This window comes from Amaranthus tricolor, chromosome 8 (genome assembly GCF_026212465.1).
Source record: "Amaranthus tricolor cultivar Red isolate AtriRed21 chromosome 8, ASM2621246v1, whole genome shotgun sequence".
Classification (NCBI taxonomy): domain Eukaryota; kingdom Viridiplantae; phylum Streptophyta; class Magnoliopsida; order Caryophyllales; family Amaranthaceae; genus Amaranthus; species Amaranthus tricolor.
The window spans coordinates 25899857-26043645 of NC_080054.1; the positions used below are offsets into that span (position 1 = coordinate 25899857).

At 32.9% G+C, this 143789-nt stretch overlaps 14 protein-coding genes, 1 non-coding gene and 3 pseudogenes across 20 annotated transcripts; 13 read left to right on the forward strand and 5 right to left on the reverse strand.

Moving 5' to 3' along the window:
- Positions 1 to 1854: 1854 nt before the first annotated feature.
- Positions 1855 to 13424, forward strand: LOC130821102 (putative 1-phosphatidylinositol-3-phosphate 5-kinase FAB1C). The gene is made up of 11 exons (XM_057686741.1): positions 1855 to 3535; positions 4205 to 4942; positions 5875 to 6028; positions 6111 to 6455; positions 6651 to 7376; positions 7504 to 7835; positions 8596 to 8722; positions 8814 to 8975; positions 9072 to 10460; positions 10551 to 10817; positions 12895 to 13424. The coding sequence occupies exons 1-11, from the start codon at positions 3012 to 3014 to the stop codon at positions 13147 to 13149; spliced, it is 5019 nt and encodes a 1672-aa protein (XP_057542724.1). The 5' UTR covers positions 1855 to 3011; the 3' UTR covers positions 13150 to 13424.
- A 1841-nt stretch (positions 13425 to 15265) lies between these two features.
- On the reverse strand, positions 15266 to 17991 carry LOC130821103 (uncharacterized protein At1g66480-like). Its single transcript, XM_057686742.1, has 2 exons — positions 16864 to 17991; positions 15266 to 15808 (listed from the first exon to the last, which is right to left on the reverse strand). The coding sequence occupies exon 1, from the start codon at positions 17441 to 17443 to the stop codon at positions 16910 to 16912; it is 534 nt and encodes a 177-aa protein (XP_057542725.1). The 5' UTR covers positions 17444 to 17991; the 3' UTR covers positions 15266 to 15808; positions 16864 to 16909.
- A 1859-nt stretch (positions 17992 to 19850) lies between these two features.
- Positions 19851 to 22555, forward strand: LOC130821104 (protein C2-DOMAIN ABA-RELATED 7-like). The gene is made up of 3 exons (XM_057686743.1): positions 19851 to 20008; positions 21340 to 21435; positions 21950 to 22555. The coding sequence occupies exons 1-3, from the start codon at positions 19892 to 19894 to the stop codon at positions 22250 to 22252; spliced, it is 516 nt and encodes a 171-aa protein (XP_057542726.1). The 5' UTR covers positions 19851 to 19891; the 3' UTR covers positions 22253 to 22555.
- An 884-nt stretch (positions 22556 to 23439) lies between these two features.
- Positions 23440 to 31894, reverse strand: LOC130821105 (cell division control protein 48 homolog C). Its single transcript, XM_057686745.1, has 10 exons — positions 29710 to 31894; positions 27017 to 27636; positions 26521 to 26673; positions 26193 to 26309; positions 25971 to 26075; positions 24688 to 24753; positions 24540 to 24604; positions 24259 to 24460; positions 24011 to 24151; positions 23440 to 23918 (listed from the first exon to the last, which is right to left on the reverse strand). Exons 1-10 carry the CDS (start codon positions 30617 to 30619, stop codon positions 23871 to 23873), a joined length of 2427 nt encoding a protein of 808 aa, XP_057542728.1. The 5' UTR covers positions 30620 to 31894; the 3' UTR covers positions 23440 to 23870.
- Positions 31895 to 33287: 1393 nt separating this feature from the next.
- LOC130821107 (phytanoyl-CoA dioxygenase) lies at positions 33288 to 41365 on the forward strand. The gene is made up of 9 exons (XM_057686747.1): positions 33288 to 33538; positions 33624 to 33745; positions 33836 to 33896; positions 36819 to 36887; positions 37031 to 37146; positions 38969 to 39116; positions 39195 to 39339; positions 39417 to 39503; positions 40891 to 41365. Exons 1-9 carry the CDS (start codon positions 33484 to 33486, stop codon positions 40964 to 40966), a joined length of 879 nt encoding a protein of 292 aa, XP_057542730.1. The 5' UTR covers positions 33288 to 33483; the 3' UTR covers positions 40967 to 41365.
- Positions 41366 to 43529: 2164 nt separating this feature from the next.
- LOC130821106 (uncharacterized) lies at positions 43530 to 47426 on the forward strand. 2 transcript variants are annotated; one of them, XM_057686746.1, is made up of 7 exons: positions 43530 to 44021; positions 44516 to 44757; positions 44862 to 44984; positions 45072 to 45188; positions 45334 to 45504; positions 46575 to 46716; positions 47133 to 47426. In XM_057686746.1, the coding sequence occupies exons 1-7, from the start codon at positions 43658 to 43660 to the stop codon at positions 47198 to 47200; spliced, it is 1227 nt and encodes a 408-aa protein (XP_057542729.1). In that variant the 5' UTR covers positions 43530 to 43657; the 3' UTR covers positions 47201 to 47426. The 2 variants fall into 2 exon arrangements, 1 of the variants encoding a protein (XP_057542729.1); XR_009045295.1 differs by having other exon boundaries at positions 43544 to 44021; positions 46558 to 46716.
- Positions 47427 to 50329: 2903 nt separating this feature from the next.
- LOC130821108 (serine carboxypeptidase-like 50) lies at positions 50330 to 52515 on the forward strand. Its single transcript, XM_057686748.1, has one exon. The coding sequence runs from the start codon at positions 50353 to 50355 to the stop codon at positions 51871 to 51873; it is 1521 nt and encodes a 506-aa protein (XP_057542731.1). The 5' UTR covers positions 50330 to 50352; the 3' UTR covers positions 51874 to 52515.
- Positions 52516 to 54509: 1994 nt separating this feature from the next.
- Positions 54510 to 56989, forward strand: LOC130821109 (uncharacterized). The gene is made up of 3 exons (XM_057686749.1): positions 54510 to 54911; positions 54998 to 55262; positions 56282 to 56989. Exons 2-3 carry the CDS (start codon positions 55031 to 55033, stop codon positions 56461 to 56463), a joined length of 414 nt encoding a protein of 137 aa, XP_057542732.1. The 5' UTR covers positions 54510 to 54911; positions 54998 to 55030; the 3' UTR covers positions 56464 to 56989.
- A 1947-nt stretch (positions 56990 to 58936) lies between these two features.
- LOC130821110 (DELLA protein GAI-like) lies at positions 58937 to 61604 on the reverse strand. The gene has a single exon (XM_057686750.1). It carries the CDS (start codon positions 61256 to 61258, stop codon positions 59441 to 59443), a length of 1818 nt encoding a protein of 605 aa, XP_057542733.1. The 5' UTR covers positions 61259 to 61604; the 3' UTR covers positions 58937 to 59440.
- A 9541-nt stretch (positions 61605 to 71145) lies between these two features.
- Positions 71146 to 81052, forward strand: LOC130821112 (uncharacterized). Its single transcript, XM_057686751.1, has 10 exons — positions 71146 to 71768; positions 71884 to 72021; positions 77783 to 77971; positions 78929 to 79066; positions 79171 to 79292; positions 79368 to 79500; positions 79583 to 79712; positions 79945 to 80024; positions 80137 to 80271; positions 80440 to 81052. Exons 1-10 carry the CDS (start codon positions 71292 to 71294, stop codon positions 80668 to 80670), a joined length of 1773 nt encoding a protein of 590 aa, XP_057542734.1. The 5' UTR covers positions 71146 to 71291; the 3' UTR covers positions 80671 to 81052.
- A 2439-nt stretch (positions 81053 to 83491) lies between these two features.
- LOC130821113 (putative clathrin assembly protein At2g01600) lies at positions 83492 to 88581 on the forward strand (annotated as a pseudogene).
- Positions 87269 to 92333, forward strand: LOC130821114 (dehydration-responsive element-binding protein 1B-like). Its single transcript, XM_057686752.1, has one exon. It carries the CDS (start codon positions 91359 to 91361, stop codon positions 92013 to 92015), a length of 657 nt encoding a protein of 218 aa, XP_057542735.1. The 5' UTR covers positions 87269 to 91358; the 3' UTR covers positions 92016 to 92333.
- A 16049-nt stretch (positions 92334 to 108382) lies between these two features.
- LOC130821733 (uncharacterized) lies at positions 108383 to 111004 on the reverse strand. Its single transcript, XM_057687518.1, has 8 exons — positions 110685 to 111004; positions 109830 to 109887; positions 109391 to 109474; positions 109149 to 109235; positions 108859 to 108950; positions 108700 to 108760; positions 108560 to 108619; positions 108383 to 108466 (listed from the first exon to the last, which is right to left on the reverse strand). Exons 1-8 carry the CDS (start codon positions 111002 to 111004, stop codon positions 108383 to 108385), a joined length of 846 nt encoding a protein of 281 aa, XP_057543501.1.
- Positions 110660 to 128549, forward strand: LOC130821115 (pentatricopeptide repeat-containing protein At4g32450, mitochondrial-like). 5 transcript variants are annotated; one of them, XM_057686755.1, is made up of 5 exons: positions 110660 to 110996; positions 117252 to 117334; positions 117427 to 120817; positions 123787 to 126234; positions 127849 to 128454. In XM_057686755.1, exon 4 carries the CDS (start codon positions 123821 to 123823, stop codon positions 126206 to 126208), a length of 2388 nt encoding a protein of 795 aa, XP_057542738.1. In that variant the 5' UTR covers positions 110660 to 110996; positions 117252 to 117334; positions 117427 to 120817; positions 123787 to 123820; the 3' UTR covers positions 126209 to 126234; positions 127849 to 128454. The 5 variants fall into 5 exon arrangements, with proteins under 5 accessions (XP_057542738.1, XP_057542739.1, XP_057542740.1 ...); XM_057686756.1 differs by having other exon boundaries at positions 117255 to 117334; XM_057686757.1 differs by having other exon boundaries at positions 117252 to 120997.
- Positions 115846 to 115961, reverse strand: LOC130822982 (U5 spliceosomal RNA). The gene has a single exon (XR_009046476.1). It is a non-coding gene; the product is annotated as a U5 spliceosomal RNA (small nuclear RNA).
- On the forward strand, positions 127879 to 128549 carry LOC130821117 (monothiol glutaredoxin-S1-like; annotated as a pseudogene).
- A 2822-nt stretch (positions 128550 to 131371) lies between these two features.
- On the forward strand, positions 131372 to 135673 carry LOC130821734 (cysteine-rich receptor-like protein kinase 43; annotated as a pseudogene).
- Positions 135674 to 137068: 1395 nt separating this feature from the next.
- LOC130821118 (uncharacterized) lies at positions 137069 to 137769 on the forward strand. Its single transcript, XM_057686759.1, has one exon. It carries the CDS (start codon positions 137194 to 137196, stop codon positions 137584 to 137586), a length of 393 nt encoding a protein of 130 aa, XP_057542742.1. The 5' UTR covers positions 137069 to 137193; the 3' UTR covers positions 137587 to 137769.
- The last annotated feature ends 6020 nt before the right edge of the window (positions 137770 to 143789 follow it).

Below are 143789 nucleotides of genomic sequence, written 5' to 3' on the forward strand. Positions count from 1 at the left end.
TTTCAAATTTAAGAATTTTATATTAAATTCTAGTATGCAATTATTGGGTTATTGAATCTTTATTCAACTTTTATTTGATGGCATGATTAATATCTATCTAACTTTTTTTGATTTCGATTGATTTATAATTTTAAAGCTTGACAAATTTTGGAGCTTTATTACAATACAAATGCATGATTGATAGCAGACTACAAAATTATGAACAGACCATAATACAAAATACAAAATTGATGTCTTTTAAAATTGTTAATAATTTAGGGTATAATTAAGGCCAGAAAAGGGTAGGAAAAAGTTATAAGCTATTTTTGTGAAATATGATTTTTTAGTGAGATGATTTTAAACAAATAACTTATATTCTCACAATATATATGAGATAGACTATTTAACTCATATATAAGGCATGTCTCTCAATTAGACTTTCTCATACAAAACTGTGTCAAAAATGGTAAAAATGAGAAAGAATATCATGATCAAGGAAATGGAGGAAAAATAAATAATAAGTCAAATTATACCTAAAATAAATTACTTTTTATGATAACTTTAATATAAAATAAACGAAAAAGTCGATAAAACATTAAAACAAAAAAGTTGTATTAGAAAAACCTTAGTTTTATTTATTTAGTTTTTTATATACGTTTTTAACCTATGCACAAGTTGTATAGATTTAGATTACAAAATATGTAAATTTGTTGAAATCTTATTTGATATATTCACTAAAATTGACAAATATAATAAATTTTTATAGTAGATTTTGAAAAAACATCTATTTTGTAATCTAAACCTAAATATTACTACGTATATAGATCAGAAAAATCGAATTATTTAATACTTAAAAGTCATTACCAATACTTTGAATTTTGATTTTTGAACATCGGTAAAATTATCAACCACCTAAAATGACTCAATTGATCTACCCATAACTTAGTATCCTTATTATATCAAATATATTCTGCTCATTAAAGCTATTTCAAGATCTAATGTAGGGTTAGAAGATGGCCAATGATACCTTAAAGCCTCTCAATTTCCAAACTTGCCCATTAACTTTCCTCGCCTAATTTACACCTGTGTTTGCATCATCCTTATACTTCTATCACTTGAAATAAGATTTTGTGTGATAAAGACAACAAAGAAGTATAGTTTAAGAGAAGAACTGAAAACGATAGATAAAAATAATTGGTCTTGTCATAATCAAAATACTATACTATATTCCCAACTCCCTTTTTATTATTGGTATTTTCTTTTTTAGTCCGTCTTATTATATATTTTACTATTATATTTTTATGATTATGAATTATATTTTTTTAAATTTTTATTCATATATTTAACTTATAATTTATTTGATTCGTATATTTCTTTTACTTGCGAATAAATGTTCGTTTTCTTCTTTTACCTTGGATTGCTCACATATAGGAGTTAGCTATAGAAGGCCAGAGGGGTATTTTATCGAAAAAAAAAACTTAGTTGACCCGATTAGTAAACTATCAACTAATACTAAATAGATAAAATATAAAAGCATGAATTATTGGTGAATGGATACTACTACTTCTTAATAGTGGTTAGTTTAAGAAAAATATTATCTTCATTAAAGCTATAAGCGAATCAAAAATTGATAAATTATAATATTTTTCTAACAATTTTATATCTTTAAACATCTAATATATCTAACATATATTAAATAATTTAATATTAAAACCACTAATTTTTTAAAACCCTATATAATAGAACATGTTAGACATCCTCAAACACCTCCTCCGATTAAAGCAGGCAAGCTGCCTACAACTTTTTAATAATTTAAAAATTGATGGGTAGTCCTACTTTTCATTCTTATACAGTTATAGTTACTGAATGTGAATTCCTATTGAGTATTAAACTATTAATAAAATTAATACACACACGCAGAAGAATGAGAAAACATTAAAAAAGGGACAGACAGAAGAGAGAAAAGTGCGTTTCTTGCCATGCTGGGAGGAGAGAGAAAATCTGGGGGAGCGCCAAACAAGGAATAAGAAAGGATTATAGTTGTATTCAACTGATATAGCAAAACCATAGAAGAAGGAGAAATGGGTATTATTGATTTTATTGTTCTGAGATTTTAATGGAGTTGGGTGGTTTTGAGATTGAAGAATTTGCTTCTTGTTCTTCTCCAATGGCAGAAGTAGCAGCAAAAACAAGTTTCTTGTTCATTCTTTTTCGCTTGCTTCTTTAAAAAAAAGTATCTTTAACTTACTTTCCTTCTTTTCTACACTTCCCTTATTTTACTCAATCTTAACTTACTCATACATGACCTTTTTCATTTTCTTTTCCTTTTTGGTATCGATTATCTTGAAGTTAGTGAAAACCCATTTCAATATATGAAATACCCAAATCAATATATGATAAGATATGAACAATAAAAGCTATTAATTGCTCTCCCTTAAAAAAATTTATTTCCATTTTAATGAAGATTTCTGAATATCCATACTGCTTCTAAAAGCTGGTGCTTTTTTGTATTTTGATATATACCTGGATGCTGCAAACCTTCGTGGGTTCAAATCTAGAGGAATCTGGAATTGGTTGAACTGAATTTTTCATTACTCTTTTGGGTTTAATCTTCTGGTTTGGTGTTTGTTTTGGTTGGTGAGTTTGAAATTGTTCAAGTGGAACCATCCTTATGAATTGTGTAAATAATAGGAATTAGTTGTGATTTCCTCCTTTTTCAGTATTTTATGAACTTGGAGGACCATAATTTCTTATAATTACATTCAAAGGAGGAAGCAGAAGGAAAGTTGGGATAGATCTGTCAAATTATCTCAATTCCTTGAGAGTATACTCCCACCAACTTTTTTCTTTGTGGGTTGTATTGTTTTGTTTGCAATTCAGATTGAAAACAGCTTATTGATCACACTTTAGGTGAATTGTAGAATTCTATTCTATATTTTTTTTATCATAAAGTTGAATTAGGTAGAGATTTTGTATGGTTTTGTGATCAAAGATTGTATGGTGTTGTATAACTTGGTGGGTAATTTCATTGGATGGGAGTGCCTGATAGTCCTTTGTTAGATCTAATTAACAAGGTTAGGTCTTGGGTTTATTTGGGTAAAACCAATTCTTCAAATTTGTCTTCTGATTTGAACATGGCTGAGAACTGTTGCTGCCAGTGTGAACTGAAGTTTTCTGAGTTATGCCACAAATATAGCTGCTTAGATTGTAGAAGGCTGTTGTGTGGCCCTTGTGTCCAGGGTAGTCGCTCGCTTGTTATTGCTACCTCAAATCGTGATCAATTGGAGAAGTTTATAAAGGTCTGCAAATTTTGCTGTAAATCTTGTAAGAGGCATATTGGAAAAGTTTACCCTTCTGAGTCTCCACGTGCAAGTCCGGAGCCTATATGGCCCCTGGCTTGTGATAAGTTAAATAGTGATGAAATTGCTGCGAGTACTGAAGCGGATGGTGTTTCCGGCTCGGTAGAGTTCCAGGATTATACCTTTTCTCTGCATAAAATCAACAGAAGCAGAATGTTGTCTTTTTCAGGTCGATCCCATCAGCACTCACCGTTTCAGTAAGTTTTCTTACTCATCAATCAATGATTTTACACTTGAATTCCTGATTATTTTTCTCTTGTGAGTTTGATAGCTTTGGCTTGGTTTTCATGTGATTATTTGATTTAGTTAATTTGTGATAAAATCACGTTAAGGGGGTGTTTGATATGACAAGTTAAAATGTAATGGAAAGGGAATGTATAAAGAGAGTAAAGGATAATGGTAAGTGTTATTGTTATTATTTGTTTGATGTGAAGAGAGCAAAGGGAATGAGTTAAGGGAATTTGTTACAATATTACAAGCGATAACAAATTAGAGGATTCCAGTTCCTGAAAGTAATGTAAACATTACTTTAGATTCGAAACAAAGAATATTTAACAGATTGAGTTATGCGTTTTTCGGTAGTGACCTCCAAAAAATGGATACCAAACTCACCCTAAGTGTGAAAGATTACTATAAGTTGCTTACATGTTTAGTACAATGGACTTGTTTCGATTACTTGATTCGTCCTCGATTCCCTGAAAGCCTCACCTAGATCAATCATTTGGATTCATTACTCGAATGTTATGAATTTTTTTTGTTTGGTTATTGAACATAAAATTGTTTTTGCCATTTTCCCTTTTGACCATTTTTTGTATAGCTATCCTTGGTTCCATGGGGGAAATAATTGTATTTTCATGTTGTTATAGGAGTGATGAAGAACCGGAGGAGTCCGAGAGACATTTTTTCAGCTCTGCAAGTGATTATTACCATGATAATTCTGACATAGACACGAGTAGTGTTAGCTTTAGGAATGAGTTTGATAGTTTCAGGTCAGCGGGTTCGAGTCCCTTAGATAGCCCCTCTAGGTTCAATATTTATACACCTAGTGCTGGGCGCTCTGTACAGCAAACTAGAGGTGACAGCCCTAAGCCTCAATATAGCTGTTCCTCTCCTGTGACTGGTGCTTCTGTGAATGGTGATCGTGGATCTGAAAAGGATAATGAGAAACTTTATAAATCTTTGGATTTTGAAAGTAATGGTCATATCTGGCTTCCTCCACCCCCTGAAGACGAAGATGGTCAGGGTGAGAGCAATTTTTTTGAATATGATGATGATGATGACGTTGTAGGAGTATCAGGTGGGGTGTTCACTTCTACCGCCTGCCTCCCTAATTCATTTCCCGCAAAGGAAAACCAAATTGAGGAGCAGAGGGAAAACTTAAGGGCCGTTATACAAGGACATTTCAGAGCTCTTGTATCACAGTTACTACAAGATGAAGGAATCAAAGTTGGTAATGGAAATGGTCCAGATTGGTTGGATATTGTTAGCAATTTAGCTTGGCAAGCTGCTAACTTTGTCAAGCCGAATACTGAAAAGGGGGGCAGTATGGATCCCGGAAATTATGTTAAGATTAAATGCATATCATCAGGAAGTCCAAATGAAAGGTATGATGTTTTTAGAATCCTTTTGTTCATTGTTGTCAGGATTTAAATTCTACTCGGATTACATTCATTTTTTTTAAAATATGACAATGATACTTCATTAATGTTAAGAATTTTTTTATATGATTTGTTCAAAGTGCTTAAAGTTAAAATTAGATAGCTAAACCTTACATGCTTCTTGACTTTCATAATGATGTTTTTCAAGCACATGCACACATGTACATATGTTAAAATTGTATTAATTTTTTATCTTAACAAAATTTTTCAAAAGTAGAAAAACAAAAGACACAAAAATAAATATGAAGTGAAGGTAGTAATTCTAGGAAAAAGCAACATATAGATACACAATCACACAAATTAATTATTTATAAGAGAAATCAGATCATAAATCCAAAACGAATATAGAATCGGTAGGGAAAATAACTATATATCATGTGATGCGATCCTGAATCAATATTGCTCCTCCGTCTACCATTGTTTCAATCGTGTGGATGCTTTTGGATTTGTAGCACCATTTTGGTTTAGATCGCAATCCTAAAAATTATGTCTATGAATGTTTTTCTAAACAAATATTGGACAAAAGGAAGAAATGAACGGAAAAGTGACGCAAAAGCAGAAGGGCTGTAGAATTATTGGATTGATAAGATGCTACTTTCAGAATCATGTGATTCTACTCATCTGGCGCTGCCTGAATACATGTAAAGAAAAAAAAAGGCGCTGAATGTAGGATAGAAGTCATATGAGCATGCAAGCAAATCACTATCGGATACTAACTGTACCTCCTATCTATTACATTAATAGCTTGAATCATTTGATTATTTTGAATTATTTATAGACCATTCTTATGTTTGCTATTATAGATTTTTGCGTAACCTTAATTGCCCACTCCACCTCCAGTTTCAATCTTTCTTAACATTGGATTTATTTGTTTGCAGCACTCTGGTAAAGGGTATAGTTTGTACAAAGAATATTAAACATAAGAGAATGACTTCTCAATACAAAACCCCTCGGATATTGCTCTTAGGTGGATCACTTGAGTACCAGAGATCTCAGAATCAGCTGGCTTCATTCAACACATTATTAGAAGAGGTTTGCAGTTGATTTTTCGGGTGTATATTGTGCACGTATGGTTTTACATGTCAAATTGAAATCTGATTTTTGGTCTATGCAGGAAATGAACCATCTTAAGGTGATTGTCTCAAAAATAGAGGCCCATCGGACGAACGTCTTGCTGGTTGAGAAAAGTGTGTCATCATATGCACAGGAATATTTGCTGGAAAAGGATATTTCTTTAGTTTTGAATGTTAAACGACATGTATTAGAGCGGATAGCAAGGTGCACTGGTGCTGAGATTACTCCATCTGCTGATAAAATTTCTGTGGCTCAACTTGGACACTGTGAGCTTTTCCGCCTGGAGAAAGTTGCTGAAGAACTTGAGATGGTTAAGCAATCCAATAGGAAACCATCCAAAACCTTGATGTTTTTCGAAGGTTGCCCTAGACGACTAGGTTGTACGGTAATGGCTTTTGTACCCTATAGTACTTAAAAAAATTTTCCGCTTTTGTATTCTATGAGAACTGCAGGGCCATGATGGAGCTGAAACAATTTCTTGATCAAGTATTTTGACTTATGAGATAGTGTTTTGATTTGGTTGAATATACCGATGAACTGCTTGAGAATATCCTAATAATCAAGATTCTTGTATTTATAGGTTTTGTTGAAGGGTTTACGTCGAGAGGAGCTGAAGAGGGTTAAGCATGTCGTTCACTTTGCAATCTTTGCAGCTTACCATCTGTTCTTGGAGACTTCTTTTCTTGCAGATGAGGGTGCTCATCTCCCTAAAATGACTCCGAAATCATCTGATTCTGTACCAGCCAGTTTAGCTGCTGTTGATGATGCAATAACGAATGTATCTTTTTCTGATGATGTAGCTCCAGGCCAAGTATCTAGAGATGTGTTAGCTCCATTAGAAGGATTTGTTGGAGAAATGGAGTTCGAACAACGGGTAGTATTGGAGCTTCTTAGTTCTTCGGGTCATTCTGTGAATACTACAGGTGCTGAGAAACAGATTCCCAATCCTTGTGATGGTTCACTGTCCATTGCAACTTTTAAATCTACGTCCCCTGTACTCGATAAAAATTCACTTGGTCTCACTGACGCAGCTGCTGATGTTATACATCCTGTGCAATTTGAATTGCTTGAAGAAGTGTTTCCAGTGGAAGGGAAACTCAAAGAGGTGGAATATATTGATGAAAATGAAGTCTCGGGTGACTATCTTGCAGCAACTGAGAGCTGTCAGAGTATATTGGTGTCCTTTTCAAGCCATTGTGTTTCTAAGGGAACTCTTTGTGAACGTTCTCGGCTTTTACGCATCAGATTTTATGGTTCATCTGATAAGCCACTTGGAAGATACCTATGTGATGCCCTTTTTGATCAGGTTATTTGTTTACCTTTTTGATTCTGCTTCACTGTATCAGTTATGTCTGCTTATTTGATTTTGTGCTTCAAAGTGCACTTATTCGTAGTTTTTCAAGCCTTCCTTGACAATGTATTTACCTCTCCAGGCATCTGTTTGTCGGTCTTGTAATGAACCTGTTGAAGCACATGTGCAATGTTATACTCACAAGCAGGGAGTCCTCACTATAAATGTTAGGCGACTGGACTCCGTAAAGCTTCCTGGAGAGAGGGATGGAAAAATATGGATGTGGCATCGGTGTCTTAGATGCACACAAATTGATGGTGTCCCACCAGCAACCCGTAGAGTTATATTATCTGATGCTGCATGGGGCCTTTCATTTGGAAAATTCTTAGAGCTCAGCTTTTCAAACCACACAACGGCTAACCGTGTTGCCAGCTGTGGTCATTCTCTTCAAAGAGATTGTCTCCGTTTCTACGGGTAATTAAATCTGATAACTATATGCCCTGCTGTTGTGCCATTTTCGTGGGTTCCAATGCAGGAGCGGAGCAAAGATTTTGGAGATCCTATTTTTTCGATGTCTTTTAAAATGGGGTCATTCATTATATTAAAAGATAATAATTTTTCCACTCTAAGAAAGATAATTCAAGACAAAATGTATTGTAACATTATATTACTTCAAATATAAAAAAAGTTTACAAACAAATCACTTAAAAAGTGTTGCTCGGAACCAGGCCTAAATAGCACCATTTAATATTTGAGGCCCCCTTTCCAAGGACCTGACCAGGGATAGGGGCAGTTGGTGGCGCCTTATTCACGTCTTAGATTACTAAACCCGTCCCTTTTACCCATCGTTTGTCATTGTTCATTGCCTTTATTATCGCTCCTTCTTTACTTTTCTCTTTATTTTTAGTTATTTGTACGTATTTTATTTATTCTATTTGTAAGTTGCAGGTTTCGCTCTCTTTGAAGACCTTTCTCGAGCTGAGGGACTCTTTGACCGCACTCTCCTCTATGGGTATGAGCTGCCGTCGTTCTTCCCTCCCCAGACCTTGACCATAATTTTCTATGAGAGGGATACACTGGGTATGATGATGATGATATTTGAGGCCCCTTATTTCGGGGGCCCTGGGCGGTCGGCTACCCAGGATACCCCTAGAACCGGCCATGTTCCTTTGTCTCTTGGTAGTCTGAACGCAACACACTTAACCACTTTGCAATTGTTAAATTAATGTCATAGGTTTGGAAGCATGGTCGCATTTTTCCATTATTCACCTATCGATATCCTCACTGTCCATCTACCCCCTTCAATGCTCGAGTATAATGGCCAAAGTCCACAGGGGTGGATGGAAAGAGAGGTAGAAGAGGTAGTTTCCGGGCACCTTCTATGTTTGTTCCCATTGTATTTCTTTCAGATGATTCTTTATCATCAATTTCTTTTTCATTGTTTAATTGTAGCTCAAAAGTAAAATGACAAAATTCTACACCAACGTCAGTGATCTTCTGTTGGTCATGGAGCGAAAGAGTACATCTTCCAGAAGCGGTGTAAATTCAACCGATTTGCATAAGCATATTCTAGAGCTGAAAGACATGCTTGATATTGAAAGAAACCAATACTTCGTGAGTTTTAGACTGGCAGTTCTACTCATTTTCATTTCTTACTGCAAAGCCTACATATTATATGGTTCTTGAACCTTGTGTTATTATAATTCGCAGGATGTGCTTGAACACGCTCTGGAAGACAATTTACAGATGGGTAACAAAGCATATGATATTCTAGAGCTTAACCAACTTCGAAGATCCCTTTTAATTGATTCGCATGCATGGGACCGTCGGTTTTACTCTCTGGATTGTCTCCTCAATTCTGAAAGTCTCGAGCTAAAAGCTTCTGCGGATACTACATCTCATGGTGATCTTAAAGAGTTGAAGAATGACATTGTGAGGGATTCCAAATCTGTTGATGATCAAGCAGAAAAGGGAGGGTGCACTGAGTCTCATTTACATGCGTATTCGAGCTCAGATTGCCTCCAACCTTTACCGCAGCAAGAAGTGTTCGGGGATGGAGAAATTTCGATGTGTAAAAAATCCTTGGGAACAGTGAACTCTCCTGCAGCCGATTTATCGGATAAAATAGATTCCGCGTGGACAGGCACTGATGCAGATGCATCTCAAGCTGTTCCTGATAATTTGCGTCTTAAAAGGCTGATTCCTCCTGCAAGGCTCTGTTCTTTTGACTCTGCTATGAGATTGGAAGAAAAATTGCATCGAAAGTTGCATTCGGCATCTCAACTCTCTGCTGTCAGATCCTTTCATGCTTCTGGAGACTTTAAAAATATGATAAAAGACCCTGCGGCTAATTTTACGAGAACCTTCTCTCAAGTTTATCCGAATGAGGTACCTTCTATACCTTCGTTTATCTCTACATCTCATATGGACGAAGGTCCTCGTTTACTGCTTCCGAAAACAGGTCAGAGCAATATGGTTATTGCTGTCTATGATGATGAACCCACCAGTGTGATATCATATGCTCTTAGTTCTAAAGAGTACGAGGACTGGGTCTCCGATAAGTGGCTACAACAAGAGGCGAGTTGGGGTGTCAAAGACATACAGCGAGAGGATTCTACAGTTTCAACTTTCTTATCCTGGCAATCTTTTGGCTCTCTAGAATTGGATTACATTAACTACGGAAGTTATGGCTCTGAAGACGTGCTATCAAGGAATAATTCTTTGGCGAATGACGTGAAGAGATCTCCTCACCTACATGTTTCGTTCGATGATGATTCTTCAGCTGCTACTGGTGGGAAAGCAAAATTTTCTGTAATATGTTACTTTGCAAAGCAGTTTGATACACTGCAAGAAAAATGTTTCCCGTGCAAATTGGATTTTCTACGGTCATTGAGCCGCTGCAGGAGGTGGAACGCACAGGGCGGAAAGAGTAACGTGTACTTTGCAAAATCTATGGACGAGAGATTCATTATTAAGCAAGTCACCAAGACGGAGTTAGAATCTTTCCAGGAGTTTGCAGCTGATTATTTTAAGTATTTGAATGATTCTCTAGACTCGGGAAGTCCAACGTGCCTTGCCAAAGTGCTTGGTATCTTTCAGGTTCGGGCCATTTTCTTCCCTTAATTCATCTCTTTGTGTTTGCCAGAGAGTGGAACTTGGAACGGTATCTCTGATCTTTCTCGTGAACAGGTTTCTGCGAAGCATTTGAAAGGTGGGCGTGAAACAAAAATGGATTTGATGGTGATGGAGAATCTGTTCTACAAAAGAAGTATATCAAGGATTTATGATCTAAAGGGCTCTTCTCGGTCTCGTTATAATCCTAACACAACAGGAACGAACAATGTGCTTTTAGATATGAATCTCCTGGAAACATTGAGAACAAATCCCATTTTTCTAGGAAGCAAAGCGAAAAGAAGACTCGAGAGAGCTGTTTGGAATGATACATCCTTTCTTGCTGTAAGTTTCTTCTGTCATTGTCAAGGGTTTTATTTCATTTATATCCATAGCAAATATGATGAGGTTTTCCCGAAATGGAACTTGCCTCACCAATATCCTTGATGATTTGATTCGAGTCATACTTGGTTTCGTTAAATCGGATCAAATTTGAAAAACTCTAGTTAGAACCAGTGACGGATCTAGGGATTAGAGTCCCAGGGGCACCCAAATGGATAAAGTGCTAGAAGAGTTTCGTTTGTGAAATTAACAACTAAATTTTTCATTTTTATTTATGCAAATTTCCAAAAGAAAATAACCTAGATTACATTTATTATTATGCAAGAAGACCCACTAATGCACAAATTAAGAATTCTTGACCTCTATACTCCAAGACCTCATGGAGCATTAGGGATAATAATATAAGGTTGTCTTTTATGTTAGCATTAGGGATGATAATATAAGGTTGTGGATGATAATATAAGGTTGTCTTTTATGTTTCAGTCTCCTTATTACTAGCATCTTGCATTATATATGCCTATAAAATAATTATCCTTTCATATCAATGATAAAACATAGATAATTTATTAAATTTAGGAAAAAAAATATATGAGTAAATGATAAGGTATGTTACGGGCAACGACAGCACAACAGGAGACAATAGGTCTCCTATGGCAGCGGCGGTGACCGGCGACTGGTGGATGCTATATTATTTGGACTCAGGTATGGGTATCGTATACGGGTGTGGATTCTAGGATCCAGTACGAAAATTTAAAATTCTAGAATACTTGAATATTATCTTATTATTGGATACGAGTAATGGGACATTGCAAAATAATTAAAAAAAATTTAAATTTTTTCATAATGCTCATTATCAAGATAAACAAAAAAAATGTTTCATTAAAAGTCAAACAAAACCTTAATCTAATAAAGAAAGAAACAAAGAATAGTAAAAAGTACTAGTAAAAAAAAATTACATAAAGTAGTAGTGTGGTAAGAAGAGTATGTGTCAATGATAGTACAAGTTTCTAATAACAATGCTAAAAAAGTACTTCTAAAAAGTAATTATAAAGTTAAAAGAAAAAAAAAGGTAAAGCTTCTTGAAAAGCTTTTATTCACCTTCTTCCTCATTTACCAAGCAGCTTTAACTTAATATCTATACTGTTGTTGCTCAGGGATGCCCATACCTAAATCCGCCCCTGGTTAGAACTGAAAACCCAACTAGCTTATTGTTGCTCCCGTATTTCACTTTGTGTAGTGTTACAGACGTAATCTTCCTATACTGTTAACCCGATATGTAACTAGTTCATGTCGACTCAGTTCTTGATTATGGTAATCAGGAGCATTCCTTTCCTTTGAACTGGTCTTATCGCTAGGAATAGTTCTGGGGAAGGAGCCACATTTTCTCTCGGCATCCGTAAACATAATACCGAATTACCATCGATGTTATAGATGTGTGATATAATCAAGAACTAAACATTATCTGTATGTTCCTAACAAACTAAATTAGTGTATTTTGTAATCGATATGCCATAGGTAGTAGTTCGATAGCCTACATATGCAAGCAATACTTAAGTCGACATTTTTTAAACCGAATATCATACTTGATTCCATCCGTCCTTTTTTTTATTGTGATGTGATTTTCGTTTGCCCCCATATGCCATCTTCCCTATCTAATAACAGCAGCAACAATCATGACAACCATAGCAAAGCCTTGATCATCCTAGTTTTTGGGGTCGGCTAAATGAACCAAACCAAATCAACCCCAACAATTCGATCATTTGCCCCCATTTGCCATTCTCGTCCTCTTTGATCTTTCTATCCGACTTCCGCTAGAAAAGATCTACACACACATAGACATGCACTCTTTGTTAGGATGCCTTGAGATTTAAAATGACATTTCCGATGTATATTCAGGGGTCTTGCTAATCTACATTTTTTACTCTTCCGAATCCTAATATTTATATAATTTGTTTTCGACTGGCGGTTTCTTGTGAACTTTTCAATACTTTGTTGGTGAACCACGTAACTCTTTATTTCTTGCATCCGTCATAGTGCATGACCTGATCCATGTTTGAAGACTGACTTGTATCATTTGCAGTCTGTTGACGTTATGGATTACTCGCTACTGGTGGGTGTGGACGAGGAGAAGAAAGAGCTGGTGCTTGGGATTATTGATTTTATGAGACAGTATACCTGGGACAAGCACCTTGAGACTTGGGTTAAGGCTTCGGGTATTCTAGGCGGCTTAAAAAACGCTCCGCCAACCATAATTTCCCCGAAACAGTACAAGCGAAGATTTCGAAAGGCAATGACTAACTACTTTCTTACGGTACCAGATCAATGGTCATCATGAACTGTGGTTTTGTTTTCATCACTTTTTTCTACTGTTGATTCTTTTTGGTTCACAAATCATGTACTCGTTCGTTCCATTGAATTTACTACATTTGTATTTTTAATATGAGAACATTTCTTAGCAATTGTAGCAAATTCAATGAAACAGAAGATTTTATAGCATTAAAAAGACTCCTTTTCTCTAAAGGGGCACAAAGTGGCCCAATACCAAAGTGATTGAATGAAAAAAAATGTGATTTCCATGTGCAAAGTAATGTTAATGAACTTTTGTGCTCACATGGATGGTTCCAATTTTCTTAGTTTTAAGGTTTTCAAAGATTATTGTCCGTTGAGTATATTGGCTGCTCCTTGTAAAAGAAAAACAAAGGTAAATTACATACCAGGTTGAGAGAAGAGGCCGACTTAGGTGATAATCATGATCTTATTTTGAAATAGTGATATTTACTTTAACTAAGATAAAATTCGATCAATCTAATAAATTTTTTGTTAGTTAATTTTTAAAATGGCATCAAATTAATAAATATAAAATATTTTTATCCAAAAAAAATAAATATAGCATTATAAAAGTATGTATTAAAAAAATTTAGTACAACTTTATTGATAATGATTTTTTTTATTCACTGACTCTGAAATGTTGAAACAAATTTTAAGCAATATATTCACGTAGACAGATTTCTGTTTTGTTTCGTTCACTTGATCACAAGATAAGCATTTTATTAAGTGTAGGCTAAGAGAAAGAAAGACTAAGTCAGAGTCGAATCTAATAGACGCAAATTTTAGTTGAATGCATTGTTATGCATGATTGCAATATGCAATATATAAAATTCGGTATTGCATAATTTTTAGTACAAATGTATTTTATTTTTATATTTTGAGTTAAGAAACTCTTTTGCTACATCCTCATTTATGAATATAGATTGTCGTTTTATCTCTTTTCAAACCCTAATCATAGTTTCTATAAGTATGATATTTTATTCTTATATTATACACGATGACATCTTTTAATTTTAATTCCTAAATCCATGAAATGTTTTGGTTGAAATTTGAAAAGGTCCATCAACCTAATTGTACTTCTAATAATCCATTTTTTGAATTAAGGTTAGTTGCATTTAGGTAGCATTGAAGTATGAGATATACAACAAGCCCCTAAATCCTTAACGGTAAGTTTAGTTAACAATACTAATCAGTTCTAATGAGAATTATTATAGTATAAATTTTTATGATATGTATCATGTCATTTTTATAGTAATAAAAAGTTTTATCATAAAATTTTTTTTTTAAAAATTTTCCATTACCACCTAATACCACAATTTTCCGTGGTAGTGAAGAAAATAATATTGTTGAAAAAGAATAAATATGGAGATTAAATTTCACCAACGTTACTACTAAAATTAGACTAACTTTTTATTACAATTTTCACCATTTAATATCAATTACCAAACTGACATGGTTAGATTTGATATTTTTTCAGTGTTAGTAGTGCTCATATTTTCTACATTAAGTTTATTATTCAACAATATAATATGTCAATAATCTAAAAAATATTGTTTTTCTTAGTTTTTTATGAACAATTCTTATTGAAACGTCAATAAAATAACGGAGGGAGTATATTATTAGCATTTTTTATTTAGAAATAGTTTTTGGTGACATTAATGTCCTCGTTGCAGGTTTGATTATTTATAAGGTTTTGCAAGGAATTTGTCACGTTATAAGGTTTGACTTTTTAACATGAATTTAGAAAATTGAATATTTAAGATTGTAGATATATTTTTTTATTAAATAATTAATTTAATAGAGAAAAAGAAGGGACTATAAATATTAAAAGAAAGTTAATGGGAAAAATATAAAGACTACAACTAATAAAAAAATATTTTTATAAGATTAGTGGAAACATATGGAAACCATAAGGAATATAAAAATATTAAAATGAAGTGAAGATATGTGGGGACTATAAGCATATTAAAATATTAAAATTAGAATGAATAAAGTTAATTTTGTCCAAAATCTGTGATATAAATAGAAAGATTTTTTATGGGAATAATAATTAGATCACTCAAAATAACAAATATTTATAAAGAAGAAAAAATATTCCTACTAGGATTACCTTGTTGGGTTTTTGAGGGATTATACTTAAAAGCTCTATAAAAAAATATAATTGGAGTAAATATATCATTTATTTTATTTCTCAGACAAAAATTCTTAATTTGATTCTCAACTAATTTCATTTTCTCTTGATCGACCCAATTATTTAAAATAAAGCTAATAATAGGAATTTAAGGAGCAAATTAATTTTGAAGAGTATCTTGCAAAGTAGGTCGTCCATGACAAGATTGTAGAAAACTAGGCGTAAGTTCCACTAATTGTAAATAAAGGATGTACCTTTCCATTAGGGACGACATGCAATTACAATTTATTTATTTTTTTAAAATTTCAAAAAGATAAATACAAATAAATAAATAAATATATCATATAGTAGAATCAAGCAAAATATTTTCGTACAATTATATACATGTGGTTGTACAGAAAACATCAAGGTACCAATAATTTTTTTTTTTTTTTTTTTTTACATTTTTTGGGTTGTGACTTGGGAAAGTGTAGTCATGACGAAGCCACTAGTCTGATTTCTCTTTCGCAAATTGGATAAATAATCCTACTCGTTTCTGTCATAAAAAATAAACTTTATTAGCACGTCTATATTTGAATTTGTTTTTTACACAGTTTTTAAAATTTTTATTCGAAGCTTAATATTTATTAATATATTTCATAAAAAAATTAAAATAATTAAAATATATAATAAATCAAAACGTGGCTAAATTTTGGCATGTATATATTTTAATAAAATTTCTTAAATTGAATTTTTCTTATGGTAATATCAAATGGCAATGGAAAGTATTTGATTGGCTCTTTGAGGAAAGACACATTTCATTAGCTGTAGTTGCAACTTGCAAGCGTTAAAAATACAATTAGGAGTATTTTTTTTATCAAATACCAACATTGAGCTTGAATTGCTCAATTAATAATTTTTCATAAATTCGTTTAGAAGGATTTATGAATATTAACTTATATGTTCCTCAACGATGAAGTATATGCTGTTGATCTTTTACATTTGTTTATACATGTGATGCAAAAAAAAAATTTACAAAAAAAATTATTCAGAATAATTTAATATTTTACTCATTTCTTACAATAATGTCAATTCTCAATTATATAAGAAATATTTGTTAAGAATGTACTTACAAAAATGGAAGCATAAAAAAAAATTTCTCAAATAAATACTTGATCTTCTAAATCATAAATGTTCTTTATATAATTGTTCCCTTTTTGTTAGAATATGGTCAATAATTATTATTTTTAAATATTTTCGTTGAAATTATTATCATACTCGTAATAATCAACAAAAAATCAAAAATATCGATTAATCAAATAAGTCAACAACTGATTGTCAAACACTCTAAAATGTAATGTTAGCTTGAATAAGAATTTGATTGAACTTTCTCCGTTCGGACATTATTAATCGTTTAAGCTTAGCTAATGTGTAAGAAAAAATATAGTCAAGTGAGACCTTGTTTAAATCGTTTAATCACATACTTTCATATATTAACTTTTTATAAGTTTTAATTATATATAGATCAATATAATAAGTAATCAAAATAACACATTAAATTATATAAACAGTCAAATGTAACAAGTACAGCGGAAAGAAGAAAGTGTTTACCTTGTAACCTCTTGTATTTCAACTTGTTACACCTTCGTTACTCTGTCTAATTTTGACCATTTTTTCCTAAACACAACTCCACAATCTTCATAGCAACTTCATCTTGATCCCTACTTTGGCTCATCAACCTCTCGACCTCATTTTTCGGGACCTTTAATTTCACTCTTAACCCGTCATTTATGTCGTCGGACCATCCATCACTATCGACCACGACGCTAGTCGTTGGTCTCATGATGGAGAGGTCCGACACTGATCGTCTTGACAGCATTAAGCTCTCAAGACGGTCTTTAGCCGACATATGGATCCCAGACCGGACCCGTCTTGGTACACGATGTTTATGATCATTAGGAAATTTAGGAAGCTCCACTAAAAAATAAAGCTTTTTAGGCTCCAAATTTTGAAATGGGTCAAGTGGTTTGGCCCGAATTCCATAATGCTTTACAGCCTCGGAATCTAACACTACGTGACCCGGGTAGTCTTTCACCACATCTTTAGCTTGAATGGGTGTTTTAAACTTCATTGTTTCTCCACTTATTTTCATTATTTTGGTCGTTCTCTTGTTTCCTAGAGTATTTCCCATTTGATTATGGTTGTTTTTTTATTACTGGGTACACCGAGAAAAAGAGAGATTTAATAGAGGGACAGTAAAAATCGAATTCTAACACTTTATCTAGTTAAAGTGGTATATGCTATAATTGAGATACAACCCCGTTTTCGAATTAGATAGAACTTGAAAATAAAGGAATAATGGTGTTAAATGGGTCTGGTTAAGATGAGGGCGTGAATCGAATTCAACACTTTATCTAGTTAAAGTGGTGTACTTTATAATTGAGATAAGACTCAATTTTTGAGTTAGATAGAGATTGAAAAAGAGGAATAATGACGGGTTAAGGTGAGGGCGTGAATCGAATTCAGCACCTTATCTAGATATAATGGTATAGGCTATAACCGAATAAGATCGAATTCTCGAGTTGGCTAGAGTCTTAAAATGAAGGAATAACGGTGTAAAATAGGTGGGGTTAAGGTGAGGACGTGAATCGAATAAAGATAAGACCCAATTTAGGATTCTGAAGTTAGCTAGAGCTTGAAAATGAAAGAATAGTAAAATGGGTGGCGAGGGCGTAATTATAAGATTGGGTTGAGTTAAATAAAGCGTTGAAGTCAAAAATAATAAGGTCAATTTTAGGGTACTTTCAGATGCCTTAAACTTTGAAACATTCAGGTAATGTTTGAAAAGAGTTTATCAAATTGGATTAAACAACCAATATTTATATCAATTATCAACTCCAATAAATTCTCTTATATCTGGCCGTACTTTTTTTAACGAACGTGTGAAATTTTGAATGTCACGACTGATTTTAGTTCGCATTAATTTAAGAAAATAATTTGATTTAAATATAAGAAAAACGAGTTTAACTTTGAATCTATTTATATATTCTAACTCTGATTTTGAGTTGAATCGCATTGAAAATCCGACTATTCAATTTAACTTTAATGTTGATTTTTAATAACCAACATCTGCGTTCGATTTTGTTAAACTGTTTTATTTTCTATTTTTAATTAGATAATTTTGTATTTTTAGGATTAATCTAGACATATAAAGGTATTTTTTTAACTAATTTTTCTCGTTCATTATTAGAGTTATTGGATCTCAAGTAAGTCGTTATGATTCAACTAGCTAGAGATCGTATAATTTATAAACTTCGCAACAAAGATTCAAACGATTTGAGCTGTTTTTTAACATTTTTTATTCCTTTCTACAAAAATAAATTTCAAGGTTCAAAAACTATGAAACTTATTTTCTTCCAAAATAGATACATTCCTTAACCTAAATTATTTTCATATTCTCTCTGTCTCATTATATTTGCTACATTTAAATTATTACGCAATCAAATGCGTTTTGATAATTTGTTTTATAGATTATGCATAACTAAAAATTATAATAAGTTAATAATATAAAAGTATGAGATCAATAGATTCATATATGATCTTACTTGACTCTATTTTTCTTACACATTAGCTCTAAATATGAAACAAATTTAATTAAATGACAAATAATATCAATAACTATAATTTAACAAGTATTTCAAAACGAAAAAAATATCATTGAAACACTTTTTCTTCTTAAGAAGTATTCTACATAAAAATATTCGTATACGTATCTTCTGGCTGCGGACAAAATAATGGTTCCCATATTTTCTAATTAATCTCTATTATTATCTCAAATTCTCAATGAGGCCTATTTTTGAAAACAAGTTCAAAATTCAAACCCTTACATTTTGAATTTTATCATGTATATACTAAAATTCTAATATAATATATGTTTTAAAATAAGATTGTATATGTCAAAGAGAAACATTAGTGGTATTACGGTAAGAATCAGATTTTGTCTCAGTTGGAGCAAGTACTACCTTTTTTATACAAGGTCTTAAATCAAATCTCACCATGTTCTACTTTCCCTCAACTTACCCTATAATTCAAAAAAATTAATATTGTATGAAGTACATTAACTATTGTGTTTGTACCTCTATCTTTTTGAAATTACACCTATTTCTATTTCGGGTTTTCGCACTTACCATTTACCAAGCAATATTATTAATAATGCTTTTTGATAAATGTTGAAGTAATTTTAATCGACTCAAACTATTGTTATATCAAAAAACGCATTGTCGAGCACAAATTTAGTATGAAATGTGCTTCATACATAAATTAAATAATTTAATTAATATAAATAATATAAGCTTTTTATTTTAAGACCATCTAACTACTTAATAGTCTTACACAAGTATCTGATATTCAAATGGCTATAATAAGAAGAAACAAATCAATATAAAATATATAGGAGGGAATTATATTTCTGTTGTTACTCCTGAAATAAAGGAGATTGTAAATATTTGCCTTTATAATCCAAAATTATCGTAGTCTCGCCCTATAAAATTAATTTTACCATATTCATCCATTTTTTTTACCCCATTTTCCATGTCTTCTCAAATTTAAAATTTGACAAAAAAAAAAATAAAAATAAAAAATGGATGCAATTCTTGGACTTCTAAGAATTAAGGTTCGTATAGGCATCAATCTTGCAATTAGAGATGCGGGTAGTGCTAGCAGTGATCCTTATGTTGTAATAACCATGGGCTCCCAGGTCTTTAATCATCTTTTATTCCCTCTTTTTTCCTTTAATCAAATTAATGCAAAAATAAAATCGCATTATATTAATTTTATTTTAAAAAATAAAATATCCAAACATTTTGAGGGAAATCTCATTCTTGATTATCATACATTATTGTTTCTTTACCGCCATCTCAACCAATACCACGGTTTTGCATTGTGATCGATAATATGATAATATAATTTATCATCATCATCAACCCAATATCCCTCTCAAAATATAAGATTCATAATAATATAATTGATGTACAAAACTCTAGGAAATTTCCTTTTTGATATTTGTTTTGTTTGGCTGAGATTGAGGAAAATTTAGAAATACTTTTAAAATAATTTTCTAAATACTTTTAAAAATGTTTTCTTTTAAGGAAATTCAACATGGTAGCATTTAGTTTTCATGAAACGCCAGTGGTAGCACTTTTGTAAGATTTTTTCACATGGTAGTATCCAACTTTTGCTCTCAAATGTTTAATTCACCATTTTAATTTTTAATTCACCGATTAATTTATCAACGCCCTTAAATGTTGTAACAATTAAGTAGATATGTATTAATGCTTGGAATGCACCTTTTGAACTTATGAAATGCACAAATTGAGCTTATAAAATGCGCCTTTTGAATTATTTATTAATGTTTATAATGCACCTTTTGAACTTTATAATGCCAATAATTTGAATGAAAATAAAATTGTTACAACATTTAAGAAATTCGATAAATTAATCGTTGAATTAAAAGTTAAAATGGTAAATTAAACATTTGAGAGCAAAAATTAGATGCTACCATGTGGAAAAATTTTACAAAATGATGAATTAAACAGAAATTAATAAGAATTTAACGGAAAATGCTATGGCAGTTAGATAGTGCATAAATTGGATGTTACCATGTGGAAAAATCTTACAAAAGTGTAACCAATGGCGTTTCATGAAAACTGAATGTTACCATGTGAAATTTTCCTTTCTTTTATTTGTATCACCACTTTGTATACTCAAACGATGTTATTTATACATATTTGGGATGGCATTTTTTTTTAAGGGGGATGGCATATTATTGTAATGTTAGTAATGTTAATTATTAAGTTTGCTAGTCTTAAGCACCCTTAAAAATCCTAATGTACAAAATATATTTTTAGTACACATGGTTTTTGTGAAATGTTTTAGATTCATAGGTTTTTTTATGAGGGAGGATTTATTTGAGAATTGAACTAAAACCTTTTTCAAAAAAAGCATATATGTTCTCCGACTAAAATAAAAATCTGATTCTCAATTCATATTACTGACATTTCAAAGTTTTGTATTAATTTGCTTCTGCAGACATCAAAAACGAGAGTGATTAAAAAGAATTGTAATCCAGAGTGGAATGATATTCTCACCTTATCTATAACCGATCCAAACATACCCATCAAGCTAGTAAGTAATTTTAATTATAATAAATATTTTCTATTTAATTACTTTGCCAAAATAATTGCATAGAGTCATTCATCTCCAACTTAGCACAATAATCAATAATTGGAACTACATATGTTCATCCGGACTTTCGGGTCGATTTTGGGCTAGAAGTTTTGGGTCAGGGAAAAATCAGGCCTTGTGTGTTGGAAAAATAACCCACATGATGATCTCACATAAAAGAATTAGAGAAAGATTGGCTAACATACCAACTTTATGGTCTACTCCTCTTAATACCATTTGGTTTTAGAATGGAACCTCATCCGGTTTTTGTGTAGTTAACTCTCCTCTTGTATAAGTCTTGTATACAAGCCTAAATTTATCGTTGTGTTCACAACTTCACATTGATATTGTAAATCCATTTTTAAGTCGAGTAAAATCGAAATCGATTATAAGATCGGATGAATATCGAATTGTCGAATCTGTATTCAACAGCTTAGTTTCAAAACATGGGACTAACACAATGTTTGTTTTGCAGAGAGTATATGATCATGATACATTCACAAAACATGATAGAATGGGTGATGCTATTATTGATATAAAACCATATATAGAGTGTATGAAAATGGGATTAGAAGAGCTTCCTATTGGAACATCTGTTACAAAGGTACAACCTAATGATAATAATTGTTTGGCTGATGAAAGTAAGGTTGTTTGGATTGATAAAGGAAAAATGATTCAAGATATGGTTTTAAAATTGCAAAATGTTGAGAAGGGAAAAATACAAATCCAGCTTGAATGGTTTAATCCTCCTGGTTGCAAAGGATTACAATCATCTTGATTCTTGATTTGAGTTATTCTTGTAGAGATTATATTAATCTCACTTAAACCACCTTAAATAAGTCTATATTCTCATAATTAATATGTATGAAATGGACTATTTAACTCATATATGAGACGCGTTTCTCAGTTAAAACGTCTCGTACAATAATTTGTGGCTTGATATGTAAAAATAATTTTTACTTTTATAAAGGGCAAACTCAAGATTCTAATTATTGAGGGGTCATTGTAGTCATTTAAAATTGACGGTTAAATATTCTTTAACTTCTATATTGTATTTTTATGTACAAATAGTAGTTTTTATGGGGTGTCTTAATGAATTTTTTATCATTATTTAATAAGAATTTCAACAACTTTTTTGTTTTGATGAATATCGTCTGTTTTTATGTTTTGCCATTGTTGATAACTTATTCGTTGTAAATATCCCGCCCTTAATTCTAATAGTGTTACTAAAAATAGGGAATTTTGGTACAACTTACAAGATTTTGATCATAAATTTCATCAAAATAGACAATTTTTCTAATCTTAACTCTTATGGCTCGTTCAGTTGTTGGTATTAAAACTATGCAAAACCCTTTAAGCAATGAAGTCTGACCAATTAAAATACAGAACACAAAAGTTAATCAAAACCCGATTTGGGATACTTAGATTCAAATCAAGGTATAACAAACTATTAAAGGTGAAGAGGCAACAATGGTTAGACAATCTTGTTAGAAACCACAAATTAGTCATTAGCCGTGACTATAAAGAAACACTAATAAAAAAAAATTACCAATAATAATCTAATTTTTATATGATTTTCCTACAATAATCCGGACTATTAATTAACGATGAATAATCCCAACTTTATGGGGTATTTGCCTAGAGTAAACTTAAGTATCCGGATGATCTACTATAATAGGTTATTTACTTAAAAAGTAATCTGCAAATTAATATAAAGTTTAACATTTTTTTTAAATATTTTTTTGATATTTATTTTAATTTATCTTTTAAAAAAATAAAACTTGTTATAGCATGGTATCCAGTTACCTAAGTTTGCTCTACATAAATATCCCATAAAGATGAGATTATTCATAGTTAATCAATAGGTAAAATTATTGTAGAAAAATCATGAAAAAATTGAATTATTTTAGGTAATTTTTAAAAAATATAAATTTAAGTGCATATACAACATTACATAATATAATTTCAAAAGCATATTTTGCACCATATAAGTAACATAAATTTTTTGTTAAATAAAAAATTACTATTGTATTTAAAAGCATCTATAATTATATAACGCGTAAATTGTACCAGTACCAGGTTTAATATATAAATCGTGATAATTCTAAAACAAAAGCAATATATATATACTACTCTTTTAGTCTCATTAAATTGTTATATTTGGTATAAAAAGCTTACATTGAAAATGCATATGTAACAAATTCAATGAGACGAAAAAGTAGATACCATGACACGACAAAATTGTGAACAAAATTGTGAAGGAATATGAAAAGCCAATTCGGAGTGAGGCACAATGATGCATCAACTACTTCAGCCCTCGCAGGAACAGCATCCATGTTAAGACCTATGAAGCGACGCAGACCCTATATACTGCTTTTGCTGCTCGGAAACTCATTTTAGGCTGCTCGGAAAGTCTTTGACAGTCTTTCATAATACTGCTTTTGCTGCTCCACAAAAAACAGTAAGACAAAGATTCGGATTTTAAACGGGTTAAATTAAAGATCCACACAATAAACAAGATCGCATAAGCAAATACCTTAACAGAAACGGATGGAGTAATTTTCTTCATGGCTTGCTCAAAATGTTCAGACTTGATGGTAATTTGAGGGCGGTCTTCAGAAGGGCTCTGGGGAGGCCTCAGCTTCTCTTCCAGTGCAGCCATTGCAGCTTCATTCATCTAACGGGCGTGGGCATGCATATTAGACAAAAAGTAAGTAAACCGGATTGTAATAGTTTGCAGGAACGGAAATTTTCACAAAAGAACTACGGTGATCATAGACAAACCAGTGCAGAAAGGTCAGCTCCGCTCAGATTTTCACAAGCCTCTCTTTTCCCCAGCTCAAGCAAATCTACGGAGCTATCAACTGGTTTTTTTCTACCTAAAGCTCTTAAAATCAAGCCACGCTCATCAGGATCTGGTAAAGGAACATATAATAGTTTTCCGAATCTTCCGGGCCTCAGCAATGCAGAATCTATCACTTCGGGTCTACAGCATAATCAACAAAATTAAGCTTATATTCAAAAAATAATGAGAAGTTTTTGAAGAGTCAATTAGCGACAGATACCGATTTGTAGCACCGATAACAAAAACACCACGCCTGTGATCTCCACCATTTAGCTCAATCAAAAGCTGCAGTCAACGATTATATTTCAGCAAATAAACACAAACCAATACAATATATAATCAATAACTCAGACTACTAATCAGGAGACCTGGTTCAAAAGCCGCTCAACGACCCAGCCGCCTTCTTTTCCACGTTCTGTTGTTAGAGCATCCACCTGGAAAGGAAACAAGTTTCAAGTTAGGGGAACTTGACTTCAAGTTCAATCCTTCCAGAGCCATATCTGCTTAACCTTGTATTCATGTATTTATAACAACCGGAAATACAACTATGATGTATTTCAAGTTTCAACTATTTATAACAGCATATCATAAATGATTATGGAATATATATTTACAATTTGGTCATTAAAACTAATGCAATTAAGATTTTAGTCGAACAATTGTACTAATCTAGACACACTAAATCAGTTTTGATAATTATAATTTCTATATAGTTGGATTAATCTCAAAAAATATTTTATAACAAAATCCAGTTGTGATATGATTTTCCCAAGATAAATAGTTAATATTTTACCGACTAAATTAGATGAGAAAAATTAGTAGATTAGAAGTAAATCGAAGTTGTTTTGAGCTCAGATGTCAAAAATCATTCTGAGTAACTAAATTAACAGCTGAAATAACTTAATTTTTTTATTTTATGTCATCACAATTAAAGGTAAGTATACAGTACATTCTTGTAAGGTTAAACATATGCAAGATCTTGTTAACTACCAAATTTGTGCCCCACTCTACTGTAATTTCTCGTAAGGTTATAAGTTACAACACACACATAATTTCACTACATAATCATTTCATTAAGGCATTGTAATTAGAAAATTTTAGTTAATACTTCTTCTAAGCAGTCAAGTTACTTATCAAGTCAAAACATTATAAGCCCTTTAACTTAAATAGTCTAAAGTCTAAACTTTTATCGGCCTGTAAAGAACAAACTGAAAAGTGAAAATGTTCCTTCTTTTCTGACTTTCCTTCCCATCGGGATTTTTATAGAAAAATGATGGGTCGATAAAAAAAGTATGTTTCTAGATCTTGGTTGTTCAAATAAAATGTATGGCATAAGTTTTTAATAAGGGATGCTCGAGTGGAACCTAGCTGCTAAATCAGCTGTTCAAGAAATTGGCAAAAGATCGTCATCATGATCAGGGCAGTTCCATTAGGCATTACTCATATCCAGATTGGATTTATAAACTAGCATAATCATAGCTGGTGGTGGACTGACAGATTTTCATTAAAAAAATAAAAAAAATAAAAAAAAATGATAAAATAACTTAAGATGACACAGTACTACAGTAGTACAAAACTCATGTTTTTTACTCATTGGAGATTGAGAAGCAAATATCAACAGCAATACTATGAAGCATCAAAAGATTAATACCTCATCAAAGAAAATTATGCATGGAGCACACGTTCTCGCACGATTGAATAGTGTTCGTACTTGCGATTCACTCTCACCAACATACTTGTTTAAAAGTTCAGGTCCCTTCAAGCATTAAAAAAAACATGAACCAGGAATGAACCAATGATGAATGAACTCAAAGAATGTCACAATCATGTACAAGGATTTGCAACAAATGAAACATAACTGAGACTGACAAACCTTGATATGTATAAAATTGGCTCCAGCCTCATTGGCTACTGCCTTGGCAATCAGAGTCTTACCACAACCAGGGGGGCCATAAAGCAAAAAGCCTGATTCTAAGTCTACTCCGGATTCCTATGAATTTCCAGCAAAAACATGTGTATCAGCAATTACGGTCAGTCGGTCACAAACTAAAAAATAACAGATAGCAATACAGAAGAACTTCTTGACATTACAAATTTACATTTGCCTTTTCCAATAGTAACTCATAAAATTGAAGTTAAGCAGAAGTGGCATACACAGGGACCATAAGCTGGAAATTTAAGAGGGTATTTTATACGATTACCTCATATTGTGCAGGATATTTTATACGGTTAACAACATAGAGTTCAAACTCCTTTCTCAACATGCTAAGCCCTCCAACATCCTCCCACTTCACGTTAGGAATGGCAGAGAATCCTTCTCTTTTTGAAGATGGCTGCACAATTTTTGCAGCCTCCTACAGAAAATCAAAGCTGTTCAGGCTAATCTAAGATTTCAAACTTCTACCAATGCTGACTGCTGAGAGCACTACCAAAAGGAAAGCTTAAAAACATACAAATCACAAAAAAAAAAATTTAAAACAAAAATGAATTGTTTTTTATACACATCGTAAGAAGTAAGACAGCACAGATTATGCAGAAAAAACTTCACATAAGAGTGCCCACATTTGAATAGTATTTTTTTTTTTGCTTTGAAATTCCCAAAAGAAACTGATCTCATGAGTGAAAAATAAAAACGAGACATGTAAATACAAAAAAAAAATCAAATCACAATATATAAATATTTAGCTCCCATGTTACCTCAAAGTCCGCCATCGTAATGCTTAGATTTCTCAGCTCTTCAATTGACCAAGGTTCCTTCCACCAATCTTCATCATAGCCCACATCTTCCTTAGATAGCTCCAACCGCCTTTGATTAATTATCCTTTGCATCGCAAGATTACCAGCCTTATTAGCCAAAGCTACCAAATCCGCACCAACAAACCCTGGAGTGGCCTTGGCTACTTTTGGCAAATCAAAATCCCCAGCAAGCCTTAGCTTCTGTGTCAACTTTGATAGTATCTCAAGCCTTGCATCTTCATTAGGAACTCCTAAAGAAAACTCCCGTCCAAATCGCCCTTCCCGCCTGAGTGCACGATCAAGAGCATCAGGCCTATTAGTAGCTCCAATAACAAGAACATACCCTGATGCCTTATGGCCCTTATCCTCATCTTCAGGATCAGCAAGGTTATCATTGGGCTTTACAGGCCTATGGGACTCATCCATGCAAGTACACAATTGAGTAACTATCCGCCGCTCCATCTCTCTCTGCAGATTTTCTCTTTTCGAAGCAATTGCATCAATTTCATCAATAAACACAATGGATGGAGCAGTTCTATATGCTTTTGCAAAAATTTCACGAATATTCTCTTCCGAAGCACCTATATATACATTTACAAAGGTCATAGTAGGAAGACAACATAACAATGACATGCATTTAACATAGGCAATGATGTTCTTTCATAATCTAATAAAATTTCTAACATTGTTCCAGTTAATGTGTTGTGCACAGTGTCTACCTGCACACCATATGCTACTTGTCTTAATGAAATCACCTCTTCCTCCGGCTCTTCCTTGAGTTGTCAACTAAACATGGATTCTTTAACATTCAATTTTCAATTGTTTACAACATTTCTTCATTGATAATTTGTGTTGCATAAAGGTTTTTTTTTATACATCCAAATTCCAAACATCATGACTTTTACTTGTTAGTATTAGCATGTGTTGACAAGGGTATTTATCTAAAAAAGTTAGTGCATTTGGTTTAGCTAGCAATTAATGCAAGAGTAATGTTTGTTTTGGAGGTGTCTCTTTAAACTTTTGCCTAGAAAAATCGTGCATTTTTGGATATGGAGTTGGATTTTTTCATTTAGATAATTATTTGTGATGTATATTTTACCTCCAACAGCTCCACAATTAATAAGATTAATATAAGGTTTTAAAAGATCAAAATATAGATTTTGAAGCACATATGAAATTCGATCCAAGAACTAATTTCCTAGACACGAAAAGCTAGTTCATCCAATAAGATGGATACTCTCATAAATTAGACAGAACTTCTTTGAGTAAAAGAATGTCCAATGAATCTCTCAAAGTTTGAAAATCAAAAGTGGATTTAATAGCAAATCCAACAAATTCTGTTTTGTGCAATATGATCACTCAAAAAAAACGACTCGTAATAAGGCTTAATTCTAACTAGCCCACAAAATAATGCCAACACTACATTATAGAACCAACATTAGACTAGAATTCTAATTACATTTACAATAACAATGCCAAAACGTTGTGGCCTAAAATTCTGATTACAATTATATAATTTTACTTTCATTCCTACTTAACTTAAAATTGACGCAATGAAGATTAAAAAAATCCACTAAAAAAACCTTCCTCACTAAATTGAATGACTCAACTCTAATTATTTTAGAACTAGATAAGTAACTTGGAGTTCAAAACTCTCCTACTCATGCTGTCATGCAAGAACTCTCTCGTTAGGCTACTGCCACAAAGGGCATTATGCCTTACCAAAACCTCATGCTTGAGTAGACAAGGAACCATAATTTGGAGTGATGCGCAACAAATTGCTTTACACGTCACTAAAATCCTGATAGACGTTTTTATATTAGCTCATTCCATCAAATAAGATATCAAAGCCTCTCACAAATCATTCAGATTATTCTCTAAGATGCTCATGCTACAATGCGTATGTTCACCTTGATTCCTATTTAGTTCAAGGTCTCACTTTTATCGCTTAAAAAAGATAGCCGCTTGTCTATTTATATCTCTTAACTTCTTTCACATACCAAAAAAAAAGCACCTAGTTTAGGCCGTTTTAACCATCTTGCAAAAAAATTTAAGAGTCAACTTATTGTGCTACCTAAAAAATCTAAAGTTTATAGCTGTTTTATGAACAAGCAATGTGCTACCCTCAAACAAAGTTTCTGTTTCGTGTGACAAGATATGTATACCAAGAGTAGCAACTAGCAAGAAGATATGCCAAGAAATTGAAGCTTTGAATGTACCTGCTATAAGTTATTACAAACAATACAATAAATTAATACCCATTAGTAAATGATTTTGTTTATTAATGATATCAAACATTCCGCTAATAAAATGTCATTAAGTGGCTCCCGCCTAGGCGGGGTTTGGGGTACACAACCTTACCTATGTATAAGTGATAACACCCATTAATAAATGTTTGTTTATTAGATATTACAAACATTACTATAAAGAAACACCCATTAGTAAATGATTTTGTTTATTAAGGATATCAGACATTATGCGAACCCAATGTCATTAAGTGACTAGTGACTCCCGGCTAGACAGGTTTTGAGGTAAACAACCTTAACTATGCAAGTGATAACAACACATATGATTTGTTTATTAATGTTATGACAAACACAATAGCGCAAAACAGATTAGTTTGAAGCAAACAGATATTAGAATAGAGACCATACCAGAAACACCAGACACAATCTCAGTAGCAGAAATTTGATAAAAAGGAAGAGCAGTCTCATTGGCAATGGCGCGAGCTAATTGAGTTTTGCCACAACCAGGAGGACCATAAAACAAAATCCCAGATGTGGGTTTGGTATTCAACATTTGTGGTATCTGTGGGTGATAAAGAGGCACCACCACTTCCATCAATAATTCATCCAAAAGTTTCTTAATCCCACCAAAATCCTTAAACCTAGGTCCTTCTTTACCCTTAATTTCCCCATTCAAACCAACATTATTCAATTCTCTATCCTCCATCACATCACTTGTAATCTTACCCCCTCTTACTAATGCAGCATCCCCAATCTTTTTCTCTCTTCTCAGATCCTCCATCTCCACATTCCTCTCCTCTCCAACAACTCCGTACTTCAATTTCGAATTCAGTGTCGGCGATTTTTCATCCCCATATCCTGCTCTTAGCATAGATTTCATTAAATCAAACTCGGGTTTCACATCCTCGCCGTAAATTGCATCCTCCGAAGTTGAAACCGAAGTGTCAGATGAATCAGAAGAATTATATTTCCTCCTCATTTGAGAATGGGTATTTTCTCTTTCAATCAATTTCTTTTCTCCCTCATCAATAACATGCTTTCGCTTTTTCCTGGAAGGACTTTGATGCTCTAAAGATTCACTCTCATCATCAATGGCGGAAAAAAATTGAGAACGCTGGAGGATTTGCCGGATTTTAGACCGAAAAGGGATAAGTTTGTAGTGTTTGTAATCGGGGTATGCGGAGTAGAGATGCTCGGCGATATCGTCGGAAGAGAGATGACTAATATTACAGGACTCAATACGGCGGTGTAAAACGGCGGGTGATAACGTAGATTGACGTTTAGATGGAGTACTACCTCCGTTTCTTCTTCTAACCATGGCGGTGATGCGGCGGCCGGGAAAACCAATTCTGCGTTACCGTGCCTGCCGCCGACCTAGAGTGTCTGTCTACCCTTGACTGCCCTAATTCTAATTGTAATTCTATTATTCTAATACTTCTACTATTTATTACTCCGGGTTTCTTATTAGCTGTGAACATTGAGAAAAAAAAAGGTTTTTTTAAAAAAAATTTAAAAATTATGTTGGATTTTAAGGTAATTTTCAAGAAAAACGTCTTAAGGTATTTATTTGAGTTATCGATCAAATGAAAAATTTAATTTTAAAAATTTATCTTTGGGTGATTCTTTTGATTATTTTTGAAAAATTCGACATTTGCACCGCATTATCCTTTACGGGTCCAAATGACCTACAACTTGTTTATCGGGTAATTTTTCCATTTATTTCCTCTAATATTAAAACTCAAAAATGAAAAAAAAAATAAGAAAAGAAAACTTATTCCGTGCTCACCCACCTCACAACCCCCCACCTCTCTCTGTCCACGAAAAGAGTCACAACCTTTGCCACTCACAACCACTAATACCGAACACACAGGCTCTACCTAGCACCATCCTACCCTGCAATCCCCTTCTTGGAGTCCCTCTCCCATGAATTCATCCAACCACCTTCTCCATCACATATTCATTATCCATTTGAGGAATACCCACCACCATTGACATATGTACAACCTTCTCTCTCGTCTCCAATGAGGCAATGACAATGTTCAATTTAGGTCTCAAAATTGTACCAATGTTTCATCTCAAAACACTACAATTAGAACTTTTTTCTTATTCATTTTTTATGAGATATGGGTCTTACTTAATTTACCTTGATGAAACTGAAAATTGTTGTGGGGATGATTTCTTACCTGCGTTAATGGAGGTTGCAACCCCCTTGATAGATTTACTCCAAACACGGTGCTTATGGTTGTGATTGAGGTGACAATTGTTGCAGAAAGGGGTTTTAGGGGAGAAAGGTTTGCGCAAAGGGGATTTTAGGGAGGGGGAAGGTCGCGAGAAGTGGGGTCGTGGGAGGAGGGTTGCCGGAAAAGGGGTTGTAGGGTAATGGTTTCAGGGTGGGTGGGTGGCTATGGGGAGGGTGGTTGGTGGTACTTGTGGTGAGAGAGGGGTTCTTTTTTAATTCATTTTTAATTTTTAGAAGGTTTTGTTTTTTTATAATTTATTTGGATATTTACTCTATGTTTTAATTAAAAGAAGATAAGGACCATTCAGAGTTTGACATATGGCATATTTAAACTTTTTCTTTTATTTCTTGCAATCCAAAGGTAGGATTCTTAAAATTAAATTTTCCTTATCAAATTGATTTTGATCAAATATTTTGGATCAATTCAAAATCAAGTCTTGTATTCATGTTGGTTTTTATATAATTTTTTATCTATTTTTATGTCGGGTCATTGGGTTTGATCATAAGGTTGAGTAAATATTGAGTCATTGAGTTTGTATTAAACACCATTACGTCTTTTTGTTCAAGTCTAAGGTTAGGGCTTATTCGATGTTACCAATGACAGACAAAAGAAGAACATGTTAAAAATCAAAAAAAATTATCATAATTTTGTTCGTTGTTAGTAACAGCGAACAAAAAAAAAAGACCAAGTCATAAGTTTTAAATAAAAATTAATCAAAGAGCATCACTGTTTATCATAGCTTGGTTCGCAGTTGTGAATAACAAACTACTCTTTGATTTATTTCTTTTCTATTAAAAGCATTATTTGTCTTTTTTTTTTTGCTCCTTGTATAAAATAAGGTAACTTTTTTTTATTTTTAACATGTTCTTTTCTTGATAATTAACACAATAATGCTTATTTTGATAATTATTTTAGAACCAAACTTATTTTATAATTTTTATTTAAAAAGTCCGTCTATTTCGAATATTCAAGAGCTCTTAGATGATAATAAATGGATCATGATTAGCTCGATCCGATCTACGATTAAAAAAAATCTAAAAAATGTACTAAAGTTTTTGATTTGTAATTTAAGGTTGGAATGAGCACTATAAATTTTTGAATATGCATATTAAGTCTTGAAATTGACAACTTTAAAATCTAAAATAAGTCATTTTAAATTTTAGAGTAGATAATTGAATCCTGAGTGAAAGAAGGTTAACATTTGAAATAGGGATTTTAAATCTTGAAGTAAGAATTTTAAACTTTAAATTCACATTTAAGCGGTTACAACATTAGCTAAAAAGTAACTTAAACCTTAAAGATGAAATGTTAAGACATAGAGTATGGGCTTTAATCATTAAAATTGACATTTTAAGTTTTAGACGGCTATTTAAGACTTGTGTAGTTGGCATACTATAATTTTTAAAAAACTTGTGTGTTGACTGTAGGTCACACAAATGTGGCAGTCTCATTGGAGAATTTACGATGATCATATTCTCTTTGTTGCTAAGAAATTGCAATACTAACAATTGGCACAAATTAATCGATTGACATTTTAAATTTGTGTCTACGTTGCGATCAACTTAAATTAAAATAAAATTAACATATTTTATTTATTTAAGTAATTTAAAAAAAATAAATTGATCAACATTTTATATTCGTATCTTTGTTATGTTTACATTAATCAAAATTAACTATAATGAAAAATTCATATATTGCAGTTTACGTTAATAAAAGCGAAGTTTGTGAGATTAATAGAGATGAGAAAGTTTAGTGATTTGTTTTTTAAAAAAATAAAAATAAAATTAAATGATGGAAAAAAGCGGCGACAAAAATGAAACAGTATATTAATCAAATTTATAGTGATTTTCCTTCGAATTCAACATCTCTATACTTGATTCGATAGCAGAACCTCCCAAACCAAGCTTGAAATCATCATCAAAGTTATAGTGATTGTGAAGAGATGGAAATTATCGGCAATCTCAACCCTAATCAGCTCGAAATTTTCAATTCTCAAGGTTTAAATTAATTAATTAACGCTCTTTAATCAGTTTTTTGATTGTGCTATTCGCGTAATGTGTTAATCTTCTCTTTTTGTTACAGGTTATTTGGTATTGGAATCGTTTTCAAGCACAGAGGAAGTCGCTTCCATGAGGAAGAGAATGAAACAGTTGCTTGATGAATTTGATTGTTCTACTTCTGTTATTTTCTCTACCAAAGATCATGTTAGTTTTGCTTTTCAAAATATTATCTTACTTTCCATATGGATCGTTTTGAAGCTACTATTAATTAATTGGAATGGTTTTTATGATTAGAGTCACGCAAAAGACAAATATTTCTATGATAGTGCGGAGAAGATTTCTTTTTTCTTTGAAGGTTTGGATTATTCTTTGAATTATACTCCATCTTCTTTTATTTGTTCATCGAAATTGTATTGGAAAGGGATCAGACGTGATGATATGCTTGGTTAATGGACACTGCATCATAAACTTTTGGCTTTTTACATTCTTTTTTTGGTTTGGTTAAAAATATATTCATCCTTTTGTTAATTTTAGCTTTTGGGCGGTTTTGCCTTTGTTTTTCTTTATCAGGAATTAACTTTCAGTTCATATCAACTCTTAAACAGTTTTTTGCACCCCTTGTATTGTATTGGTAATCGTAAGAAATTACTTTTTCTTTCTTTTGGTTGCAATTCCTTCTCTTGAAGAACATTGATCTCTCTCTCTCTCCATTTGGCCATTCAGGCCTCCCAATAGCTTAGGGTTTTAGGCAATACCCTATTCTATTTTAACATAGTCACATGTCCTTTGACGAGCATTACCTTTCGGAATGTTCATAGCACACATCTTCCCAGCTGAAGAGTGCTTGTACGAGCACTGGATTGCTTATGTTGTGTTCTGAGCACAACTTCCTCTTCCCTGCACTCTGCTCCAGTTCTATCTAGTTGCTAGTATGAGTATTAAACTTGCTTGTTTGAGCTCCTGTACATTTTGTAATTCAGCAATCCCCCTCAAGACCAATTTACTTGTCCACCATTCTTCGTGCTGATGGTCTTCTCATAACATATGAAAATTTCACCCTCTTTGGTGGCTTCAACCTTGCATTTTCCATCTTGTCTTGTTGGCTTCCTCCATAATGCAATGCATACTCATGGTTGCAACCTTCTAATCCCAAATACTCCATCATCAAAAGTCCTCATGCTGCATCATATCTTTTGTAATCTTCTTTATGAGATTAGGTTCCTCATCCTGGGTATGAATCTCATATGCCATGCTTTCTCGCAATACCATTATACATCTTCAATTCAACCTTAACCTATTCACAAGGCCTTTTGTTCATGAACAAGTTATTATCGTTGCCTTCAGTCAAAAACCCGTTCACCTCCAGCATCTTCTTCGTTCATGACCATTAACACATCACCCTCCTCCATTGCAGATTTCCCTTTCTTCACAATTGTCTTTTCCACTCATGAAACAACCACAGTTGGAGTGCACTCCTTCCTGACCCATGCACTCTGTCTATGAGGCTTTCTTCATTGACTTCTCATTTGAGAATTCCATTTTTCCAATGAATTTTTCCTCAACATCAGCTACTTTTGTTGGCTTCCTTATCTCACAATTCATCATCTTATATAAAGTCTAAACTTTTGGAGGTCTTCCTTGATCTTCTTGCAAAAGAGTTGAATATGACCTTCCTTGTGACAATGGTATCCCAAATTGTCACTTTAGTAATGCTTAGCTCCTTGCTTTCCTCCTCATTCCCACTCAGCTCATCATATTCGCATATCCATCCATTGTAGATTTTCCTTCTTCCATCTTTACACCTAATTGCTTATTCCAATTTTTCATTCCTCAATAACAAATTAATTTCTTGTCTTTGCTCTTCCACCAAATTCAATAGGTTCTCCCTTAAATAAAAGCTAATAATTTGACTTTAGATACTTGATTGAATTACATATCACAATTATCCCTTGTTAAAATTCTAACTAAATTTATAATTGTAATATTATCTATAATTTTTGGGAAAATTTGCAAAGAAACACCTTATAAAACCAGTTTTTTGTAAAAAAACACCTTTTAAAATTTTTTTGTAAAAAAACACCTTTTAAGAGACTTTTTATTAAAAAAAACACCTTAAATCAGTCTCCGGTGACTTTTATCAACTTTCCGGCGTTGACTATGCCATTTGAGCTCAAAAGTCAACGCCTGAAAGTTGACAAATGGCATAGTCAAAGCCGGAAAGTTGACAAAAGTCACATGAACCTGATTTAAGGTGTTTTTTTTAATAAAAAGTCTCTTAAAAGGTGTTTTTTTTACAAAAAAAAAAATTTAAAAGGTGTTTTTTTACAAAAAATTGGTTTTATAAGGTGTATCTTTGCAAATTTGTGAATGAAAAGGCGAGCAAGAATTAGGAAGAAATATCATAGAGTACAAAATTGGTATATAGCAAGGATCACCATTGAGCCAAACCTCATTATAAGTACCAATTGCTACCAACGTGCTAGCCATGGATTTTGCGACGCTATTACATTCCCTTTCTTTTTTGACTATTAGCTTTCAATCAAGTCTAAAAGTTGACCTGGTTTTTTTGAGGAGTTTAAAAGTAAACAAGTTATATATTTTGAAGATGTTTATTAAGTTAGAATGAGTAAAAAGAAGAGTTGGATAAAAAACCATGTGAAGATACTAACTTTTTCAAGATATTTAAGCTGTAATCATTTTTTGTTGGATGTAATCTAATCCTAACTAATCAGGTCACTTTTTTTAATTTATGTTGTTAGAGTGAATCATATAGTAAAGTGGACGAAACCCTAGCATTGTTTGGGTCAAAAACTAGTTATAAATACATTCTAAAAAACAGGCAAGATTCACACAAAAATACGTTAGCTTTTATCTTATTAAAATCTTCCTGGCGTATTAGCTGAAGTTATAAAAAGCCTTTTGAAACTGAAACATATAGCAGGTCGGTTCTCTTTAATTTAGAACTAATTGTTGTTGTAAATTGAACCTTGATAGGCTTTAATTAGACATATCTCAACTAACGGTCCGACATCAAATAAATAAAATAAGTTGAAAATAATCCACGCTGCAAGTGTAATGAAAATCATAGAATTTAGATATTGTAGAAGTTTCTATGTAGGCAAGATATTTGCCTTCACTAATTTGATGCCTCAATTAGTTTTTATGTTTCCTCAAGATGTGAAATTGTGTATAGAGTGATAATATTAAGATACAAATCCATTTTGTTGTTCGAAAGGTTTATGACTTCTATATGCTGACTGTCTTGGTATGTGTTTAGAGAAAGCATTTGATGAGGATGGTAAATTAAAGCAGCCTAAACAACTTTCTATCAATAAAGTTGGTCATGGTATGTCATCAAATGGGAAGCTTTATTACTTGAGGTTTTCTTGTTTGTTTCTTTCTATAATGCTGCCTCTCTTCACAGAGCTTGCAGTTTATTTACTGATAGGATTTGATTACTTTGAAGTTCCTTTTTTAATGTCATTACAGCATTACATGAAGATCCCATTTTCCAAAAGTTCTCTTCCTCAAAGAATTTTTCAAGCTTGCTCTCAAGTTTAGGTTACAAAAGGCCTGTGGTCATTCAGTCTATGTACATTTTCAAGGTACTGTTGCATCTCTCCTTAACTTTATGTTATCATATTTCAACTTTTGAAACTCTCATGCTTGAACTCCATTTCCAACGTGCAAGGAAAACTTGCAATTTCGAATTGACTTAAACTCTATGTAAGAGACTATGTTGGTGATAATTATTTTAGAAAATTGTCTTTGGTAGCCTTGTACTTTGGCTTTTATCTTAATATGGCAGCAACAAAATAAACTTATGCTAACCATGGTATTAATAACTTCAATTATGGTAATTGGGTTGTTAGTTTTCTGTTTTCGGCATCATTCTAATACTATTTCCACTATTATGGAGTATCATGTTACCACAAATAACTTCCTAATACTATATAACATCACCAGTAACTCCCTCTTCCTTATTGAAGATCACCCTCACTCCCCATTCCTCAATCCCCTCCCCTCCAAATCCCATTTCCATTTCCACTCCCACTTCCATGCCCACACAGATCAACCACCACCTCGCCACCAGACTTGGCACTTGACATCAATCTAAATAGTCACTTCATGGTTCATTACCACCAACTAGAACACATATGCATTTCCCATCAATATCGCAGACTCCCTCTCATGAAATAACTAGATTCAGAAGACCATCTCTCTCCTCTAGTCGCCACCAATACCCAAACTGGCACAAAATGTTTGGAAAATTTGGAAGTGAAGATTGTGCTTTGATGATAATTTGAGGCTAGGGGAAGGGTTATGAGAAAACACAAAGGGTGGGAGGTGGAACTCCGAGGAGTGAAGGCTAGGGAGGGCTGCAAAGGGTGGAGGATGGCTTCCAATAGCAGCTGTGAGGGTGGGGGAAGAATAAGAAGCTGTGAGGGCGAGGGATGGGTTCTGCAAGGGCGGATGAGTTGGAGGGTTTCTGTGATGGTGGTTTGTGATGAGGGGAGGGGTAGGATGATGTTTTGTGATGGATCTTTGGGTGGTGGCAACATTTGCAACTTATGGACTTTGTGTTAAGGATTAAGATAACACCACAGGGCCACATTAACCTTGATCCAAGTCATTTTTGGTCTCCCTCAACATTTTTTATTCTTAATTCTGCTGAAATTTTTTAAAAAATAATTTGTAATTAAGATTATATATTATTCTGTTTTATGCAAAATTCACCATTATATAGGAGCAGCAGCACTTAGTACTTGCAGCATGTACCATAGGCAAGCCTAAAATTACTCAGGAAACAGTGTATTTAGACGCATAACTGAATTGATCTCTTTGAAAATGTAGTTTTGCAAATACTTCTTGAAAATATTTACTGCTGATGGAAGATCAGATTTGCTTTCTAGCTGCAATTATTTATTGGAGTGAAGTTAAATGTGGAGGCAATTTGCTTCAACCTACCTAAGAACTGGTTCTTTTTGCGAGCCATGAAAAATCCTACCTGTCACCAAGAACCAGGGAAAATTGACCTGAAAATTCTCGTGAACTTTGAACTGATGAAGAACCAAGACCTGTGTTCGGACGAGTAAGAGACAGAGTTTAAGTTGGATAAGATGTCTCTGTAATCTGGAATCATTGGCTTTTAAAAGATAAAATGTTTCTTTACAGTTTGCACACTTTCCAACATGTGATGGAGGTTCTCTTTAAGATGCTCCATGCTGAAATCTGCTATTAAACTACTGCATGATTTATATTTGTGGGATCTTAAGACATTCCAATCATTATCATTGAATAATGTTACTCTAATATGTTTTCCAACTGTTGGAGGGGTCTTTCTCGTCCTGATGCTTGACAGGACAAGATTAGGGCCTCATATCTCATAGTGAGTATATTGGCTGATCATAAAATTTCCACTTTCAGCAACCAGGGATTGGTGGAGAAGTTGTTCCACACCAAGATAATTCATTTCTTTACACAGATCCCCCAACCTGCACAGGATTGTGGCTGGCTCTAGAAGACGCCACAAAAGTCAATGGCTGCCTTTGGGCGATCCCTGGTTCTCATAAACGTATACAACCTTTAAATTCAAATCTGTTGAATGACATCGACCCAGTTCATTACTTTAATTTGTAATGATACTTTTCAGATGGCCTTGTAAGAAGATTCATTAGAGATGATGAAGGGGTACATTTTGACCATCCATCTCCATCATATGAACAGAAGGATTTTGTTCCAGTTGAAGTTAAAGCTGGTTCCTTGGTTGTCATTCATGGGGACCTTATTCATCAGAGGTTAGTCAACTCATGCTCTCTAAGTTCATTCAGATATTCTTCTGCATGTTATCTTATTCTGGATATCTTCTCTGTAGTTTTGAGAACCAGTCACCAAACTCGAGGCATGCTTATAGTTTGCATGTGGTGGATACTGATGGTTGCAAATGGGCAGGGGATAATTGGTGAGTCTTTAGAGTTTATAGAGTTCATTTGCGTTTTTTTTCCCTATAATGGTGCATCCTCTTTTTCGCTGTATCCACAGCAGTGATCTGACATCTCTATTAACAGTTTAACCTTAACTTTGTCATTTGGTCTATTTGAAATTGGCAAGAAATTTGGCTCATAAATTTGCACGTGTAAGAGTTTTCAAGCGAGTTTTTCTTTCAATAGTGTTGTGTGTCACTTTCTTTTTCTCTGTTTGCTGTGCTTGATATTCATTTCCTTTCAGGCTTCACAAATTATCATTTAAGCCGGTCTCATCTTGACTCTTGAAACAATCCTAAATTGGTAGTCCAAATAAATCAATTAACACATCCACTTTCGTACTTAAAATGCTTACTTCTAATTGTTTAATGTTAACAAGAGTTGCTCTTAAGGCTTTGTTCTACTGAACTTGTTTGGTCCGATGAGTTTTCGTTCCAATGCATTGAGTTCAGTTCTTTCAATCACATTTTCACATCTCTTCCCATTCATTTCAGTCCCATCTGATTGGGGCCCAGCTTCCAAGCCTTCTTGAGTTGAAGATTAGCTTGGTTTGTTTTGGCTAACACTCATTGGAAGACCATTTGTGACTCAGATAATGCTCCAATTGCTTTTCTCATGTAGCAATCTTGCTTTTTAGGGATTGATATTGAGTTCCTAGCTGCTATTGAATATTTGTTGAATATACCTTTTATAGAATTGTAGTGATGTTTCCTTTTCCCTTCACATGTTTAGGATTATTCTGATACGTTCTTATGATGGTGGATAGTGTATTGGAATGAACAGGACTTCCTTCTAGTTATCATCTTGGAAAAAATAGCAAATACTTTCCACTTTTTAGGTGGGTTAGGGGGCCGGGTTTATCATTATTATTTGCGTGAAATGAAGTGAAGGCTTGTATTAGGACGACAAAAAACCGTCATGAGTTGGAAAAGTGAGGTGCATAGTGCATAAACAAGTCCGCATCGCATTGTAAAGGTTTTCAAAAGAATCGAACTCATATTTCCCACATTGTAAAGGTGTAAAGAACCCACGTTTTGGGTTGTTTAGAGGAATATCTCATGGTTTCGGCCAATATTTGGCATAACGATAACCGCATCACCTACATTACCGCACCACAATGGCCGTTACCTTGATTGCTACCTTCACATTTTTGCACTATGGTCATGTGGTAGCTAGTGGAAATGTGATATTTTAACGGTTGTACTGATTTATGGAACTCTGCAGTCTGCTGTGCGTCAGCTGTTGTGAATTGTGATGACATCAGGACAGATTAAGAGAATTCAATGTGAAATGTAATTGTTGGATTTTTCTTTGTTTCGGTTCTAATTATTTTTATCGGTTTCTCCTTTCTCTTCTTGCTTACAGGATTAGAAGAACGCGTGAACCAGAACCTTTATATGTTTCCAGACCTAGTTCTGCGGCTGCCCAGTTTGTAAGATAGTTTTACTATGTAAGATGAGGAACAACCAGTGGAACCTGTACAACGGGCCGGATACGGACCTACAACTTGTGACAATATTAAAATAAGAGTAATAGGCTGAAGATGCTCATATTGTACTCTGCCTTGTAAGGAAAGTTGGCTTGTTGATTAATAAGTATGTTTGTTCCTTTTCCGGGAAGATTAATCTGCTACTGTATTGGTATTATAATTATTCCTACTTTGAACTATGTTGATTATTATTTTCAATGTCTTTTGATGAATATAGAGGTAATAAGGGGAAAACTCTTACGGCCCGTTTGGTTGATGGTAATGAAGTAATGGGAATGAAATGTTGTAATGACAATAGTAATGAAGGAATGGATATGAGAATCGGTAATGAAGATTCTTTTGTTTGGTGTGTATGACTAAAGAATGATAATGGAATATAATATTCCATTGATTGCATTTGGTTGTTGGTAATAAAAAATGGTAATGACTCTTAGTTTCATTGTATATTTGTATCTAAAAGCATTATTGTATCTAAATTATTCTATCTAATGATTTTTTTTAATAATAATATTTTTTTGGATAATTACATACATTACCTTTTTTTTCTTTATTATTTTTTTTCTTCAGCTCGAAACAATATTATTTTATTTTATTACCACAGTAATACTTCATTACCATTACAGCCTAATACCAGGTTGTTTGATGGTAATAAAAATGGCCCTTTTTGGTAATTTTATTACCTTATTTTATTACCATCCATTACCATTGAAAGCATCCAAACAATCAAATTTTTTACTACTTAATTTTATTACCATTATCGCCCTCTAATACCATGTACCAAACAGGCCGTTAATCTTTGTGTTATTTGCATTTATGAGGACTGAGGGGATAATGATAGTATTTAATTTCCGTAATGTTATTTTTTTAAAATTTCGACAAAGAATCTTTTTCTTAAAATTGTACTTTTTATGTTTTTATATATTTTTCTCAAATAGAATTGAAAATTTTATATAGAATAAAATTCAATTTTTTTATGATTTTCCTACAATAATCCCAACTATTGATTAACCATGAATAATCTCAACTTTATGGGGCATTTGCTTAGAGTATACTTAAGCATCCGGATAACCTGTTATAGTAAGTAATTCATCAAAAAAGTAAACCCAAAATTAATATAAAGTTAGAGAAATTTTTTAAAAATTTTCATAAATTTTTGAGAAGGTCTTAGTATATAACGGCTATTTGTGAGCTTAATAAATCGGCCTTATGTGGTAGGATGTGATAGAGTGAGAGTTTTGTTATTTTAATTTATCTTTTTTATTTTGTTTATTTTAATATTATTCTTTTTGTCTTTTTGTGATGATTTACAAATCACGGTTATTGATTATAATTTTTTGTAAAAAAATCTAAAAGAACTTTAACATTTTAAATAAAATTAAACTTGCAATAGCATATCATTTGGTTACCCAAGTTTGTTTTAGGCAAATACCCCATAAAGTTGGAATTATTCATAGTTAATTAATAGGTGGGATTATTGTTGAAAAATAATGAAAAGGTTGAATTATTCTATATAATTTTTGCAATAGTATTTACGTATTTTAGTGTTAAATTTTGACTATAATTTCTCATCGATCTATATGAAAAAATATATTCATGTAAGAATTTGATAGATTTGTCCTAATATACTTTCTAAATATCAACTATTTAGAATTTAAAAATAAAAACACAATTAAAATTGTTTGATTTTTAAATTTACATTGAAATTGACAAAAAACGTAAATAGAAAGAACAAATGAAAACAGAGACAATTAAAAACAAATATCACCTACCTTAACAGGGAAAAAATTTCTACCATATTATCCATGTAGGATAATATTTTTAAAAGCATATAAAAATATATCCTACGTGACATAAATTTTCCTTTATATTAATTAAAAAGTGGTAATTTTATAATTCGACAAGGTAAATGTCAAATTTTTGAATTTGAATTTTTCTACATAATTTTTAATAATTTCATACAAATACTTTATCTATTTTAAGTCAAATACTCTTTACAATTCAATTTAGTAGTCTCATTTAGTTTGGGCATAAATATTAAGAAAATGAAAAAATCACCTAAAATGATAGACTCATGTGCAATATTGGGTATTTTTAATATTAAGAATTGAAGATGACCACCTAAAATAATAGACCCATGTGCAATATTAGTTATTTTAATATTACTAAAATAAGAAGACCACCTATAAATATAGGTTTTAAAATAGTAAACCCATATGCAATATTAATTATTTTAATATTAAAAAAAATGAGACAGGGATAAATTGTCCAAATAAAAAAAAAGACAACTAAAAAAATTAGAGGAACTATTAAAGGAATAATTATTGGGTAAATGAAAACAACTTAAAAAAATGGAAATAGTATAAGCATTAGAAAAAAGTAAAATTAAAATTTTCTTTTTTTCAAATGAAATCTCGTTTTATATATGAAATCTCTTTTTTTTTTTTGTTTGATATAAATCTCATATTAAAACTAACATTTAACTTCTCTAAAATTCAATAATTGTGGATAAATTTTGCCAAAAGCTAGGATATTTTGAGAAGTGCAACCCCCACATTTTACATGTGAGCCTTTTGCTCCGACAATTCAAACTATAAACGGAAAATAGAGAAACAGATCCCGCTGCAGATCACACAACTCACATCCATGGCGTCAGCGGCAGTGTTCAGCATTAATTCGCCATGGCAACAAAGCTCCATCATCAACAAAGCTTTCATATCCCTACCTTTCCTTTCTTCTTCTCACTCACATCACTCCACTAACTCCGTTTCCATCATTTCTCTCTCGTCTACTTCTAATTTTAACAGATTCCATCACGTCCAAAAAGTTTCTGCGGATGATAATCGGGAGAAGGCGTTAGTGATTTGTGATTCGATTGAATCTGATAAATTTATGGAAATCGATATCTTCAAGCGATTATTCCGAAAACGATCGTTGTGGCGAAGGATCTTTTTCACCTCGAAGAAAGTTCGTAGCCTCATTTTGCTTAACGTCATTACTATTGTTTACGGTGAGTTCTAATTTCTGTTTATTTAAGGATGATTTGTATTACTATATCACTGCACCATTGATGCCAATCTCCATTAATTGGTGACATTCATTTTGTATGTAAATTATTGTAAACCTTTATTTTCCTTTAAAATACAACTTTATGCAACACATAATGCGTATATGAGCGTATTCAAGCATATATATATATATATATATATATATATATATATATATATATATATATATATATATATATATATATATATATATATATATATATATATATATATATATATATAATATTTGTTAGCGACGAAACTATCCCACCAATATTGTTGTGATTAAGGCTTTTGGGATTATTGTTGTGTTGTTGTAGAGAAATTCTCATATATATACTAAACTAACACAGCTTTCGTAGAGTCGTTGGCCATTTTTCTGTTTAATTGCTTGTCTAATAGGTTTTGTTGATGAGATACGTAAAATTCTTGCATTTTGAAACTGCTATTGTTGCAGCAAGTGAGATTCCAGTGCTGAAAGAGGTTGAAGAACTTATGGACCCTGCCACATTCAATGTAGTCAGATTTGTTGTGTCAGCAATTCCTTTTGTACCTGCTACTTTTCGAGCACGAAATGATGCTCGTATATGCAAGGCAGGGTTGGAGTTGGGTTTATGGGTCAGCTTAGCGTATCTTTTACAGGCAATTGGATTGCTTACATCTGATGCTGGACGTGCATCTTTTATCTCTATGCTTACTGTAAGCTCCTCAATCCTCATGTGTCATACTTGTCAGTTCAATTTGGTTGTGGACTGTGATTTATAAACTAAGGTTTATGTTCTTTTAATTGTCATTCTATCTAGGTAATTGTAGTTCCCTTGTTTGATGGAATGTTTGGGGAGGTGATTCCGCCCCTTACAATGTTAGGAGCTATTCTGTCTGTTCTAGGTGTTGCTGTGCTTGAATCTTGTGGGTCTTCCCCTGACGTAAGTGCCTTATGTTAAAACTCTTTACACTCTGTGCTGAATGCTATGAAACTGTATTTTTATATTACTTCAGCTGGATTTTTTCAGGTTGGAGACCTATTTAACTTTCTGAGTGCCATTTTTTTTGGTGTTCACATGGTGAGAACTGAAAGAATTTCAAGAACCACAAAGAAAGAGAACTTCACTTCTCTTCTTGGGTATGAGGTAATTTACTTTCGAAGCACTCTTGCAGAAAATTCATGTTCAGTTGGACAGTTGAGTCATCAAGTTGTTTTTTACCTAAATTCTAAAAAACTTGCTTTTTATTGCAAATTTCTTGTGTCCTGAGCAGTTCTGAGGTTTCATCCAGGTATGTGTTGTGGCACTTTCATCAGTGATCTGGTTCTTTTCAGAGGAATGGTTTGGTAAAAGTCATAGAGCTTGGACATGGGAACTGTTTTGGGACTCACTGGTCTCTTTTCCTTGGACACCAGCAATATACACAGGGTTACTCTCAACCGGGCTATGCTTATGGATAGAGGTACTCATCTCTTTTAAATTTAAGCCAACTTGTGTGACTTTCTTCCACATTCCCCTTGAATTTACTACATACATCTTGATGTTTCATTGCATATGAATGGAATAGTGCATTTTGTTCAGCTTGACGTAATTTCTCAAGTTAGAGATTTGGATTGCTTAAATACCCTTTACTATTCCCAAAAAAATAAAGAAACTCTATACCTGTTGAGCTATTTGATAGCTTGTTTTCACTTGTGTATTTGCTTTGCAACATCCAATCATATCTTGTATTTTGATTTCTATGACAAATTAGATAGTTGTGCAAGTGGCAACTCCTATTAGATATGTCACTGATGCTCTAGCATTTAAGGATAAAAGAGATGGTTTGTCAGGATCTTTCATGTTGCTTGTGCCAGTGTGCTGATTAGCAATGCTCCTTCGACTATTGTTTTGTTTCTTGGCTCTTCCTGGATAATGTTTTCTGGCCCTTTCTTTCTTTAGGCTCTATCAATTTTTCGAGTTACATGCTTTCAGCCTATTAGCAATTTCAGAATTCTTATGTTGATCACTAACTGCATACATTAATTCCAGTTTTTAGATAGTGGCATGCTAGTAGATATAGAAAGTAGCTGAAGTTTTTCATTTGATAATTGTTTCCAGAGTCTTGTTGAGAACATTGGCAGAGACTGAACCTTTAAAATGTACTAAAATTATGTAACTTTGGGTGTTGGGTCAGTGGGTTGTGAAATTTTTTGTAATTCTGTTTTTCAGGACAGAGTTGATTATAAAAGGGAAGTGACCTATTTTTGTTCAAAGTTTATATTTGAGACGTTGATTTTATGTATGAGTACACTGGTTGAAATAATAGAAATCAATGTTTTAATGAAATAAATTAGTTTGAACTTTGAATGAATGTGCAAGTACAACTTTAAAATACGTGTATATGGTCTACTTCTATAACAAGCAAATGTTGCAAATTTGAGATCAGTTATGCAGACCTGAAACATATTTTATGACTGATTCTTTCTTATGCCTTCTACCACTTTCCCTCATTGATGGAGTTGCTTGTTGCAAGCTTTTTACGAACTGTAGATGGCTGCTATGCGGAATGTATCTGCAACTGAAACAGCAATTATTTATGGACTAGAACCAGTTTGGGGAGCTGGGTTTGCTTGGTTTCTTCTAGGTGAAAGATGGGATACTACAGGATGGATAGGGGCTGCTCTTCTTCTTGGTAAGAAATCATCTCTTTGGTACTCACTTGACTTGTTAGTCCACTTTGCCTATGTTTGATCTTGGAAGTGATTCGTGCAAGTTTATCACGTAACATACCAATAACGATTTTATTAACTACAGCATGTGGATCCAAAACATAACAGCACTTTGTCGAAATTGCAAATTACAACCAACATCTTGTAAATTTTTCTACAAAAGTTTCAGTAACAAATTTAGGCATCAAGGTTTCAGACTGCAATTAAGTACTTCAATCGAATAAAAAGATAAGAAGGTGAAGGACGAAACTATACAAATACAAGGTTTCACATATGAGAATTAATAGAAAAATCTGATCTCAAATTAGTATGACTACAGGCTTTTCTTACTGGTGGCTGCAGCTCTGGAGTTACTGATTATGAATTCTCTTGTGTGCAGGTGGAAGTTTAATTGTTCAAATGTTTGGATCTTTATCAGGTACAGAATCCGAAGATTACGAGCAGTAAATAAACGGGTTTTGTTGATATCATTAGGCCCGGAATGACAGTTCTGGGTAGCCTTGATCTTGATAATGTAGCCAATGGTATGCAGTTTTTGTATATATAAATCCCCTCTTTTATTTTTCTGTAATTGTTGATTTGTAAATAACACCTGATTTAGTTGATAAAGTCCTGAGGCCTTAGGCCTGGCCGTGTAAATAACAGTCTTCAATATGATGCATATTTGTATATTTGAAAGTTCAAACTTGATATAGACAAAAGCAGGCTGCATTTTCTGAGGACTTCAACCATTAACTAACTTGGAGTATTGCATAATTATGGTTTTGTTCAATCAAAATGGGAATTGAGGAAAGCTTCATGACAATTCCTAAATGATGTGTATGCTTGTAAAAATTCATCACTAATTTTTTATTGAGACATGAGACGACTTCAATTGGGTCGGCCCAAACTATTTAAAAAAAACGCTTCATGTACAAGTGAGAATTCAATTTACATTTTTTTTTAATGTTTTTCACTAATAGGCCTTTTATGGACTGAGACAGTCTCGTACAAGACGGGCTGAAAATTCATTCTTTTCAACAAAAAATTGTATATAATTAAATACATTTTTATCCTATTGAATTTGGTACAATTGTTTTAGCTTTGGTTGGTTATAGTGATAGAATAAGAGAAGTTATTTTTCACATAAATAAGTAATAGGAATAAATCTGTAATTATTAATTAATTGAATGATAATCAGACTTAGTAACACGAGTCACTTCTTAGAAGCGTAGACTTAGATTTAGAGCTATTTTCAGAAATTCCTAAAAAAAAACATTTACCTCTAAAATCTACACTAATTATCGGTCATATAGGCTTAGATTAAAAGCTATTTTCAGAAATTCCTAAAAAAAACCTTTATCTCTACAGTCTACACTGGTTATCGATTATATTTCTACATAATTAAAAATAAATAATAAATAACAAATCAAACATATAATGCTCATAATTAAACAATAAAGTTAATTAATTGAACAATAATATTAAAGTAATTAATATATTAATGAAAAAACTATTAATAAGTTACTAATTAACATTTAACAAAAATTAAAAAAATAATAATTAGTTAATTATTTTTTTTAAATATAATTTATTTAGTCATCATAATTAATAATTACGAAAGTAATTAAAAATAAAAAAATGCATATACAGTCGTCTTGACTCCTATTTCAAAATTTAAAAAAAATTGAAAAACCAAAAGATTTGTTAGAAAATTACTTTAATTGTGTCGTTTGCATAGTCAAATTTGTCGTTCCCAAGCTCAATTCAAGTAAGTTGATGTTTGAGTGTAAATTTATAAAAGTAATTTTTATAAAGAGAAAAGTATTTTAAGAGTTTTATGGGAGACAATTTTAAAATTTTATTTAAAACAAATTCTTTATTCATCTTCTTTCTTCAATATAGTGAGATTTTTCTACATAATAAGTTAATAAAGGTAATATAAGACAATTGTCAGCCTGTTTTAGTAATTAGTACTATGTTTTTATGGTGAACTTTGTCCAGTTGAACTACGCAAGCATCCACTTAGTAATTATCCATTATATACTCGTAAATGATTACTAGTATTTCAAAATTGAAATAATATAACCATCATTTTTGAAAGATTGATAAAAATGAGCTTTTTTATTAAAAAAATCTCAAAGGATAATTTCTAAATGATTAGCAAATTATTGTATCGACGTGCTGCAATCTCTTGAAATAACGTATAATTTTGTTCAATTATATGTCGTAGATATTAAATATAGGTTATTAATCAATGTAACAATGTGTAGACACTAGACCTAAAATATAGGTCATTAATCAATGTAAGTATGTAACAATCTGTAGACAGTAGACAGTAGACATTAAAAATATATGGATGGTTCCATTTTTTTAGAGTAACTATTTGATTTAAGGCTTTTTAGATCCTACAATGGTGAGCTAACTCCAAAAACTCGTCTTCAGTTCGAATTGCTGGCTGTAACTCGTTTGCATGAAGTCGAAATCGCTAGTAATCGATTTGCAGGTGGTGTGTTTGATTGGAGGAGAGAAAAGTTGCAAATTAATGGAGTTTTGAATTCTAAGGAAAAGAATAAAGAAAGAAATTAGTTGAATGAAGTCGTTAAAATTTTAATGTTGGAAACATGAAGATAGAAAGGTGATGAGAAGATGTGTTAGATAAATTAGGTTAAGTTAAAGTCAAGGGCAAGATAAAGGTAAATGAAAAGATTAGTAGGTCATCTAATTTTAAGTTTACCTGAATATGCTTATATATTTTGATTTATCGGGACTATAATTAAAAAAAAAAAATTACTACGACTATAATTACAGAAAATCTCATACTTGATATCTGTTTTTACAAAAACTTCTTAATTTCTTTGACGTTAATTTAGACTTAAAATATCAAAACACCGACAAATAACACTTGAGTTCACTTGGTTCATATATAACATAAGTGTTAGACATAGTTTCTTCTTTTCATAATAGATGCAATATTAGAAATATTGCTATATTTGTTCATTACTCTTAGTTTGTGATTACCTTTTAATCTATAAGTTAAAACATAATCAAATACTTAAGTGTAATCTTGTTTGATTCGTCTCAATGCAAAAATCATCAAAATCAATTTACATATATATATATATATATATATATATATATATATATATATATATATATATATATATATATATACATACTTAGAGATATTAAAAATTGAATTAGTACATTGGACAACATGAAAAATCAAACATTGCAAGTAGTTTGGAACAACAAAAGTATCCTATACTTCTCTTGTTCTAAAATACTTGTTACATTACGGTTAACACTATTAATCACTTAAACTTATTTTATACATTGTGGCTAATTCATAAGAAAAAATATAGTCAAGTGAAATCTTATTTAAATAGTCTAATTGCATACTTTCATATATTAACTTTTTATAATTATAATATGTGCATAGTAATATACAAATGATTAAAATAACACATTAAATTATATTGAAAAGTTAAATATAACAAATACAAATGATTAAAATAACATATTAAATTATATTAAAAAGTTAAATATAACAAATATAATGGAAAAAAATCAGTTATTTATTGGTGTCATACTTGTGAGTTGTGAGACACAAGATAAACATGATTGATTTTTTATTCATTATTCCCTTTACCTCTTTCTTTATTAATAGGACCAAGAAAATTCAACAACAAAAAGATGCTTTTCAAACCTTAAATGGTTCCTATCATCGTTATCATCGATCAAAAATCAAGATTTATCACCTACTAAAAATCCAACCAAAAATTGACTCGATACAACTAACAATGGAAACCCTAAACTTTACTCTTATCCTCTCATCCATTATTGTTCTTCTCAATCTTTGTCCTTTAATTCACTCATCACCCATTTCAAATTTTCTTCCCACTAAATCAGGCTACTTATCAGTAAATCCCTCTTCAAAATCCTCCATTTTTTATGCTTTCTATGAAGCACAACAACCAATTTCATCCCTTTCGGAAACCCCACTTCTTATATGGCTTCAAGGAGGTCCTGGATGTTCCTCCATGGTTGGGAACTTCTATGAGCTTGGTCCATGGAGAGTCAACCACAAAATGGAGCTCCAAAAGAATGATGGGTCATGGAATCGGATCTTTGGGCTTTTATTTTTGGATAACCCAATTGGAACTGGATTCAGTATTGCTGCTTCTCCTGATGAAATTCCCAGAGATCAACATGGTGTAGCCAAACACCTTTTTATTGCAATCAAATCATTTATTGCATTAGACGGATCTTTGTTCGGGTCTAGACCCATTTACATTACTGGTGAAAGTTATGCAGGGAAATATGCCCCAGCAATTGGGTATTACATAGTAAGAAAAAATAAACAACTTCCATTAAAGGAAAGGGTTAATTTAGCAGGAATTGCAATTGGGAATGGATTAACTGATCCAATTACCCAAGTCACTACACATGGGCTAAATGCTTATTTTAGTGGGTTAATCAATGAAAAACAGAAAACCCATCTAGAAAAAGCTCAAAGAGAGGTAGTAAAATTGGTAATGGAGAAGAAATGGAGTGAGGCAACTGATGCAAGGAGTAGTTTGCTTAGAATGCTACAAAACATGACAGGATTAGCTACTTTGTATGATATGAGAAGAAAAATAGCCTATGAATCATATTTAGTAGAAAGGTTTTTAAGCAATGTTGAGGTAAAGAAGGATTTGGGGGTGAATATTTCAATGGTTTGGGAGGAATGTAGTGATTTAGTAGGCAAGATTTTGCATGAAGATGTGATGAAAAGTGTGAAATACATGGTTGAATTGCTGTTGCAAGAAACTAGAGTTTTGTTATATCAAGGGCAGGCTGATTTGAGAGATGGGGTAGTGTCGGTTGAGGCATGGATGAAAAGGTTGAATTGGGATGGGATTGGTAAGTTTGAGGAATCAGAAAGGAAAGTTTGGGAAGTGAAAGGGGAAGTTGCAGGATATGTGCAGAAATGGGGAAGTTTAAGTCATGTTGTAGTGTTGGGTGCTGGTCATTTTGTGCCTACTGATCAGGCTGTTCATTCTCAGGTTATGATTGAGGATTGGGTGCTTCAAAGAGGGTTTTTCGGTAATCAGAAAATTCAGATTCCTAATAGACATCCCAAGAGTTGTCTTTGAGGTTTATGTCTTGGGAGTATTAATCATTGTACTTATAGAATTATGTTTTTGATTGTGTTAATAACTAATAAGTGTATGGTTATTCTCAAGCCGAGGGTTTGAATAGTCGCAAGTCGCAAGTCGCAACCTTCTTATTTCTTTGGATATGGTTATGGCTTGTTGTCATCTAATGTTGTCTAGATCCCTGATTTAGCTGCTATGAGCAAGATATACGAGACATTCAAAGAATTGCCTTTGAAATTTATGTCCTAAGTAATAATCATTGCACTTATGGTCGCAAGTCGCAAGTCTCAAGTCTAACCTCTTATCTCTTTTGATGTGGATATTGCATGTCGTTATCTAACCCTGTCCAGATCCCTGATTGTAACTTGTATGAACGAGATATATGGAACATTCAAAGAATTGTAATTATAGAATTATCTTTGATAATGTGTTAATAAGTGTATATGATCATTTTCAAGCCGAGGGTTTGAATGGTTGCTAGTCGCAACCTTCTTTTATGTCTTTCGATATAGGTGTGGCTTTTTGTCATCTAACCCTGTCGAAATCCCTAATTGTAGACATATACGGCACATTCAAAGAATTGCCTTTGAAGTTTATGTCTTGGAGAAATAATCATTGTACTTACAGAATTATCTTTGATGAGATATGGTCATTCTCGGCCTGGTTTGAATGGTCGCGAGTCGGAATCTTCTTATCTCTTTTGATAGGGGTATGATTTGTATTCATCCAACCTTGTTCACATTTCTACTGGTAGCTCCTATAAGCAAGATATAATGAGAATGATGATGATGTTGATGAGTTGATATTGAAATTTTGTATGATGATTAGAGTGAAGAGAGAGCAAGGGATTGGTGAATAGGAACACTTATACAGATTACCTGCTGGAATCAGGATAGCTTTGCATCTGATAAATAATAAATGTGTTGACTTTGATGAGAATTGAGGGACTAACACTAGCTAGCTAATCTGTAAATTTATATTGTGTTTTTGTTCAAGGTGGAACTCTTGTTAAATGAATCAAAATATATATATATATATATATATATATATATATATATATATATATATATATATATATATATATATATTTAAAGGAAAAATTGTCTAAAATAATTTCGTCTATTATACATTTGCTTTGGATAATCCCTATTATTCATTTTTTCTAAATAATTAGACTTTTGTATGCTTCTTCGTTACACTCACTTCCTTTTTCTCAATATGTTTCTTCGTTGGTTTCCCCTACTCTTCTTTGGTGGTAGGTACCTATAATAGCCAGTTAAAATATGGAAGAGAGTGCCGTCAGCAAAAAATATACAAAGGTTAGATTATCAAGGAATAATCAATGGCAAATATTATTTACAGTAGATAGGCAATTAGTCGGATTATTCAGGACAAATTTTTTCTTTTTTAATAACATAAAATATAAAATTTACTTTTATAAAAGAAAAAAATTCTAATTATACTAGTATATTGTAAGTAGGCATTTTAAGATATTGTAAGTTCTACACGCTTACAAGGTGGGCATAAAGGATATTTTAACTAGGCATCAAGGTTGATGAAAGTAGGCAATAGTGATACTGTAAGTAGGTATTTAAGGATATTATAAGTAAACAATAAGGATAATGTAAGTAGACAATAGGTTGATGTAAATAGACATTAAGGATGATATACGTAGACATAAAGAATAATGTAAGTAGACATAAAGAATGATGCAAAAGTTGTTACTAACAGCGACTTAAAAAAAATTTAAAAGCCCAAAGTTGCTGTTACTAACAGCGACTTTAAAAAAATAAATAAATAAAAATAAAAAAATAAAAATTTAAGTCGCTGTTAGTAACAGCGACTTAATGCGTTTTATATTTTTTTGCACAATTGATTTAATCTTACTAAACAGTATTTGTCAATCGAAATCCCAAGATCATGATCGATACAAATGCAATCTATTGCCATAATTGTCATCCTTTTTGCACATATGACTACCAAATTAAAGATCAAGCTTTCCTCTTAATTCGTTTATTAAAGAAATCTCCTACCTAATACACAACCATAACCCACACCAAGAATACCATCCAACATTGCTTCCCTAATAAATACGAACTTATACGTACCTAATGCCCCATACTAGTTTGGCATATATATTAAGAAAGAGTAGGGACCACTCTAAATAAGTAGGTGACATGTGATTTTAAGGATAAATATATTGGTAAAAAAAATGAATACTATAAATAGAAATTAGACATTTAAGGTGTACTTACCCAAAAAGAAAATAAAAACATTTCTCTGAATCGGAGGGAGTACTACTCTTGTAACATTACTAGTAGTATACAATTAAAATAATTGTAGGAGCCAAAAACTAAAAATTAAGCCAAAATAGTGAACCACGAGAGTGGGCAACAAGGGTGGGCCGCATTGTAACTTCGCCATTAAATCAATTGTGCAAAAAAATATAAAACGCATTAAGTCGCTGTTAGTAACAGCGACTTTGGGCTTTTAAATTTTTTTTTTATGTCGCTGTTACTAACAGCGACTTTGGGCTTTTAATTTTTTTTTTTTCACTTTCGCTGTTACTAACAGCGACTCTTCCCAATAATCTTATTTTTGAAATTAAATTGTTAAATAATCTTATTTTTTTCGCTTTCTCTCCTAGTAAGTAGCGGCACCGCATGCGGGATCGGGGATTCTACTTGTTTCAGCTGGCTTTATATTTATATATATATATACCATTCTTCTTCAAATCTCCCAATTGATTTCGCTTAGCGCCTCCGATTAAATCTATACCCCCAATTGCTACTAAACCCTAGCGTCTTTTATTAATTTTGTCTTTCTGATTTCCGTAATTTGAAGTAAATAAGGTTGTGAATGGTGGAAATTTCACATAATTTCATGCGATTTTCCCCCTTCATCTCTTCAAGGGGGGTCTTTGTTCATCCTGTCTGTTCTGTTTCTGCAATTGCTTCCTGTTCGTGTATGAAAGGCTGGTACTACCGCTGCCTTGGAGTCGATCCTTAATTCATCTCCTGGAAATTCATCTGATTGTTAGTTGCCTTTGATTTTTCCTGATTAGTCTTTTTTCCAGTAGATCTAAAGATTTCTGTATTAATTTGATTAATTGCTCGTACAGGAAAACAAAAATTTTGAGTTATATTAATCAAAGATGTTGTTAAACAAGCAGAAGAAGGCTCAGAATTCCAAGGGAAACCGTATGTTGGTAACTATCAATGTTATCGGAAGTTCGGGACCGTTAAGGTTTGTGGTGAATGAAGAACAGCTTGTTGCTTCTGTCATCGATATGGCCTTGAAATCCTATGCTCGTGAAGGTCGTCAACCTGTTCTGGGATTCAATCTCAATGATTTTCTTCTCTATTGCCCTGCTTCCGGAACTGATGGTAATTATTTCCTTCATTTCATTTATTCAATTTTTATAGTGTGATGTGAATTGTGATTGTTATTTTTGTTGTTCAGTGTGGGTTGTGATGAGTTTCTGAAAGTTTTGAACGCAATTAGTTTTAACGAAACGTTCAGGACCTCACTATATGTTTATACTTTTAACGCACCCTCGCACACGGGAGACTGCGTCCCCTCACAAGAGATGTAGAAAATGCCCTACTTATATATGGCGTATTTCACTTTAAACAAAGGGATGTGTGAGATCAAAGTCGTTGTGGCTTCTGAAATCATACCAGAGATTCAAAGTCTTTGTGGCTTCTAACATGATATCAAAAACTAACAGCAATCAAAAGCTCAAGATATTTACCCTGAAAAAATTGCTTGATGGAAGTAATTTATAATGTAAAATGTTCATTAAATCATATGCAATTTCTTATTTATGTGGTGTTATATATGACATTTATTATTGATGGTCTATTGAAAATAATTTTTTTATTAATTTTGACTATTAACTGGGTTAAGATTGCGGTCATTTGATCCTTTCTTATCTTCACTCTAAGTAGGAGCAACTTTATGACATAGGATAGTAATCAACATAAGAGATTGTAACCCATTTGTATAACTGAAACCGATTCCGATAAGTGTTATCAAACGAAATAACCCCTTAGTCTCAAACAAACAACCTCACCAAATTTCTAGGAAATTGCGAAAAAGAAGTATCCCGATTGTTTACAATTTCACCAATATGTAAATGCTGTTGTTTTTAATTTCAGTTGCTATTTACTTTCTAGCTATAAACCTAAACATGTTATGTATGAATGTTGTGGCTGTACAACAATGTTGCCAATAATTTAATGCTCTTGGATATTGTCATTCCCAATTGCCATAGGAACTTGTTGATGGATCAAACTGGTTTGTATTGTCAACATTGTGATTATATAATGTGGATCTTAGTTGTGGTTGGTCATGTTGCATAGTTTTTTGTTGTTCTGATTCAAATTGTTTGTGGTATTCGCAGCTTTAAGTCCATTTGAGACAATCGGAGGAGCCTATGGTGCTCGCAATTTTCTACTCTGCAAGAAACCACAACCTGAAAAAACTGAAACTGAGTGTACTACTAAAATTCCAAGAAGGGGTCGACATGGAAGCTTCAAGTCATGGATCAACAAGACCCTCAACCGGAAAGTTTCCTCGTATTGAGTTTATGATTTTTATGTTGCTCATTGTTTAAATGGTGATCTTCTGCCATAGTCATAAATACTCTTCCGTTTTTCTCATTCTGTACTACTTTCCATAGTAATTTGTCCCACGATTTTACATTCTTTCCTTTCTTAACAATGGTCTTACTTTTATTCTTTTAATTTCATTCACATACCTATTTTGCACTAAGTGGAAAATCATAGTAATGAGAGTGAGTGGAAGTATTTATCATTATACTATTGTCATAAGTTTTAGTATCATTACTCCATTGGTTTTTGTTTTTTTTTTTTAATATTGTGACAATTATAGAAAATTTTTGATGAATTAATACTTTGTTGAAACAATTTTATTGCTTTACGTACATCTTAAGCTTTAAAGAATATTTTGCTAATATTTCTAACTATCAGTTTCTAATCACTATTATTAGGCGGGAATGGCATATGACACTTTACTGTTTGAATTTATTGTATAAGTATTGGTTATTATATTTTTTTGTAACAAAGTTTTGATTATTATTTTGATTGTAAATGAAACTTGATTTATTAGACTTCTATCTATAATATTAATTATTATATGAGGCGGAAATGCGCTTTATACGTGAGTTGACTAGTCCATCTCACATATATATATATATATATATATATATATATATATATATATATATATAAGTTTTTTATTTGAGGTCGTCTCATCGAGAGATAGTCTAAGCTACTTATATTTGATTGATTTTGATTTATAAGAGCAATCACAATAGTGTTTAAAAATTAAATATTTATTTGTTAGTCTAATGTATTATTTTGATTGTTTATATCTTGAATTATGAATAACCAACCCTTATCTTAAAAGGTGCATTGCATTCCTCTAAGTTTAATAAAATATTTATTTCCTTGAGAAAATTTAAAATTGACAACCAAATTTCTATTAAGTTTGATTCATTTGGTTTATACTAAAACTCTTTATCAATCAATTGTATTGTTTTGGTTTTTATTCTTTATGTATAAGAAAAAAAAAATATTTTTATTTGATTTGTTTAATTTTAATATATTAATTTTTTTGTAGTTTTTAATTTTAATCACCAACTAACACGACAACAAATGATATACTTAATCTGTCTAACATATTTCGTTACTTTTTAATTTTATTATGTCGCATAAACTTCGCTGCATATACTTTTATTTTTTGTCATGGTATATACTTTCATTTTAAGTTTTACACACATTTAAATTATCATTTTATCCCATTTACATATTTCATGCACTTTTTCTTGTTTATCCTGCTTTTTGTCTTTGTAGCAAACGCTATGACACAAAAGCTAATTTAAACTAGAGAAGGTATTTTGAGTAAAGATAAAATTATCCACTTATTCACTATTATTGTTTTATTTTGTTTTTACACGTTTGTTAATGCACATATCTAATTATAAATATCTCAAATTGTGTTTAAACTTAGATTAAAAATTATAAATGTTAATAAAAAAATTAACATTGTGACGAATCAAAAACATCTCACTTAACTACACTTTAACTTATAAATTAAAAACAAAATACAAATAAAGAATAATTGATGTATAATGTCATAAAAATTAAATAAAACAATAATAATAAATTGAATGGGTTATGAGATTAGATGAAAGGCAAGTCTTGTACTCACAAATCAATTTACATCAAATTGATTATAAAAGGGATTTCAATCAAAATGGATCTATAAATTCGATTCAAATCATATCAAGTCTATTATACTCGCACTTACTTGAAATGGACTCCATTAATAGTAACTTTCAATTTAGGAATGATTGACTTGAAATATTCTATAACACCGCCTTATAACAAAAAGGAAGCAATTAACAAGCTTTTTTTTATCTCTCTACAATTTAGTCAATCTCCTACTACAACTTTACTAGACTTGAATTTTTAGTAAAGGTGAAAGAACTTTTTAACACAAATATTCTCTTTTTTAATAAAATATATATCGGGTAAAGTCGGAGAATCTCCATGAAATAAACTTTTATAATAGATAATGAGAATTGAACTTTTTTTAAGTGTCGAGAGAAGGGTCTTGTTAAGTTCACTTGGTTTAAATTGATATAATTTTTTTTTTACTGATTGAAATTGATTTTTACTGATCATATATTATTTTTATTAATTATAATTATTTTTGACTGATTAAAACTAACCAACACTTATTTTTACAGATTATAACTGATTTTTTATTATAAATTATAATTAAATTGTGTTGACTAAAACTGATTTTTATTAATATTAACTAATTGTAAATAATTTTTAGTTATAAAATATAACTGGTTGTATTGATTAAAACTAGTTGCTACTATTTGCAACTGATTTTTATTGATTGTAACTAAGTTCTACTGATTAGTTATTTTTTAATACGAATAAACATGATCAAAGTCATTACTTAGTCTAACTCATGATTCTCAAAATGCAACTTAATTAAAAAAAAAAAATCCATCACAAAATGAAAAAGAAAAGGTAGCCTTCATTTTTATTATTATGACAAATGCAAAAGGCCATCTTATAAATACAAGTTTTTCACCTCATAGTAAAATTCACCTTCACCAACAAACCACTCACAACATCATTTTTCCTTGAGACTTAAGACACCCAAAATTAAAACCAAAATACACCAAAAAAGTAAAAATAAAAAGATACTCCTAATATTAATAAACTTAAAAATAAAAATAAAAATAAAAAGTGGAATTTTATAAGGTGGAGAAAAAAGATTGAAAAGTGAAGAAAAGACACTACTCCAAATAGAGTACTACTACTCATGGTGATATAGTCATAGTCTAGTAGTAATAGTAGTGAATCGGGAATTGAGACATTGGTAGGCCCCACCATCACTAACACTCCAGCTCATCACATCAATCCCTCTACACTGATGGGCTGTCCATTGGTTAGGTATGGCCCCACCTCTTCATGTTTACCAAACCATTCCTTTCATCCTTATCATCTTCACTGAGTCACGAGTTGACTCCCCCCCGAGTTACTGAGTTCTTGGCGAGTTGCCAAGCAGAAGTTGTTATCAATGGCCTACTATGCCAACCCAACATCAGACATCCATTATTCTCCACCACACCATACCCATCCCCACCTGCAAAGAAATCTAACAGCATACTTGCTTGTTTGAATGCATTTGAACCAATATGAACTGGGTTAAACCCAGCTGAGTTGAACCGAGTTCTCCATTGACTCAGTGTTTCATGTCGCTCAACTCGGTCAGTTCCTTCACATGCTACAACGTTGCATATCTGCCGGCCAAGATATACCTCCGACATCATCTTGTCTTGGCTATCAACACAGCTTTCTAATGAGTCAAAAAGTGTTGAGTAATAATGGAGTGCCTCGTTGAATCGGTCTATGAAAACGGGTCCGTTATGGTCTGCTTCCTGTTCAACAACTGTTACAATTACGGGTTTTACTTCTTTGATTAAACCCAGAACTTTCTCAATCGCTCCTGGTTTAGCTAGTAATCGGTGTAATTCAAAGACGGAATTAACCGCCACAACTTCGGAATCTGGTCGAAGATCAAGCAAAGAAGATTCCAGATCGGTTAAACTGTTGGCTACAAATCCACGGTATTCAAACTGGATTTGGACCGAGTCAGCGAATTGGGCTAATTTCCAACCAACTTCTTGTAACCGGTCGGAGTTATCCGGCGATGGAGGTCCGATTCCGGTTAACCGGAAAGCAGGAGGACCTTCAGGTCGAAGAGCTAAAGCTTGCATCAATGCCGGCCATTGCATACCTTCTTTCATACTGAAATCGATTACATGGACCCGTTTTTTGCCGCTAAAAGCCTCTAAAATGGCTTGATTTGCAGTGAAATGAGCAAATTTAAGATCTGGGCATGTTTCATAGAAATGCATCTGTAACATATCTGATAAATTATCATCATATGGAACTCCAGGACATAATTTATACACCCTTCTTGCAAGAGCTTCAGCAAAATATGTCGCAACTTTTCTCATGGATCCGGTTTGAGATGCAGCTAAAAACCCTATTTGTTTCACAAGAGCTTCAGCTAACGCCATGTTTTGTTGGTCAAGTGCTTCAGCACAAGCCATCAAAGTATGGACCAATCTTATACCATTTTCTTGTGAATCAACCAGTAAAACTTGTCTAGATCCAGACCCAGATCCGGATACAGCTATATCCATGTTTGAATAACTAGAGGGTTTTAATCTTTTAGCCTCTCGTGATGAACATGAACTACTAGTTGTTATACTAACCAAGCTATTACTGCTGTTACTATTATTATTATTATTATTAATGTTATTATTGCCGCCATTAATGAGCATACTGCTAGATGATGATGATGATTGTTTTGGAGGAGTTAAGATAGCTTTACCTGGAATAGCTTTAAGATCATAATCCGAATACGGGTCGGTAAAAACTTGAGAATTTTGAGAAGGGTTTCGAATCGGATCTACGATTGAGCCAATTGAAGGAGAAGTATCAAAACTGGTAGCTGGATTGAACCCAGAAATCACGGATTCTAACCAATTAGACAGATCTGATGGATTATAATGAACAGTATCAGAACCAAATTGAGGAAGTCCATCTTGACGAACATTCCCCATAGCTTGTTCAAGCTGCTCCAATTTCTGAGCAACTTCCGCCATATCTGATGACCTAACCTTGTACCCCAAAACGGCAAGCAACTCATCAACACCAGCATCGTTCTGAGCTCCATCTTCCCACATCTTTGACTTACCTAACGGAGGTTTTCCGGTGGAAGGATCTAGATTGTTCTCAGAAAAGGGGTGTTCCCTCTTCATCTAGAATTTTTGGTGATTATAGAGATAAAATTTTCAAGTAATTTTTGTGGAAATGGAGGAAGATTGAAATGGATTGAGATTTTTTTCTCTCTCTTGCTTTATTAGAACCAAAAATTTATGAGAAGGTTTTATTGAGGAAATTGAAATGAATAAAATAAAAAAGGGATAATAATAGAGGAGGTGAAATCAGCTTTTTGGGAAGGGAAGAAAGAGAAAAAAAGGAATCTTTAAAATTAGGGGATTGCTTGGTTTATTCGGTAGTGATAGTACGACCATTGCTGATTACGTTTGTGGATCAGAGAACATAGAGAGAGACCGTTCAATATTAGCTTAGCTACTTCTATTCACCGAGTAGTTTAGCCGTGTGAAGTGTTATTGTTTGGCAAATTAATTTATTAAATAATTTTAGTTTATTTTGATAAAAATAAATAATTAAATGGTTAAATCAGTTAGTGTAAATATTTGATGAATTAACTGGTTGAAATACTATATCAGCTATTAGCCGTTTGCCAAGCACCCTCTTAGTATATCGCGTGTTTCACGACATTCATTATATTTAACAATAACGCTATTTATCTTTAATTTTATTTTGATAATTATGACTCATATATAAGAAATAATAGTCACATGAGATCTTGTTTTGATCGTAATTTAATGTGTAATTTTCATAATTTTTAGTTTTTAAAATAAAGATATTTAATATCAAAATATAAATTAAATACCGTGCTAAAAAAATATAGTAAGAATTGGGCAACGAAGGAAGTAATTAATTTACTAAATAATTAAGTACTTCATGGTTTTGAAAAGTAATTTGTGAATAGCAAATACATGTAAGCTTTATATATAATATTTTATGCGGGTAATTTATGTTGTGTGTAAATAATTGGGTGTTTGGCAAATAGGTTATTGAACAATCTTTAGCTTATTTAGACATAATTAGAATTGGGAAGTTAAATCAGTTATAAATCATTGTTGCTAATATTTGGTAAATTAGCTGGTTAAAATAGCTTATTATGATAAATAAGTTGTTTCGAACAAGTTGTAGTCTGTAGAAAGTAGTGAGTTTAAAATTAGTTGGTTAAACCTGTTAAATAAAATCAATTAATGAAATCAATCACTAAAATTAGCTACACCTACTTCTTCTTTTTTTAAATGCATTTAATCACCTTTTTACTCTTTTTTCAATCGATTTTATTTCGAGTTATACAAAACTAAAAATTATAAAAATTAAATATTACGAAACGTTAAGGAAACTAAAAAAAACTGAGTAAGTAGTATTATTTTTGAGTGGTTTGTCGAACACTTAAAAATGTTTTTCCCAATGAACAGTATACTCATGGTACTCATACTGATACTCAGGCTTCTAAATGAACAACGCTCGTGATGGGGCGCAGGGACCAAGGAATTTGACAGCTGGCCTAACCTCCCTTCATCAGGATAAACATCGAACTCATTTTTTTATTTACTTAACAATGCTTTAACAATTTTACGCTTCCTTTTAGTGGTTGATATTATCCCTAAACTCTTATTAATATTATAATTGATACTATTTTATATTTAATCTATTAGTTTCATTTAATTTTTCACACTTGTTGAGATAATATTTTAACCTTTAATTATCTAATTATATTTAATTAAAAATTATAAAAAATTGATATTAATAATTCTTGTATTGAGATAAATTAAACAAGATCTCATATGACTATATTTGAACTTATAGATTAAGAATAAAATACAAATTAAGAGTGATAAGTGAATAGTGACAAAATAAATGGAAATTTTTTGATATTGTTTATCGATTACTATTAATTTGTACTTTATTTCTAGTCTATAAGTCAAAACATAATTAAATGAGATTATGTCTGATTCGTCTCAATGCAAATTTTATTAATATCAATATTTTATAATTTTTAATTAAACACAATTTGAAAAATGTGTGCATTGAATATGTACACCGATAAATAAGCAAAAATCAAATTGGATGATAATAGAATAATAGTGAATGTGAAGAAGTATTGGATATTAATATATTATACTGATGATGATGGTTATTGATATTGGGGTATTTGTCAAATGACAATTGGTTGTTAACTGTTGATTTTTTAGTTGGCTTGTTTGACTAACTGAATTTTTATTGTTTGTTGGATTTTAAGATACTTAGACTAACCAACTTTTTAGGTAGACATCTGCTAAAATTATGTATTGACTGTTGGTTGTTTATTAGACAAAAAGTGAGACTACAACCTAAGAGACATTAAAAAAGCTCTTAGCTTTTTTATTTTGACTTAAAAATTATTGTCATTTTTTAAGACGGGTTGTCTACAATATTGTCATGTTGGACAAGTAGTTTTTGGTTTGGGTCATTCTCAAATTGGGTTGTGTCAAGTTTAGATTGGATTCGTGTCATCCCAACCGATCAACGATTGTATAAATTTGAAAATTTGAAATAGATAAGATTAATTATAAAAAAGCACAAAATAAGAGCTAAATGAACTTATTTCCAAATATAAGCATCTGATTTCCAAACCTGAGGTATAGTGTTGTTCGCACTTACTAACTACGAATAAGTGGTTTGATTTTTAAAAAGCCAAAGAAGTTGTTCGCACTTAGTAACTGCGAACACCATCGTGCCTAAATACAGCAACAGGTCCCTTAGTAAGTGCGAACAAAGGAGCCGGGTCAACTGCGAACAGGGGGTTGACCTTGTTTGACCAAGTTTTCCTCTGTTCGCACTTAGTAAGTGGAAACATCTTGATTGACTTTTTTTTTACCAACTTGTCCAGTACCGATGAGCTTTGATGCTGAAGGTGCTTACATTTGGAAATAAGTTCATTTAATTTAGCTCTTATTTTGTGTTTTTTTTCATATAATTTATCTTATCGATTTCAAATTTTTTATAAATTTAAGGCTTCAACAAATCAATGTTGGTTCAAAAATACAAATATTGATTTAAATTAAGTAAGTGTTGACTAAGACTAACAATGTGAAATTGAAAAAGTTCACAGAAAACAGGTTAATTTGGTCAAGTTTGAATTTCAGTAGGATTTGACCTAGTTTTGTTTAGCAATATTGGGTCTGACATTTACGGATTACTGGTCAAAGTTTTCAAGTTGAGACCCACTTATTTCCTGTTATGTTTCAAATTAATTTTGGGTTAAAATTTAACACGTCTAGATAAAAGTTAGTAAAGCTGATAAGATGGGTTGGTTTAAAGTTTAAACCTTTTGGGTATGCAATATTGTACAAGGTGTTTAACTGCATATAGAACCTTTCAATCAAGGGTCTTATGTAGCTTTTCTATCCTTTTAAGTTTGCACAAAATGACAATTTTTGTACATATTTATGTCAAATGATGTAAACTCAAAGAGACAAAAGGAATATTAATTTACATACATCATATTTTCGTAGATCCAAGAGAACGTGGGAGGAGCAAATAAAAATTGATTTGCGAGAATTGCACCTCTTCAAGGACACGACCAGAGATAGCAATAGTTGAAGATGTCGTACTCGTATTTTAGACTTTTGATAGTTATCGTCTCTTTAGCCTTTTCTACCTTAATTATCTATTTAATTTTTTTAGTTTCCTTTACGTGATACTCATTTATCTTTAATTATTATCATGAGCCATGACTCAGTTACAATTTTAATGTGATTTGTTCATTGTAGGTGCTTTCCAAGCGAGATATATATATACCGCTTACTTTTCTCTTTGCATGGCTCATTCTTTCGGGGTGTTACCTGAGTGTGCATAGTCCTTTTTGCCATTTCCTTAGCAGGAGTACGGATAAAGTATGTCTGCTAACTTCCTCCTTCGAACCTCAACCTATGGGGGAAGTTGGGTTAACGATGATAATAATTTTTATTTTATTTTACGTACTTAATTTTAAGTCATATTGATTATTTTAAAATTATAAAATAAACAAAATCTCAAAAATATTATATTTTTACTACATCATTAGTGATAAGTGATATCTTAAAAAATCAATAAACTAATCCAACATCACAATATAAAAGATACAACAAAATTAGTTTTAAGGATACAACATCCTTCACAAAGTAAGTCTTAAATAAATTTAATATTTTTTTATTTTCTACTTAAATCACTCAATTATATCATATAAATAAATAAATTAATTAATTAAGTACAGAGTTTTTACAAACTTCACATCAATTGCTATCTCTCTATCTATCAATAGTTACTACTTACTACTCTACAACCATAAAAAAGGAAAAGGACCCAAGAACAATGCATTCTTATCCAATCTTATGAGAGCAAATTAGTTGTTACAGTCATGCCTAGATTTAAATATTGGGTTATTAGTTTAAGTAGAACTAGTTAATGGTAATCCCTTTTTTACTCATTTTATAATAATATTATTCTTATTATTTTATTAGGAGTATTTCTCAAGACTTATGTATTTTATAAGTATTTTCTAAAAAAATCAGATTTGATAAGGTTTTGCTTAGTTTGAAAAGGAGAGATAGTTAAAGTCAACAATTGAATAAGCAGGTTAAATGAGGGAGTAGTGACTGTACCTTTCAATTTACTATTTGCTACAAGATTCATCACCATTATCATCCTACCCAATATATCCCGCTCATAAAAAGGTCAGCGTCTAGGGAGGAAAAGACGGCGAAAACTCATACCCATAAAGGAGAGCGCGACTAAAAGAGAACCGGCCAAAGGAGTCCCCCGGCTCGAGAAAGATAAAAAAACGTGATTACACGTGAAAGATAACTTAAAAGCCTATAAAAATAAAAGTAGAACCACTACAAAAAAAAAAAAAACAAAGAACTAATAGAAAGAAACGATAAAAGCAAGAGGTTAAGGACATTAAAAGATAAACTAAAAGAACATTAATAATCTAAGACATGGATATGACGATAAAAGCAAGTATAAAACAAAGATTAAGTGAGATAAATTATTGAAGGTAAAATTTTTATCATGATATTTTATTTTTTTAAATATCTGCATAGTTGATAAAGTTTTATTCAAATACTGACAATAATTTTATGGTTTTAAATACAAAGTATCAATAGAAAATTATTACTAGTAGAAAACATAATATGTTTATACATACTATGTTTTGACAAATATTATCAGCTTTTAATCTTTTATTTTAAATTATATTTTTTATCATTAGAAAACATGTTTAAGATTGATAAAATTCATGAAAATACATATTTATAATTTAAAATTTTACTATTATTATTATTATTATTATTATTATTATTATTATTATTATTATTATTTATTAAACATTAGTTAGGTTTTTTTATGTTTTAATATTACTAGAATATTTTCTACGTAAATTGCTTTGTTTAAAGCAATAAAATTAAGCAGATGATTGAAGAATTGACAAAATTAATAATATTTATTATGATGATGAACAGAAGCTAATTATAATATTTTCGAGCTAATTTTTAGGTTTTTTAAAATTTGGGTTGGTATATATATTTTGAAGTTTAAATTTTGTCAATATTTAGCTATTTTAAGCATAAAATATCTAAAATATTTGAAACATGAATTACAGATATAATTTGTTACCTCAAGATTTGACACGTTTTAAACGCTTATGAAAGTTTTGGTTTAGATTCTACCTTGTAAGTATTTCTAATAAAATTAAAGATTTTAAAATATTTTAATTGTTTAGGATTAATCTAAGAGATGATACGATGACATAATTATTCGGAATGGTATTTTTCCACCGTTAAATACTCACTATCGATTAATTTTTGGTTAATATTGGGTAGTAAGATATACAATTATACATACAAGTTTTACATGATGGATATTTATCGAAATTATGTATGGTGAGAATTTTTTACTTTTAATTTATTTATAGTTCAAATGCCTTATGGGTTCTCAAGTTTTAAAACTATTTATTTTCGTTGTCTGTATTTGTAAAGCTGGTTTAGTTTTCAACTTAATTTTACCTTCTTTCTATTTGTACAAAACTGTATTCCTAGACTTGAAGTGATATTGTGCGAAAGATTTTAATGTGAATTTATAAAGTATACTTTATATCACATCTTAGTTTACATAAGTTTTAGTTTTCAATTTTTTTTTCCTTTTTAGAGTAATAACTCATTCATCCTCTGTCTGTTAATGTTGGGATGAGTAATCCCACATTGATAAATTGAAAATGGTGTGGTGCACACTTTATAAGCTATTGGAGACCTTCTTCTCATTGCCACATGGTTTTAGGATGGTATATATCTCCTTAGTTTATAAAGTGTGTGCACCTCGTGTCTCCCCGTTAACGTGCTGACATTCACAATAAGTCCAGCCTAATTTAACATGGTATCAGAGCCGATAGTTCGATCAAAATTTAAAAATGGTAGGTCCGAAAAGAATGACGTTCCTACCCTAATTGATTACTCTCACATGCAAACTTGACGAGCGTTCGCATGTGAGGGGGGTGTTGGGATGAGTTATCCCACGTCAACAAATTGAAAATGATGTGCACGCTTTATAAGCTACTGGAGACCTTCTTCCCATTGCCATAGCCCATATGGTTTTGGGATGGTATATATCTTTTTGGTTTATGAAGTGTGTGCACCTCGTGTCTCCTTGTTAACGTGCTGATATTCAAAATAAGTCCAGCCTAATTTAACAGTTGAGAAGCTGGAGATTTCATGTTGTTAATGTCGTAAATTGCTCAATAATGATATTTTTGCAGTTTGTCTTGTATGAAACCATCTTACCGTAAGACAGATCAACGCAAAAGACCATTAATAAAAAAACATTATATAATACAATGGAAACTGAATTTTAGCTTATATAGAAAGCAATTTTTTAAATAAATAATTTAAATTAACTCAACTAAAATCATCTCATAATTCTTCTCATTATGAGTCAATAAAAAATTAACTACTATATTTTTAGTTTTTAACAAATTTTCTTCTCATCTTATTTTTAACAAAATGGGCCCACTTATCTCGAGGAGAGCAAACAAACCGCATCAAATTTTGTGCAATCTAGTTATCGATTACACTAATACACAAAATAGCTATGAATATGTTGTAGATCATATCATCAATTGGTTTTTTATCATAGTTTTATGGAGAAGGAAAGAGGAAAAACCGCAAGAATTAACAGTACAAGTTGCATACCAGAGAAATTTAATGCTACCCGTGGCCGGCCGTATGACGGCAAGAGAATCCTGTACTCCGTCTTCTCAAAAAATTCAAAAGTATTCCCCCAATTTACTAGTATTATTCCATTTTTTTTTTAACGTTATTCATCTTTTACTCTTAATTTGTATTTTATTGTTAATCTATTAATTAGAACATAGTCGAGTAAAATATTAATTTTTCATAATTTTTAATTATGCACAATTAGATGTATTAAAAGTTAAATAAATATATTGAATAGAAGGCGTAAAATAAATGAGACGTTTTAATATTTGATAATTAATTGCCTATAATTAAAAGTTTATAAATAATATTTTATTTCGAGCGTCTCAATTCTCAGAAGGGGCCGTGATATTACCCCATTTGGAATGAGCACTATTAACTGCACGCTTTTCTTTGCTAATTTAATAGTTGAGAAAGCCTTCACATTTATCCTTGTTACTCATCCTGTTTCTTAAAGAAATTGTCATAAAAAATATTACAAAAATTAAGAAAAATATAATATTTTAAAGGATATATATTGCAGTGAATAATAAATTTAATGGAGGAAAAGTAAAGATCATAAACATTAAAAAAATATTAAAAAAATTAGTAAAAAAAAATATGGAAACCACAAATCCACAACTATTGAAAAATGTTTTTATGAAATTAGTGGAAGATATGTGGGAATTATAAGTATTATTAATTATTAAAATATTAAAATGATAATGGACAAGGTTAATTTTAAGATGTCTTTATGAAAATAATAAATAAACTAACCGGAACGAAGAGAGTATTAAGTAGTATAGTTTAATTTTATTTTATCTTTAAAAACAATATTTAAATAGTTTTTTTATATTAGGGTTACACCTTAACTTTGTCTGGTGGAAAAAAAATTAAGGGCAAGACGAATTAATTAAATGAACGTTGTAATCCATGCATAACTTTGTGATCGATGAGTTTTTTTCTCATGCTTAGCAGTAGCACTTATATTTTAATTTAACCTAATTTGTAATGCTTTTGTCACATAAATACTTGATCGAGTCATCGAGTATTGACATACCAATTGGTTATCAAAATACACGACTAAGTATTGCTGCACTCCAATATTAATGACTTTGAAAATTTAGAAAAGTATTGATCACATAATCAATCGGGTATTCATAAAATTGTGTCAATTTTTGACGTTTTTATAGTTTATCCATTTGTCTATTTATTCATCTCTTTTATGACTCCAAGTCTCCAATAAAGTCAAGTTGTCTATTTTTTTTACATATTTGCATGCAAAATAATTAAGGATGTCAAACTTCCAAGACATACCTAAAATCAAGTGGAAACAATATAAAATCATAAAAGAACCTTTAAACATGATGTTAAAGAGGAGAATACATATAAAACTTAAGTGTATTATTGAGCACATAAAATGGGAGAATAATCATATGACCTATAGACTATCATAATAGTGAATTTCATGGGTGTTAATCCATGCTACTTATGTGACTTATGTCATTATTTTTAGTGTATTTTTCCCTTTGACAGTCATAATCTGCATTTTTTGGTGTGATTCATCCTCAGTATTTTTGCTGGTGAGAATTCGTCTTTGGCTAATTGCAAGTTATTGCATAGAAATGTGTACATTTTGTGACCATTATATAAAGTAAACTTATCACCACAAGAGTTATAAGAAGCCATTTAAAAAAGCATCAGATAAATAGCATAAGAAAAAAAGGAAGAGAAAAAGAGAATTCAAGAAAGTTTGACCACTCAAGCACATAGAAGACAATTGGGTCAAAACCTACTGACTTTTAAAGATCTTGTTTGACCAACTGCTTGATTTTAGCCCGATTGACTTGACCCTAATACTCCTTGCCAGCATATTCGCCCTTCTCACACCCACAATCATGTTGCCAACATCTTCTTAATAATGACTTCTGATCCAAGCCCGATTGACTTGATCCTTATATTTCTTGTCAACATATCAGCCCTTCTCACGCCCACAATTGTCATGTTGCCAACATCTCCTTAACAACGACTTTAACGATTGATTTAAATAACTAATTTATCAACTAATATTTTCATCCGATCTAACGAGCTAACAACAGCTAACAGCTACTCCCTCTGTTCCTTAAAGAAGTTTCCATTTACTATTGTTTGGTGTCCATTTGTTGTTCTCATAAATAATCTTTCTATTTATATCATCAATTTCAGACAAAAATAACCTTGTTTATCCTCATTTTACTATTTAATAATAAATGGTTATGGTCTCCACATATCTTTGTTTAACTTCATTTTAATATTTTTATACTTCATTTGGATTTTTTTAGTTGCTACAGGCAACTACTGTCCATCAACTGATTTTATTTGGTATATATTTTTCCATGTATAATGTCAAACATAGTCAAGTGGAATCTTGTTTGATTCGTCTTAATATGTATTTTTATAATAATAACTTTTTTCATATGAAATTAGAGATATTAAAAATTAAAATCGTGCATTGGAAAGTGTGAAAAACAGAAGTATAGCAACTATTAAAACCAGATGAAGTATTTCTTATGGTCATCACATGTTTCCAACTAACTTTATAAAAATATTTTTTTAGTAGTTGTGGTTCCTATATTTTTTCCACTAGATTTCTTTTAGTATTTTTTAATGTCTATAATCCTTATTTTAGAATTTTATTAAGAAACCAAAGAAATTTTTGAAAAAAAAATATCTAGGGACTAGTCTTAAGTAACTTGGTGGAGTATGATCTTCCCGTATGTATGTGGGTGCATGACCCATTTTGTCAAACCACAACTACCCCCCATAAACCAAGTCAAACTCTTCTTAAAATCTTCCTTCCATTTCTCCTCCTACGTTCGTTCACCTTTTCTCTCCTATCTCTCTCCTCTTTTCCCTCTCCAATCATTATCTTTCAATGGAGGATTTTAACTTTAATGTCGAGCACACCGATGCTTCTTCAATGGCCGTCAACAGTAACAACCATGGTTGGCAGAAGGTCACCTACACGAAACGCCGTAAGAATCAACAGCAAAACAAACAGAAGCCTGTCACCGCCATAGCTTCTTCTACCTCCGATAAAGACAATAATGTTTTCCGTGATCTTGATCAGCAGAAGGAGGATCGCCATCGTCGCTTCGTTGAGGAACAGAAGAACAAACCTGCTACTTACTTTGATGATGATGATGTTCCTAAGTCTAGATCGAAGAGTCGCGATGATTCCGATGATAGTGATTCCGAAAAGGAGAAAGTAAATGTCAATCTCAATGTAAAAGATGAAAATAAAGAGAAGAAAAAGAAGAAGAAAGTCGACAAAAAGCCTAAAGTGTCTGTTTCTGAGGCTGCTGCTAAGATGGATGCCTCTGATTTGGCTGCATTTCTTTTAGATTTATCGGTTTGTGCTTATCTATATATTCAATTTTGAACTTTTGAGTCATTGGATATTTGGATTCAATTGAATTGCATGTCCAGTTTGATCTACTAAAATATAGTGATCTTTTGTGAATTAGGGTTCTTATGAAGATCAGGAGGATATCCAATTGATGCGATTTGCGGATTATTTTGCCCGTGCTTTTTCTGGAGTGTCTTCTGCCCAATTTCCTTGGGTCAAGATCTTCCGGGAATCTCCAGTAGCCAAACTTTCTGAGGTCCGTTTCTCTTGTATAATTTGCTGGTAGATACATAGACTTCGTTGCTACTCTTTACTAGATCTTTTTCTCGGTATTAGAATTTGTCAATGTGAAGACTTTGTAGTAATTCAGTACATTATGTGCTCTTTTGGACCATTAATTGCGAGGTGCATACATTCAATACACCAAGGAGATACTATCAAAAACCATAGGACAATGGGAGCAAGGGCTCCAATGACATATGCAGGATAAATGGAATAAAATAATAATGCGGAAAAAATAGTGTTTGTCCAGTGAATACCGATTTAGTATTAATTGTTATGAAACACCTAGTCTCCTATTTATACAAGAACTATGAACTATTTTAGGAAACAAACTAACAAGGGAATAATTTACATAATCAATTATAATCAAAATATTATACTTTCCTACACTCCCCTCAAGTTAGGTCTTAGGGTCACCAATACCTAACTTGCACAATGTTTGTTCAAAAGCTTCTGATGTCACTGCCTTTGTAAGAATATCAGCTAGTTGATCCTTTGATTTCACAAAAGGAAGGCTAATAATCTTCTTCTCCAGTTTCTCTTTTATGAAGTGTCAATCAATTTCCACATATTTGGTGCGATCATGTTGAACTGGGTTCTCAGAAATACTGATTGTGCTTTATTATTACAACAATTTGTAAGCCTTCTTTTGCGGGAAGTGTAGTTCACTTAGGAGCTTCTTTAGCCATATGACTACAGTTATCCCTTTCACAATACCTCGAAATTCTGCTTCTGCACTTGACAAGGCAACAATCTTTTATTTCTTACTTCTCCATGTGACAAGATATCCCCCAACCAAAGTAAAGTACCCATAAGTAGATCTCTTATCATCTTGATCACCTGCTCAGTCTGCTTCAGTATAGGCCAGAAGGTCTAAGTGACCATTTTTCCTAAATAGAATACCTCTGCCACATGTACCCTTCAGGTACCTTAGGCTCCTTCATTTGATGTATCTGTGGTTGATGCATAAATCTGCTCACTACTCCAACTGCATATGCAATGCCTGGCTGTGTAAAAGATAGATGAGTTTCCCTACCATTCTCTGATACTGCCCTTTGTCTGCCAATTTCTCTCCTTTAATCATCTGAAGGCCATGGTTGGCTATAATTGGTGTCTCTTCAGGTTTACAATCAAGCATACCCGTTTCGGCTAGCAGGTCAAGAATATACTTTCGTTGACTCATAAAGATACCTCCTCTTGATCTCAATTCTTCAATCCCAAGAAAGTACTTTGTTGCTCCAAGTCTTTCATCTCAATTTCTCTAGATAGTTGCTCCTTGAGGGCACAAATTTCGTCTTTATCATCCCCAGTAATAATCATGTCATCCACATAGATTATTAGGCACGCGATATGGTTATATTGCCTCTTAAGAATTAGAGTATGGTCAGAGTTGCTTTGTTTATAACCAAACTTTATCATAGCTGCAGTGAATCTCCCAAACCATGCCCTTGGAGATTGTTTTAGACCATATAAAGCTTTGTTCAATTTGCACTCTTCTCCTGGATTAAAGCCACTAGAAAAACCTGGGGGCTTTCATATACACCTCTTCCTCTATCTTCCCATGGAGAAAAGCATTCTTCACATCAAACTGCTCAGGATGCTTAATAGGCAGGACTGGAGTGACAGGCTGAAGAGGAGATATTATGACTTCAGAACCAACATCGGTAGTCTCGCCTACCTGCTCTTTCGGGTCCGGATAAATTACAACTGGGTATATTAGCCAGCTCAGGTCATCACTTAATGTCTCCTCCTGAAGACCATACTGGGTGTAGTAGTAGGATTCTTCAAAGAAGTCACATTCGGTTTTGTAGAGGGTCAAAGCACCGATATCCCTTTTGATTTACCCCTTAGCCAAGAAAAACACACTTAATTGCCCGAGGTTTAAGTTTGGTTCTTGTTTGTTTGGGAAGATGAACTTAAACAACACACCCAAAGATACGAGGTGGTAAGGAATGAGAAGAAGGAAGAGAGAAAAGAGCCTAAGGTTTCAAGGGGAGTTTTGTATTGTTAAGGTTTGGAAGGAAGACAATTGGTGAGATAAGTAGCTGTAGCAATTGCTTCAGGCCAAAAAGAAGCTGGAGTATGAGACTCTCAAAATAGCTCGGGTAATTTCAAGTAAGGTGCGGTTTTTGCGTTTAGCAATCCCATTTTGTTTTGGTGTGTCAGAGCAAGAGGTTTGGTGGAGCATCCCATGGTCCGAAAGAAATTGTTTTATGGCTGAGTTAATGTATTCACCCCCATTATTAGAATGTAGTATTTGTGTTTTAGCATGAAACTGAGTGTGAAGCATATTATAAAAGGTGACAATCTAAAAAGACTTCAGATTTGTGTTTTAAAAAATACACCCAACTCATACGAGTACATTCATCCACAAATAACACATAATAAGAGAAATTATGATTAGCAGAAATAGGAGCAGGTCCCCACACATCAGAATGTATCAAAGAAAACGGACTAGTGGAACGAGAAAAACTAAGCGAATATGAGTGTTTATGGCTTTTCGCCTAGACACAAGATTCACAATCTTGAGACATAATAGTGTTTTCAAGGGAAGAAAAGAGATGTTTTAAGTAAGGTAGAAAAGGATGACCCAAATGACGATGCCAAGTCCAGAGTTGATAAGCAGGAGACCCACGAGTGAGCATAGCTCGACTTTGTTGAGTCGTCTCATCCTTATAGTACAAACCTCCTTGCTCAATACTATGTCCAATGATCGTCCCCGTCTGAGCATCCTGCACAATACACCCCTCAGAAGTCATGAGAATAGTACAGTTAAGTTCCTTGGTAAGTTGGCTAACAGACAATAATTTATGAGTAAGCTAGAAATGAGAAGACAATTTTTCAAATGAAGGGACAGAGAAATAGTAGTGGATCCAGCTTTATCAACTCGAACGCATTCCCCATTAGCAGTTTGGATATGTGTACGGTTGTGGGTATGTCGGTCAAAAGATCCGAAGGATCAAACGTCATTATATCGGTGGCCCCACAATCAAATATCCAAGCAGAAAGAGTGGGTTGACATAAAGCCCAAACCAGTCTTGGGTGACGCTGGTTTAGCACGGGTCGGATCCGGTTTGCTGGGTCGATGCCTAGTTAGGTTTAAAAGAGGGATTGTGAGGTAGCCTCCATATAAAAGCATTTCTTAAGAAAAAATGCTCCATTTCCCCTTTTTCCCTTACCTTCCTTCGTTTCTCTCTCTTCACCTTTTTTGTTACTTTTTTTGGTTCATTTAAGTACTGTACTGCATGCTTCTTGCCATGGTTGTCAATTGTATCATAGGGTTTCATCACATTGGTACAGCAAACCTTGTTGCCGATTCGAAATTCTGGTTCTCCGGTGGTGGTCTGCTCGTGGTGTGGATTATGGCTTCGCCGGAGTTGGAAAAAATTGTATCGTAGCGGGAAAAAAACAGGATATGTGGTTCTTGCTTGGTATGATTTCGAGATCTGGGTTTGATTTTTGAGAATCGATTCGTTGGGATTTGAAATCCGATGGTGGAGACTACTTTGTTGGTGTTTAACCTTTTAGTTTGCAACTAAGAAGTCAGTGACGATAAACGGATTTCGATCTCCATTTTTTTTTTTTGATGACCACCAATCTGGTAGACCGGTTATAGGTCGCCGGAAAACACCATCGACTCTGATACCATGAATAAAATAATAATGTAGAAAAAATAGTGTTTGACCAGTGAATACCGATTTTGTATTAATTGTTATGAAACACCTAATCTCCTATTTATACAATAACTATGAACCATTTTAGGAAACAAAACAATAAGGGAATAATTTACATAATCAATTATAATCAAAATATTATACTTTCCTACATAAATCATCCCGAACACGGAACACCCCTCACATGTGAATCCTCGTCAAGTTTGCACTTGAGAGTTGAAAGTAATCAATTATGGTAGGAATGTATCCATTCAGATTAAAAGTCAAACCTTCGACTCTGATGCCATGTTAAATGGAGTTAGACTTACCATTTAAAAATACGAGACGCACACACTTCATAAGTTAAGGAGACACCATTCCTAAACCGTATTGCAATGGGATAAAAGACTCTAATGACATATAAAGTTTGCACACCATCTTTAGTTTATCGATGTACATGACAAGTATCGATGGAATTCAAATATTTATTACTTCTGTTTTTTTAAATAGCACTGAATGATCAATGTTCGATCGAAAAAGAATTTGAATTTCTGAATCATGCTCCCTTTTTTTGAAGTATTTGTCGAGTGTGCAACCTTGCCCTACTCTCATTTTCCTCTTTTAAAAAAATGGAATTTAAGTGTATGTTTAGAATATTGAACTGATTTTCACTATTCCAATACTATACTGAAAAGTTGATGCTAGTCAGAAAGATATTCCTAAGTACTATGTTCTTGACTAAACCCAGTTTATTTTAAATTTCTTGAAATTCTTTTCTTTTTAATGTATCGTTTGATTTTGTTTTCGACCTAGGCTTCAGGTTATGCATATGTTATCTACACGCGTATGATTTTGTTGTTTTTTTTCCTGTATCTTCTCTCTGTACACCCAAGAAAGGAAAGAGAGTTGCATTAAGTAATTAAGTTTGAGAATTTTTGTTTATCTTTTGACACCGTAAATGATTGATGATATGTAGTGTTAGCTTGCGGGTCTTGATGTATGCATTTGAATTCTCATTTACATGGTTGATGTTGCATGATAGTTTAACGACTTTTTCCTTTAACTTGTGTATCTTGCATCTATTCTGTTACAAGTCATTTTTACATATCTGTGAGCAAATTAGGATAGAGAGATATAGAATTTACGGCTTTGTTTTAGCCAAGCGGGGTTTTTTAATTTGAGACCTTGGCATAAAAATGAGGTCGTTTGTGGCTACTTTATGATGAATCTTGAGCTTATCATTCCGTAAAACCCGTTGCGTAACCCATGACTTAAAAGAAGGGAGTAACAACCATTTAAGCTCTTATTCCAACATATTAGTCATTATAATTTTCTGTTTTAATATGTATTAGGTATCAAAAAGGTCTATTAAAAATTTAATTACTATGATAAAATGAATATTTTCTAGCTATAAATTCACATTGCGATGTTTGGGAAAGAGTCATAACATCGCCAGCTGCTGTGTTCGCGACATCGCAATCTATACTGCGATCACGACGACATCTATGATTTTTTTTCCATGTTTGAGAGGTGCACTTTTGTATTTTACTTGCAGCAGAATATACTTTTTTTCTTTGATTTATCCCTGGGATTTTACTGTAGACAATAAAAAAAACAGGTTTTAGTATCTTTAGGGTGGAAGATTGCTGGTGTTGGAGATGTTTTAACCGGGGGCATATGAACTTAATTCGTGGATTCATAAATAAAATAGAAAAGCATGACTTTTCTTCCAATGCTTGTTTTCTTTTTCTTTGTTAGTTATTGTTTTGATGAGTTCAACTTTGGTCTAATGTATTAATGATTTCATCACAACTTGATTACAGCGTGCGTGTTTGAGCCTGTTTGACTACAGTTCTATTTCATTTTAATTTGGATATTCAAACTCGAGTTTCTAAAGCTACTTGTGTTCTTCAGCTTAGTCATTCTAGTCTTGTTTGCCAGGCTTCTTTTCTTTTTTGCCTTTTATTGTCAGCCTTAATGAAATTGTTTCGTTTTGATTTCTTTTTGTCTTTGTTACTTAACTTATATTTCTCATTAAAGTGCTGAACATGTCTGCTCATCAAGTCTTGTTTGTTTGAACAGAGCCCTGTTTCCCATATCCCTGATGCTGTTTATAGGACATCAGTTGACTGGATCAACCAACGTTCAGGGACAGCTCTTAGTTCCTTTGTTATATTGCTTCTGGATACTATACTTACAGATTTGAATAATCAACTTCCTAGCATCAAAAATGCTAAGAAGGCAAGTCTGCAGCCATCTTCCAAATCTCAGGTGATCACTGTCGCACTATTTTAAAATCTGAACAGCATGCTTGTCATATAATGTTTCGATTTGTGGATGCCTTTACATTTCCCATTTAGTGATCTGTGTACCGTGTACTATGGCCTATGGGTGTAAGGTATTGTCAAATGAAACATGGCAGCATTTTTACTGCAGTCTTTATAGAGATGGTATGGTTACCATTCCATGTTATGCTTTTTGTTTTGTACTTGAAATGTAAATGAGTTACAAAGGATTACCGATTACCTGATGCTTAGTGTTATTCTTACTTAATTCACTATTTATTTGCTTTTTTAATTTACAATTACCCAAAATGGGCTAAAAATAAACCAAAACCAGCCATAATGCCCCGGAGATAAGTAAATTAGGTAACAATGTTTAGTGCATTGCTGTTCTGTGTGGAAATTTGAGACAAGCTGGATATAAGTTCAGGCTATCCTATTTTAGTCTGCTTCTAAGATGTACAAATCTAACTGCCTTTTGCCTTATCACTTACTGGGTGTATCTTATACCAACATTATCCTTTTGAAAGAGAAATAAAATTTCTGCTTGGGTCTTCTTTTGTTTGATGTATCATATCTCTAGTGCATGAAAACTGAGTGATGATCTTCTGATGGGCACTCCTACCCTTGTTCTCAACATTAAAGAAGAAAATATTCTTTAAGAAGATAGATGTCAAAGTTGAGTAGAAGTGGCACAAGTTCCTATTTTCTCGGTGGAATAAACATGAATCTAGGGAGGGTGTCAGGTGGGCTGCCTTCATCACAGGAAACACCCTTAGGATGTGTTGGAGAAGTATCTATGCTATTATGTTACCCACAGGTCTATTACTTGGTAAATAATGTGTCATATTACTCTTTTCTTTCAATATAATATTACAATTTCCCCATCACTTTTAGATGTAAATTTACTGTCCCTATTTCTGAAGGATGCTGTGATCTCTCCTAGGTTGCCGTGTTTGTGGTTTTGGCTTTGGTTTTAAGGCGTAAACCCGATGTACTTGTGAGTTTGTTGCCCATGTTGAGGGAGAACTCCAAGTATCAAGGACAGGAGAAGCTTTCAATCATCATATGGATGATCTCACAGGTTGTCTTTCGTGTTAGTCGCAATTTATATGAATGATATTGAGTTTAATCATTTGTCTCCTTTGACTGCCTTTCTTGTTCTCTGACCAAATAAACTATATATAGGCCTGTCAAGGTGATCTGGCTGTTGGCTTATTTGCTTGGGCCCATAACCTCTTGCCATTGCTTAGCAGCAAATCCACCAACAATCCACTTTGTAGGGACCTAATCCTACAGTTAGTTGAGAGGTTTGGAAAATTTCTCATTCTTTTGCACATCACATTTTTATTTTTTATAATTTAGTTAAAAAGTTTTAATTGCAGAATACTGGAAGCACCAAAGGCTCGCACTATATTGGTCAATGGAGCTGTTAGGAAAGGAGAACGTCTGATTCCTCCAGCTGAATTTGAGATCTTGATGCGGGTGACCTTTCCTGTAGCATCTGCCAGAGTAAAGGTGTGTAATCTATCCATGGGCATTCCTGTACCTATGTTCATTTTGAATGTACATCTAATACCTGTGCATGTGTTCTTTGCAGGCAACTGAGAGGTTTGAGGCTGTATATCCGATCCTGAAAGAAGTTGCTCTTGCTGGCGCAGCTGGAAGTAAAGCGATGAAACAAGTGTCACAGCATATGTTTGGATTTGCTATATTAGCAGCTGGAGAAGGTAATTGCTACCATTCAACATTGCATTATTCTCTTATATGTCTATGCAGTATAGCATAATTCATGAAATCGCGATTTTCTCAATATTGTGAAAAAATACCCCAAAATCGACCATAATTTGCTTCTTTTGATTCAGGATTCGTGAAGAGATTAGTCTATCATGTGATACTGTGTCTGTATTTGAAAGTCTTAGAAAAAATATTTTAAGTGTCTTCCGTCTCCTGATCTTACAGGTAAGCCTGAGCTCGCTAAAGAAGTGACTGATCTCATAAGTTGGTGCTTGACTCAAAACAGTGACATCTTTAAGCAATGGGTAATTTGATGCTGCTGCCATTATTATTGAGCATTCAGCTTTTTTAACACATTTACTTGGGTATTATTGTCTTCTGCTGTGTACATTATGCAATATCTTGCTCATTTTGCAGGACAAGGTATACCTGGATAATCTGGAGGCAAGTGTTGCTGTTCTGAAAAAGCTTTCAGAGGAGAGGATTGAACAGCAGCTCAATCCGTCATCCCTTGATGTTGTCAAGCAAACTCTGAAAAGTTTCCAACAACAGGTAGATTTCCTTGTTTTCACCCCACCCTTTTAATTTATGCATCTACATTTGAGCTGTGTATTGGCAGAAATAGGCGAAAAGGTTATAAAATTAACTTGATGTATATTGGTATGGATCAGTTGTGATATTGTGTACTTGTTTATTAATTTTCGGTTCTGCTATTCTCAGAATGAGAAGGCATTGTCTGGAAAGAGTTCTGGACAAGCATCTCTTGTCAAGGATGCTGACAAGTACTGTAAAGTCATATTGCGAAGATTGTCACGAGGTCATGGCTGTGTGAAAGCCGTGGTTTTTGTTGCTGTTGCAACGGCGGTGAGTGCTGCCGTTCTGTCTTCTAACGTAGAGTCGTTTGATTGGAAGAGGGTTTCCGTCATGCTAAGCTCTTTTCAATCTTTCTAAATTCTAAGGAAAGCTTAGGGGCTGCACATTGTCCTTTCCGTTGTTAGTACAAGTATTTCTCGAGAGGAAGCAACATCAAACAAGTTCACCTCTCATAATAACCGTCAAATAGAGCATGGTGTACGAGGAGTTAGGATGGAAAGGATGCCACAAACCAATTGGCTACATGATAGTTTCAAGTCGGTCCATGACCTTTTTCGACCGATTTGATTGTTTGTTTATTTTACCTGAGTTTTCTTTGAGGCTTCCTTTTTACTGCTATAGTTCTTTTAAATGACAACAAATGCCTGTATTTATGTATTTGCTTGTTTTTTAATGGCCATATTTTATTGTATCTTTCCTTTGATGGTATATCATCTTATACACCCCATTTCAAGAATAATTATTCATTTAGATCTCAGAAATTGAAAGTTAAAAACCGGATTAATATTTTCATTCTTTTTTTTCAATGCTCAAGTGTCTCTCAAGTTCCACCTAGGTGGAATTTGGGAGGTGATATACACACTCTTTCGGCTTGTTTTAGAAATGTGGAATTTTTTATTTTTAATTTATAATAATTTTTTAAATTAGGCTGGCCAAATTTGATAGTCTCTTTGAGAGGCAGTTTTCAGTAACAATAATCCGTTATTGTAATGACATTAACGCATTTGGCTGCATTTGTGTCTGTTTTTTTTTTAAAAAAATTTTTTTTACAAAATTATAGCTCGAATAGTTTAACTTACAATTGTCTGTAGCTAAATGCTTTTTTAGGCGCTTGATAAAAACGATAATAATTAATTGTAAAATAGGAAACAAAATAAGAAAAAATGATATTTATATTTGTAACAATGAAAGTACAAAAATGGTAGTCATAAATTCTAAATTTAATGCAATACTTATATAATTTTAACATTCGTTAGCATAAATTTATAAAATAATGAGTGAGATGTTAACAATAAATGATAGTTTTTGGAAAAATTACCTAATAAATCTAATATTTTCATGATTTTCCTATAATAATCCCACCTTTTGATTAACCATGAATAATTTCAACTTTTGAGATATTTTCTTAGGGTAAACCCAGTAATCGGATGACTTGTTATAGCAAGTTTTATTTTTTAAAAAAAATAAATTAAAATAAAATATCAAAAAAAAGATAAAAAAGTTGTTAAAAAAATTCTGATTTTTTTAATATTCAAAATTTTTTATATAAATTTTCAAAATTTTTCTCAAATTTTACATTAAGTTTAGTTTACTTTTTTTTGGTAAATTACTCACTATAGTAGGTCATCGTGTTACTCGAGTTTCCTCTAAGGAAATACCCCTAAAATTGAGATTATTCATGGTTAATTAATAGGTGAAATTATTGTAGGAAAATTGTGAAAATGTTGGATTATTCTAGGTAATTTTTCCTAGTTTTTTCGGATCTCAAGACATTGTTTAAAGTGGAAATCGACCTTAATAAGCCAACTTATTATCTATCTGCTGCAAAAAATTCACCTTAAATTATTTTTGAATAATTTAATCTGTTGCATGTCTTTGATGAAAAATGTACCAATCTAAACGAAAACCCATGTTTTTAAACATTATTTGGTTAAGTTATAATAAAACATATAAGGTTTTCCATTGATTAAAATATGGTTTTTTTTTAATAATAACTGATTCATTAATAAAGATTCATATGACATCTATATGAAAGATAAAAATGAGCAAATACTTAACAACTTTAACAAAAAATAATTTAAAATTAACAAAACTACGATCGTTGTGTATGAGATCTGATAATTCTGAATATCCTCTTCTACATCGCTGTTTGATACAGCCTTCTACGAGGGGGTTTTTCGATCTGTTGTAGTTTTGAGATAGAATCGAATTTGATGTGGTTGATGGTAATTGGAATTTTAGTGTTGTTGTATTATCGCATTAATCTCTACCAACAAATCAACTAGACACCAAAATTCATAACCCTAAATTCTCACGAGGAGAGAGATTAAAACCCAATATATGGGTAGAATCAACCCAATGAATGGGTAGAACAATTCTTCTGTACGGAGATGACAAAAATTTATTCTAATCATATTAAAAAGCTTAAAACAGAGAAATTAGAGGCTTACCATCAACCAAAAAGTTGATGATAGCCCCAAATCAACTATGAAGATTAGAGTTTTTTTAGAGAGAGAAGAGAGAAATAAAAGAGGCGGCTGGGGTTCTGATTAAAATAAGGTTACTCCTAAAGTATATGATGAATTATTTTGATAAGTACATTTTCAACTATTGAGTTTATCATGAATTATTTTGATAAGTACATTTTCAACTATTGAGTTTATCTTTAACGAATGATAATAAATTTGATTATTAATATTTATTTTTTCTTTAATAATTGAAGAAAATTATGCCAATCTCTTTCTGAGTAATTCTAGCTTCCTCATGATTTCGTGGCGTGATGAACAATTGAATATATCAATAAATAAAGAATTTAAAAATGTTAAGTTGTTGATAGTTGAAAAAAAAGGAGTAAGAATTAAGAAGAATGAAGGCATAAGAGTTGGCAATAAAGCCAACAAAGTGACTATATGTGAATTAAAATTTTTCATTTAAATTGACAATTTTTATTATCATAATGTGTCATTTTCAATAAGAGTATGTTAGTCTTTTAACACAAAAGCTTATAAAGAGATTATTTTTATTAAGTTGATTTAATGTATGCTTATTTTTATAAAATAATTATTTAAAATTTTAAATTAATCACTTATAATATTAAAAATATTTTTTATAATCTTTAATTAATTACTTATAATTTTAAAGTGATCGTTGGAAATGTCTTGAAGATTTGTTGTAACAAAATACACGTAAACTCAACTGTTCCAATTCCAAATTCCCACCGTCTTTCGCCCACCCACAAGATTTTTTCCTTTTTTCTCTCCTTACGTTCGTCATAGAACTATAGAAGTATTTATCATCTCGCCCCTTTTTGCGGTAATTCACAGACAGAAATTTGTTTGATTCCAACGGAAATCCAGTATAGATACTGATAAGGTTGCCAAAATGGCTACTGTAACATGGAGGAGAGCTTAGGCGCCATTAAAGACCATACCAAAGTCGGTCTTGCTCAAATCAACAGTGATTACAAAGTCTTTTTCATTCCCTTTTCCCCCTCTTATTGACTAGTAATTACCCTTTTTTTCGATTTTTATACGCTTAATTGCTACTATAGGATTTGGATGTGGCGATTGTTAAGGCCACGAATCACGTTGAATGTCCTCCCAAAGAACGGCATCTTAGAAGTGAGTTTCTGGGTTTTTACTTCATTTTGTGTCGATCGATCGTTAATTTTTATTTGTAATTAATGATTTTCATTTTTGTTTCAGAGATTTTGATTGCTACATCTGCTATCAGACCTCGGGTTGATGTTGTTTATTGTCTTAATGCTCTTGCTCGCCGATTAGCCAAGACCCGCAATTGGACGGTACTGATTCTTTTATTTTACAAAATTATGTTGTTTTTCCGTTTTTCTTTTTCTTGGGACATTTCTCTTTCTCACCTCTGTTTGCATATGGATATGATCATACATTATGGAATTTGGACTATTATATAAGATTTTATTCCATTCTTGCCTTGGGACAAGTTTGGTGTTTCTTTGAAAATGAGAAAAAGGTGTATTGGTAGTGCAAAAAATGCGTGGACAACATGTAATTAAATTTGGATGTGTGGATGAGAATTATAGAATGACTAGGGTCAATTTCGATCAGGACAAATTTAAAAAGAAATTGTAGTTTGGTTTGGTTTTGGAGAAATCAAGACAAAAATATGAAAATTTGATTGTGTGAAGAGAGATTAGATGTGCGGAATAGAATTTCGAAGAAAGTGTTGGCTCATTTTGAGCAAGTTATATAGGCAAATTCAGTAGGATAAAGTGATAAGAAAATGTAGCTAGTTTAAGGGGACGTAGGGAGTAATAGTTTTGGACTATTAGTTAGTGCTATGACTGTTCAATGTATTATGCATTCGGTGTTCAATCTGTAATCTGCAGTTTATCATGAAAATGTTATTTTGCTGATTTATTGTATTGTCCTTCAATATAGATTCCCTTGGTGGGCTTGATAGGATTCTTATGCTGTTTTTTACACCTTGTTGAACAGGTAGCACTTAAAACATTGATAGTTGTGCATAGGTTATTGAGGGAAGGTGATCCAACTTTCAGGGAAGAACTTCTAGCTTTCTCACAGCATGGACGTATACTGCGGCTCTCCAATTTCAAGGATGATTCAAGCCCAATTGGTTGTTCTTTACTCTAGTGTATTCTTGTATCTTGCTCTCTTGTTTCGTTCTTTGTTCCCCTTATGCGACTTTCTTATAATTTTGTGTGTAAGCATGCGACATCTCAATTATGATTTAATAATTGTTGCAGCTTCGGACAGTTCTGCCTGGGTTCGTACTTATGCACTATTCTTGGAAGAACGGCTTGAGTGTTTTAGAGTTTTGAAGTATGTCATTGAAGTTGAGCGTTTGTTAAAACCTGCCGAGGGGCAGGAGAAGGTATGGATTCAATCTTTCATGTTGCAATTGTGGCCTATTTCTTTTGTTAGATGTACTGAGCTTATGGATGCAATATAACAATGAGTCTGAATGGTTGTGTGTACGTTGTACCATATTTTGGCTGAATTGAATAGTAGGTCGATACAAAATGTGGCCTTCTGAAAAAATCTCGAGTACCTCTATGACATTGAGAAACACTAATGGTTACCTCACTTCCACAATCCTAGAATACGAAATTTAAAAATGTGGATGAGGCTCGTCCTTCTGGTACTGAAGTTTGTATCAGATTGGTTCTCTGGTGTTGTTTTCAGTATTGGTTTCAAACGTTGCAATATAGTGAGTTTTCTGTTTGGAGATGGTCATCAGTCTCACCGCTCTTTGCTTTAATTGGATTGTTTTCTGTCTTGTAATGTCTTGTAAATGTGCTGTTGAGTGCCTTTAATATTAAGTGGATATTAAATAAAAGCCTACTCGGATACATCTGTAACATCTATGACCCGTAGGGAAAGGGAAAGGGAAACAGAAAATCTATTTAAAAGTTAGGAACATCATTTCCATGTACCCAAATTGAAGTTTAAACAATAGTTGGATGTGAATAATGGTGCATTTATTTGATAAGACTCATGATTTAAAAATGTATAGCACTACAAATTGCAAGAGTTCAAAGAACAGAGCTCACTCCATACTTTTACTGGTGTAGAGAACCACCAATGTCAACAGATGATATTGGTCTTCAAAAGCGGAGGAGCTGCCTTTTTATCTTGTATTATCCTCACTAGGCTGACTGCCCTTTGTCTCTATGAGTATGATATTGTAATAATCTTTATTTATGTCTTGTGTTTTTCACCCCTTGATATCTCTGTGCTTAAAACTAAACTGCTAAGCTTGAGTTGTTTGATAGAAAGTCAAGGTTTTTAATATGATACCAAATCTTTTCTATAGTGTAGTTACATTTATTATGCAGGCGCTCTTTGAAATACAATGTTTATGTGAGAAGAGTAAACAGTAGTTCTATCTCATAATTTACTTGTGGCCTACACTTAAAACAACACTTCAAGCTATGTATTTAAATAAAAGACAATTAAAACTCATTTTTATTTTTAACATAACAAATGTGAAAACAAAAAATCAGATGACTTTAAGTTTGAAAATCTGAAAATTAAAAACAATACGCAGTAATGTAATGCTTCTTTCTTCTTAACAAATATAAACATCAACTCTCGAGTTTTGTTATAAATTCTTAGTGGGAGTTTTATTAGAAAAACTATTACTGCAGGGAAGTGGGAAGAGAGAAGAAAATGTGTGAGAGAAAGTGGGAGGATTGAAGAAAAGGTGAGAAAGTCGGTGAGGAAAGATACTTAATATATATATGGCGCTCTGCAACTAATGTGACATTTCTTAAAACGTGAAGTTCTGCAACTTATGATTTTGCTTTTTAAGTTCTTCCCCTTGTAATAACAAAGAAGTTATTCTGATTGACCGTTGTAAGTGATTTGTCTCATTTTTCTTTAAAATTCTGTTATTGTAGTTTGTACCTGTTGTTGAGTGTATTTTGTACTGGTATGAAATTTTAAAAAATGCAGCTATTCTAGAAAGAACTAAAGAAGTGTAACCTGCATTTATCTATTTGAAAATACTGCACATTCTCCTCTTCATATGAAATATATATTGATTAATGAGAACATACTTTTTCATACTTCAGTTTTGATCGTTGACCAGGGTTACAGTAGAACAAGGAATTTGGACTCAGATGAACTTTTGGAGCAGTTGCCGGCTTTACAACAATTGCTATATCGTCTAATTGGGTGCCGGGTACGTGGTTTCTCTTTTAGATCTCTCATTTAGTTCGGAATTTGTTTTCTCGAATTTATTTTTCTCTGTTGGCAACCAGAAGGAGCAGCTCTTGGAAATTATGTTATACAGTATGCGCTTGCTTTGGTATGTAGATCTTTTGACTCGTCAACTTTCTTCTCCAGTTTGTCAGTGCTTTTCTAAGCTTTTTCTGCAAGCGTGTGTTTGGAACACACATCCACATACATGATACATCAGTCCAATTGTTATTAATAGTGTTTATGATCAGAAAAAGTTGACTCTTTTGATGTTTTACGGTACTCCACCTTTTAATCTCAGGGTCACAGCTTTTGCAACTGTCATCTACAGGTCCTTTGAATGTGGTTTGGCATTATTCCCCTTAATGCCATGCCCAATAGCTTAGCCTGGAAAGATTGTTTACACATGAGTTCATGAGGAGTTTGTCTAGTAGGGTCATTTATTTTGTGTACCCCAATAAAAAGCTTAAATTTAAGATTTTTGAACAAATTAAAACATCAGGGTTTGATCTACATCCTTGAGCTGTTCTGTTGGTAAATCTATACTTATGTTTGAAATTTTTACTAAAGATGATTCTTGTTAGATCCTGAATTTCAAAGTTCATGCAAGCATTGCTTAGAAGCATTTTCCTGGAGAATATACAAGCTATTCTTGGCCTTTGTTGACTCAGAAGATGAGTCCGAGTATACCAGGTCTTGATGTTATGCATAGAGTTGAAACCCTTTTGAACCCATATTTTTGTTGAGGTGTATATTGTGAAACTGTCATCTAAGCTGGTTAATAGAGGAACTGCCATTAATCAGAAGGCAACATGTTCATTAGTTTGCTTTGATCACTTTCAAGTATGAGAAGGCGACTTCTTGTATTGCAATTGTGGTAGAAAATAAAGTTTGACGAGTAGCTTTTTCACATGATTGCTATTTATGATAAAGAAAAAGTTTTATTAATGACTATAAGCAGAGGTTACTAGAACACTGATGACGCATTCCTAAAGCTCGGAAAAAGTACTATAAGAAACTCCAATCACTCCTACGAAGATTTACAAAGATTTCCTAACCCATAATCCAAAAATAAATCATTAGCTTTTGACCAAATCAAGGCAAAGTACTCGACTCTCTTCTGAACTGCATCTAACCGAAGAAATCTCTCCGTAGACATTCTTCTATTTCTCTCTATCCAAATGGCCAAAGAATGACAAAGATGCAGTGTCACCAAAAATGACCAAGTTGGCTCTTAGATCCAAGACCCAAATATCTCATTTGATGGAAGGCTCCAATTGTCGAAGGTTCCATCCAAGACTCCAACGATGCTAAATAATTTGCTCCAAATATCCTTTGCAAAGTTGCGTAAGTGATCATTATCTTTCAGGTTTTTAGAACACATTATGCACCATTGTGGATTAATATAAGATTGAGGGCGCCTTTTTGAAGATTCACCAAGATGTTGAGTTTGCCCAAAGCCACGAGCCACGAGAAATCTCTAACTTCAAAGGAAATCTTAGCTCTCTAAATCACTTTGACTGAAGGAAAATGAGGTGGAATATGAGGATACAAAGATAAAATAAAACGAAAGAAGCACATGAGATTTTTTTTAAAAAAAGTCAAGATTTTAAATCCTCTTATCTGGGTTTGAGGGATGAAAGCTTTCTAGAATGGAGAAGTTCAATAACAGATTCGTAATCTCTTTCAAGAGGGTCATGTTTGGAGAAAATAGACTAATAAATGTGGCCTTTATCATATGAGACATAAAAAGAGGCAACAGCAGCATTAAGTCTCATATGCATATTAGGAAAGATGATTTGAAGAGGTTGGTCGTTGAAGAAAATTACTAATGTCACGGTATGCGACACCTAGCAGTGTTACGACTCATCTCACGGACATCACAATGTAAATTGTTCACTTGATAAAAATTTAGTTTATCGTAGTAATTCAAGTTTTCTGAAAAATATATTTTAATCAAAATTTATAATAGAACTTTTATCGTAGAGTATACTTAAGTGCTCTCAGTGTGAGGTTCTTGGGGTCTGCATGAATTGGCTCAAGACTTGCACAACATAAGCTAGATCTAGTCTAGTGTTGGTTAAGTAGTTGAGTTTGCCTACTATACTTCTATAAAGTGTTAGGATTGTCCAGTAGGGTACCTTCTTGAGCAGATAGTTTGAGATTTATAGGCAAGGGTGTTGTGTTCTCCTTTCTGTTGAATTCAACCTCATCAATAATTCCTTAGTAAACTTATTCTGTGATAGAGTGATGCCATTAGGAAAATAGTTAACCTCTATTCCTAAGAAGAAGTGCAATCTTCCTAAGTCTTTTATACTAAAGGAATTTTGTTAAAAAGCCTTAGTTTCCTCAATTTTTTGATGGTTGTTGCCAGTCAATATAATGTCATCTACATATATAGCTAAGATGGTGATGTGATGACCTTGTTTCTTGATGAAAAGGGAATAATCATTCCTTGATTGAGAATAACCTTGTAATGATAATTTTTGTGTTAATTTTGCAAACCATTGCCTAGATGCTTGCTTAAGTCCATATAAGGATTTCTTAAGCTTGCATACTTTTCCTTTTGCCTTAGCGTATCTTGGTGGAGGATCTATGTACACCTCTTCTTTAAGCTCTCCATGCAAAAAGGCATTGTTGACATCTAATTACTATAGGGTCCATTTTCTGTGGGCTGCTACTGAAATTAGGCACCTAATGGTTCTACTGGTGAAAAAGTTTCTTCATAATCTGTACCAAATTTTTGGTTGTACCCTTTTGCAACCAATCTAGCCTAGAATCTCTCAAGACTCCCATCTGATTTGTATTTCATTTTGTAGACCCATTTACAGCCTATTGCTTTCTTTTCTGTAGGCAATGTTACTAAATCCCATGTTTTATTTCGTTCTAATGCGTTGATCTCTTTGTCCATTGCTATTTGCCAAGCTGAATTCTTTATGGCTTCTTTGTAGTTTTTAGGTTCTTGATGTGTGTTATTCTATTGATTTTGTGAGTACTTACTCATTGTTTTGCTTTCTACTATGCCACACCAATGTTGGCTATTATTGTAATAGTAATCAGTGAGGTGTGCAGGAGGTCTGCATACTCTTTGTGACCTTTTGATATTATCTATATTTGGTGAATGCTCATGTTCTGTATTACACCTTTGCTCTTCTGAAGTCTCTGTTTGTTCTAACGCATTTCCTGTTTCCTCTGTATGCTCATGTGTGACAGAGGTAAGGTCTATGTCTTGGTCAGTAAGATAGGGATATATTTCCCAATCTTGACCAGGGCTATCAATATTATTAACGCATTCAATTAGATTTTCTGGGGTTAGGTTTTTGGGGTTAAACCGGGTCAAAGATGTGGGGTAGGTAAAGAAACGGGTAGTTTTAGTTGGAAATTATGTTTGAGCAATTCGGACTGTGGGCTTAAAACATGTAGTGAAACTTTTAGTTATTATGGTTAAAAATACATGCCAATAAGAGTGATTGCGACATCTTTTTTAAGGAAAAAAATTGTTGTTATGGTTAAAATATTAACTTAATATCTATCAAATAACAAATTGAAAGCATTTAAAAAAAATTGTGCCACGTAGAAAAAAAAAAAAAAAAAGAACTCAATTTTTTTTTTTAAATAAGGACAAGTACAACTGAATAACTACTTTCTATATCCTGGTCACTCTCCAAGTGCCCCCTTTGAATTGACGACCATGACAAGCTGATTTTAATTTTTTATTCTAATCTCCATGAAATATCTAGAAATATAGTTTAGTATTTCAGTTCAATATGTCCCCACAAAAGTACCTTAATAAAGTTTTATGATTTATTTATTATAATTTCACTCACTTAAAAAGTGTCACTACGTTATTAGACTTTACCCCACTTGTATTAAAACAGCTGGGACCAATTCAAACCTTTTGAAGATTGGAACCTCAGTCGAACTCCCCCTTCCATTACCATTTTCATTATCAACCTTACAACCACCAAGGCACCAGCTGTATCCTTTGTATCCTCCGTGTTTACGGTTTTCCCTTAGATTTCGACAAAAATGAAGTACACCACTTTTCTTAGTGTTCATTATATCCATAGGTATATATATCCCCTTATTTGTGTTCATATTTTATCCAACACTAAACTACTTATAACTACACAATCCAATTTACATCACATACAACAACAAATTGTCCAACACTATTACTGCTATCATACACAAAGCCAAATTTTGATTATATCTGTAAACTAATTGTCCTTCGCACACACATAGTTCAGCTACTATCATACATCACACTCATCATTTTCCAAGAAGAAATTCAACTTCGTCCACACATAACTCAACCTTATAAAGATACTTATATTTGAAGATATGGATATCTTTTATAATAACTATGGATCACCATATGAAGGTATGAGCCCCCCTTCAACAGATGAAGAGGGGCTCATGCTGGCATCAGAGAACCCGAAGAAACGAGCGGGTAGAAAAAAGTTTAAGGAGACACGACACCCAGTTTACAGAGGTATCCGTCAGAGAAACTCAGGTAAGTGGGTTTGTGAAGTCCGTGAGCCTAATAAAAAAACTCGAATATGGCTGGGGACATTTCCCAAGGCTGAGATGGCTGCACGGGCCCATGATGTGGCGGCCATGGCTCTGCGTGGCCGTAACGGCGCGTGTCTCAACTTTGCAGACTCTGCGTGGCGACTGCGTGTTCCTAGCTCTACTGATACTAAGGATATTCAGCGTGCTGCGGCTGAGGCGGCAGAGTGTTTTAGGCCTCAACCACCTGCTGTGGAGGGGGAGACGGTGGTTGGCATGGAGGCGCAACCGACCGCGAACACCAGTGGTGGTGGTGAGAATGTTTATTACATGGACGATGAGTGTGGTACACCGGGGTTTTTAGCTGATATGTATCAAGGTATGGGAATGCTACCCCCTCCAAATTTAACTGGTTGGAGCAACAGTTACGATGACGAAGATATGGGTTATGGAGGTGGTGATTTGCCATTATGGAGTTATTCTATATAATTATGAAAGTTAATTACGATTAGTGTATTGAGTTTAGGTTATTGTACTTTAATTTGTAAAAAGAAGATAATTTCTCTGTTTATAATTAATGATTAGTGTATTATTAATTAAAACAAACATATATTTGTTTGTTTTAATTAAAAACAACAGAGTATTTTATTGGGAAGTGAAGTACTCTGTTGTTAGTTGGCCTTAACCGAATTTTTGTGGGTACGGCAAGTAATCAGTTATTTAGTATACTCTGTAAAGTTAAGAAAAAAAAAAAAAAAATTCAATTTGTTCAAAGGGTAATTGGAAATTTGGAATATCCTTATGATACTGTGGAAAGTGTTTAGTCGAGTCACAGGTAAGATGTTTTAGGGCTAAATTTGGATTTTGCATATACGCAACTGATTTAATTTTTAATTTTTGCATGTTGAATTATTTTGAGTGAAATTGAGTCATATACCATTTTAATTCCCGATCCTTAAATTTCGCCACCCTTTTCATTTTATCGCCACCCCTCCAAATGAAATTACGAATTTGCCCCTGATTTTTAAAAAATTACAATTTTGCCACTCATTTTAAATTTCTTATTTATAATAATAATAATAATAATAATAATAATAATAATTATTATTATTATTATTATTATTATTATTATTATTATATCAATAACAATAATAATAATAATTAACTTTTTATATTCTTCAAAAAGAATATAAATTAATAATAATAATAATAATAATAATAATAACAATAATAAAATTAAATAATAATAATTATTGTTCAAAAAAAAAAATTGAATCGTCTAGAACCGGGCGATTGGACCCCGGTTCAGTCGCCCAGAACCGGGCGATTGGACCCCGGTTCAGTCGCCCAGAACCAGGCGACTGGACCCCGGTTCAATCGCCTAATTTTGGGCGATTCACTTTTTTTTTTCTTTTTGGAAAATTTATAATAATAATAATAATAATAATAATAATAATAATAATAATAATAATAATAATAATAATAATATTAATAACAACAATAATAATATTATTAACTTTTTTATATTCTTTTAAATAATAATAATAATAATAATAATAATAATAATAATAATAATAATAACCGTAATAATCATAATAATAATAATAATAAATATAATAATCATAATTTTAATAATAATATTAATAATAATAATCGTAATAATAATAATAATAATAATAACCGTAATAGTAATAATAATAATAATAATAATAATAATAATAATAATAATAATGATAAATAAAAAATCAATCAAAAACTTTAAAATTACCGTTTCATTCTCTTGATATTCCATTTTTCTTTTTTTTCTTTTTGCTTTGATTTTTCATCACTAATTGTTGAAGATTGGATTATGTTGATATATATAATAAGGAAAGCTTGAGTTTCATGGAGAATTCCAACAGCCCATTTATTAATTGAGCTTTTTTAAGCATTGTAAATGTAAATTAATTAATTATAATCAATTCACCATATGAGAAAACTAAAAGTCTTAATATGAATCTGCATGGATTTTTTAATCATCATTATTATTATTATTATTATTATTATTATTATTATTATTATTATTATTATTATAACTATTACGGTTATTATTATTATTATTATTATTATTATTATTATGGTTATTATTATTATTATTATTATTATTATTATTATTATTTTCCAAAAAGAAAAAAAAAAAAGTGAGTCGCCCAAAATTGGGCGATTGAACCATGGTTCAATCGCCCAATTTTGGGCGACTCACCCACGGTTCAATCGCCTAATTTTGGGCGATTCAAATTTTTTTTTTTTTGAATAATAATTATTAATTTCAATTTTATTATTGTTATTATTATTATTATTATTATTACTGTTTATTAATTTTATTTATATTTTTTTTTAAGAATATAAAAAGTTAATTATTATTATTATTATTATTATTATAAATAAGAAATTTGTAAGGAGTGGCAATTTTGTAATTTTTTAAACTTCAAGGGCAAATACATAATTTTGTGGGAGGGGTGGCGATAAATAAAAAGGGGTGGCGAAATTTAGTAACTCCATTTTAATTAATGGAAACAGGTTTGGTATGAGTCACAATCAATTTACCCATTAGCGCCGAAGTGAGAGTCAAAGTGGAGTGTATACAAGTATGCCTATATCTTTGTCTAGGAGTCTAGAGAAAATCTTGGGTGTCACAGTAACACAATAACTATTATTGTGTTCCATGGGCTTTTTTTTTTAAAAAAAAAAGAGAATTTGTTATCAATTATTGTTGTAACACCTTAATTTATGGTGTTACTTGTAACACCCAAGCCTCTCTCTAAAACATATTTGAAACAAAACACTACTTGCACCATCAATATTGAGATTTAAATGGTGTTCTTGTTTTGGAATTGAGCACATGTGTAAGTCTCATTCGCTTTGTTTTTTAGCAGTGTAAATCAGTCTTAGGGAGTGTTTATAAATACTCGACCCGCACGGGCCGACCCCTACCCGCCCCGACCCGCAAAGAAAAAATCAAAATTTTAGGGATTGGTACCCGACTCATTACAAACAAATTCTTATAGGGTACCTGACCCGACCCGGTAACATGTTTTTTTTAATAAAAAAATCGACAATTGTTGTTGAGAATCTTGAGATGTTGACATTTTTTTAACATAATGTCCCTTTATTCAACCTAAAAACATTATTAAATGTTCTGTATCAGTGTAGTTAAATGTTGTTATTTGATGTGTATCATTGTAATCTATCATTGTTAAATGTTGTCGCAATTTTCAAGTAACCAAATATGATAAAATGATAATGGCAGTTGGTAGAAAATCAATACAAACTTATTGGTAGTCAATTTCTAAATTATACAAATTACAAATGCATTGTATAATAGTCTTAACAAAAAATAACCAAGTGAAAAAAAGATTGACCGGGTATGACGAGTACCCGTTGACCCGACCCGTTACATTCCGGGTACCTGGAGTTTAAGAGTCGGGTAACGGACACCCTAAAGTGTGACCTGCATTTCCGGGTACCTGAAAGTCCGGGTACTCGATTTTGAATACCCCTAGACTCTTAACCTATACTTTAATAAACTCTTAACCTATACTTTAATCTTAATTTATATGTTAAAATATAATCAAATGAAATTTTTTTTAATTGAACTAATGCAAATTTTATCCTTTTTTAAAAAAGCATTTTCCTTTTGAACTTTATAAGTAAGAATTTTGGCAGGAATTTATAAGCAAGAACTTTTGAAAAATTGGAGATGAGTACTAAAATCAATTTTCTTAGAACAAATGAAAGAGAGAATGATATATTGTTCTTCATGTCTTCGTTTTTTGAATGAGGGTTTTTCATAGAAGTAAGAAAAATAGTAGAAACTAAAAAAATATTAGTTATGAATTCAATTTTTACAAAAGCAAAGATATGAAGTATTTTCTCCATTTCGCAATACTTTTAACAGATATCAACAGTATGTTACTATTAATTGCAAGTATTGTAGAATATATAGATAATAGTAAAAATGTCCATTAGTTTAAAGTGTGAACCACACATGTAAGACTACCATTTTCAATACATAACACACACAAAGTTCACACAATGCACCTAATAAAACAAACCCAACCTCAACAACAAAAAAAATACAGTTGCCATGAACAACTAGTCAACCCAAAATTTAACTATATCTATTGTCTTAACCCAAGCCCAATTACTTGGCAAACCTCAAAACCATGTCATAATAATGGTTTGGATCCAAATTAGGTTCATATGTATCCATATTTGTCGTCACGGATTTGGATCCGTTTATAATTATAAATGGTTTATTTGCAAAATACTCACAACATTATGAAATAAAAATTTAATAAAATAATTAATTAAATGAGTTTTTTTAATCATCATTGAAATAGAAATTTAACTAATATATTATTAATAATAAAAGCGGGTAAAATAGGTCAGTCTTAATACAGGTCTAAAACTCTAATATCTTTTAAGAACTATATCTATTAAAACGAATACAAATCCTCAAATGCTTCCAATATGCATTGTCATCTTCCCTTATTTCACAAACTTTCCAAAACAAAATGGTGCAAAAGTTGAATAATTCTAGCCGTTACAAACATTATTCCCTCCATAACTTACTCCACTAAGTCTAAGTACCATATTAATGAGCTTAACAAATGCTAAACACCCAACATTTTTTCCAAATTAATTATTGCAATTTTGAATAAATTTAGCCGTTAGAACAACTTAACACTCTTGTATAAAAATCCTCACTATTAAGATTTTAGTATATAAAATAAAATTCATGCTCAAAGATTAATAAATTCTTAGAACTAAATTTTTAATTAGATTATTCATAATTATATAAAAGGTTGAGTATAACATAATGCCTAATAATATTATGAGAATGCTTCAGGTATTATATGCTCTTTATATTTTCACCTTATAAACTTTCAAGATTGCATCGCTAAGCTATATTATGGTCCTCTACTACTAGCCCTTAATAGTGAGAATGTATTACCACCAAAAAATGTTTTTTAGTGAAATATATTTTTACAACATTGTAACAAGTCGTGCTATTTATTATTTATTATTGTCCTTTAATTTTGAGCGCGATTGATATAAATATTACAGCGAATATACTCTAAAGTATTTGAGCTATTGTCTGTAAGAGTACAGTCTAAAACGTAAAAAGATTTCAAGATTGAAAAATTTTACATGCTTGTCATGTTTAAATCTCTCAATTTCATACGTTTAATTCGTGTACATATACTTTTACGCATGCTCTCATAATATCAAATTATCACACATTAACTTCAAATAATCAAACTATTTGTTATCTTTCTCAAACTAATCCCGAATATAGGATTAACATAGAGTAATCATAAGTTCATAACTTTTTTCTCTGTTTTTGTTAATCGTGTGCGCTTTTCTTAAATAATTATGTTTTTTATATATTCTGAATATTTCCTTGTTAAAAATGTGTAACTTGCAAAGTGAGCCTATATTATAACTATTATTATTGAATATTATAAGCCCCGTTGTGAACCTTTTTATAAATCGGTTTTTTTGAATTACACTCTTTAATTTATACGTTAACAACATTGTCTTAAATAGTGTAAAAAAAACTCTCTATGCAACCCTTTATATATATATAAAAATAAAAATAAAAAAAAGAACCCCGTTAATTTCATTTCATTGTAATGATGCAGAAAATTCCAATACATTTGAGGGAAAATGCAGCTAATACGTTACACTATGAAGCACATTGTCGAGTTATAGATCCAGTTTATAATTGTGTTGGGACCATTTATGAGTTACATCAAGAGCTAATTGTGGCCCATAACCAATCGTCAAGACTCGAGCCTGTGAAAATTTAAATAAAATAAGAAGTTTTAACAACTTAATTTCAAAAATAAGCTTCGTGAAAACTTAATTCTCAAAATAAGCGTCCGTACATCCAAACCTAACCTTGGAGTAAGTCGCTGTTACTAACAGCGACTTAAATAAATAAATATATATATATATATATATATATATATATATATATATATATATATATATATATATATATATATATATATATATATATATATATATATATATATATATATATATATATATATATATATATATATATTTAAGTCGCTGTTAGTAACAGCGACTTAATGCGTTTTAAGTTTCCAATTCTCAGTTACTTCCTCATTCCAACCTACAAGATTAAGGAGTTGATCAGTTATAACCTTAAAGTCGCTGTTACTAACAGCGACTTAAGGAAGTGACTGGTCAACTCCCTAAGTCGTTGTTAGTAACAGCGACTATGGCTTTTAATTTTTTTTTTTTGTCTTTTTCTGTTAGTAACAGTGACTTACTTCAAGACTAAATTTTGATGTACGGACGCTTATTTTGGGAATTAAGTTTTCACGAAGCTTATTTTTGGAATTAAGTTGTTAAATAATCTTATTTTATTCAAATTTTCCCAAGATTGTTGTGGTTCTCACTACTTTTGGGCCCCCACAAAATTATATTGGTGATTCGCAATTTCAAGTAGAAGAGTACTTTCCGAAAATTTGAAAAAAGTAAGACGATTCAAAAACTTATTTCCCAAAATAAGCTCCGTGAAAACTTATTTCCCAAAATAAGCGTCCGTACATCCAAACCTAGGTTTGGGAAGAGTCGCTGTTAGTAACTGCGAAAGAGCAAAAAAAAAAAAATTAAAAGCCCAAAGTCGCTTTAGTAACAGCGACTTAAGGAGTTGACCAGTCAACTCCTTAAGTTGCTGTTACTAACAGCGACTTATTAAAATCACATTCAATCCTTCAACTAACTCATCAAATTCCAAATTTGTACCACTAATTAGTTCTGTAATCTTCCAAGATAGATCTAAGGTATTTTTTTTTGTGTTTTTTTTAAAGTTTCGAAAATATAGGGTTTATTGAATTTTAATCAACCTTCACATTAATGTAAGTTCAAAAGCTTGCAATTAACTAATTTTTGTTGATCTACAGCTTATTGAGGTACGTTTTTATTTTAAATTTTGTTATTTGGTGTTGATTTCAAAATGTATCTCACGTTTGGTGGTCATTTACACTTAAACTCTACGAAAATGTCGAATGTAGTTGTTATTTACCTTGATCTTCATAATTAAAAGTTTGTTCGAGAATTTGTTGTTGAATTTAAAATGTATAGTGGTCATATATTTATGAACATGATGGTGATGTTGATTTTGTATGTGCTGTTATAGAAATGGATTCATTTCGTGTGACCGTTGTATGCTTTTGGAATGGTTCTATTCGATCAACTAGTAACAATGTTAAGTATGTTGGGGGAAGACGTAAACTGTTTGCATGCAACTCATACATGGATTTGAATGAATTTAAACATTTTATATGCTCTAAGATTGGCATTGACACTACAAGAAGTACTGTTAATTTAAGTTTTAAGTACAATATGAGCGTAGATTTGTTAGCTTTTCTGGTTGAGGATGAGGAGGCTATGCAATGTGGGAGTATTCAAGATCTACCCCTACTCCTTCTTTAGAGTTATATGTAGAGTTATATAGTGAGAGTAATGAATTCGTTGAAGCTCCTTCTGAGGATGATTTGGTTGTTGACGAGGAGGCTCTTGCTAATGACATGACCTTAGAAAACATTCCAATAATCATTGCTCCTACACCCTATGCAATGGTTCCCCCTCTAGATGAACACATTGAGGACAACTCTTGGAGGTCTTGGGATTGTGATACAACCTACACCGACGAAGGAGAGTTTCAAAAGGGTATGATGTTTGATAACAAGGATGCCTTGTTGGACGCGATTAGATTGTATCATATTCGTAGGAACGTTGAGTACCGAACTGAGACTTCAAATAAAACTGTGCTGACGTTGAAGTGTAAGAGAGGGTGTGGTTGGAGGCTTAGGGCTAGGAAGAGCTCCTATTCAACATCATGGGAGATTGTTACGTATAAAGGGAAGCATGGGGGTTGTGTATTAAGTATTGAAAACGTGTCAGCTGGGCACATTCACTTGACATCTTCTGTGATTTACAATCTTATTAGAAATTGTGTTGCTCAAGATCCATCAATTAAGGTCTCTGTTGTGCGTCAAATGGTGAAAGACCAATTCGGTGTCGAAGTGATCTATAAGCGGGCATGGTGTGCTAAACAGCAAGCCCTTTTCTCCATCTATGGTACATGGGAAGATTCTTATCCTCTTCTCCGTCAAATGGTGAAAGACCAATTTGGTGTCGAAGTGACCTATAGTCCAGGGTTATGCGTTATTTCCAATAGACATGCGGGCATTCTAGCAACCATGGAGGAGCCGGAATGGCAACCTCTGAACGCCCATCATATGTTTTGCTTGCGGCATTTGTTACGCAACTTCAATCGTCAAATGGGTAATGTGAAGTTGAAGAAGATGTATGGAAGGACTGCAGAGCAAAGACAACCACATAAGGTCGTCGAGGGATTGAATGCCATTGGTGTTGCTAATCGGGAAGCACTTTTTTGGATTGATCAAGTTGGTGAAATGTCTAAATGGTCAATATGTCACGATGGAGGGTATAGGTATGGTGTTACTAATACCAACTTGGCCGAAGTATTCAATAACGTGATGAAGGGTGTGCGTTTCTTGCCTATAACCACTCTTGTGGAGTTCACCTTCTATCGTGTTAATGATTACTTTGTTAAAAGACGCGAGAATGCGAACGCGTGGCTAATTGGGGGAAATAAATACACTTCACACGCCACTAGGATTATAACCCGTAACACCGAGAAGGCAAACTACCATGACATCGTCGCATTCGACTACAGACGAGGCCTTTTCCAAGTTAAGACTGGACGTGGTAATAGAGGATCCGCCAAGGGTGGTAAAATACAAAGTGTAGATATGAGAGAGATGAAATGCACTTGTAACAAACCCTTCATATATCACTTACCTTGTTCGCATGTTCTTGCCGTATGTATTAAACAACACTTATCCTACGAGCGTTTCGTGGACTCCTACTACATGACCCAGAGCTATGTTAACACATATGCATCCATATTCTCGCCGTTGATTGATAAGAGGTCATGGCCTCAATACACCGGTGTTGAGGTACTACACGATCCAGATCACATTCGTGGATTAGGAAGACCTAAGTCCAGGAGGATAACGAACGAAATGGACGAAGGATCGCGAAGACGCAACGCTTGCCGTCGTTGTGGTAGTGACGGTCATAACACTAGAACTTGTACATCAAGGTAAACAGTACTTGTATTTGACTATATCAAACAAATAAATAACTTAATTAAACAAATTAGTACCTTTTAATTATTTTTTGCAATACATAACGCTTAGTTATTGTTGAATTGCAGCAGAGATGGATCCAGCAGCTCCAGGCCCTCTCGACCATAGTGTCCTTACGATGTAGGCGAATCACAGGAGCAGTGTGCTATGGGATATACAGGTTATTGAACTTACCCCTTTTGAATTTAGTACTTCACACTACTTTATCTTGAAGCTAACATAATATTTGGATTTAGGTGTCCGACACGGAGACCATATACATCAGGCATCCCGATTCAGCTCCGTGGGCCATTGACGCAAGGATTGTCCCGTACCTTCAGCTTGCGAGGTTGCATGACTTCCACCTGATCGCGTACGGGAGAGTCGATCGGGCGCTAGTCACGACTTCAGTCGAGCGATGGCGCCAGGAGACTCAAACCTTCCACCTACCTGTAGGTGAGGCTACGGTCACATTACTTGACGTAGCTGTGCTTACACGGCTTCCCATCGAGGGACATGCCGTGTGCATCGGTGGACGCCAATTTGAAAGCTGGCAAGACAAAGTCCATAGATTACTAGGAGTCTGACCTCCGGCAGAGGTAACCAAAGGGAGTAGCCTGCGCGTAACATAGCTTGCACGGAACTTCTCGCACCTCCCTGAAGGTGCTGATGACGCCACCGTTGAGAGATACGCTAGGGCGTATCTCTTTTATCTGATTGGTGCTGTCTTGTTCTCCGACAAGACTGGTAACCGGGTACAACTATTGTACTTGACGTTGCTTGATGCGCCATGGGAGGTCATCTCCGGGTACAGCTGGGGTTCGACAGCCCTTGCGTATCTGTACAGGAGGCTTTGTGAAGCTTCACGAAAGAACGTGAAGGAGATCGCTGGGCCCCTGATAATACTGCAGGTAATACTAAGTTTTCATGTTACCATTTTGTTTCATTTATTACATATTTTTGTGTTTAATTTTACTTACTTATAATGGTAATTCATAGCTTTGGGCATGGGAGCATGTCCTCATTGGTCAACCGATGAGGAATGTGGGACGTGGTGCATTTGTGCCACCACTACTTCCTCCTCCGCATGTGCCATATGGATCGCGTTGGTCCTTTGAAAGACGAACCAGGACCCACACTGGATCGGGTGTGGGGTTCTACCGCGATCAACTCGATCTACTACGAGCTGACCAGGTAACAACTTCACTACAACTTGTTTTGTAACTATCACATTGTGTAATTTATTAATCGAATTTTCACGTTTAGTTTCGATGGGACCCTTACCCCGCTGAGGCGTACGCTGCATTGCCTCAACACTCGGGCATATTTTCAGGGGCGTGGAGAGCATCTGTACCTCTGATCTGCTTTGACATAGTCGAAGTGCATCTCCCTGAGCGCATACTGCGCCAATTTGGGATGGTACAGGGCATCCCGCCGCCATGTGACACAGAGGCTGAGCTCCACCACTCACGCAAGGGTCGGGATCCCAAGAACTAGTTGTAGGTCAACTGGCGCCATGTCGCTCTTTGGGAGCACATGCTAGAGCTAGTGGCCCAAGGTGAGCCGATTGACGCTGCAGGCGCAACTACTACGACGGATTACATGCCGTGGTTCCTCTCCATCTCTCGTTGATGGATGACACCACGAGGTATCATGGCGGCAGCCCAGTACGCTCTCGCAGCACCGAAGATGACACATTTTGTAAGTATTCTTCAACATTGATTATTATCCATATATATAGAACTTACACGTTATACACTTCATTAATAATTAACTCTTACTGCAGGCACAGGGCATTGCATCAGTCATCAGCTCCTCCTAAGAGGAGCCCGTACGAGAGATTGCCCAAGGCATACTCCTAGGCACGCAGTTTCAACACTTCATTCCGGAAGTGACTGCGCCCCACATCACTTCGTACGAGTCATCTCCTCATGACCCCGACGTTCATCTTGAGGAGCTTGACTTAACGTGCCTGGACTACGGTGCCGGGTCCTCGCAGGGTGCCACATCATCACATTATCAATCACCTCCCCTACCCGAGCGTCATGCGACGGCCTCTTACTATCGTAGGAGGCGTCGTAAACCGTCACAGTTAGACAGGGTACAGGAGGAGGATTAGCATTTGAAAACTGTTTGTAATTATTGAACATTTGTACATACTCAATATTTGTAACAGTTGGTCTTTTGTGTGTAAATTGTAACATATATGTAGATGTATATATTTTAAAAGTAGTATCACACGTTTATTATGAATGAATTGATGTTAATTACTCAGACTTTTCGGCGATGAATCATTCCGCCAAGTATGCAGTATGAATTTAATCAAAAACAAACAGACAATCATATTCAAATAGGGATGTTGCTATCGGACATTCAACACAATTTCAATCATGTTCAACAAATCCATATCAAATTACATACTTCATTCGTTAACCTAAACTACCGTCACTAACTAAGAAGGCTTCTTAAACTTTCTCATAATCCTTTCAGTCTCTTTTTTCCTATGCGCCATATCATCCATTTGTCTCTTTAGATAAATACCTCATCTTTAAGCTCTTTTTTTTTTCCTTTTCAAGCCGTATTATTACGTTTCTCTGCCATTTGTACCCTCCAGAGCAATCCATCTAAAGTATGTGCATCCTAATCCGTCAACCAAGTAGAAAGGGCAAGCAACAAATTCACGCCCTGGATCGAAGTCGCTCCAATCTGTATTAATCTCAACTTCATAACCACAATCACAAAGCTCTTCAACACAATGCTCCTTTGACATCTACATAACACATATAATATACAAACGTAAGTAAACTTTCAAAAATAATATTAACATTTATAAATTGACATTAAAACTAACATAATACCTTATGTTACCTTAAAAATTGATTGAAAAGAAGAAGAATGATGTAAAATGGGTATAATGAAGTATGGGAAATGATCGAGCTATTTATAGAACATCATTACAACGGCTATTTTTACGTTCCTAACGGCTATTTTTCTAAATTACCAACGGCTACTTTAGTTCTCCAAAAAAAAAAAAAATTACAGGTTAAAGTCGTTGTTACTAACAGCGACTGAATGAGTTGACTGGTCAACTCCTTTAGTCGCTGTTATTAGCAGCGACTAAAGGAGTTGACCAGTCAACTCATTCAGTCGCTGTTAGTAACTACGACTTTAACCTTTAAATTTTTTTTTTTTGGATCTTTCGCTGTTAATAACAGCAATTTAACACGAGCTTAGGTTCGGATGTACGGACGCTTATTTTGGGAAATAAGTTTTTACGAAGCTTATTTTTAGAATTAAGTTGTTAAATAATCTTATTTTTTTCAAATTTTCAGTACTTTCCTAGCTTTGGAGATTATTGTACTGAGCCCAATGCTCATGGGCTTCTTAATTTGGATTCATTTGCAATGGGACATAATTAAGCTAAGAGAGTTAGTCAAGGCCAAGGGGTTTATGGTTTGTGGAGTGTGACCAACTCGATACAAGGAATAAACTTTGATGCATCAAGAGTTAGTCAATGTTCGATGCTTTTTAAGTTCAAGCTAACTAGCTAAGTACAATTTGTACTTAGAATTTCCTCAAATGCAATGATTATTTAAAGAAAAATAAAATAAAATATGTAATCCCTCTATTTTATAGAATTTTTAAAACTTTTGCAGATTATTTTCATAATTTCTCAATTATATAATGACAACTAGAAAAAAAAAACCATCATCTCCAATAAGATGTGTTGAAGAAGTTGGGTCGGTATAAGTTGGGTTAGGTTCGGAGATGTGTCAATTTTAATTAGGCCGAGACTGGTTAAAGTCCGTTTAGACCAGACCTTGCTCGACTCTTCCTTTAAACAGTCAATCCAATTGTCTTTGTATTCGAACATTGTGACCAATTGGGTTGACATGGTCCCATTTATAAAAACCAAGTATAAAAATAAATTAAAAAGGTGAAACACCAAGCCCTGTAATGACCTAACAGGCTAACATGGCTTGACCTGACGCTTTACATCAATTTCAATTGACTCGACAAGTACCTACCCAACCCGTTAGTGAATCGTTAAAAGTGATTCGAACCATAACCCGTCTGATTGACCCACCGCATTGAACACTTCTAGACCTAACTAAGCACCATTAATCATCCAACCCACGCAACTATGACCACCCCTCGAAATCCAACCATGTCATGGATAATAAGCCCTATCCATGCTAATAACACCGTCACTAAAGTTGTTCAATGGGTAGGTTCAAGGCGGGTTTGGTCAAATTTTAAATGGGTTGGGTTGGATCAAATTAAATTGGGTCGGGGTTTGACAAAAATTACTTTAACTTGGACCACCACAACTCGTTTCAAAAAGTTCATATAATAGCCAATTTAGCCCGACTTTGTGGCCCATTGTGTTGATTCACCTATATATATACTTCCTCCGTTCCATCATACTTGCACTTATTTCCATTTTTGATTGTTTCATATTACTTGCACTCTTTCCTCTTTTGGCAAAAAACAATTCAACATTTCTCCATTTTACCCCTATTTTATTTCCACTCATTACCTCACTACTTTTTAAACCACCAATAAAGGGGTATAATGGAAAGCATACCCATGAAAGTGACATTTCCTTAATTGTTGTGTCACACTAAAAGAGTGCAACTATTCAGAATAGAGGAAGTATATATATAATAAAAATCACATAGAAATATAGTAAAAAAGTGTGAACACTTATATGGCAGCTAAGCCTAATAATAACCTGACCCAACCCAGCCCTTCATACCAAGACACATTAAATGACATGACCCGTTATCAACCCTACTCGCTAGTGTTTAACCCTTGACCATTGGGTTGACTCACCCCATACTCTACCCATGCCCCATTGAACAACCTTATTACAATATTCTATTCGACCAAAAAATATGAGAGTTTTTTTATTTAATGAGAAAATTATACAAGGATGGAGTAGTGAAATTATCAAGGTAGCTAAAAACAATTAAAAGAAGAAAAAAAATAATTTGCAAATGACTAACTTGGCCTTGGGTTTGTTAAAAAATGAGGTCATACCTCATCATCACCACTTGCAAGTACAGCCACTTTTGAAGTTACTTAAACCCTAAATCCCTAAAAACCCTTTTTTCCATCATCGTTCCTCGATATCGACGAACTTTACTTTTTCTCTCTCCTTTAATTTCACATCTCATTCTTCTTCACCTTCTTAATATTCAGGTATTATTCTTTTTATTTTACACGTAACAATTTTTTGTTTATTATCGTGATATTGTTGTTTGCTATAAAAATTTGATGCAAAATGAGTAAAAATTAGATTCAATTAGATTTGTGTATGAATGTTTTCGAACTGTATAGTATTATTCCTTTCTATTATTATTTATAACGCCTTATACTCTGATTGTAGCTTCTATGAGCAAGAAATACTCAATTTGATGATGGTGATAATATTATTATTTGAATTTGGACTACATGTGTGTGTTTTGGAGTCATTAATTAATTTTTTTATTGCAGTAAACCATACCTTCTTTTATTAATTTTAAATGAAATTTGCCTAAGTGTAGGTTTTGGTTGATTGGGATCAATAATATTCTTCCTCGGTTCCATAATACTTGCAACACTTCGCTCTCACAAGTCACAATAGTTGCAAGTTGCAACATTGCTCTTTTTGGCAAAAACAACTACTCTATTTTACCCTAATTTATATTAACTCTATGCAACATCAACTTTTTCACCTGCCATTATAGGGTTGACATTAACCTCTTAAAATTAACATCTCTTAAAACTTGTTTCAAAAGTACTTTGGTGCAAGTAAATCAGAACGGAGCAAGTATGAAATTGCAAATTGTTCGTGCTGTATTTTGCTCACTTCTTCTCCCTTGTTCTTTTTTTTGCTGTTGGTACTTTCTTTTGCAAAAGTTATAAAATAAAGATGCGGGGACTAAAAAATCACTGACAAATGATTATTTGAACTCCAAATGAATCTTAAGAAAATATAAAAATGAATGTTTATTATTAAATGAAAGGTAGTCTAATAATTTGATAATTTATCTATTAAAAATTTATTTTGCTCAAAATTTCTCCCCCATTCTTTTTGTTGTTAGTACTTTACTTTGCATAAGTTCAAAATAAAGAAGTGGGGACTAATAAATCACAGGTAAATGACTACTTTGAACTACTAATAACTCTTAAGAAAGAACAAAAATGAAAGTAGATTATTAAACTAAGGGTAGTGGAGTAGCTTGATAAGCTATCTATTGAAAGTACAACAAAAGACATTCCTTTAATGAGAGTACCTAAAAACTAAAAAGTAAGGTGGGAGTATGTTTCATAAGGACGGTTTTCAAAAGCCCAGTCCATTATGTTAATTTTAAAAAAAATTGATGTGTGCATGTAATTGTAACGTGGAAAATCACATAATATATTTGGAGTTATAACAACATTTATTTAGGTTTATAACATAATGTATTTGATATTATACCAGCATATATTTGAGGATTATAACATAATTTATTTGGGGTTATAACATAATATAATTGAAGCTATAACAATATATATATTTGAGGTTATAACATAATATATATGAGGTTATAACAACATATATTTATGGTTATAACATATTATATTTGGGGTTATAACATAATATATAGTTCGGTATATAATGGTTTGTGATTGAGGGTATAATATTTTTATAACACCAAATGTATTATGTTATAACCCCAAATGTACGTTGTTATAACTCCATATATATTATTCCATATTATTACTTCAAATATATATTGTTAGAACTCTAAATATATTATGTTATAACCCCAAATATATTATGTTATAACCACAAATATATGTTGTTATAACCCCATATATATTATGTAATAACCTCAAATATATATATTGTTATAATTTCAAATATATTATGTTATAATTCAAAATAAATTATGTTATCACCCTCAAATATATGCTGGTATAACACCAAATATATTATGTTATAACCCCAAATAAATGTTGTTATAACCACAAATATATTATGTAACTTTTCACATTATAGTTACACGCGCGCGCCAATTTTTTTTTTAAATTAGCAAAATGGGCTGGGCTTTTAAGAACCGTCTTTAGAAAAGACGGTCTCAAAGTAAGAATTGTTGATAAAATAAAAAGAAAGATTGAAAAAAATAAGATAAATAAACAATTTAATTCCGAATATAAGATTCGGGAAAACTTATGTCCCAAAATAAGCTTCCGTACATCCAAGCCTAGCCTCGGGTAAGTCGCTGTTAGTAACAGCGAAAGAGGAGAAAAAAAAAATAAATAAAAGGCCCTAAGTCGCTGTTACTAACAGCGACTTATAAAAAAAAAATATATATATATTTTTTTTTAAAAAAATTTTAATAGTACTAAACTTAAAGTAGCTGTATTTTTTTGTTTTTGGAGCAGCTTGTTTTTTAACCTTCAAACAATTATTTAATAGCAGATGAACTAACTATATAAACTTGTTATTGTTTGATTAATCTTCCGATGTGGGATTGTTTTCTGGAACACATCAAAATAAATGAAACCAAAAATTAGCTCACGAATAGAGCACCGATGTGGGACTAAGTTATTGAAGAGGAAGACATCCACCATTGAAGAAGACCACTATTTGTTCTCCCTCACGAATAGAGCACTCTCATCCTGAACAGAGCACAAGCCTTCTTTCAACAATCCAGTTTGTATCACAGTCTGGAATATGAGAAAACATATTATTGATCTAAATTTGACCAGAAGGGCACACCATTTCAAAAGTAACATTATGGTATTAAGGCAAGACATCACCTGCATCCCGCTTTCAACACAGACAAAATCATCCAAATGTGAGGAAGGTTTGTGGGGAACCTAAAGAGAGTATTGAAGTACACATAGAATCAGGTAAAGGAGGCACAGCATAGTACTACTGACTAAGAAGAGTCAGCTACCTTCAACATGTTAAGCTTCATCATAAGGTCTTCACGGTTAAATCCTTTTGCAATATTGGCCCTAGTATCAAGGAAATCAATAACAAGAAAAAATTTCCATATAAGTCAAAATAGTATTTTGTTCATTCATGAGCACAAGAAAAATAAAACAACACTAACCTCAAGCTGAAGCTTGGATCTGTGTTATTCCACATCATTAGTTTTATAGCTTCTTCTTGTCCAAGATACTTGGTCCACCGTCTTACCATCCACTGGGGAAGGGGGAAAATGAAAAAGGAGATGAGTCAGCATTGACAATTGTTGTATGCCCTAAAAGCATGGAATTATCTACATGCTATGAGATACAACTACCTCTTACACAAGTGAATTCATAATTTTGGTGGGAGAGAGTGAGTTAACATGATCATAAGCTCATAACCTTTAAACAAAAGTATTATTTACAAACTCACCACTGGATGAGAATAAGTAGTGGCAAGGGCTCGTGCTTGAGCCCGGTCATCACCATCCATCTTCAGTACAGGAAGAGAATCTTTATCCTGTAAAGAAATATGCCTAGTGTTGTGAACCATATTAACGAAAATATGTTGCTAAATACAAATAACAAACCACAAAAAAGAGAACATAACCCCAATACAAGCTCATATATTCACCAAAAACAAAACAGAAGATATTTTATAACGAAGTTTTGGACCTTGAGAAAAACTAGTTTTCGAAGAATTCCATTCACCATGTTTCCTGCACCTGGTCTGAGAGCAAACTTCGCTAACTTGACATTCTGCAACATTTTCCAAGAGTAAGAACAAGTCCCTAAACCTCAAAACATATAAATTATGCTCTTCAAACTAAAATCACATGAAATTTTGAAAATAAAAGAAGCAATCTTCTGTAATAGTTTATGTTCGTGCACAAGTTACGTAACAGGTGGTATGCAAGCTATGGATTGCCATCTCATAACACCTAAGCATAATTTAAGAACATATCCATGCCAGTGCACAACACACCCGCACGCTGCACGCACATACATTCGAAACGAAAGGCAATTACAACATTAGATATAGTAACTATAAGCCAATGCATTACCACTATAGACTATGACACACCTCAAGTAGCATGGATGAGTGAGTACAAACCTCGTTAACAACAGCATATGGTGGTTTTTCCAGTTTTACAATCTCATACACCCCAACCCTAAGGATCTAGAGATAATAATAAGTCAGAAAACACTATATGGTATTATGTCAAGAAGAAATAAATATAAAACAAAAATAGCTTTAGGAAACTGCACCTCCATGCGACACAAAAATAATGAACAGAAACACTACGGTCTATAACTTCGCAACCAAGAAACAAACTTTTGAAAATGTTGCCTTACATGATAAATTGAATGTCTCAAAATTGTTAGTCACAACATATTTTCAGTAAAAAGGGTAACTATCTTTATCTAGACCCACATCGGTGCTCTATTCATGAGCTAATTTTTGGTTTCATTTATTTTGATGTGTTCCAGAAAACAATCCCACATCGGAAGATTAATCAAACAATAACAAGTTTATATAGTTAGTTCATCTGCTATTAAGTAATTGTTTGAAGGTTAAAAAACAAGCTGCTTCAAAAACAAAAAAATACAGCTATTTCAAGTTCAGTACTATTAAAATTTTTTTTAAAAAAATATTTATTTATTTATTTTTTTTTTTATAAGTCGCTGTTACTAACAGCGACTTAGGGCCTTTTAATTTTTTTTTTTTCTCCTCATTCACTGTTACTAACAGCGACTTAGGGCCTTTTAATTTTTTTTTTCTCCTCATTCGATGTTACTAACAGCGACTTACCCGAGGCTAGGCTTGAATGTACGGAAGCTTATTTTGGGACATAAGTTTTCCCGAATCTTATATTCGGAATTAAATTGTTTATTTATCTTATTTTTTTCAATCTTTCAAATAAAAAGGAGTTAGGGTTACTCCTTGCCACATTCATTCACGCTTCACTTCCCTCTCTTCTCTGCTCTCTCACATCCCTCTCCCTCACGGTTCAGCAGCAGCCCCAGCACCACCAGGCCACGCCTCCACCGTAGCCACCAGAAGCCACGGTAGCGCCTCCCTACCAGCAGCCAGCAGCCACCAACAGGCTGCGTTCGCCTCCTCACAGCAGCAGCAGCAGTGGCTGCGTTCTCCCCCCACCAACAGCAGCTAAGCTGCACCTTAAACAACCACCAACAGCTGCTGTGACGGCCAATTGTGCAGTCTCCACCATCACCACACCAACTACTTGCTCCTTCATCTCTTCTCTTGTTCCCCCTTGTAAGCATCTCTTCTTTCCCTACTTTGATTTCCTTGTTTTTAATTAATATTTATCAAGATTATGGATTGTGTGTTGATTGTGTATCAATTTTTATTTAATCTTATTGTGGGTGATAATTAAAGATGTGGTCTTTGAACAATGAATTGATTAGGGTTTAATTTAGGGATGAAATTTTAATGGTGTGTACTCTTATGATATATGTTGGTGGTGCGATGAGTGATTGGATAATTTCATAATTTGTTTTAAGGCTTAGTTATGTTAGTTATGATTATGATATATTTAGTTAGTAATGATTTTGATTATAGTTGACTATAGAAATGGTTTTGGTTGTTAATTGGGAGTAGTAGTTGCTAATTGTTGTGACTTGATTGTTGTGAATTACAAGTACTCTTAGTAGGTTGTCATTGAAGTTATGAATGCATAATTTAATAAAGCCAAGAGCATGATGTCAACTTATAGTCGATGGTTGTAGGATTGATCCCCTCGTCTCGCGACTCACTCATCCTGAGGCCCAAGCATTGATCCCATGTTGTAGGATTGGGAATTTTTTTAAGAAGTCTTTAGATAATGGAGATTTAAGAATCTTTTAACAATGTATACCGTTTCATATAAGTAAAAAATGTACTTTATCTTTTTTTATATATACTTTTGTAAATAATTAAACCCTCAAAGTCTTTTTTTTTCAACCATCATATTGTCTAAATCGACATCATTATGAACAAGTTATCGGATTCCGATGAGGTGATCTGCTTAGTAACCTTTGAGTAACCTAATTACATTTGACTTTAAGTTAAATTTTTTAATCTAACCTAATTATCCTAATTAGTCACCCTTTCCCATCCCCCTTCACCCCTTCCCAATCACCACCATATATCCTAACTCCCTCCCCAGACCCCACCCAACACAACCACTACCCTATCTTCTTTCTTCTTTAAAAAGCTGCCCCACCATTATTTACCCATAGCCGGTTTTAAGGATATGAATCTTAGAGTTCTAAACTGGACAGTTCCAAATACAACTCGTTTACTCGTCTTTACAACAATATAGCTAAATTTCTTTTTTTTTTCAATCTTGATTAAGAAAGTGACGTACTAAATTTCAATTGTACTTTTCAATTTGAGTCGTGAACTACTCTCTCTTTAACAAATTAATTGTTACATTTGACTTTTCACACCATCCAATGTACTGAATCAATCTATAATATATTTTTTCTAATTGTACATAATAGAAAAATAGTGATTTCTTAGTTTCAATTTGTTCGTCACACTTTCTATTTTCTTTCGTTTCTTTTTGTTTTTCATACTTTCATTTTTTCTTACATATTTCGATTTATGTTTTCCATTATATCTCTACATTTTCTCATTTGGTCTCATTATATGTCACAAATTTCACCTTCACCCATCTTTAAACCTATTTTTTCCAATTTTACAAATTATAATATATTTTCTATTACTTTATTTCTCACCACATGGTAATTATGTCATTGTGACATCATTTACCTTAATTATTGATTCCACAATAAGTGTAACAAACCAATGAAAATGGAGGAATCCTTACATTGACACTAATCAAACAATATATCACTCAACTATGTTTAAACTCATAAATTAACAATAAAATACAGATTAAGTTTAATTTGCTAATATTACCCATTTATTTAGTCAATGTTGCAAACTAAAGTATTAATATTTAAAACAGTTAGCACTTAGAAGTAGAGTACTTTCTTTCTATTCATTCATTCAGTGACCCCTCTTTTGTAGATTCTCTCTATATTTCTGTACTTTCATTTCTTTCTACAATCATCTTTGAAAGCAGGTATCTTTATCTGTTTATTGTATCTTTCTTATCTATATTATGTATTTTGCCAATTATATGGCCTTTTTTTTTTCATTTTTTTTTGGGTTCAAAAGTTCTAAATTTTGCTAATCATTTTGTGATCTTTACTACTCATAGTATTCAATTATTAAGAACTACTTATAAGTTGTGTAGAATTTTTTTTGGGAATTCTGTTATATAATGATTTGTTGATTTCTGTGTTTTTGGTTGATTTTCTTGTAATTTTTTCAATCTGTATTTGATGAAGTTGACCCTAAATTTGGACTTATGAATTGAGATCAATATAAAATTTTTTAAATCTTTTTACTGTTTTTGGTTTTGTTTTGTTTTGTTTTGGTTTGTGTAGGGTATATGTTTGAAGCAACTTATTTTGTGAATTTCCTGAAATGTGTCCCAAATTATGTTCTTTTGATGCTTATGTTTTGGGGTGTACAATCGGGTGGGTTTCAAGTTGATTTTTCGGATCGAGTCAATTTCAGATTTTGTGTATATGCAAATATCTTGTCAATTTAATCTAATTTTAAGCCAGGTGAAATCATACTTGATTTCTGTTGATAAGTGCTCTACTTATGTTATTAGTGTTCTTCCAGTGGTAACAGTTCAATTTTTTGGATACTGTATTGTATACAAAATTAAATGTTTGGTTTAGTTCTAATACCCATCTGAAAGTTGATTATTTTTGGTGCTATGCTTATGAGGAAAAGTGGGTTGTAGTTGAAGTTATGCTTCATTCTGCAACTATTAGTGGTATGATTGAAAAATCTGGTTCCTGAGTAGTATTGAGCGTACTGAGCTGTTCATCACTGTTGATTAGAGTAAATTGTTGGTCTTGGTATGCCTAAGGAAACAATTATGCCTTTTAAGGTTTCAATGGCTATTTGTGAGAGTTTGATGTTATTGATTGCACTTGAGGCCTTCAAATTACTTGCACTCACGGGTGCCCCGTGGGTGTGTCCACACAATTGGGCCCACGGGGTGATTAAGTGATAAATTGTCACGTCCTAATAGTTGTTCCTTCTTAGTTTGTTAGAGCTCTTCCCCTTTTTTCCGGGAAGTTAGTTACAGGTTGTTAGCCATCTAGTATAAAGTTTAGCTTCTCCTTGTTAATAGTTGGTTAGAAAAATTTGCTTGTATAATACTTCTCTCAATTCTGTAAAAAGCTTAGAAGACACAATAATAATGAAGCTTTCTGCTGTTCCCTTTTGCTCAATAATGGAGTTCTTTTCACTGATTCACATATTATTTATTTTTACAGAGCCTTCTGAGGTACTTTTTGGATTTAATCTTCGATTGTACCTTGATTTCTCCGTTATTTGAGTTCTTTGATCTCTGTTGATTATTTTTGGAATTTTTGTTCTTCGCTCGAAATTTTCTCTTTGATTCTTATTTAATTCATCCTACTCCATGTGTTTTCCTTCTGATGATTCTCTTGTGGATTAATTCACTTCATTCAATCTTCGCATACTTGATTTAGTTCACTTGTTCATGCTTGATTGTTCTGATTTTCTTTCAATTTACTTTCGCAATTCAATTTTCTGGATTTCGAATTCTATCCTGATTATGCACATACATTCACATTTGATTCTCTTGATTTTGATTTTCAGATTATCCTTGATTCTTGTTTTGTGCACAGTTGATTTGCAACTTGTCAATTTCTTCAAATAATCTTCCCCAACCTCAAACATCATGCCTCCAAAATCTCAATCTACTGATGATAGCCAATTTCTAGATGCTACGCAGAATCCTTGTAGTGTTTTTTACCTTCATCCTTCTGATAATACCTTTATTAAGCTTGTTTCTCATCCTCTTCCATACGGAGGTAATGTTTACTCTGATTGGAAAAGAAACATAATCATAGGTCTCACTTCTAAACACAAAATGGCATTTGTTGATGGTTGCCTAACTAAACCTGCTCTAAACTCATCCAACTATAAGGCTTGGATAAATGCAATAATATGGTGATTGGATGGCTCATTTCAGCCTAATTACCATTGCTAGAGAAATTTGGTTAGTGCTTAAATGTACTCCTTACAAGAATCTGTCTAGTATTACTCAAGGCACATAAATGAATATTGCTGAGTATTATACTAGAATAAAAAGTACTCTGGGATGAACTTGACAATGACACACCCATCCCTTCTTGTTCTTGCACATGGTGTTCTTGCACTTTTACGTAGAAATTTTAAAAGATACAGCAAAATAAAAGTCTCTTGCAATTTTGAGCAGCAGCAAAAAGCGATCTGGCCACACCATAAGAAACCAAATAAAATAGAGAAACTCAAATCAAAATTGAACATGGATAATCAAGAAATCAAAAGGGGGCCATAATTAACTATCTGAGTACAGTGACTACTTTTAATTTGGATCACAATTGCACAACTAAATTCAATTTTTTTTCCCTCTAAACAGAAATCCAACAATACCCATAAACATAACTTCAGTCTAAATGCATAAATAAAGAAAACCAAAATAAACATCTGAAAAATAAACATGAGAAATGGACTAAACATAAATAATCAAAGAAAGATACCAGCCAAAGAATCTTATATCTGTTCAGGGAATCAGACACATGTGTTAATAAGAGTTGATCACGTAGAGAAAAAGTGACAGATAAGGATTTTCTTTATATGTGAAGTATCTATTTAATATATAGGTGGAGGAAAATTTAAGGATGATATGATGCTGAAGACAAGCAATGTTGCAAAATTTGAAAAGTCATTTAGATACCAGAATGGATTCGATGTAGTCCCTGATAGCTATAGTTGTTGACTGAGAAAACATATTGGGAAAACTAGGGGTGTCAAACAAGTCAGGTTGGGTCATTTTCAGGTTCGGATCATATATAAATGGGTCAATAAAACCTTAACCTGAACCTGACCCATTTAATAAATGGGTCAAAAATTGAAACCCCAACCTGATCTGTAGCAGATCGGATCAACCTGCTAATGATCCATTTAACCTACTTTTTTTTAAGGTCATTAAATTCATATATTTCAGGTCATTTGACCCATTTAACCTTAATTAAAGGCTTCCTCCAAAAATAAACGTATGCCACTTAATGTAGCGAGCACACGGTATTCTTTAGTAAAAGGCGAAAGAATAGTTCGCTTTGTGCTCATGGCGTGGCTGCGTAAGTTGGTATGAGATCTGTGGAAGTGATTTAAAGGATTTTTCTTTTATTAGTATCTTTCATAGCCGATGTGGGACAACTTCCTTTGTTATTGAAAGTCATCTTCAGCTGACAAATCCCTTAGCCGATGTGGGACAACTTCCTTTCTTATTGAAAGTCATCTTCAGCTGACAAATCCCTCAATACATGGTAATTGGTATTATCTTAGTTTTACGAAGTATTTGGTAAATGTTGATCCGTCTTAAATTTAATAAATGGGTTAAACAGGTTTTTTTCGGGTTTAAATAGTCAACCTAAACCTAACCCATTTAATAAACAGATCAGGTCGGGTTGACTCATTTAATTAATTGGGTCAAAAATCTAAACCCAAACCCGCTAATTTCGAGTCGGTTTCAGATCAGGTTAGCAGGTCGGGTCAGCTTTTGCCAGCCCTAGGGAAAACTCAAGAAATGGAATCAAGTAATGACCAAGTTTGGAACCCTTTTTGACTAAAAGCAGAACCATAGAAATCTAGGATGCTCACATCATTTTGGACCTAAATTATAATTTTCATAATAGAGTTGAAACAAACACTCGCACAAATATCTGTGTCCAGTACTTGTACCCGAGTGGCCGAGTCTGAGTAATATAGTATGTAACAGTTTTATCTTCATATACAATTTAAATACAAATCTCAACTGAGTTAGGAGTAAGAGCAAGGCCGTGTTCTTATTAGAAAATTAATGAATTTTCTTGAATTTGTTTTTTCAACAAAGATTTGAACATCTTGGACTACTTTGACTTTCTAAGAAAATGTTTTCTTAAACTGTTTTAGAAACCCTTGGGACTCAGTTTCAAAGATCATAGTATCATAATTATGGTGTGGTATCCTGTTAAGTAGTTCTATTTTTGGGTTATGAACCAAGGGTTGATTGATGTCACTCACTGTTATAATTTAGAATTTGTTTAGGACATTGAATATGTGCCTAGAATCTCTCTTGTTACAAACAAAATTGAGAGTTGAGACAAGTTCAGTTAGACAAAATAATTAACTGGAAGGTTTTGTGTTCTATTGTCCTTTTATTGCCCCTTCTTAAGTAAATCCATGAAGGTAACAAGATATAGTGCTCATAAACACAGTTGTGAAGTATTAGGATATTTCTACCTAGTATATCATATTTCTACCTAGTATATCATATCTTTTTGAGTTTTCATGCACTGTCCTTGGGTTACAAAGACTAACAATTTCGTGGTTATCAATCAAACAAACAACTAACGGGCTCTCTTTACTTTTGGGCTGCACATTTAGCAGGGCGAAAATAGGGGTCGTTTGCGTGTTGGTGTTGTGCATGGTTTGAGACTATAGGTCTTATAGCTGGCATAGGTACTCAGGTAAGTAAACTACTCTGAAACCTAAAAGCTTCACCCATCAAAAGAACTAGTTCAAGACCTCAAATCAAGCTATTTTCATGGTTGTTTTGCAGGAACAGAAGTTCTGTAGAGCATTATATTGCTGTGCACTGGAACAAACAAATATGGAGGATACTTTGCCCCAAAATGGTTGTTTTTATGCATTTATAGTTGTGAACTCGTTTAAGGTCCTTTATCATTAGGCTAGTTCATGGTCTTGATAAATAGACAAGCTCTCCATATTTCACCACTTACTCATATTTTGTCTATTTTTAGGCTTCGTCATAATTAGTGCATATTGGGAAGATTAGTGAAACACTTAGAAAAGTTTATTACAAATGATAGAAGTAATATTAGACCATATGTCCATAATACATAGAGGAAGGTGGTTTAGTATTATCTTACAATTGTAAGCTGATAGAAATAAATTTGCACCAAGGACAATTTAAAGAAACATCAGCAAATGTTGTAGGAAGCAGGAGCACTTTCACACCTCAAACAGACGAATTATGAAAGTCCTAAACTCTGAAGAGCTTAGCTTTTAAAAAATTCAAATTTATGCAAATCCAAAAGTCATTGCTCATGAAAACATAGAGAAATTAAGTAATTAAATATACATAGATAATTAAAATAACCTACCTCATCTTCAAGCTTTTAAAGGTTCCTTGATCTTAAATTTAATTCATTGAGATCAATCCAGTCTCTAACTATCACACCTCCACTTTCAGAAATTCTAGAATTAGAATTTAATCTTTCCACGAAGTCAAGTATGTATAATTTTGTCCCTCATCTCTCTCCTCCATCCTTTCCTCTTAATTTTCTTTCTCCTCTCAAAGTCCCCCTTTTTCTTGGAAATCTTATCTCTGTTTACAATCATTCCTCAACAAAAGTCTACAATCTATATGAACAACAAAGGAACAACTAGTTACCTTGCCACCTTTGGCAGCCTTAACCACTTACACAGAAGACCACATTCAAAAATTTTAATTGCAAGACATTTTTTACGTAGCTACATGGTACCTTTCCTAAATTTAGAACATTTCTCTTACAACAAAACTTTCTTTTGTTTTTGAAGCTCGCGAACAAGCCTTTACCATTTCTTCATACATAGTAGGAGTCACAGTTGCATGGTTATTTTGCTCTTCTTTTGTCATTCAGTCAAAATCTTGTCCAGGTTGGTGTTGCACATTGCAGCTAAACAAGACCTCAAGCTCTACTTAGAGCGTAAATGAAGGTTAGAAACATCTTTTGGTTTCATCTCAAAATCCCTCCTTCCACTCAATGAATATGTAAGCCATACTTTGCTTAGTTGTCTGAATTTTTTAATGAAAAACTCAATATAATTGGGAGGATTAATCGAAAGCTCGAAATCAATAGGTCCATCTCCCTTCACTAAAGAGTAAACACCGAATTTACTTTTAACAGTTTGATTATTATCATCAGGGAAAATAAAACTCTCTTCATCTTCATAAATCCGTTGGGTAAAGTTTCCAACACCAAAGGTTTCAGACTTGTGCAAACAAATGATTCAATAACATGATAGCTATAATTATTCAGAGGTTTCCATAAAGTTATTGAATCATTTGTTTGCATAAAGTTTCCAACACTAGAGGTTTCAGAAGTCTGAATCATTATAGCTATCATGTTATTGAATCATTTGTTTGCACAAGTCTGAAACCTCTGCTGTTGGAAACTTTACCCAACGGATTTATGAAGATGAAGAGAGTTTTATTCTCCCTGATGATAATAATCAAACTGTTAAAAGTAAATTTGGTGTTTACTCTTTAGTGAAGGGAGATGGACCTATTGATTTCGAGCTTTCGATTAATCCTCCCAATTATATTGAGTTTTTCATTAAAAAATTTAGATAACTAAGCAAAGTAGGGCTTACATATTCATTGAGTGGAAGGAGGGATTTTGAGATGAAACCAAAAGATGTTTCTAACCTTCATTTACGCTCTAAGAAGAGCATGAGGTCTTGTTTAGCTGCTTTGTGCAACACCAACCTGGACAAGATTTTGACTGAATGACAAAAGAAGAGCAAAAATAACCATGCAACTGTGACTCTTGCTGTGAATGAAGAAATGGTAAGGCTTGTTCGCGAGCTTAAAAAACAAAAGAAAGTTTTGTTGTAAGAGAAATGTTCTAAATTTAGGAAAAGGTACCATGTAGCTACGTAAATAATGTCTTGCAATTAAAATTTTAGAATGTGGTCTTCTGTGTAAGTGGTTAAAGGTGGCAAGGTAACTGGTTGTTTCTCTGTTGTTCATATAGATTGTAGACTTTTGTTGAGGAATGATTGTAAACAGAGATAAGATTTCCAAGAAAAAGGGGGACTTTGAGTGGAGAAAGAAAATTAAGAGGAAAGGACGGAGGAGAGAGATGAGGGACAAAATTATACATACTTGACTTCGTGGAAAGATTAAATTCTAATTTTAGAATTTCTGAAAATGGAGGTGTGATAGTTAGAGACTGGATTGATCTCAATGAATTAAATTTAAGATCAAGGAACCTTTAAAAGCTTGAAGATGAGGTGGGTTATTTTAATTATCTATATTTAATTACTTAATTTTTCTATGTTTTCATGAGCAATGACTTTTGGATTTGCATAAATTTGAATTTTTTAAAAGCTGAGCTCTTCAGATTTTAGGACTTTTGTAATTTGCTGTTTGAGGTGTGAAAGTGCTCCTGCTTCCTACAGCATTTGCTGATGTTTCTTTAAATTGTCCTTGGTGCAAATTTATTTCTATCAGCTTACAATTGTAAGATAATTCTAAACCACCTTCCTCTATGTATTATGGACATATGGTCTAATATTACTTTTATCATTTGTAATAAACTTTTCTAAGTGTTCCACTAATCTTTCCAATATGCACTAATTATGACGAAGCCTAAAAATAGACAAAATATGAGTAAGTGGCGAAATATGGAGAGCTTGTCTATTTATCAAGACCATGAACTAGCCTAATGATAAAGGACCTTAAACGAGTTACCAGTTTAATGAAAAATGTCTCTTTCTAAGCTTGAGATAATTAATCCATATTTGTTCACTTGGTGACGGGTTCACAACTATAATTGCATAAAAACAACCATTTTGGGGCAAAGTATCCTCCATATTTGTTTGTTCCAGTGCACAGCAATATAATGCTCTGCAGAACTTCTGTTCTTGCAAAACAACCATGAAAATAGCTTGATCTGAGGTCTTGAACTAGTTCTTTTGATGGGTGAAGCTTTTAGGTTTCAGAGTAGTTTACTTACCTGAGTACCTATGCCAGCTATAAGACCTATAGTCTCAAACCATGCACAACACCGACACGCAAACGACCCCTATTTTGGCCCTGCTAAATGTGCTGCCCAAAAGTAAAGAGAGCCTGTTAGTTGTTTGTTTGATTGATAACCACGAGATTGTTAGTCTTTGTAACTCAAGGACAGTGCATGAAAACTCAAAAAGATATGAAATACTAGGTATAAATATCCTAATACTTCACAACTGTGTTTATGAGCAGTATATCTTGTTACCTTCATGGATTTACTTAAAGAAGGGGCAATAAAAGGACAATAGAACACAAAACATTCCAGTTAATTATTTTGTCGAACTGAACTTGTCTCAGCTCTCAATTTTGTTTGTAACCGGAGAGATTCTAGGTACATATTCAATGTCCTAAACAAATTCTAAATTATAACAGTGAGTGACATCAATCAACCCTTGGTTCATAACTCAATAATAGAATTACTTAACAGGATACCACACCATAATTATGATACTACGATCTTTGAAACTGAGTCCCAAGGGTTTCTAAAACAGTTTTAGAAGAAAACATTTTCTTAGAAAGTCAAAGTAGTCCAAGATGTTCAAATCTTTGTTGAAAAAACAAATTCAAGAAAATTCATTAATTTTCTAATAAGAACACGACCTTGGTCTTACTCCTAACTCAGTTGAGATTTGTATTTAAATTGTATATGAAGATAAAACTGTTACATACTATATTACTCAGACTCGGGTACAAGTACTGGACACAGATATTTGTCCGAGTGTTTGTTTCAAATATATTATGAAAATTATAATTTAGGTCCAAAATGATGTGGGCATCCTAGATTTCTATGGTTCTGCTTTTAGTCAAAAGGGGTTCCAAACTTGGTCATTACTTCATTCCACTTCTTGAATTATCCCACTATGTTTTCTAAGTCAGCAACTATAGCTATCAGGGGCTATATCGAATCCACTCTGGTATCTAAATGACTTTTCAAATTTTGCAACATTGCTTGTCTTCAGCGTCATATCATCCTTAAATTTTCCTCCACTTATATATTAAATAGTTACTTCACATATAAAGAAAATTGCATATGACAGTTTGAAATTCGGGTGTTACATGAAAATAAAATAAAATTTACAAAAGCATAATAGGAGCTACATAAACAAAGATAATGCATGACAAGCGCTATGTTCGCACTCAACCGGTAACTCAAATATAAATTGTTTTTAGTTCTTTTGGTTATGTAGTTGATATATGTCAGAAGGTTAAGGATCATGAACACTTTTTTTCCTCTTTTCTTTTCATCATAAATTTGCTCAAAGAACAACCATAATTCAGCAAATTCATGTCTCTCACTAGTATTCCCACATGACTAGGCATAAAATTAGGATTACATCCACAACTCACTTGGATCACGAGTAAGAGAATGAGTAAAAACACATCTGCTAGTGAGTTCTAGAAGAATTAACCTAGCAAGTGCAACAATTAGGATGTGATAGATGTGCAATTGTTCACCTTTACGATGTGGGTAGTATTGATTTGGTAGATTTGAAAACCTTATGTCTCGTTCAATATGATGCCACCTTGTTTCGACTTTAAGGTCCTTACATGGTTATGTTTTTGAGCTTTGAGTGCTGACATAAGCCTGCTCTAAGTAAAAGATGTTGATCATTTGTGAAGATGTATGAAGTGTGTTGAGACTCACACGTGTTTTGTATTGAATAGTGTGATCTTTAGCTTACCCATGGTAAATGAGTGAGAAGCAAAGGCTTGCTAGAGTAACTACTAGAGTGGTAGCAAAGTATTCATAAAGTGATGTGTGTGGCAAAGTCAGGTTGTGAGCAAAGTAAGACTCACTTGCTTTGAGTGCATTGGAACAAAGTATTTTTCTTTGTAGGTTCGTGATCCAAGTGAGTTGTGGATGTAATCCTAATTTTATGCCTAGTCATGTGGGAATACTAGTGAGAGACATGAATTTGCTGAATTATGGTTGTTCTTTGAGTAAATTTATGATGAAAAGAAAAGAGGAAAAAAAGTGTTCATGATCCTTAATCTTCAGACATATATCAACTACATAACCAAAGAACTAAAAATAATTTATATTTGAGTTACCGGTTGAGTGCGAACATAGCGCTTGTCATGCATTATCTTTGTTTAATGTAACACCCGAATTCCAAACTGTCATATGCGATTTTGATTTCATTTAAGGGGTCGGAAATTCAGGGTGTCACATTTTCGTTCTTGGAAAATATTTTCTTTTGTGTGTGTTTTCTTTCTTGCTGATAGCTTTTCTACAAAGGGGAATAGATGAATCTAGCTAGAAGTTGAAAATTATTGTGATAGTATTTAGCAAAATGTTCCATCACTTGAACAAAAAATATATGATTCTGCAACCAATGCTCTAGCGACATCATAACGCAGACATAGGGCTTGTATTTCAAGCTACCGCTTGTTGCAACAGGTTAACGGCATCATCAACACCTGCTTTTTCTCATAACGATAAAAATGTTAATGTGATAGTGGCTAAAATGTTCCATCACTTGAACGTAAACATATCATTCTACAACTAATGCACTAGCAACATCATTTGGTTGGTTCCATTTGTGACATAGAGCTTGTATTTCAAGGCCACCGGTTGTTGCAATAGGTCAACCTTAGCATCAACACTTGTTTCATAAGGATATAAATTACGTTCTTCTACCAAGTATTAATTTATTTTTGGAACTTGATTTCTATTGAACAGTTTATTTGACACCTGAGTGCTTAACACATAAAAGCTTCCATATTCCAAACGTAGCTCTAGGAAGAGTAGCTTAGTTTCCACCATGTCTCAGAGCTAAAACTTTTACCTGGAACTTTCACTATACTTTTTGCTTTCTCAAGTGGATCCTCTGCAAAACTCAACATAAATATATATGCAATTTTCTACTTCAATGTACTGTAGATATGGTGATAAATCATTGTTTAATGATATGGTCAAAGGCATTTGATAGTTTTCGTAATTTATTTTTGGTATTTTTAAGAAGCTATGTAGGAGTATGTCATTTGCCTGTATGCAAATCTATGATGAAGATTTTGGTGTAGCTTCTTGAAAAGAGATGGTCTTTACTCTTTTTACTTTTTATTTATTTCTGTTGGTAAGAGTATCTAATCACATGGTTGTCTCTTCATTGCTTTTAGGAAATTAGACGCGTATATCAGAGTGTACATCCAGATGAATAGATATGGGCGACTCTTTTTCAATTTTCATAAGCGATATCGTGATTTGAGTATCAGATGGCGTAATAATAATGCACTTCGTCAAGGTAAAAGCAGAGAAGTGACCTTATCACCCCATAGTCTATGTGCTCAACCATATTCGTGTGTAAGACTGTATTCAAGTCTTGGAGTGAATCTAATCCCAGAAAATGCCCAGGATATGCATTCAGATGGGGTATATGATACTCCTCAAAATAATAAATTTCTTAAACTCGGTGAATGTAATCCTTGGGACAGGCCAAATTTTGGACAACACCAATCTTCGCCAACAAATCAGTATGCTTCAACTTGGACTACTCCACAAAACCATTCAACAGATAAAATTGAAGTGAATCGACAATATGATGGATACTATGATGGAGGGAAAATCCCAGCAGTTAAACAAATTAGTGACCACCAGAATGCGAGTAATTGGTTGTGTCTAGAAGATCCGAGTAGCGTTTATGCGGGTAATAGAGTTGCATACCATCCGGGTAGTTATCAGCAGGCCCATGTGTCATCAAATGGCAGTGCTCCTTTGCCAAATTCCAATGGATATTCTAATATTCGTGCTGGACAGTCTTCGCAGAACTTAAATGGAACTTGGAATCCTAATGTGCCTGGTGGCTATGCTGGACAGTCTCCGCAGAACTTAAATGGAACTTGGAATCCTAATGTGCCTGGTGGCTATGCTGGACAGTCTCCGCAGAACTTAAATGGAACTTGGAATCCAAATGTGCCTGGTGGCTATCAGCTAGACCATGTCTCGGTAAATGGCAGAGTTTCTATGGCAAATTCTAGTGGATACCATAATGTTCATGCTGAACCTTCTCAGCAGAACTCCAATGGAACTCACAATCCTAACGTGCCTGGTGGTTATCGGACAGATCTCGTGTCAGAACATGGCAGTGTTCCTTTGGCAAATTCTAGTGGATATTATAATGCTCATCCTGGACTGTCTCAACACAACTTTAATGGAACTCGGAATCCTAACGTGACTGGAGGTTATCAGCTAGACCATGTGTCAGTAAACGGCAGTGGTCCTTCGGCAAATTCTAGTGGATATCATAATGTTCATGCTGCACAGCAGAACTTCAATGAAGCTCACAATCCTAACGTGCTTCCGCAATCACAAGTAAGTCCTACTCCTTGGCAGTCAACTGAAAATGGTGAATTTGATAATGGTGCTGATGAAAAACTTGAAGAGTTGGTTAATTTTTGTAAAGATTGGAATCTGATAAGTGCTGTAGATACCATGAGAGATCTGAGCAATATGGGAGTTCGCATAGGCATACAACATTACTTGATTCTAATGGACGCATGTGGGAAAGCCAAAGCTTTAAAAGAAGCAAAAGATGTTCATCAGCATCTTATCAGTTTTGCCGCTCCTGTTCAAGTTAGCGTGTTTAACAAGATATTGGAGATGTATGGGAAATGTGGTTCAATGGAAGACGCCTTCAAAACATTTGACAGTATGCGTGAGCGTAATATGACAACTTGGGACACCATGATTACATGGCTCTCCAAAAATGGTCTTGGAGAAGATGCTATTGATATGTTCTCTAAATTCAAGGAAGCCGGATTAAAACCGGATGGTCTGATGTTCTTGGGTGTATTCGATGCTTGTGGAGTTCTTGGTGATGTGACCGAGGGATTGCTACATTTTGACTCGATGGTCAACAAATACGGCATTACTCCCACGATGACGCACTATGCTCGTATAGTACACATGTTTGGCAGTGCTTGTGATCTAGATGGAGCGTTAGAGTTCATTGAGAAAATGCCCGTTGAGCCAAGTATAGAAGTCTGGGAAAGCCTAATGAACATTGCCCGTGTTCAAGGAAATGTAGAAATCGGGGACCGCTCAGCTCAAATTGTGGAGCAGCTGGACCCCACTCGCTTGAACAAAGATTTGAGGGATGGGCTCTTACTGGTGGATCCAGATGCCCCGAAAAAGAAGGTGAAGAAGTATAACCCTTTGGAACATATATCACATGATTACCGTGCAGGCGACCAATCGCATCCAGAAAAGGACAAGATTTATGCAGTATTGAGGGGATTAAAAGAAATAGTAAAAGAAGCTGGGTATATTCCAGAGACAAAATTTGTTCTTCATGACATTGACCCGGAAGGAAAAGAGGAAACGATTATGGCGCATAGTGAAAGACTTGCTGCCGCATATGCCCTAATTACATCCGGAGCACGCCATCAATTTCGGGTTATAAAGAATCTTCGTGTGTGCGGTGATTGCCATAATTATTTTAAAATACTTTCAGATATTGTAGGCAGGGAGATCATTATGCGAGATGCCAAACGATTTCACCATTTTAAAGATGGAAAATGCTCGTGCAATGACTACTGGTGAAAGTAAAAATGTTTTGACTGCTCAAGGTAATAATACTATCCCTTTTTTCTTCTCATGTTATTGTAGAATTTTCTTTGTGAGTCGTTTTCGACAAAATATCATGTGCCTGTTATTGTAGAATTAACAACACTTCACATTCTGAGTGGTTAAACCAGTGTCACATGATTTGCTAATTGGCCTTGCGGATCGCGAATCGAAAAAACAAATTGTGGTCAGTTTTAGGCTATTTTTGAACCATTTTGAGCGAATCGCAAATCCGAAAGGTGAACCAACTAGCGAATTATGTTTCACTGGGTTAAACAAACATGATATAAGTGAAGTTTTGATAACAATACGCATGAAGCATTCCTAACAGCGTTTAAATTGAATTAATATCATCATATCTTTATTAGTACGATGTGCCTTTACATTGTAATCTATTGAGGGTACTCAAATATTGTTGTGGACGCTTGAAATCTTTCGATATTAATAGTTTGCTACCTGTTGCTGTTAATTTTCGTGAATGGAATTTGAAACCTTTCAATTCAATCCATGATTCCCGAATCCCGTGTGATGTGCTGAACAATCATATAAAGAGTTAATTGCTTGTATTGATTTATGTAAGGAAAGATGAATAACATATCAAGTTGTCACATCCACAGTATGAATCTGATCCTGATAACATAAAAGAAAATCATTTGTTTCTTCGGAAAAAGAAAGAGGAGAGAAAAAAAGGCAGAAAATTAGGGCATGTGAGTATGGGACTGATATAAGGAGCACAGGGGAATCTAGGCTCGGGCTTACCTAGGCTACAGCTCAGGTTATTTAATTAAAAACGCTATAAATATTAAATTGGGTAACATAAAACTTAGAAAAATGGTAGTCGAGTTGGTTAAACGCACAAGCATAGATCAGTGCTCGGCGTACTCCATACTAGTGTCTTAGATTTGCCCTTGATTAAGTAGTGATCTTTTTGTTTTTAGATTTTTAGCTGATTATTGAGTTGTACTTGTATACGTCGAAGTTTATTCCTTTGATACGGGCATTCTTATCCTCTCAATATTTGGTAAGGTGCCCTAACTTTTGTAGAAAGGCTCCCAACTGATTTGGCTGTTGGCTTCTTGTAGGGCTGTCTTTAAAACTAGGATGAAACCTTCTTTATACAGATAAACTATAAGGAATCACTTGAAGGGTTTAGATTCTAACAGTATTCCAAGTTGACATTCCATTCATACTGCATATTGTTATCTTTGAGTATACTATGCATGGTAAAAACCAGATTATCGAATCTAATTTTAAAATTACAAGTATTGACTCTAGATGAAGGTAGTTTTATGCAGTTTTTTCATCTCATATTATTAGTTAATTCGGGTTATCGGGTTGTGTTCGTTGTCAAAATATATAAAAAATTTCTTTTAAGTCATATATTTTGGTGAAGTATTCTAGCTATCAGGTTTCGGTCTGATTTTCGTTGATGGGTTCTAGGTTACCCGGACTCCCGTATGTGTCCTAAGTTAGACTTGGTTATGTCGTGAAAAGTTTCCATGATTGTGATCAAAAGTTAGACTCTGTTGGGTTCAACTATAAATAGATGGCCCGAGGCTCAGATTACGCCAATACCACATTCAATTCTCATTGGTCTGTTTTCTTGTTTTCTGAAGCGTTCTTCACAAAGAAGATATATACGAGCGATGGACATTGTGAACCGATTAGTGGAAGAAAAGCCGTTGGTAGTATTCAGCAAGAGTTCATGCTGCATGAGCCATTCGATCATACAACTTGTAAAAAGTTTTCGAGCAAACGCAACAGTGTATCAACTGGATGGCATGTCCAATGGGAAAGAAGTAGGTAAAGCGCTCCAACGGCTGGGGCTTCGGTCTACTGTTATTCCCGCTGTTTTCGTAGGCTAAAAGTTAGTCGGAGACGCTGAAGAGATGATTAGCCTTCAGGTACAAGGCCGACTCATACCGATGCTGAAAGAAGCAGGATTTGGGTCTAATTAACCTCTCCCTGTTATTTTCAGATTTCATTGCTAATCTCTTATGCCATCTTTTCTTTTCTTTTCTTTTTAGTTTGACACAAATTTTTATATGAGACGTTCTCACTGTAAGATGCATTCCATATATAAGTCAAATAGCCCGACTAATACAAATTATTTGCATATGGGCTTTTTTGTTTTGAGCTCGTCTCACCGAAAAACGGTTTGTCAAGAGTAGCTCTTAGTTTGATGGATGGTTTTTGGCATAAAAGCTCCAAAATTTTTTTAACCAATAGTTTAGATTTTGTTGTGTTAAACTTTTCACGAACTTCATTATTTCATGTCCCGTGGGCTTGCTGATACAAAATATTACGTTTTTTTTTTTTTGTTTGTGCATTTTGCTATTTTAAAGTTTTCAAAGTACGTATTTAAGCTTTAATATATGTAAATATGTATCATGAAAAATTATAACAGCATTATGAATTTAATAAGATTTTATATTAATACATTATACCTTCTAAATTTTGTTTAGTTGAATTAATTAGGTGAGGACTAGGAAACTAGACTGTTCTACGTTCCTTTGATTGTGCTTGGTCTTTTAATGTTGCCTAGTTTATAAAAAGCAACATGAGTACATGACTTTAAAGGTTCCCTTCTAGTTAGGACGCAATAAGTACACCTAAAATGATGTGTAAGCTAGTTATTACTTCCTCTCTTTCGTTAAAGACTATTGGTCGTCTTCGTCATCATATTTAGTGTATTCCACTCATAAGAAAATTATGATCAGAGTTTGAGGAGGGAAGAACGACGACAATTCATACCCATAAAAGAGAGTGCGGTCAAAGAGTCCCTCAACTCAAGAAAGATCTTCAATAAGAGTGAACCTGCAATTACCCGAAAGCTTGCAACTTACAATACTCGTTAATTATAAATTAACAATAGATGATAAATAAATAAAAATAATTTTTTTTATTTTAAAGACTTCTGGTATGATATCAAAAGAGTATTTTATCAAACAAAAAGTTAAAAATTTGAATAATTTTGCACTTTGAGTATATTTTTTTTCACAATACTATAATATGATTAAAATTTGATGTAATGATTTCAATTTCTTATATGATGATATTTCTTACATTGTTCGTATTCAAAAAAGAAAAAATTCTTTGTCCCTCTCATGAATAATCTCAAAATTTGATGTGAGTGTTTTAAGTCAATAATGGTTTAAAATGAGTATAACAGAGGAGTGATGATACGATAACCTTCAATACAAAGTGCTACATATATTACTCCCTCAATTTCTCTGTTCCTTAGATAAGTCCTGCAAGAATATTCACACGAATTAAGTGAATAAAATCTTTTAGATAATAGATATATTATTTTATTAAATAATAAATTTAATAGAGGAAAAGTAGGGACCATAAATAATAAAAATATTAAAAGAAAGTTAATGAAAAACATATGGGAATCATAGCTATTAAAAAAATATTTTTATAAAGTTAGCGGGAAATATTTGAAGACCATATACAATATAAAAATGTTAAAATTAATTTAATGGAAGATTTGTAGGGATTAAAATATTAAAATGAGGAAATACAAGGTTAATTTCGTATAAAATTTGTAATATAAATAAAAAATATTTTATGAGAACAACAAATAGAACAACTTAAAATAACAATACAAATTCTTGTGAGAGACCATCTTTAATTAGGCCAGCCCATTATATATTTTTTGAAATATTGTAAGTAGACATTAAAGATATGATAAGTAAGCATTAAGAATAATGTAAGTAGGTATTAAAAATACGGTTAGTAGGCATTAAGTTTTAATGGGCTAGACGTAAGAGACATCTCTCAAAGAGACGGTCTCTCAAGAGACTAGCTGAAATAGCAAACATCTAGTCTCTTGAGAGACCGTCTCTTTGGGAGACATATCTTAAGCCCAACCCATTAAAGATTAAAGCCTACTTACCGTATTTTTATTGCCTACTTACATTATCCTTAAAACCTACTTACAATATTCTAAATGTCAATTTACATTATTCTTAATGCCTACTTACAATATTTTAAAATATAAATACAATAGGCTGCCCAATTAGAGTCACAAGAATTTCATCATAATCATCATATTCAATATCGCGCTCGAGAGCAGAGTCTGGGTGAGAAAAGTTGACGAATAATTTATACCCGTATTTCTTCATATGGAGAACTAGAGTCAGAAGAATTCGTGAATAACAAATGAAAACAAATTTAAGAAGGGAGGGAGTAATATTTAGTGGTACCAAAAGGTCAATAAAGTGGGTAATTAACTAACTACTTAATAACGAGACATATGTAGAACTAAATGCAAAGGCGAAAAATAAAATAATATAATAGATATGAAATTACAAAAAATGTAAGGACAATCAATTAAAGTGTGGGAAGAATTACAAAAAATAAAATAATATAATAGATAGATTTTAAAATCTATTAAAATATCTTAAGCAAAACTTTTTAAACATTTTTATGGGTCTTAGGATTGATATTTTAACATATAAAAGTACTTATTTAAATTAAAATTAATCTATAGCCGTTATTTTGATGATTTGTTGGGATGAATAAACATGTTGAGCATCATTTAAAGTTCTTTAGCGATCCAATGAGACTTAGTCTTTCACTTTGCCCACAAAAATTTTGAAACATTACAAAAATGTGAATTATATACTTAAAAGTTTAAAAGTAGAAATTCTTGAGTTTTTTGAGTTACGATTCTGTTTAAAGTAAAAATATTTTAAGTGGATTATACTATATTATCTCATAAAATACCCATATTTTAAAATATAAAAAATTTATAAACTCTTGAATAACAGGTAATGATTCATATTATAATAAGTACCAAACCAAATATTTGATCAAATAACCAACCGGCCATCACAAGTTTTATAAGTGTGAGACGGTTAAATATAAGACACTTACAAAATCACATCCGTATAAATTTGGTAAATATTTCTTTTCATATTCATATTTATCCACTATTTATATCTATTGCAATCGAAATCGGTCCAAAGTACATAAAAGACTTGCATTGTTAATACACATTTAAGACTAAAATTTTCGTAGTTAAATAATCATCACATAACATCCATATTAATATCAATTATAAATTCTATTCATGATTGAATAAATTCTATAAATTGATGTGTGAATCAACTTTCATAAAAGAAAAAAAAAATGATTGTGGCTTCTCATCCACCAAATACTACTACTGCTGTTAGTCTACTAATACTTTATTCGAGAATCTAGTCTTGTTTAATCGGAGAATAAGTATGACTTTTTTCCGGCCTAAATCATGTGTTATTTTTCAAATGTAAAATCACATGTAAGTTATTTTCCAACATTTTCCTTACATGTGAGCTCATTTTAATAAATGTCATTTGTTTTTAACCCCCAAGTTATTTTTATTGAAAATCGAGACTTTTTTGTTTTCAGTTGATTGGAAATCGTCGGCTCTGATATAATGAAAAATTTGTTAATAATCTTGTACAAATCAAGACCCATATAAGAGAAGAGTTGACTACACACAAACCCAATAGCATCCTAAGCCAATTGGTAATCAGGGGTAGAGCAAAAAATTTAGACACCCTATTTACTTTAGTGATGTCTTTTAATATAGGGTCATTCATTATATTAAAACATAAAACTTCACTTCAAAAAAAATAATTTAAGGCAAAATGTATTGTAACATTATATTATTTCAAGTATAAAAAAGGTTTACAAACAAATCACTAAAAAGTGTTGCTAAAACCCGTACCTGAATAACACCATACCATTTAATATTGACCGTCTATCCCAAATGCTTTAAGAACCGAACCTTTAAGAACCGGACCTTTTGTTAATAGTGGGGCAGCTCATTATTAATCTTATATGTATCTCAAGTTCTCTTTTATTTTTCGATTTAAGATCATATATGAATTATTTTTGAACATGTTATACATAAACCATGACTTTAACATTTGTACTAACTTGCTAGATATATAGTGTGATTGTCACATTTGTTTACCAAACTTGCATTGATGTATATATGTAGAAGTAGAAGTGTATGGTAAAGAGTTTCCAATTGGGACAACTTTTGGTCCAGCTAACCCAAAACAAAGAAAACAGTTGGATTATCCTTGTCAAATTAGGGCATACAAACATATTTTTCTAGCTTTACACTATAGAGGGTCTAAACTTGCAAATTGAGATTATAAATAATCGAAATGATCTGAAAAAGAAAATTTCATATGGACGATTATTGAAACTGATACATTGGTTTATATAGTCGATTTCAATCCTTTAAAATTAAGGCTATGACATTATTGTTATTGTTGTATATATTTTGAATAGATGACATACACTAAATGTAAGTTATGATGGTTGGTATTAGCTTAATGAAAATATTGATTTTGTTCAAGTGCTATATTTAGATTATAGTATGTTAACGATAATACATACTTTCATTTGAAAATGTTATTTATATATATGTCTTCATACTAACAATTTTGTGCATTGCACGAGCTTCTAAGCTAGTACAAATATATACGTAGGAATTGTATCATCTGAAAACCAATTCTGTTCATGAAAACTGATCATTACTTGGTATTGTGTATGATTAGAGAAATGAAATTTGGGTTAAATTGTCAAGTTTTGTGAGCAATTTGCAATAGGTCATAGAATTTTTTGAACTCTATTTTAAAGGGTCTAAGGGTCGCATCAAATCTGAGTCTACAAAATTTATATCCAAACGCAGACCATGGAAGACCATAATCCAACCCAGCTTAATAGAGTCCACAAATTTTGGACTCAATCTAATTAGGGTCGACGAATCTAAGGTTTAGACTCTTGACTCATGGGTCCAAGACCTATATCGCACTCATGGGTCCAATACCCATGCCTATTTTTAATACAAATTAGAGAAAAATGTATCTCATATACTTCATTTAGCTAAACTTTATTCAATAACTTAATTCTCTCTTTCTTCCGACTTTGTCTGTGTTTTTAATGTCTTTGTTTCTGTCATAATAAAATGAGTCTTTTGTCTGCAGGGTTTAGATGACGTGACTTCTGATGTATCAGTCATTGAAGAAAGAAATGCATTGACTTATGTGGGTTAGGAAACTGTTTGTTAATAGGGATATGGTTTGATTGAAATTAATGATCCCTGCGAGCTTTTAATTACTATATGATCAGCCATAAGTAATAATTATATTTGTTGATTATGGGATGGGCACATTTTTGCTGATTTTCTTTTGTGCTTTTGTGAGTCTATCTTAAGATTGAGAATTGAGATGGTTGAAAATCGAAATGAATAGAGAAGAAGAATTCAAGTGGATGATCAATATAACTGATTATATTGAAATTAAGGCTTTGGCATTGATGCAGTTGTAATTTGTAGTATGTGAGTCATGTTTTGGGTTGAGGGAGTATTATAATGGCCATTGAATGACAGACTGATATAAGTGCCTCCCCTCAAGCATGTTCTTTAGTTAATGTTTCATTTGCTTTTTGAACATTATTCACATTTCACTCTTAATTTGTATTTAATTCTTAATCTATAAAGTTCAAACACAGTCAAGTGGAATCTTGTTTGATTCGTCTCAATGTGAAGGTTATAAATATCTAACTTTTATGATTTTTAATTATACACTATTAGAGATATTATGTATTGCATTAGTGCATTGACAAACGTGTGAAAAGCAAATAAGACATTAACTCTGAATCGGAAGGAGTACCAGCAAGCCGCTTCACCCACCCTTTAACTCTCTTTGTAGAATTTCGAATACCATTGAGCGTGATGCCCGCCTTCCTAACTAAAGTTCCTTGACCATGATCCATGCTTAAATCTTGATTTGATCAAGAGTAAATCCTGAAATGTTACTATTTTTACTATAGAATTGACTAATTGAGCTTTTTTTTTGATAGAAAGAATTAGAATTATGCATAGCTTAGTTAATTCTGAAGCCTTTTATAACCAAACATATTCATCGACACGATATTACAGGGCCAAATAAGCGCCACCAACTTGATTGGAAGAAACGGGTTGAGATTATAGGGCGCAGGCGTAGCTAAAGGAATGCTCTACCTTCACGAAGATTCACATAGTTGCATTATTTATCGTGACATCAAGGCCAGTAATATCTTACTCGATAATAAGTGGGTTCCTAAAATTGCCAATTTTGGGATGGCTCGTCTCTTTCCTGAAGACCAAACACATGTAAATACTAGAGTTGCGGGCACCAAGTATGTCGTATTGTTATAAAAAATTCTTCTTTTTGCATAGATTCCGGTTGTTTGATCAGCATTATGTTTGATTGAAACAGTGGTTATATGGCTCCGGAATATGTCATGCATGGACACTTATCTGTAAAAGCAGATGTGTTCAGTTTCGGAGTTTTGATTTTAGAATTGGTTAACGGTCAAAGATACTCTTCATACAATGTATCCCACGATGCTCAAAATTTACTCGAGTGGGTAAGTTCTTTGTTTTTAACTAGACTGTAATCCATAGTGCATAAACAAGGTTACATCACCATGTCACGTTTTATGATTTATGAATTTATTGCAGTCGATTTCATTTTGTGGATTTACAATTCTCATTTGATTGTCTCTATTGCATTGTTATATCTTTTATTTATGAGTGAGCAGTGCTTGACTATGATGTTTGAACATTCTAAATTTAATTTGTGTGGGCAAAACATAGTGTGGATATATAATTTCGATCATGTTCAAGTAACAGTCGCGAAATGGATTTTGTGGTCAATATGGATGATTTCGCGATTAATGCGGCCAATATTTCAGTCGCAATAAAAAAACCTTTATGATACGATAATGCAGCCTTATTTTGCCGGTGATTTGTTTCTTTTTTTTGTTCGACGTTTCTATGGGAAGCTTTAAGTTAAAGGTCTATTTCCTTATCCATTTTTATTGACATCGTATGGGAATCGGGGGAACTACAAATCTCGAAAAAGGATATGCTTACATAAAAATTACATTTGTTACATCCTTCATTTGTTCTGAATGTTGATTATAGGGCTAGGAACGAAAACATTGACGACTAAATTTTCGGATGGCAGGCTTACAACCTATTCAAGAAAGGTAAAAGTTTAGAACTATTGGACCCAACAATAGCAACAACTGCAGTTGCTGAACAAGTAGCATTGTGCACTCAAATTGGTTTGTTATGCACCCAATCTGATCCCAGTTTATGGCCATCAATGCGGCGTGTAGTCGTTTTGCTTTCAAGGAAACCGACAACGCTAGAGGAACCAACCAAACCAGGGTTCCCTAGTTCAAGTTTTCGAAAGTCTAGACTCTAGACATATTAGGGCATCGTCCTCAAACGCAGCTTTTTCGGGTAGATCTTCCACACCGAAAACAGATTACACAACTAGTACAGGTAGTGTCACAGGCACTACTAGTGCTCGGAGTTTTGGTTCTGTCACGGCCACCACGCTTACTGATAAGAGTTTAGGTTCAGATCGTCCTGTGGAGTAGTCTGAATGATGTGTATTCTAGTATATAAGCATATAGGCAGGGCCGTCCCTATTAGGGGCAAGAGGGGCTTGAAAAATGACGTTTTAATGTTTAATTGTTAGGGGTTTATAATAGTGCATTTAGTAATTAGGGGCTATAATAAATATTTCGCCTCTAGGCCTCTCAAATCTTGGGGTTGGCCCTGCATATGGGGTTAAGAGTGCATTTAGGGTTAAGAAGGTATTGCCATTGTTTTCAACTTTTTACATAAGTTTTTGTGTTTTTTTTCTTATTGGTTCATTTGTTCAATAATTGTTGAAATTATAATATAAAAGTGTTTATGTTTTAAAGCGTGGGGTAATCAATTTGAGTTGTATTTGTTGCACTTTTATAAGTCGTCAAATGTTCTTCATGCTTTCTTAAATCATAGGCTTTATGCGAAATTTAAAATAGATTATTCGGTCTCCTCATTTCTTATTTTGTATTTAAACCTCCATGGATATTCAATAGAGCCACTTAAGGCTCATATGCCCTAATGACATTCAATATTTCTTTTCTTACACAAGCTTCACCCTCATGTTTGTATCAATTTATGTTAGCGATATTGGTTACACTTTCTAGTCATAACAAAAACCACGGTTTGCACATTTTTCTCTCCCTGTTTAATGTCATGGTCTCTCCAATAACCTACTTTGTCTCCTATATGCGAAGGATAAACTTACCTTTTTTTGCAATATTTACCAACTCTAAGTACTTTCAGGAAAGAGTTTTAATGTTCTAAGATTCAATTTTAGCTTAGAATCTATCTTTTTTCTTAATCTCTTATTCTTAAAATCTGATATCTTCTCATTTGACACGACATTCATGAGATGCGGTCTATCGCTTTTAGGTAATGACCTAGCAACCTTGTCGAGAACGTAAAGCATAATATCCTTGCTCATTAGACTCTAAAGAGCAATATGGTGCGTCGCTACTCAACAATACCATAGAAATCTTTGCATACTTGTCGCTACACTTAAGCCTGAAAAGTGCAACTTCTTAATGAATTAATTCCTTTGACCTTTGCCGGTAGAGATTCTCTAAACTACATTGAAATAAAAAATTGACGTGGTGAACGAAAGAGATAAGAGAGAAAATTGGAGAAAATGATTTTAAACACCTTGGACATTGGTGGCTAAAGAGGTGTTTACTTATAATCAAATCTGATTTGACCCGACTTTAAAATAAAATTAAATTTATATCAAAATCAATATGGACGCAAATTTTAAATCAACCCGAAACACCTAAACCGAAATCGTTCCAATCACCCGAATCAAAACCTTATTGATTCCTTAATAACTCAAAATAGATGCCGCGTGTATGACCACGCGTCATTTGTCGCAAGTACGTGGCTTCCTGTCTCTCTTTATAATTCCTTCTTTCCTTAACACCACCTCTTCGATTCGTTCCTTAACACGATCTCCTTCCTTGCAATTTCTCTCCATCAAAACCAGATCTGCTCTTGATCAAGATTTCTTCGTCAAATCTCCTTTCAATCAGCAATGGCGTTAGAGTGGGTAGTACTCGGCTACGCTGCTGGTGCAGAAGCAATCATGGTCCTTCTATTAACTCTCCCAGGTCTTGACGGTCTTCGCAAGGGTTTGATCGCTGTTACTCGTAACCTTTTGAAACCTTTTCTTTCGATTGTTCCATTTTGTTTGTTCCTACTCATGGATATTTACTGGAAGTATGAGACTCGACCTAGTTGTGAAGCCGATTCTTGCACTCCTACCGAGTTTCTTCGTCATCAGAAATCTATCATGAAGAGTCAGCGTAATGCGCTTTTGATCGCTGCTGCTCTTCTCTTCTATTGGATCTTGTATTCTGTTACTTCTTTGGTTGTTAAGATCGAGCAGTTGAATCAGCGAGTCGAGAGGTTGAAGAGAACTGATTAATTCTTTTCATCATCTTTCTTTGTTCATCAGATAAGTGAATTCTGCTTCTCTGATGCACTGTTTGCCAGATTACTAGACATTTTCCTCAAAAATACTTATATTATTGCTGTTATTCTGTAATTTTTGTTTTAATTGGAGTATTATGTTAATTATCTATCAATACAGGATGAATTTATTTTGATCTGTCGGATTTACAGTATTTGCATTGCTGTGATTATACAAGTATGAGCTTAGTTGATTAATTTTTCACCCTTGGCCTTGTTATTGTATCTGCTTTATTATGTAATTTATATATTTCATGTGTTTAGGGCATGACATTTTCTCATACCCTAATAATTTATGGATATAAAACTCCCATTTATATTAGTAGTTTTATCTTCGCATTAATTGCATTGGAGTTGTGACATATTTGGACTTCGATCATCATGTTAGGAAAGTTGCAATGTTTTCTAGTTATAGTAGGATGGTAAGATACTTCATCGGTTTCTTTGAATTTGCTACACAAGTTAAATTTACTTTGAAGGAGTATGTGGAGGAGACTGGATAGGAGAGAATGACATTGTGGGTGAGATTAGGAAAGATAATGTGGTACCAAAGCCCCAAAATATAGTCTCAAAATTAAAAGGATAATCTAAAAATTTAAGTGTAGCAAATTCAAAGCATATAGAGTATATGGTCATTTGAAGTATGATATTTGTTTTGTCCTTGTATCTATAGCAGTATTTTTCAAAGTTGTAAACGTTGTTGGCTGTGGACGTAGTGTGTTTAGACCAGGGATTGTCAATTCTACTATACCACTTAGAAACGGATAGATTTGAGAATCATGGTTAGGTCTGAAGGCTTTAACTTCCACACACGAATCGATTCTTGTTGCCACGGAAGACTAACTCTCCTTTTTCTTCCCTGCCTGTTGTTTCAGCCTTACCTTAATATTGTAAAGTAATGGATTGATTTGTTGAAGAAACAAGGTGTTTTGAATTTAAGGATGGCATGGGACTGACTAAAATAACATGGGCGTTATCCTATTGTTCATATTGTTATCTGTTGGCACTTATCAGAAGTACTTGATTCTTGAAATTATTCTTACTCTTTGGATAATTGGGCGGGTTAGTGTGGGTCATTATAGGGGCAGGTAAATAGCAAGTTCGTTGGATTCATTTATATGTTCTGGGCTGAGTTTGGGTGACTCGATAGTTGGTCATCTCTGTTTGTGGTTCTCTTCCCTGAAGTATTGACACCTGTTGAACTTCTTGAATGCTTGTTCATAGGTGCACATGAACTAGCTGTTGAGATTGAGCATACGCATGAAAATTTCGTGTGGGTAAGTTGTTTCAGTAGTCCTTTATTTGGTCCAGTCTTGAGTGAGACGAGTAAGAACCACAGATCAAAATTGGTTATCTTTGGCATCATGGCAGCTCCTAGTGCTTCTTTCTGTGCAGTTATGTCTTCTCTAAGTTGTTCATTTCTTGAATCAAAATATGGAAAGGCTGCATTGCAGTTTTTAGTGTCTTAAGTTGGTCTGTTCCTTCACAGCTTTTGAGATCTTTTTTCTTTTGCTATGCTTTATGTACGTCCAATGAAATAAATTGCTCATTTGGTGAGTAACAATTTGTATACTCTACAATGCAAGATCCTTTATGTGAAGCTACAGATGGAAGTGAGAAGCTGTTGCTGAAGAAAGAAAAGCCTTTAAAGTGGAGTCATTTTTGCCTAGTATTGAGATGTGGATCCTCTTTTACGTTTGTGTTCTTGTATGAACAAGTGCAATATAATTTGTTAACTAATTCGTCTTTTGAATTCGTGATTCGTTCAAAATTGTTGAAAAAAGCTCACAATCGATCATAATTCGTTTTTTTCGATTCATGATTTGTGGGGAGATTAGCAAATGATGTGATTCTGTTGTGAATAGCATCCATTTCTTTTTTTGTGTGTTTTCACTCATTGACAAAAGGAAAAGGATGTAATTCGGCAATGGTAATAATGCCATACACTCATTGACAAAAAGAAAAGGATGTAATTTAGCAAATGGTAATAATACATACTAGTATACAGTATATGTTCCGTGCACACGAATATGTTAGAATATGTTAGTTTATGAAGTTATATAAGAAAATATTAAATATAATTTATTTTTTGAAACCAACCATTATATTGATCATAACTATATTTTACTAACTAAAACGATTAGTAGTAAAATGATGATTCTATTTCACTGATTAGAATAATTTTTACTAATAAAAATAATTTTTACGAATACTAATTTTTCTTTTCAAAATGAACTGATTAATCTAAATATATATTAAATTTATAATCTACTAAACAGAAGCTAAATTATTGTGCAAACATTATATCAAACTTAATTTTATAAAATGAATATACGGTATACTCATACACAAACACTTTATTTATGGCATGCTTAAAATATATACTTCTATAATTTTTTTTTTATCATAATTATCATTGTAAGATAATTCTAGATAAGATTTTTAGTTATTATTTTGTAAATATTGAAGTTAGCTGAATAATTAAGTTGATGAATTCTCTGTCTTTACATAATTTAAGAGTTTTTAATTATAAGGTTATTTATAGTTAACAACTATTTTATATTTTAATTATTTTTATATCGTAAATAAGGTATAATTAATAGTTTACTCATTTAATTTACTAAAATCAAAACTACTCAAAATATTTTTTATTAAAAAAGAGTATTTAAAAAATTAAATGTTTTAGAATTGACTTTTTTCTTACTATTATTGTTCATTAAGAAATAAAGTTTAATAACAACTCAAAGTTTTCATATTTAATTACTTAAATTTAGGAGGAAAAACATAATATATAAAAGTGACATGTGGCATATTCTTTTATTGTTTTAGTAGAATGTATGATGATAGAATGTATGATGATGTTTGAAATGTTTAAATTTGACTCCAATCCATCAAGTTTATTCCGTCTTTACTAAATGTGTCATATGACAAATGACAATTCATCCTCACCTATTATGCACTTTTGTGATTTATAATCCGAAAGTTAAATCTAATTTTTCATCTTTGGTTTCAAAATTTTACTTTTTCTTTTTGTAGGTGAATCTAAAAATTCCTTCTTTAAGCTGTGTTTTCAGGTTATAATATGCATTTATTTTAAAATTTTCTTTTTTCTTCCTATTTTTTGTTCATAAATCTCAAGTAGAATGAAGTGACTCAAAAGTTACTCTTTTTATTCTATTGAGTTTATTGAGTTATATTTAGGTCATTTTAATTGTAAATTCAAAAGGATCGAAGAATACAAACTGAAACAAAACAAGAGCCATTGGGCAATCAACATTTTTAGTTAAAACCACTCATTGAGTATGATTGTTGAAAATAAACTTATTTATAATTTATTTCTAATTGTTTAACTTGTAAAGAATTTTTAAGGAGAATTATAAACAATAGATGAGTATATATTCATCAATTTTTATAGGGATATTATCAATGGTATTCCTGTACTATAGAAAAATAACAATGGTATCCCAGTGTATTTCAGTGGTACCCGCAAGTATATGCTAATTACAACCGTGATACTAATAATGATTTTTTTGTTAAATGTCTGTTAATTTTTGAATTTAAACTAACTATGGTTAGCTTCTTCTTCTTTTCCCTTTTCCCTTTCCCTTTTCCCATTTTTATACCAATACCTGAATTTATTGTTAACAAATAATATTATTTTTAGCAAATGGAACAAATTTATATTCATCAACTCTACATAATAGTTGAGTTTATTAAAAAATAAATAAGATTAAGCTATGGCTTATTTTTAAGAAGATCGAAAAAATATTGATTTATTATTGATAACTTTTCCATATTTAGATTAAGCTCAATTACTATTATAACTTGAATAAACAACATTTTTTTAAAGAAAATCAGGTATCGTCTCAATTAGAATAAGTACCACATTTCACAAGTAAGTGCCTGATTTTTCCCCTTTCTTAGTCTACCTGTTATAGTATTAGTAGTAGCAAATAATAATAATAATAATAATAATAATAATAATAATAATAATAAATCTAGCGACCTTAAGTTTAGGGCATACCTTTTCAAATATTAGCTTTTTGTATTAAAACAGTCATGGCGGAAACCATTCGAAAGGTGGAAAATGAGATATTAGGGGTGTCGACGGAGAAACCAAAGGTGTACAAAGAGTCGTGGTGGTGGAACGGAGAAGTGCAAAAGAAGATAAAGGAAAAATATGAGATTTAAGGAGCTCATGGCTTGGACGAAAGAGGAGGATAGGACACATAAGAATGAGAGGTATAAAGAAACAAAACGGGCGGCAAAGAAAGCAGTAGCGGAGGCAAAATATCGCGCGTTTGAAGCCTTTTATCAAAAGCTTGATACCAAAGAGGGGGAGAAGTATATTTTTAAGTTGGAATAAGCAAGATCTAGGTAGAAGAAGGATTTAGGGACATTGAAGTTCATTAAGGATGAAGGTAGACGAGTACTCCTTAGATAAGACGACATCAAAATGAGATGGCATCAATATTTTTCTCAACTACTCAATGAGACTAGGGGTCCGAAGGAGAAAATTCGACAAACTTCGGACATGCAAAGAACACAGGATCATGGGCTGGAATACACGGACACGTCTTTGGACTGGCGTGTCCCGTGTCGGACACGGACACGCGAAAACCCGTGTCCAACACGCCAAATGAAGTGTCCAATATTTTAATATTTTTCCGGACACGCGGACACGGCAAGGACACGGAAGGGACACGGCAAGGGACACAGCAAGCAGTCAAGGACACGTTTTTTTTATAAAAAAAATAAAAATAAAAAAATTGATTTTGTTTAAGGTATTTTCACTCTTTATCCTAAATCCTAATATTAATCTTGTTCTAATCTTTAATCTTAGTGTTAATCTTAAATTCTTAATCTTGAAAAGTTTGTAATTTGAATTTTGAAAAGTTGAAATGTTGTTCTTGATTTTTTTGTATATCCTCTTTGAATATTTGTTAATTGTTATTTGTTAATGTTAAATTTTTAATGTGTTATTTGTTAATCTTAATTTTTAAATCTTAAATTTACCTATTTATTTGGTTTTCTTTGATTTGGTTTGTATGACTATTTTTAAATACTCATGTTGTTTATTTGGTACTTATTTGCATTTTATGTGAGTTTTATGTTTGTAAAGTGTTTATTTACATATATCAAATGAAAGATTGTAAAATTATCTTTAATTTGATATATTTATTATATTACCATTTTCGTGTCCCCGTGTCCGCCATTTTTAAGTTGGCGTTTTTCCGTACCCGTGTCGTGTCCGTGTCCGTGTCCGTGTCTGTGTCCGTTTTAGTGCAATCTAGATCATGGTCGATTATTGATATTACCACGGCGGAAGTAGGAGAAGCTCTCAAAAAAAGGGGGGATCAAAGGCAGTTGGACCTGATAACATTCCGATTGAGGTGTGGAGGGGTTTAGGAGAGGAGGCAATGTATTGGCTTACTAACCTCTTTAATGTCATCTTGAGGTCTAGTAAGACGCCAGAAGAATAGAGGGTTAGCACACTTATCCCACTGTTAAAAAACAAGGGTGATGCACAAGTATGCGGGAACTATAGAGGGATCAAACTTCTAAGCCACATTATGAAACTATGGGAAAGAGTGATTGAGAAAAGAATTAGACGAGAGATGGTAATTAGAGAGAACCAATTCGGATTCATGCCTGGAAGATCAACTATCGAGGCAATTCATCTTTTTAGGAGACTGATGAAAAAGTATAGGGAGCGAAATAAGGATTTGCATCTGGTGTTCATAGACCCATAATGCCCCAGTAAGAAGGATCGAATACATCATATTGGAGGGCAAGAGAAGTCGAGAAAGACCTAAGAGAACGTGGGAGGAACATATTAAAAGTGACATGCATGAATTCACCTTTCCAAGGACCTGACTAGGGATAGGGGCAATTGGCGTCGCCTTATCCACTTCTTAGATTACCGAACTCGTTCCTTTTACACATCATTTGTTATTATTCATTGCCTTTAACTATCGCCCTTTACCTCATTGTTTACTTATATTTTGATTTTTAATTATTTGTACGTATTCTATTTATTCTATTTGTAAATTGCAGGTTTCTCTCTTGTTGAAGACCTTTCTCGAGTCGAGGGACTCTTTGACCGCACTCTCCTCTATGGGTATGAGCTGTCGTCTTTATTCCCTCTCCAAACCCTGA

What these genes read in the sequence shown, in the direction of transcription:
- LOC130821102 (XM_057686741.1), top strand. Translation starts at nt 3,012, where the DNA reads ATGGGAGTGCCTGATAGTCCTTTGTTAGATCTAATTAACAAGGTTAGG. An exon ending in AAGTGCTTGGTATCTTTCAG is followed by an intron (nt 10,461 to 10,550) that starts GTTCGGGCCATT and finishes TCTCGTGAACAG; the next exon opens with GTTTCTGCGAAGCATTTGAA. An exon ending in ATGATACATCCTTTCTTGCT is followed by an intron (nt 10,818 to 12,894) that starts GTAAGTTTCTTC and finishes TATCATTTGCAG; the next exon opens with TCTGTTGACGTTATGGATTA.
- LOC130821103 (XM_057686742.1), bottom strand. Translation starts at nt 17,443, where the DNA reads ATGGGAAATACTCTAGGAAACAAGAGAACGACCAAAATAATGAAAATA.
- LOC130821104 (XM_057686743.1), top strand. Translation starts at nt 19,892, where the DNA reads ATGGATGCAATTCTTGGACTTCTAAGAATTAAGGTTCGTATAGGCATC. An exon ending in TAATAACCATGGGCTCCCAG is followed by an intron (nt 20,009 to 21,339) that starts GTCTTTAATCAT and finishes TTGCTTCTGCAG; the next exon opens with ACATCAAAAACGAGAGTGAT. An exon ending in CAAACATACCCATCAAGCTA is followed by an intron (nt 21,436 to 21,949) that starts GTAAGTAATTTT and finishes TTTGTTTTGCAG; the next exon opens with AGAGTATATGATCATGATAC.
- LOC130821105 (XM_057686745.1), bottom strand. Translation starts at nt 30,619, where the DNA reads ATGGTTAGAAGAAGAAACGGAGGTAGTACTCCATCTAAACGTCAATCT. An exon ending in TTACGATGGCGGACTTTGAG is followed by an intron (nt 26,674 to 27,016) that starts GTAACATGGGAG and finishes GATTTTCTGTAG; the next exon opens with GAGGCTGCAAAAATTGTGCA. An exon ending in CCAATTTTATACATATCAAG is followed by an intron (nt 26,076 to 26,192) that starts GTTTGTCAGTCT and finishes TAATGCTTGAAG; the next exon opens with GGACCTGAACTTTTAAACAA.
- LOC130821107 (XM_057686747.1), top strand. Translation starts at nt 33,484, where the DNA reads ATGGAAATTATCGGCAATCTCAACCCTAATCAGCTCGAAATTTTCAAT. An exon ending in TTTTCTCTACCAAAGATCAT is followed by an intron (nt 33,746 to 33,835) that starts GTTAGTTTTGCT and finishes TTTTATGATTAG; the next exon opens with AGTCACGCAAAAGACAAATA. An exon ending in GATTTCTTTTTTCTTTGAAG is followed by an intron (nt 33,897 to 36,818) that starts GTTTGGATTATT and finishes GTATGTGTTTAG; the next exon opens with AGAAAGCATTTGATGAGGAT.
- LOC130821106 (XM_057686746.1), top strand. Translation starts at nt 43,658, where the DNA reads ATGGCGTCAGCGGCAGTGTTCAGCATTAATTCGCCATGGCAACAAAGC. An exon ending in CTTGTGGGTCTTCCCCTGAC is followed by an intron (nt 44,985 to 45,071) that starts GTAAGTGCCTTA and finishes GGATTTTTTCAG; the next exon opens with GTTGGAGACCTATTTAACTT. An exon ending in AGGGGCTGCTCTTCTTCTTG is followed by an intron (nt 46,717 to 47,132) that starts GTAAGAAATCAT and finishes TCTTGTGTGCAG; the next exon opens with GTGGAAGTTTAATTGTTCAA.
- LOC130821108 (XM_057686748.1), top strand. Translation starts at nt 50,353, where the DNA reads ATGATTGATTTTTTATTCATTATTCCCTTTACCTCTTTCTTTATTAAT.
- LOC130821109 (XM_057686749.1), top strand. Translation starts at nt 55,031, where the DNA reads ATGTTGTTAAACAAGCAGAAGAAGGCTCAGAATTCCAAGGGAAACCGT. An exon ending in CCCTGCTTCCGGAACTGATG is followed by an intron (nt 55,263 to 56,281) that starts GTAATTATTTCC and finishes TGGTATTCGCAG; the next exon opens with CTTTAAGTCCATTTGAGACA.
- LOC130821110 (XM_057686750.1), bottom strand. Translation starts at nt 61,258, where the DNA reads ATGAAGAGGGAACACCCCTTTTCTGAGAACAATCTAGATCCTTCCACC.
- LOC130821112 (XM_057686751.1), top strand. Translation starts at nt 71,292, where the DNA reads ATGGAGGATTTTAACTTTAATGTCGAGCACACCGATGCTTCTTCAATG. An exon ending in CAGTAGCCAAACTTTCTGAG is followed by an intron (nt 72,022 to 77,782) that starts GTCCGTTTCTCT and finishes TTGTTTGAACAG; the next exon opens with AGCCCTGTTTCCCATATCCC. An exon ending in ATCCTACAGTTAGTTGAGAG is followed by an intron (nt 79,293 to 79,367) that starts GTTTGGAAAATT and finishes TTTTAATTGCAG; the next exon opens with AATACTGGAAGCACCAAAGG.
- LOC130821114 (XM_057686752.1), top strand. Translation starts at nt 91,359, where the DNA reads ATGGATATCTTTTATAATAACTATGGATCACCATATGAAGGTATGAGC.
- LOC130821733 (XM_057687518.1), bottom strand. Translation starts at nt 111,004, where the DNA reads ATGCTTACAAGGGGGAACAAGAGAAGAGATGAAGGAGCAAGTAGTTGG. An exon ending in AGAGCAGAGAAGAGAGGGAA is followed by an intron (nt 109,888 to 110,684) that starts GTGAAGCGTGAA and finishes CTAGATCCTTAG; the next exon opens with GGTTGGGGTGTATGAGATTG. An exon ending in GTGTTGAAAGCGGGATGCAG is followed by an intron (nt 108,467 to 108,559) that starts GTGATGTCTTGC and finishes CTCATATTCCAG; the next exon opens with ACTGTGATACAAACTGGATT.
- LOC130821115 (XM_057686754.1), top strand. Translation starts at nt 123,821, where the DNA reads ATGAATAGATATGGGCGACTCTTTTTCAATTTTCATAAGCGATATCGT.
- LOC130821118 (XM_057686759.1), top strand. Translation starts at nt 137,194, where the DNA reads ATGGCGTTAGAGTGGGTAGTACTCGGCTACGCTGCTGGTGCAGAAGCA.